At 40.9% G+C, this 144179-nt stretch overlaps 2 protein-coding genes across 11 annotated transcripts; both read right to left on the bottom strand.

The window, feature by feature from the left end:
* Positions 1-37480: 37480 nt before the first annotated feature.
* Positions 37481-51536, bottom strand: CFAP298 (cilia and flagella associated protein 298). 2 transcript variants are annotated; one of them, XM_063442811.1, is made up of 8 exons: positions 51415-51536; positions 45601-45741; positions 43800-43967; positions 42601-42668; positions 41646-41804; positions 41260-41391; positions 40348-40443; positions 37481-37707 (listed from the first exon to the last, which is right to left on the bottom strand). In XM_063442811.1, the coding sequence occupies exons 2-8, from the start codon at positions 45737-45739 to the stop codon at positions 37597-37599; spliced, it is 873 nt and encodes a 290-aa protein (XP_063298881.1). In that variant the 5' UTR covers positions 45740-45741; positions 51415-51536; the 3' UTR covers positions 37481-37596. The 2 variants fall into 2 exon arrangements, with proteins under 2 accessions (XP_063298881.1, XP_063298888.1); XM_063442818.1 differs by lacking the exon at positions 51415-51536 and adding an exon at positions 46231-46376.
* An 11005-nt stretch (positions 51537-62541) lies between these two features.
* SYNJ1 (synaptojanin 1) lies at positions 62542-141284 on the bottom strand. Of its 9 annotated transcripts, XM_063447813.1 has the most exons (32): positions 141215-141284; positions 138260-138404; positions 110078-110164; positions 107509-107773; positions 105852-106077; positions 103920-104003; positions 103152-103213; positions 101248-101344; positions 100777-100949; positions 98775-98856; positions 95986-96138; positions 94018-94183; positions 90065-90088; positions 89622-89813; positions 86210-86294; positions 85165-85305; positions 84762-84954; positions 84043-84201; positions 83630-83786; positions 83106-83223; positions 82790-83005; positions 82340-82418; positions 81558-81720; positions 79491-79706; positions 78194-78316; positions 77147-77185; positions 74566-74613; positions 71467-71531; positions 69507-69615; positions 68751-68977; positions 66056-66079; positions 63396-63478 (listed from the first exon to the last, which is right to left on the bottom strand). In XM_063447813.1, exons 2-31 carry the CDS (start codon positions 138381-138383, stop codon positions 66059-66061), a joined length of 3894 nt encoding a protein of 1297 aa, XP_063303883.1. In that variant the 5' UTR covers positions 138384-138404; positions 141215-141284; the 3' UTR covers positions 63396-63478; positions 66056-66058. The 9 variants fall into 9 exon arrangements, with proteins under 9 accessions (XP_063303822.1, XP_063303839.1, XP_063303830.1 ...); XM_063447752.1 differs by lacking the exon at positions 66056-66079 and having other exon boundaries at positions 62542-63478; XM_063447769.1 differs by lacking the exon at positions 66056-66079 and having other exon boundaries at positions 62542-63478; positions 94018-94174.
* Between the last annotated feature and the right edge of the window lie 2895 nt (positions 141285-144179).

Raw genomic sequence — 144179 nt, 5'->3', positions numbered from 1 at the left:
CCTAGCATCTTATCCACAACAAATAAGTTCTAATGCTTATAGCGTCTCTTTAATTTCCTTTCAACTAATTTTAATCACTTCATGCAACGTCTTCAGTCCCAGCTGTATGATTAGAACTGTGAGTCTTACTTTCTATTGCTTTAACAGGTTCTATACTCTAATAATATCTGTTATATTGCACGTATATATCTCTTTAATAAAATTGTTTTGTTGGCATTTTAAAAAGGTTTTGGCTTTGATCTCTTGGATATTTTATTATTTACATTTGTACTTTTTTAATAAAAAGAGAAGTTGTCGAAGAGATGGCAGACATCGCCTCTATACCTGTCAGAGCTATATTTTCTTTGCAGAGTGGCTAATTAACAAGCATTATGGGAAATATACTAGACAAACATGGACAGTGCCAAGTTTAGTCTTCACTGGTATAGAGGATTGCCATAAAATATAAATACAAAAGGAACTGTTTAAATTGAAATTAGATTATTGGGGTTTTTTTTTATTAAAAACACAAAAGGCCCAAATTTAATTATCGCTGGCTAACAATTAAAGGTGGTGACATGTCATGCCCACGCAAACCACTCTTCAAATGTTTTTTCTCATCATTGTCTTATTATTATTAATGTGGTTTACAGTACTGTCGGGACAGGATTTAAAGAACAAAACACCTACGGAATACAAATTGTTTACAGACTGTTTTTCTTTTATTTTTCCTACACTACAAACAATTAGCAGATGACATATGCAGAACATAATTGGTCTCCAGTCCTAAACTTGAAAAAAAAAAACAATGTTTAAATAATGTAAAAATAAACGTGTTTTGTTTCTGTTTTCTATTTGTTACCGTGTGTTGTCCAATTGTTTGCTAATTATTATTCTCATAAGAACAGGTTTAAACCCTGAATGCAAATGTACTTTTTTTTTTTTAAATCTATCTCTTTTATATTGTTTTCTTTGGGTTATATGTTTCATGGGGCTCACTATTTATAATTAGTCCATTTTGGTATACCCATGAGTAACCTTCACTTGGGAATTTAGCACTTTGTATTACTGCTGCAATATTTGTCATGCCACCTATGACTAAGTACATGTACTGTATCAAAATACATATACCAGGATTTCTTATATTTACTTATTCCCTATAGTTAACTGTTATATGTTAAATTAAATTAAATGGAGAAATCAACAATGCTGTCTTTACCTCTATCCTCCATCTTGGTTCCATGGCAGCCATTTTTAAAAACAATTTCTGTCATTAAACGCAGAGAGTCAATAGGCAACTTACAATGCATAAAGTGGCTGCTTTAGCACGCATAATTTATTGATTACATTTTATTAACTATCAAAACTAGTAATATCAAGCATAGACCATAAATTAATGATTTTGAATGTGATAGCATCCTTCAGTGAATTACAACTAGAATTGACATCTCTTGTGTAAAATCTATTTCTGTTTAATCATTGTTTGCTCAAATACATCAGATTGATATGTATCAGAGGCCCCAGAGACTCTCTAACTCTATTTCCTTGTCAACCCATTGACAGTCATGCCTTTTGACTACTTTTGTGGTGGAATCTCAGTAAAAATAAATTTACTAGGACAAGAGTGCCATGTGGCATATGTGTAAATGTTGGTGTATCAGTTACACATGGCTAAGATTCAATCAACACTGTATTGAGCAAATGCAGGAATGCAGAAACTGAAAACACTTCCCCTCCTCCATTGTTCTGGGTGAGCCATGTGGTCTAACAGGTGAGGGAAGTTAGGCTTTGTTCAGCTGATTGTGTAAAGAGTATATGGGGGTAGAGTTAACTATAGGAGGAGATATATGTCTATATCATGCATTTACACAGTCAGTTCTGGGCTCAGATCTTGTTGTATTTTGGTGACATAAGTCCCTCTGAGCCCCGGTCGGTGAATCGAATAAAGAATCTCTTCCTTCCTGAAGAAACCTGTGTCCATCTCTCTGTGCTTTGCTTCCGTCAGTTTCTCCGGTATCATTTGGTGCATTGGCCGGGAAGCTCATCGTTCAACGGTAGCTGAGAAGCAGAGGCGTGAGACGGTCTATCTTTGCCCACGTTCTCTACGGCTGCACCCCTGAACTTCTGCGTGGACCTCCCTTCGTCTCGGCGCCACTGGTCTTTTGTCCAGGAGATCATCGGCCTCTACGTAGTAAGTGCTGGGGTGTCCCCGTCGATGAGTGTGAACCCAGGTTCAGGAACGAGGAGGTAAGACGACTGCTGTTTTAGACGGCAGACCCACTAGGGGTATACCGATTGTGCGGTAGGCCCAAAAGGGGTTTAAATCTGTGTATGGAATCTGCCCCCTCTGTCGGAGGGAAGGAGCGAAGGCGCACCGCTCAATTGAACGCTCTTTAGTAAGACCGTTTGATTTGGTTAGTCAGGCGGGGTTCTGGTGTAAATAGCCCTAGCCGGACACCGGTGTCTTGTCTAGACTAGCGTTCTAGGGTGTATATTACGTTCGCTAGGTCGGAGGGACCGGGAGACTAAGCGGCGTCTGTGTAAATTCGGTTCGCTAGCTCTCAACCTATCTTGGCTAAGTGGGAAGGCGTGTAAATTTGGAACCCACTAGATTTTTGATAGTAATCGACTAAGAGGCGTCTGTGTAAATTCGGTCCTCTAGCTCGCTATATGTGGTGCTTGGGCAGTGTGGCTAACCAAAACGGATGTATATAGTTTTAGGTAGTCCATTCAAGGTACTGGCCAATAGTTTAGTTGGGATTGTAAATGTGTTAAAGATTGTTTAGTAAAGTGTATATCTTGTTAGATAGCGCGAGCTCAGCCGTCTAGCGAGAGTGTTAATAGTGTGTTGCTGTATCATAGTGCACGGTACCATAACCCTGTATATTTACTGACATTGTATATAAGTACTAATCATTGTCGTCTAATGCATGTTTAACACCATAACCACTAATAATTGTATTGTGACCTTAAATTGTGCTTTGACTTATGCTAACCGTACTGTAACCGCTGTTTGTAAAGACGATGTTACTGGGGTATGTTATAGACGGGTAATTCAGATATAGGGAATTATAGCGTCGGTGACTGTATAGTTTCGCCAAAGAGCACAGTATTAGTTACTTAGTGACTGGTGTAACAGCTGTGTGTGTACGGGAATTCCCTGTATGTTTTGTTGTATGAGTTTGACCTAGTAACTGTGCCACATGGTGCTGTTGCCAGGGAAACAAATGTGACTGTTGTAGGTGTGTTTGTTGTGTTTCTTTGAATTAGACGCTCCGTTGCCAAGTATGGCAGCGCCGATTTAAAGATTGTTGATCCCTTAGAATGTATGCTAAATAACTTTAAAAAGGGATATAATGTGTGTGATTTTGGGGACTACCTTATGTAGGAGAGAATGACCAGTTTTTGACTGTTAACACAGTTTGTGTTACTAGATGGTTATCAAAACTGGTCTGTCCATCCCCAATGGAATCTGACCCATCTGACTATCCCTCAACTAAATTCTTTAGCAAAAACTGGTGCAGCTGGTATGTCCCCCTGTGCTCTAATTGTCTCTGGCTCTCAGATGCCTGTCCCCTCCTATTTCTGTGCCTACCTACCCCCCCAACTGGTTCTTTGTATTCAGTTTTATTATTAGCAGTCAAAATTGTGAGGAGAATTCTTAATAACAGTAACTGAATCCACTGAAATCAGATAATTCTCAGCAATTACAAAACACCATAACCACTGAAAATACCATAACCACTGATAATACCATAACCACTGAAAATACCATAACCACTGATAATACCATAACCACTGAAAACACCATAACCACTGAAAACACCATAACCACTGAAAATACCATAACTACTGATAATACCATAACCACTGATAACACCATAACCACTGATAATACCATAACCACTGAAAACACCATAACTACTGATAATACCATAACCACTGATAATACCATAATCACTGAAAACACCATAACCACTGACATAACACTATAATTACTGAGCCTTGTGTGCCTTTAGTAACAGCAAATTAGTTTTGAAATACAACTGGATGAAATGGTCAATGGTATAGGACGCTGGAATACACTTTTACCATTTTTGGTTACTGGTCAGGCTCCTCCTAGCCCTGTCCGAAACATTTTGTTAACCAAGTTACTGACCAGTAAAATTAATTTATCCATTTCCACCTACCTCACCACTCCCCGACCGGAACCTATGACTAAACAACCCTATTTAAGTCCCACCCTAACCTGACAAATGACCGGTGCCCTCCAACTTTGACATTTACAAATGCCACTGCATCTTACCCCTGGTCCCCCACACATTGATATTAATGGTCAATTACAGTTGGCAGACCCTGTATTTGTTTATGTCCCGTTCACCATGACTGATATGTTTAATCGGAAGACCCATAATTCCTTTACGAAAGCAGACGAGTCACCTAGTGCTTTCTATGAGAGATTGCTGGAGTCATATAGATTATATACTCCTTTTAATCCAGAGGCCCCTGAGAACTCTCGAATGAACAACTCAGCATTTGTCAGCCAGACCCAAGGTGATATCAAAAGAAAATTGCTAAAGTTAAAGGGATTTGTAGGAATGTCCATATCACAGTTCAGGTGTATATGAACAGGGAGATTGAAACAAAGCAGGAGGAAGAACGTAAAATGAGGATGAAGGCAGATATGCTAGCTGTAGCTATCATAAGTGTAGAGAGACAGGGAAGGGAGGTGAATAGAGGAGTTGAGAATAGCCTGAGTAAGGGAGGAAGTAGGAATCACTGTGCGTATTGTAGAGAGGAAGGATATTGGAAAAGTGACTGCCCACAGAGGGAATATAAAGCAAGTTATAGATAAGACAAGAGAGAAGGTTACGAGATGGTTACAGAGGTGGCTATAGAGAAAGTCTTGGAGGGAATGACAGTAGTAACAGAGGAGGTGTTCAGGGAAGTAGATACTATTCCCCTACCCAGAGATTAAGGGATAGAGAAGATAGAGATTTTGTCGGTCTGGCTGACACTGTCATGGAAGACTATTGATACCGACTGGGCTCCATCCCCCTTTAGCCGAGTGCAGCCTATGGTCGATGTATCAATAGAGGGAAAGAGGAGCTCTTTCATGATTGACACTGGTGCTGAGTACTCTGTGGTAACTAACCTAGTTGCTCCTCCTTCAGGAAGACTATAATTATGATAGGAGCTACTGGGAAAAGCGCTGCTAGACCAATTCTCAGGAGTCATACTTGTATTCTAGGAGGCCATTTTGTTAAGCACCAGTTCCTATATATGCTGGAGTGTCCAGTTCAGCTTCTAGGACGAGATCTATTATCAAAGCTTCAAGCCCAGATAACTTTTAAACCCAACGGATCAACGTCTCTGAAGTTTAATAGATCACCAGGCATAATATCAGTATCGGTGCAAAGGGAAGAAGAATGGCACTTCTACTCTATAATAACAAATACAGACCCTAAGACTGATGAATCCTTATTTGACATTTCAAGAATATGGACAGAGAATAATCCTCCAGGACTTGCTCGCAATATTCCACCAATACATATTGAATTAAAGCTTGGAGCGTATCCTGTTAGCCTTAGTTAGTACCATATATTATAGAGGGCTAAGGAAAATATACAAACCTATGTGGATAAGTGTGTAAAGTATGACATCCTAAAATTCTGTACCTCCCCTTGGAACACTCCATTATTACCTGTTCAGAAGTCGGGATCAGATGAGTATCATCCTGTACAAGATCTAAACGCAGTTTATAATGCAGTAGTCAATATACACCCAGTGGTACCCATCCCCTATAATCTGCTTGCTTTAATACCAGGTGGGGCAACCTACTATACCTTCCTAGACCTCAAAGATGCTTTCTTTTGTTTCTGGGGTACTGCTGAAAAATTATGTATGGGCATTCACCTTCCATACTTGGTAACTTAACGGGGGATTTGAGTCAGTTGGGAGAAGGAATTACCCGGCAGCAGGTTGTAGAGTTGGGTAAAACTATGGAGGAGGTACAGAAATGGGTACAAGATAGATTACCTGTGAATATTTATCCACCTGTTCATTCTTACCATCCAGGGGATCAAGTGTGGATAAAAAAATGGAACACTGTTCCATTAGGTTCCAAGTGGAGAGGTCCCTATGTTGTTCTTTTATCTACCCCAACAGTTGTAAAGGTTGTAGAAGTGACTCCGTGGATTCATCACTCTAGGGTAAAAAAACCAGCGGCAGATTCCTGACAAGCTACCATAGATCCAGAGAATCCTTGCAAGATCCAGTTGAAGCGTGTGACCGAGTTGGATTAAAAGTGTTTTTTGCGAAGATAATATTGTTAAAAGGGAACATCAACAAAGATCTACAAGTGAGTGTTTTTGACGGCCATAATAAAGCCTGACCACTCACCCACGTATTATAGCCAGGGTGTCTCGAAGGGACCTCTGTGAAGAAGAGCAGAACTCCATTCCCTGCAGCCCTTACATCCTGGAAGCTGAGGTGCCATCGCACGGATGAAGACTGAGGATGAAGACGTCGAAAGAAGTGCTTTTGATAATGTATATTTTTGTGTCTTTTTATATTCAGGAAGGTAGAGGTACCGACACTCCTAGCTGTGAGGTATGCATTAAGACTACAAGAACAGGTAACCATATTTCCCAGACCCTAATTTGGCATTCACAATATGAATGTAACGGAGATGTATCAAGATGTAGATACTTAAATATAGAATATAGTGTGTGCCATTTAGGAGTAGGAGAACCTAAGTGCTTCAGTCCAGAGTATCAACCCCGTACAATTTGGTTGACTCTCAGGAATGGAGATCCTCAGGGGACCCTAATTAATAAGACGGTATTAGAATCCGTATATTCTTCAGGTGTTCTGCTATTTGATGCGTGTAAGGTGATATCAAGTGGTAGAAAGCCGTGGAATGTATGTGGGGATCTTAGATGGGAGAGAACGTATGGGTCTAACGATAAATATATTTGTCCCAGTAGTAAAAATAAATATGTGAGTCCTAGATGCCCAAATAGAGATTATAACTTTTGCCCATATTGGTCTTGTGTGGGGTGGGCAACTTGGGGACAGACAGCAGACAAGGATATGATTGTGACTAAGTTGTCTACCAATCCATACTGTAAGTCTATGGAATGCAATCCAATCCATATACTTATAAATAACCCCGACAAGTTCTTAGATAAATATGGTAATTTATTTGGGTTTCAAATATATGGGACGGGTTTAGATCCTGGGACAGTATTGTTTATAGGGATAGAGACTGATACGGTAACCTCCCAAACTCATCAAGTATATCGTTCCTTTTATGAAGAGATGAGCATAGATAATAAGATCCCCCATAACGCTAAAAACCTGTTCATAGATTTAGCCGAAAGTATTGCCGGTAGTCTTAATGTTACCAACTGCTATGTGTGTGGAGGTACTAACATGGGAGACCAATGGCCATGGGAAGCAAAGAAGGTAATGTATTCCGGTTCTGAGACAGTTGAACAGTTAATATCTTCTCAAGCCGATTATCAAATGAGTGTTAGAGGTAAATTTGAGTGGCGATTAAAGACCTCCATTATAGGTTATGTTTGCATAGCAAGAAAAGGAATAATGTTTAACACATCTGTAGGAGAACTAACTTGTCTAGGGCAAAAAGCTTATAGTGATAGTACAAAAGATACAACTTGGTGTTCGGCTTCAAATGTCTCAGAACCACCTAATCCGTTTGCAATTTATACCAATTTAAAGGATGTGTGGTTTGATTTATCCATCACATCTAACTGGAGAGCCCCAGCAAATTTGTACTGGATCTGTGGTAAGAAAGCCTATTCGGAGTTACCACAGGACTGGGAAGGGGCATGTGTGTTGGGTATGCTCAAACCATCCTTCTTCTTGTTGCCAATTGAAACAGGAGAGACCTTGGGAGTTAAAGTTTATGATGTGAATCATAAAAAGAAGCTAGCATCCTTGAATGTAGGTAGCTGGGAAGATAATGAGTGTCACTGGCTACCTTAGCACACTTCATTGCCAATAGGAGGGATGTAATATGTGAGGGAACTGGTTAACAGCCAAACTGTATGCCCATGAAGTGTTATTGTATTCTAATACAGGGATTCAAGCCTCATTCTACCATTAGACAATTATGGATTCCTCTGTAAAGCACATAGCCTTCTTACCAGGTAAACCAGTTGGGCTGTTGATAAAGTCCTCCATTCACTTCCAGTGCAAATAGAAGGAGGTGTATGTGGAAAGTTCAATCTCAGCAACTGTTGTCTGCACATAGATGATGAAGGGCAGGCAGTGGCTGATCTCACAAGCCACATGGCTAAACTGACGCATGTACCGACTTAAGCCTGGAACGGGTACAATTCTAGTAGTTGGTTTGGAAGTAGGTACGAACAGCTTGGAGGGATCAAGACATTGGTAGGAGGAGTCATGTTGATTATAGTGTGTCTCTTTCTACCATGTTTGGTTCCATTGGTAATTAGGTCCATACAGAGTGTCATAGAGAGCACGACAGAAAGGAAACCAGCTGCGCATGTAATGGCTGTTTGCAAGTATGAACCCTTAGCCCAGAGAGAATATATTCAGAATGAGGAGTGCTGAAGGAATTTGTAATGATGCTAAGATGCTTACGAGGTCTGTTCTGATTCATGGCAACCTGAGGTGTAAGCAAACTATGGTTAAGTGATGCATCTGGAATTGTGAAATATCAGAAGCATCAAAGGGGGGAATGTGGTGGAATCTCAGTAAAAATAAATTTACTAGGACAAGAGTGCCATGTGGCATATGTGTAAATGTTGGTGTATCAGTTACACATAGCTAAGATACAATCAACACTGTATTGAGCAAATGCAGGAATGCAGAAACTGAAAACACTTCCCCTCCTCCATTGTTCTGGGTGAGCCATGTGGTCTAACAGGTGAGGGAAGTTAGGCTTTGTTCAGCTGATTGTGTAAAGAGTATATGGGGGTAGAGTTAACTATAGGAGGAGCTATATGTCTATATCATGCATTTACACAGTCAGTTCTGGGCTCAGATCTTGTTGTATTTTGGTGACATAAGTCCCTCTGAGCCCCGGTCGGTGAATCGAATAAAGAATCTCTTCCTTCCTGAAGAAACCTGTGTCCATCTCTCTGTGCTTTGCTTCCGTCAGTTTCTCCGGTATCACTTTTACAGAACATGCTGGGATTACTTGAAGAGCAGACATATTTGGCCTTTTATTGGCGTGACAGTGCCTATTAAGGTTTAATTGTCAAAAAGTTCCCACCACAGAGATCGCATACATATATATATTTTTTTCTGAAATGGAAAATAGTTTTTTGGTTACTGCATAGCAAAATGTGATTATAATAGTCCATTATCCCAGGGCAATTTGTCTTTATGCTAAGTGCATCTTTAAGTAGCGGAACAAGATTTGTGAATCACGGCCCCCTGGCGTGATCGCAGCACCTGCCAAGTCTATCTGGGAACGGCATCTTTGAATGGTTGGAACAGAGTAAAGTGTGAGTGTGACAGAGAATAACTTACCGGCTCTGGGAAGTTTTACAATAAATAAAGGAAATGCACGTTCTCACTGAAATTACTTCATATCCGTGTTTTATTCTGTCAGTGCCAAGTGAGTGTTCTGCTGCTTAGATTTCTGGATCTCAATGGGTTGAACATAAATAAAAAACATTTTGAAAAAGGGATTTATGAGAACACTTATAATAGGAAACAACGGTTAGGTTTGCCCTTTAACTGTTTATACACATTTTAGTCCATTTTTACCATGTATCTAAGCCATTTGGGCATACAGGAGTGATACACCCATAAAGGCAGCCCTGTGCCAAAATGTCAGCAAGTACTCTTGGCACGAGAAGCTTGATAAGCCCAAACTTGTCGGCTTGTTTGGGCTCCGGCGAACAGGGGGTCTGCATCTGGATTACGCTTTTTCACTTAGTCACATGTAAATAAGCCAAAACTAGAATTTATCAAAACAATGAAATCTCAACACTCAACTCTTAGATCTCAGACTTATATGCTAGACATTTTTTTAATATGTATTTATATGTATCAGGTTTTTTTCCTAATATATCTATTTTACTATATTCACCCACTTTTCTTCATTAATTTGACAAGTATGTACCTCGTTGCCATATGCCATCTGTATATGTATAATTTCAAGGTCTCTAAGACAAGAATGAAGTGTTATATATATATATCTTGTTAGTTATTACACCACCACCACAACGCTGTACCCTGAGAACACTGATGGCTCTAACAAGAATGATTAATGTAATTTAATTTTCCACTTGTTTATACAATATTATGCAATCTGCATCTATCTTATACCCCCCCCCCCTCCCCCATATGGCCCTACATACTGATATAATATGATTTGGCCCTATATACGGATATAATATGATTTGGCCCTATATACAGATATAATAAAATGTGGCCCTATTTACGGATATTATAAAATGTGGCCCTATATGGATATAATATGATTTGGCCCTATATATGGATATAATATGATTTGGCCCTATATACGGATATAATAACATTTAGCCCTATATACAGATATAATAAAATGTGGCCCTATTTACCGATATTATAAAATGTGGCCCTATATGGATATAATATGATTTGGCCCTATATATGGATATAATATGATTTGGCCCTATATATGGATATAATATGATTTGGCCCTATATACGGATATAATAACATTTAGCCCTATATACAGATATAATAAAATGTGGCCCTATTTACGGATATTATAAAATGTGGCCCTATATATGGATATAATATGATTTGGCCCTATATATGGATATAATATGATTTGGCCCTATATATGGATATAATATGTTTTGGCTATGAATAATGATATTCTCTGATTTGGAAAGAGATGTTTGAGGTGAAGGTGTCTTTATACGATAGATATTTTAGTGTATAGCTCCACCCTTTTGAAACACTATATTAATTAAAGGAACGCTCCATTATATTTTTGAAAACATTAGTAGATTAACCTCCAATGAAAGCATGTGTGCATTATTTCTGCAAGTTTTCTTTGGGTTATATGAAAAATCAGCTTACAAAAGGTGTAGACCTGGCCAGTAGGTAAACTGGTGGTGCAGATGACACACTTATCTTTGCAGGAGGAACCTCCCTTTGCTCGTTTGACAACCATTTATTATACTATTCAGGTGACATATGCTTTGATATTGAACAAGAATGCTCACTTAATTACATGGCCCCAAGGGATAAGCTAGATACAGAGCAGAATAGATAGTTCATCAGCCCTTTGCTCCTTAGACCCGGTTTCTAAAAATTTGGCGCTAATGGCCCTCAATTCCTAGAATTCTTTGAATGCAATAGATGACCAGAAAACCACAGGGTATGAGAGTATGATGTGCCTGCTTTACTCTATGTTGTCCCTTTAATGCCATTGTCATACCCCTCCTCTAGTATAAAATGGTGTACGTTGAAATGTTCTTATAGAAGCAGCATGCTTGCACCACACCTACTGCTTGTGTTTTCAGTCATGTCTTTCAAACACTAGCACACGACTCTGCGTGGTACAACGTTTTTAAAACTGTAAAGGTACAGCTGATAGCTTTTGGCTCCGGTGTCAGACAAGTATTTTTAACAAAAGAGCTCAATGGATTTTCATAAAAGGACCTGATTTCAAATGGTTTTAGTGCATCTTTGTCCAGGACTGATAGAAGCAAAGATTATTTTAAATACTTGATTCTGGGGGGCCTTATAATTAAAATAGGGGGGGGGGGGAGGAATGCTTTAAACTCTGCAGGCCTAGGGTGTCCTTATGTCTTTTTTCTAGCCTTTTGATCACTAAAGACTTTCTTGCTCTGAACCAGATGCGTGGTGTTTCAGAAGGACACGCACTAAGATCCATACCCAGATTTCAGTATCACAAAACAATGCAAAGCTACACTTTTGTTTAACAACCCAAAACATGAGGGCACGGTTTGAATGCCGAGATGTATGGCATTCACAGTGTGGTCGCCCCATGAGGCAGTGATAAGAGGCCACTTCATTAAAGTGGCCTCTCAAAAAAACCTCAAGTCACATGAACTCCTAGAGTTTCCTGCAGCCCTGAGGAGCAAGAAACCAAGCATAAAACTGATCACAGTCCATGGGTCCTTACTCAGTTACAGGAAGTGCAAAGCTTGATAAAGGAGCTCCAGTTGGGTGAAGTAGTCAGACAGATGACATAGACAAAATGACTATACTATGAAAAAAGTAATAAAATGGACTCTATTTATCTAGAGGACTTACATCATGACCTTGAAACTCCCCAATATCGACAATTAAAATGTCAGACGGAGCAGTGATAAATTTGCCACAAAAGATCTTAAAGATGTTTACCGACTACTACTCCAAACTATATAACTACTACCTGAACGGGAGAGAGAACGACCTGGCTCATATGACGGACTTACAGTCCATATTTGAAACACTACATCTCCCTGCCCTCCCTTATGAAGCAAAAACTATGTTGAGATCTGACATTCAAATAGAGGAGATGCTGATGGCTATAGCCTCACTCAAAGGTGCAAAAGCCCCGTGTCCAGATGACTTTGGAGGAACCTACTGTAGTTGCACCCCCATCTCACAACCTTATTTAACAAAATCAGAGGAGGCCAACTAATTACGGCAGATACCACATAAGCTAATATCATACTAACACCTAAGGAAAGTAAGGACCCAACATCTGCCCTGACCAAGTCGGATTCATAAAAGGGCGACAACTCTTTGAAAACACCTGTAGGATGGCAGACTTGGTGTGGTGGGCAGCGCAAATGCCTTCTTTGGTCCTATCTTTGGATGCAGAGAAGTTGTTTAATGGGGTGCTATGGTCATACCCATTTGGCCTGTTGACCCATTGGGGTTTTCCCAAAGTTCATTAGGATCACTGGGGCCTCCCCAAGAGCCCAACTAACTGTCTGTGAAACTTGGCAAATCCATTTCACACTATTTAATGGGGACAGGCAGGGCTGCCCTCTCTCCACTCTACTGTTTGCGTTGTCACTTGAATGCCTCTTCCACTTAATAAGAAGTCACCGCGACATCAGAGGTGTCATGCCTTTCCACATGAGAGTCCAGGACATGGTGCAGCATAAATTAAATACAGGTTTAAAGTTCATTCCAGTGCCTTCCTGTATCTGGGGATCTAACTGCCTTCCTGTACCTGGGGAACCAACTGCCTTCCTGCATCTGGGAATCCAATGGCGGATCTGAGTAGCTTAACACCAACTAACTACAACACTTTGTTCCAAACTCTCAAGGCAGACCTAGGCAGATTGTACACCATGCTCATTTTATTATTGGGACAAGCACATACCATCAAATGAATGTTATGGCCCATTTGTCATACCTCTTTCAGGCCCTCCCAGTGCTCTAGAGGAGAAGTGATTTAACCGGTCTACAGACGGCAAAATATAGATTTATGTGGAGGGGCAGGTGGCAAACACCACAGGATAGCTAGACAAGTGATGTACCAACCTAGGGCAAGGGGATGACTGGGCCTCCCTCATGTACTATGTGGCAGTACAGATGGCGCAAATGGTCCTCTGGCACGCTGATCTGTTGAGTGCTGCTGGGTAGATCTGGAATATAGGTTGATGGGCTCTGACCTGCCCCTGTTCTACATTTGGCTTTAATGGAAGTTCAAAAATAAATAAAAGAGAATTATCTCACAGCTATGATACATGATACTATGCAAGCAATTAAGAAGGTGTGGACCCCTTGGGAGGAAATAGAGGGATAAGAAGAGAGCGAAATTGCAAAGAAGTGAGCACTGGTCTCATGGTGGAAACCTTACTTTCTTTTTTAGCTTCTTCTTTTGTTTTCTTCTTGTTTACTTACACATTTCAAAGTTCAAGCTTTTTTGCTACCAATGCAGAGAGCATCTATAGGGCATGGGACAACCTGACTTGCTGGGGGATCCCCACCCAAATTCTGCAGTTTTTCCTTGCCACATTGGCACTCACGAGAAGAGCCATGCAGAATTCAGACTCTGCATTAAAGAAGAATATACACTGGTATCAGTGCCATTGTGTATGTGAACCATTGGTACATTTATTTTAATGTTTATGTATACGCACTTTCAAAATATACACTATGCAGTGAAAGAGTTATTCTGTTTTATTGAAAAATGAATAAATTATGTATTGTCTGATATTGTTGTATATCTGCACGTACTTCTTGTTAAATAAAGAATAAAAGAAAAAGAAACAAAAAAAACAACCTGAAATACGATCATAGCGTGTATCATCATTTGGAGCCAGATGAAATAATAACTGCTGAGACAAAGGCATGTGTCACAGGTCTCGATTTTCGGTCCTGTCCCTAGTCAACTGATGTGCCACTTTTGGGGACACCAGGGAACTGTCCCCAAAAATCATAGCATGATCATAGCATGATTTTAGCATAGCATAGTGCTCCACGCAGTGTCTGCCTTCAGTCTGCATGATGGACAGGCTGACCTGCCATTAACTCGGGCTGACCCGCCACCTAGTTCCCTCTATTCCCTCTACTGTGGGCTTTTTTCACACTTTTTTTTTTACTGCCTTTTAATGTCTGTCCAACTCTGCAATTATCTCAGTTCTCTTTCCTCAGCCAGATTTTTTAACTCTAATAAAACATAAAAAAGAGAGAGCACTCACCGCATTTTAGGAGAGAGAACCAGTCCTAGAGCGGCAAATTCCACACAATTATATAAGGAAAAAAAGCATCTGTCTTTTATCCCAATTGTGCAGTTTTAGTAGAAACACACACCAACGTTTCAACCCTCACAGGGGCTTTCATCAGCGTTGTGACGGCTGGAACATTGCTGTGTGCTTCTACGAAAACTGCACAATTGGGATCATTTTTGAGTGCTAGATTCTATTCTTTCTCCTAGATTTTTTAACCGGCTATTTCTTCCCACCTCTATGAATCATTTCCCTTCACTCTCAATAGTCGTTTTTCCTCTTCTCTCTAGCCTAGTCTTTTTCCCACCCACCGGTTTCGTGTTATATTTTTCTTTCACCTAGTCCCTTTTCCCAGTTTCTCCCCCAACTATCCAGATCATCTTGTCTCTTCAATGTCTCCTTCCCCTTCGGTTTCAATAGGACTTTCTGTTGCCTCTTCCTCTGTGTTCTGCCTCTTTCCCCACATTTGCAGCTAATGTCCTTCTTGCGTAGGCTACATTTGACTGTAGCTTTCTCTTGCCTCCTACAGTTGGCTTCTGATATCACCATCTCCTCTGAAAGATTTTAATTTAACACTATGACGTTAATTCACTAAAGTGAGAATTCAAATAGAATTTTAAATTCAAGGTCAAAATAATAACCTGTGTCCGCAGTTTCCGTACTAGATTTGGAATTGGAATTCTGTAAGTATGAGTTATAATTTGTGGATATTTGGGGTAAATTCAGTCTGTGTCAAATTCAGATTAATTTGGAGTTTTTTTTTTTTTTTTTTACATTTTATTTGAGTTGCCATGATTTCAATACAAGAAACATAATATCTATCGGTGAGTTTTGTAAATTCTGCAGTTCGTGTTTTTACAAAATCTAAATTAAATTTCGTGTTTCTTCGTTATATTTCAAGCAGTATGCCTGGGGGGGAGGCTACTGTTTTTCTCTTAATAATTGCTTTCATCCTATCAGGGATTACTCATCCCTATAATCTTCAAACAACAGCAACAGAGTGTCTTGTGTATGCCTGTATTGTATTGTTGAGGTTTAATTTAAAAAAAAAAAAATGTAATCAAGTCTCTAGTTTATTCAAAACAAGATTAAATGACTTTCTTCATACAAAATAATTTGTAAACACTTTTTGCTATAGGCACATTATGCGATTTTTATTACTGCGGAATTCTGTTATATACTAAGACACAGTGCGATACGTTGGGGTAGAAAATGGGTACAGAATTCTTTAGTTCCGTAGAAGGATTCTTCCTCTTAAAGAAACATTTCAAGCACCAAAACCACTACAGGGCGTGGTACACCACCACAGCACACTCAAGTCCGTCAATGCAGCATTAAGGGCAATGTGACGGCAAACTGGCAACATATAGGGCAATATATTTACATTCTAAAAATATTGTTTTGTGGTTTTAACCTTTTCCTTGTCCATAAACATGATTCGGCAGAGATATTACTTTTTGTAGTTGAAAGTGAGAATTAAAAAGCATCTATGGGGGGGGGGGGGGGGGGCAGCCACCAAACGGATCAGACGCTTTTGGTCTGAGCTCCAGTGCCTAGACTAAACTTTCGGAGCCAACTCTGTACCACCAGCACCCACTAACCCACAAAGGTGCCCAAACTACCCACAAGCTACAGGCGAACACGAAGGTACCAGCATCGACCCAGCACGGTACCGGAGTAACCCGATCGAGGTTTAAGGCCTACCGGGCTTGAGCTGGGACGAGACGGCCGCTCTCCCAGGTCTCCGAACGGGGATTGGCTGCCCTCCCCCCCCCTGGACCGGTGGGGGTTATCCCGGTCCACATGGGCAAACCAAACAACACCAGCAAGAACATCGAGACTTAGAGATCAAAATGTCAGCCTCGCTAAAGCCAGAAACCATGGGCACATCCATGATATCACCTGCACTTGGGGAGCCGCTGCTAGCAGCGTTTGACCGCGTCTGTGACCTATTCTGGGCAAAACTAAGTGAAAAGAGACTTACCTCCACTCTTGACAAAGAAATCGCACCTTAGAGCCGTCCTGACGCTCGACCCCGAGACCCGATGCATCCCCCACGTGTCACTCGAGAGAAGCACCCCAGGACCCACTTTATAAAGCACTGCAGGCTCACTTCTTACCCCGCTTGCGGCCACAAGCCCATACTGCCCACCCACAAGAGCGGATCTCCCGACACCCTCAGACCAGACACGGGATCCCCGCCCAGCAAAAGGGACGCCGTTGGCGTCAGCAAAAATCAAGACAGGCTGCAAATGGGCCCTGTCCGGAGATGTGTCCCAGGACCATCAAGTGGATGAAGATGGGGAGAAGCCCCTCAGGGTGAATCAGGGGGGCTACCAGACTTGCCCATCTTTACACCTACCGCACTCTGGTCCCTCAGCAGACGGTACTTCGCTTCCTCAGAGGACTGCATCCTGCCAACTGTGGGCATAGGCTAAAAGGGACTTACTCACAGGGACTGTGTATGTATGTGTCAACTGTCTTCCAAATACCTACACAGTGTAGAGCTGTCCCACTCTTCTATCCCTTAATGGGAATATATGTTACCTAGAAATGTTTAGCCTGACATAACTGATCATTTAATTGTTATGTTAAGCGCCCGGCGAGTTTTAGCAGCTTACTCACTTGCATCACAGCTAGCCTGCAGTCTAATTTTGCCACACACACTCCACATAGCCTGCACAAAGCCAGTTAGACAAGCCAGAAGCTTTGCATGTTATTTTAAGATATAAAACTGTGTTTCAACTCACATATTCTCTAAGTGTGCGCAGCTATTGATCCTGTAGTCAAATGTCTATGCATGTTGCCCACCCATCTAAGCGTGAAACCTAAGCCTGAATCACTCACCCTTACTCTAACGCATGAGGTAACCTACTCACAGCTTCACTAGCTCTTGCCACTGCAAAATAATCACATGCCTAGAAAGTTAAGCGATATCACTCTATGTTATGTTACCAAATGCCTAAACAAAGTAAAGCTATCGTTATATATAAAAAATGTGCTTGTTCTACCTTATACCCCTATGTTCAACTGTTCGTATTGTGCTAGAGGACTGCCTTTGGGGTACCTCACAAGCAACTGTCATTTGCCTACGCTCTACAAAAATAAAGAATTAGAAAAAAAAAAAAAAAAGCATCTTTGCATTCTGATATAAAAAAATAAGTTTATATATGACTTTACAGTTCTGAACAAAAACGTTCTTTTTGTTTTGCAAATCGGTTGGTAGTGCATGGGTTAATGCCGGCCATTGGGGATGTACAATGTATAGCAGCAGTAGGATAATTAGCTACTACTTGGGATCATGGTCCCATAGCTGTCAGAGATATGTCAATCATTGAGTTACAAAAACGAACACATGTAAAGGAAGTTATTAACTAAACATTTTCCTTTCACTCAAAAAGGCTGTAGCTATGGCTATAATACGTTAATTATGAAATATGTAGGAGATTTACATTCCCCCTTTACTTCAAGCCAAAAAATAAAGAGAACATTTTCAAAACCAATGTAATGAAACTGTCAATTACCACACGAGCATGTCAAAATCAAGCACATGGAATGTCTACACAAGTCTAGTAGCGGAAGCATACAGACGTGGTTGAAAGTATTGTAACCTTGGCATTTTAATCAAATTCTGTAAGGAACACTAGCGTTAGGAACACAAACATGTATTGTTAATACTGTAGTTTTAATCTACCAAGTCAGGTCTAAGCCCCCAGCCTCCGCGCCTGTGAGAGTTTGAAAGGAGATATTTACCTACCTTTCAACCCTCATCGCCCCTGTCTCTGTCCTGTCGCTCCTTCTCCTTGGCTGAGAAAATCAAGATTGATCCTCTCATCCAATCCAATGTTTAGAGAACAGGGAAGCTTTGGAGGCTAGTTGTTCATGCGCTGCAAAATGCTGGGCTACGCCAATCAAGTGCTGCTTTATGAGCAGCATGTGATTGAGAACCGAGTTTGATTTGGTTCTCAATATAGAAGCTCCTTTAGTTGCTGTCTAGAATGTTTGACATTGCAGGGTTTAAACTATGTGACCACTGCCATGAAGTGGTTTTAGTAGTCCTTGAACTCTGACATGGGTTTGCCAAAATACATGTTGAGAAGCCACAGTCCTTTTGGGATAATGTCATTTAGTCAGACTAAACAAAAGTTGACCTTTTTGGTCCCAAATGACTACCTGCTCTTAGATTTTGCCTTTGTTTAGCTCTCTTCGGGAGACTCTTACAAATTACTTTCAGACAAATGATACGGGAGATCTTACCGATAACACATTGTGGTCCACCCAAAAATCAGGTATGAGAGGCAGCTCTATTCAACGTTCCTCTCACATAAAAAAAGAGCTCCCAAACCAAGATTTAGAACTGTTATAGCAGATTAACCCAAACCTCAGTAAGACATACAGTAGACCTGTCTCGAGATCTGGCTACAGAGCTGAGTATCTTACAAAAGCGAATTATAGCTATTAACGCTGAGAAAACAAATTATTATTTGCACAAATTGAAAGCCTCTTATTATCAAGCTTGTGGTAAAGGTGGTAAACTTTGAACTCAAAGGCTTAAAGCCCAACAAACACACACTTACCTAGCTTGCATAGAGGGTCACAATAGATCCAAATATATTGACCCACAAGAAAGCACTCAAGAATATTTTACTTTTTCAACTCAGGTGGACTTTAATTGGTGCTCGATGCAGAAAAAGTATTTGACTGCCTGGGCTGGTATTTGTGGAAGCAATACTCCACAAGTTTGGCTTTCTGAGAGATTTCATACAATCCAAATTAGCTTTATACACTACACCACAGGAACAAATTCTGCAGGGGGGGGGTTTATCCTAACATTTTCCTACAACTAACGGCACAATACATGGGTTCCCCTTGTCCTCCCTTTTATATATGCTTTCCTTGAAACCTCTGCTCCATTCTATCAGAATAAATTCTTATCTAAAGGGGATTAATATGGGTGTGAACATGGTTAAGATTAACGCATTTGCTGACAAATACTATTAACCCTCACAGAAACATTTCTATTGCTTCCATCCGTATTATCAGAAATAAAGGTGTATAGTTATATCTCATATTATCCCTTGAACAACACTAAGACTTAAGCAATGTGTATAGAAATCCCGAGACATACCCACAACCAACTTAATTCCAACTTTCATTTGAGTGGGGACGAAACAATCTCAAATAATTAGATCTCACGAGGTCTTACCAAGAACCCCTCTGAATTATTTCCTGCAAACTATATTAAAAATTGGAACACATGTCAGACTCCCTTGAAGTCCTGGTCCTCAATATTTGTATCCTGGTCGTATTGTACAGCTACTCTTAAGATGATAATTTTGTCTGCACTGCAGTATTTGTTTGCACACTCCTACTGCACCTGCCTGTTTCATATTTTAAAATGATAACTGTTGAGATGGTAGAATTGATTTGGGCTAACAAAACACAGAGGACATCCGTGAAACTCTTGTAGGCTCCAGTCACTCTGGGTGGGCTACAGGTTCCTGACCCCTTAAGTTACTACAATGTAACGATTTTAGCTTCTACCTTCCTGCATTGGAGCTGCCCAGAAACCCCCCAATGGGTTCACTAGTACCTAAGCACCCAGAACCACATACCATAGCCAGGGCCGGATTAAGAGCACTGTGGGCCTGGTGCTGACAATTATGATGGGCCTAATTACGAAATCTTATTGACCAAAAACACTAAAACAGTCATACCTCCCAAGCGTCATGTATCTGATGGAGATGGTGCTGGAGGGAAACTCCTAGGATGCAGCTATAAGAAAAGACATACTCTATGCTAATCTCTCTCTAACTTATGCTTTCATCTTTCAAATAAGATCCTATGGGGAAGTATTGTAATTTGCTCAGACCACAACTTCTGTTGATGTCAGCAGACAGTCAGTTCAGAGGCAGAGCCAGCAGCTGCAGACTTAAATACAAGTAATATTTTACTATATTTAGGGAGGCAAGAAGGGGCCAGGGTGGTGGTTTTAACATAATAGGGTCAGAAATACATGATTGTGTTCCTGACCCTATAGTGCTCCTTTAAGCAAGAGTATGTGAAGAGTAGTTAAGGTCGCCACCTTTCTTGGAAAAAAATACCAGCCTTAATCATTTGTATAATTAATTAGTTATGCGTGACATCACATGATGCAAATCACAAGGAGTGACATCAGAGAAAATTCTGTAAAATCACCAACAAACTACCCACAGTTTGATTCTGCTGTATAGATGGATTGCTCCCACTGTCTCCCTGTCTCCCAGTGTCTCAGTCTCGCAAGTCACCCAGTGTCTCAGTGTCCCTATGTATCACAGTGTCAGTGTCCCCATGTCGCCCAGTCCCCTAGTCTCCCAGTGTCTCAGTGTCCCCATTTCTCCCAGTGTCCTAATGTCTCAGTGTGTCCCCATGTCACTAGGATACTGGGAACACAGTGAGACATGGGGACACTGAGACATGGGGACACTGAGACATTTAGGGAAACTGGGAGAAATGGGGATACTGAGACACTAGGGACACAGACACTGGGAGACATGGGGACACTGAAACATTTTAGGACACTAAAACACTAGGGACACAGAGACATGGGAACACAGACACTGGGAGACTAGGGGACACTGGCTGGGAGACATACACTTGGGGACACTGGGAGACATGGGGACAGTTGTGGACATAGATATGGGGACACTGGGACATATGGGGACACTAGGCACACTGAGACACTAGGAACACAGACACTGGGAGGCATGGGGACACTGAAATATTTGGGGACACTAAGACACTAGGGACACAGAGACATGGGAACACAGACACTGGGAGACTAGGGAACAATGGGAGACTAGGAGACACTGGCTGGGAGACCAACACTTGGGGACACTGGGAGACATGGGGACACTGGGTCATATAGGGACACTGGGACACATGGGGACACTAGGCACACTGAGAGTCATGGAGCACAGACACTGGGAGACTTGGGGACACTAGGGACACTGGCTGGGGGACATGGGGACACTGAGAGACATGGGGACATAGTGTCTCTGTGTCCCAATGTCTCAGTGTCTCCCAATGTCCCTATGTCTCACAGCATCCCCATGTGTCCCAGTGTCTCCATGTGTCTCAGTGTCCCCATGTTTCCCAGTGTCCCCAAGTGTCTCAGTGTTCCCAGGTCTCCCAGTGTCTGTGTGCTCATGTGTCCTAGTGTCTCAGTGTCCCCTAGTGTCTGTGTCCCCATGTGTCCCCTAGTGTCTGTGTCCTCTAGTGTCTCAGTGTCCCCATATGTCCCCTAGTGTCTCAGTGTCCCCTAGTGTCTCAGTGTCCCCTAGTGTCTCAGTGTCCCCATGTTTTCCAGTGTCCCCAAGTGTCTGTGTTCCCAGGTCTCCCAGTGTCTGTGTCCCCATGTGTCCTAGTGGCTCAGTGTCCCCTAGTGTCTCAGTGTCCCCTAGTGTCTGTGTCCCCATGTGTCCCCTAGGGTCTGTGTCCCCTAGTGTCTCAGTGTCCCCATATGTCCCCTAGTGTCTCAATGTACCCTAGTGTTTCAGTGTCCCCATGTGTCCCCTAGTGTCTCAGTGTCCCCATGTGTCCCTACTGCCTTTCCCCCCTCTCTCACTTACCTGAGCTGTAGAGCTGCTGTCTGGACTCTGTGCTGTGTTGCTGCTCCCCCACGGATCAGTGAGTAGTAGAGAAAGGAAGGGATATGCTGTAACTTCCTATCCCTGCCTCTCTCCACACACAGTGACCCCTACTGGCTGGTGCTGGTATTGCAGAGTAATCTCCATCTATTCTGAGAAAAATACCTGCATTTGTATTGCCGGTATTACTGCAATACCGGCACGGCCAGGCAGCTTCAAATACCGGCTGTGCCAGTTAAATACCAGTCAGGTGGCAAACCTAAGAGTAGTGTGTAAAAAAAAAAAAAATTTTTTTTTTTTTAAATGGGCCTATTCCATGGGCCTGGGCCTGGAGCTGCAGCTCCATCAGCCCCTATGTTAATCCGGCCCTGACCATAGCTCACATCCTTTGGCTACCCACCAGTATCATGACTTCCTCCTCAGATTGAGCTACCTTTTGGAACATGGGATAATAAAGACCATTACTCTGTTCTACCGCAGATTTACCAAGAGCATTATCTTTAGCTGCACTCCCACATCAATCACCCACATTTAACCATAAACAATGGCACAATGGCACATGCAGGTTGCACACATTATGCTCAATGATAACCTTATACCATTCCAGCTGTTAAAGATACCTTTCCCGAGAGTTAATATTATTACTATCTTCAGCTTCAATCACTCATATCCCAGTTAAAAAGACAGGGTAAATTTGGAGGAACCCGGTTGCCCTTGTTAACATCATTTGAACGTATTGTCATGTTAATGGTTGTCTATCTAGTGCTAACCCAAACTCCATGTGCTACGAACTCCAATAAAACACCCTTTTCTAGTTTTCGCATTGCTCGAAGTTGGGATTTAGATTTAAATTGCACTTCTGCTTAATGGTCCCAAATATATTTGATTCAGAAGGGACTGCTTTGTTTATCTGCACATTTTGAACAGTAAAGGCAATTTTTTTTATAGCTAGTACATGGTGCCTAATAGACTTCATAAAATATTCCCAAATACTTCTGCAATGTGTTGGGGCTGTGGAGCAAGTGAGGGACCAATGTTCCATGTATGATGGCGTTATTCCAACATCCAACCATTTGGGGTGACTATTAGCAAACTAGCAAAGAATATCTCTGATGTTGACCCCCTTACCCCATTGAAATACCTATTTCTAGCTTTCCCCATTCAATACCCACAAGTAATTACAAAGTTATCCTAACAGCGCAATAGAAGATCCCCCTACCCACCACTCTTTCAGAGAGTATTAGACTCTCTGGACAATTCACATATTTATGAAACTTAATATACTTGAATATACTCGGCTAATTCAACCTACTCTCTAGTGTCTGCAAAAAAAAACTGCACTGTAAGCCTTACTTTCATACATACATCTCAAGAATCACCAAAGACAAACACTTTCATTTTAGGGGCATGGATGGAAGTAAGGTATTACACAGTGTATTGTGGGACATTTGAGATGACTTTATAAGTAAACGTAAATGTAAATGAGAATGTGATTTAGAACACGACTGAAATATGTTGTTTCTGCAAAGAGGTTGTTCATTAACCCCTTAAGGACACATGACGTGTGTGACATGTCATGATTCCCTTTTATTCCAGAAGTTTGGTCCTTAAGGGGTTAAAAGGGTTTTTTTATTAACCCCTTAAGGACACAATTCCAGAAATAAAAGCGAATCATGACGGAATATTTCCATCATGTGTCCTTAAGGGTTTAAAAGAGAATTGTTGGGGACCGACTTGGGAGTTTCAAATTTTTTCATTTGTAATTTTTTTTGTCAGTTGGGCTTTTTTGTCTTTAACATTGAAACTCCATGATCAACTGCAGAGATCCCCATTTTAGTGAATAACCAAGACTATTTTTTTTTCTAAACACATCGATTGTAGTTTAAAGACATTGCCACAAATTCTATTGCAAGGAAGCTCTTTTATTCACAATGCCAAATATGTGGCAGCCATTGAATAGAGTGAAACTAATATGGAAGAGAAAATGGAGTGATTCGGGTTCAAAATTGGGCCAGTCCCTCCCATTGAGGGAATTGTGTGAGATATGCTTATGGTCAAGTCAATGATTTCCAGATAAAAAGGGGGTTCAGCTTGCTGCTCCCTCGTAGACATGATATACTGGTAAACATTCTTTGTATAAAATGTAAAATCATGAGATTATAAACAGAAGAACAAAACCTACATCGACTCTTTTTAAATCTTTCTTTTTTTTAGCTCTACTTTTGTATAATGAAACCAGACCTCTGTTTTTGTTATTTCCTTCAACCAACGGTATATACATTTTCTTATGTGGGAACTGCAGGGTCTGCGAAGGTGGCAATTAGAACAAATTATATTCCTGCAAATTCTTTATTTGTCAGAGGGAAACAGAATTCATGGATCTCTTGAGCGTTTGAACTTACAGAACTCCACTTCACAAGCCGACCATGACTTGCGGGAGCAATGGAGAGTTTTCAAGTGGCCTCCTCTAGTCCTTCATCTCTTGAAGTTGATCATTGTAGCTCTCGATGTAGGGACTCAGCAGGCCTTTGTGTGTGAGAACAGCTTGCCTGCGTGTCAGAGCAGGTTGTGCTGTGTGAAATATTTAGATTATATTGTCAAAGAACTAAACTGCAACCAATTAATTAGCTCTGAATCACGTTACATGGTATAATTGTTCATTGACTGGACAGGATGATTAATGAATCCTAGCTTTTCAGAAAGAGACGCTTTCCCTCCCATGGGGGCAATCTATTTTTCTGCACCACTCCTGCGTATTCATTGGATGTACACATCGCTTTCACTCTCTATTTCTTCTCTATGGTGTGATCTTGGGAGGTGGACTTTGTAAAAAAGAAATAAAATTAAATAAAAAGAAATGCTAAAGTCTATAGTACAATTAGAAATAAAGATCAAATGCTTTTTAGATTACTAAACTACATTAAATTTTCTTTATATTTGTGGGTGTTTTTTAAGAACAGAAAACTTGTCCTGAAATAAATTTCTCACAAAAATAGGAGCCTAGGAGGGGATGTATTAACCAACCAAAGTAAGTGTGTGCAAATAAATATTGCAATGATGAGAGATCTATAGATTTTTTAAATTTGCGGTTCAGCTGTCAAAAATAAATAGATAGCACTAACGTTATCCATGGAGCTTTACAATACTTGGACAATATTAAATAAGTAAATAACAAAGTAGTTTTGTGGAAAAGAAACAAAATGTATGGAGGGTCGTTCGTGTTCGGTGTCAGGATCGGGACAGGGATCCAACACGCAGAGTACAAAGTGTAGTAGGTACGTATACCGGACCTTAGAATGGCCGGACTTAACGTAAGGAGTAAGTAGAGAATGGTCAGAGACAAGCCGAGGTCGAGGGAACGAGAAGGCAGGTAAGCGAGAGACAAGCCGGGTCAAGGATAACAGAGATAAGCAGAGTAATACAAACAAGCCGGGTCAGAACCAAAGAGACAATAGACATACAAGAGCACTGAGTGACTAGACTGGCTAGAACCACGACAGGGCAATGAGCAAATGCGGGAAGCTCTATTAAATACCCCGGTTCTAGGAGGTAATCACACCCCCGGCGAGTCCTGGTTCGTGTTCAGGGTTTGAGTGACAGGTCGAGCAGGCTTGGCGTCATGACGTTGGCTACTGAGGGTCACGTCATAAAAGGGCGTGGATCCCTCGCGGCCGGCGTGTAACCGACCGGAGGAACCGCGAGGAACGGAGGAAACAGCCCTTCTGAACGGGAAAACGTCTAAGTCTCTCCTCTTATCAGAGGTAGAGACTACAGGTGCCCTGACATTCGGAAACCTTTCTACCCTGGCCAGAATTAAGTTTTCTGCAATTTGAGCTACAGTAGATCTCCTGTGCGATCGGACCACACGGGCTAGCCTTCACTCACACGTGCATTAGTAACCACTGCAAATCAGGAACACCCCACAAGACTCGCAGTTTTGGAGATATTCTGACCCAGCCATCGAGCCACCACTATTTGGTCCTTGTTAAAGCCACTCAGATCTTTTCGCTTGCCCATTCTTCCTGCTTCCAACACATGAAATTCAAGAACTGATTGTTTACTTTCTGCCTGATATATCCCTCCCCTTGATAGGTGTTATTGTAACAATATAGAAACATAGAATGTGACGGCAGATAAGAACCATTCGGCCCATCTAGTCTGCCCAATTTTCTAAATACTTTCATTAGTCCCTGGCCTTATCTTATAGTTAGGATAGCCTTGTGCCTATCCCACGCATGCTTAAACTCCTTTACTGTGTTAACCTCTACCACTTCAGCTGGAAGGCTATTCCATGCATCCACTACCCTCTCAGTAAAGTAATACTTCCTGATATTATTTTTAAACCTTTGCCCCTCTAATTTAAGACTATGTCCTCTTGTTGTGGTAGTTTTTCATCTTTTAAATATAGTCTCCTCCTTTACCGTGTTGATTCCCTTTACATAATATAATCAATGTTATTCACCTGTCAGTGGTTTTAATGTTGTGGCTGATTAGTGTACTTATTGTCAGGGAATGAACCTTTCTTTCTCCAAAGTCATTAAACGCAGTTTTAATGCCCTTTATTGCACAGGGGGTGTATAATTACGAATGTCTTCTATCTTGCATTACTAATTACCTGCTAGTGTCTGCAGCAGCCTATTGAGTGTGATTGCAGTTTATTTAGATAGATAAGGATTAATAAAGGAAACACACAGTAAACTAAAACAGCAGTGTTTAGAGTAATCCTTGATGGCATGGTCCTTTAACCCCTTAAGGACCAAACTTATGGAATAAAAGGGAATCATAACATGTCACACATGTCATGTGTCCTTAAGGGGTTAAGACTGGTTCTAACGGTGGGAAATGGAGTTAAACCTCAAGACATATTCATGTTTCCTTTAACTGATAACTTAAGGGTGACTTTTCATCATACAGAATGAGCAATCTCATATTGGATTTTTGTAGGGTGCATAGGGCCATATTTATCAAGGAAATACAGGTCCTATTCTAGAGTAATTTGCTAAATAAAGAGAAATCACCAAAGAAACCAACAGAATGATTCATGTTTGGCACTTTGACCCGGAATATCATTTATTTTGCTTTGATAAAAAAGATGCTGTGTTAACTGAGCCATACATGTGTACTGTTAAAATAATTAGGTATTATTACAATTAATTATAATGATTTTTTTCAAAGGCTTGTTTATGCTTCACAAAGGATACAGGTCATTGACATTACCTTTACATGTTGGGTTATATACTTTTTTTTACCCATAAATTAGGAGCTATCCATTCTCAAAAGACAAATGTGATGCTGCCTTCAAATACCTGGGACTATAACCCTGAGCAAAATGATTCAACGCTGGATACAATCCAGAGGCATCAAACACTGTTGTTTATAATTGTAATAAAGAAGATCATTGAAGACTCATTACATCGATGGTTTGTTCAAAGCCAAAACCTCAAAACGCGTTTGCTTTAATATCATACTGCTGGGGAGCAGCCAAATGAATCTCAAAATAAAAAAAAGCTATATTTGAAAAAAAATACTATACGAGTGGAGTTCAATATAAGACTGCTGTTGAGTTATGGACTTTGAGCCCAACAGTCCAGGATCAATGATGGACACCTGTCTTTTATATCAATCATAGCACAATAAGGGGATAAAGGGGTGAGTAAGTCTTTCAGGAACCTCAATAGTTAATATATCCATTACCTACGCACACAGAGGTGGCTGTATTTGTGCAACATTTGTCTCATCAAGCCATTGGTGCAAACATAACTGTGCAAGAACCAACACTTCTTTACAGCTAGGTCCTTATAGACCTTATAGCTTCTTATAGACGGGCGTTAAGAAACCATGGCTTAGAGTCACCATACAGCAGTTGGCACGCAAATAAAGTGTGCAAAAAAAAAAACCCAGCAAGGTCAATCTGTAAATTAATTGAAAAAAGTCTGATAAAGCCAGCTCAAGGTCGGTGCTTAAAAGTGGTCCAAAGTCATACTATCCATATACTATACCAGGCATAGGCAACCTTCGGCACTCCAGATATTTTGTACTACACCTCCCATGATGCTTTGCCAGCATTATGGGTGTAAGAGCATTATGGGGGATGTAGTCCACAACATCTGGAGTGCCGAAGGTTGCCTATTCCTGTACTATACTATCGGTAACATAATGAACTATAAAAACATGTTAACTATAGATACATTAAAAAACACACATACAAATTGCAAAATACCACTGGTCAGAAATCTGATTGTTGATGGAAATACAGCATCCCAGGATAGCCATAGTACTAGCCATTCTATCACTGTTTGCCTTGAACAGAATCCATGGCTGCGTGCTCGGTTTATACGCCTATCTGCCAATGGCCGAAGCTGACACAGCAATGTTGCATACTATTGGCTATATAGTGGATTAACTTTTTAAAACACACATTTTGAGTAATATTGTTAAATTTCCGTCATTACAAACGCTAGTATTTAAAGGGACACTATGGTCACCAGATCAACTCCAGCTTACTATATTTGTTCTGGTGAGTAGAATCATTCACTTCAGGCATTTTGCTGTAAACACGGTCTTTTCAGAGAAAATGCAGTGTTTACATTACAGCCTAGGGATAATTCCACTCACTAGCCACTCCTCTGATGGCTACTAGAGGTGCTTCATGGGGCAGAGCTGCCTAGTGTGACTGCCATTCAGTGTCTCCATCCTCTTCACGGAGACCCTGAACTTTCCTCATATATATGCATTGATCCAATGCATCTCTATGAGGAGATGCTGATTGGCCAGGGCTGTGTTTGGCTTGTGCTATCTCTGCCGCGATCTGCCTCCATGACACTCTCAGCCAATCCTATGTGAAAGCATTGTGATTGGCTCAGATCACCACTTCTGATGATGTCAGCCAAGCAGGCAGATCAGGGGCAGAGCCAGGAGCAGCAGACTTGAATAAAGGTAAGATTTTTCTATATTTAGGGGGCAAGGGGGCCAAATGGTGTTTCTAACACTATAGGGTCAGGAATACATTTTTGTATATAGTGTTCTTTTAATTACCGGTAAAAGAACAAAGGGGCCATTCATCCTAATGGCAGGTCATTAGGTCATAATATTTAATATTCACCCCACAGCAACAGTTAATAAATTATACTCACCCTGGGTCATTTACCTAAAAATGCAATGGGTTTCACCAATGGAACATGGCACCATCTGTAACTCTGTTAATTAGTGCAGTCCTAATAGGGTGCTTCTGAAAATTTTCATTATTGTGGGTTGAGGCATAATTCATTTAGTTTTCTGTTTTGTTTGTTTGTTTTTCTTCACTAAACACAGAATTGTAAGTAAAATAAGCAAGCTGTGACTATATCTGGATTGGAGACATTTTCTATTGTTATAACTGTTGCTATTTGGTTTTCAACACACTACAGCTTGCTACTTAATGAAAAGAGATGAATAAAGACACAAAGTCAGAGCGAGTAATTAATTTATGAAATAGAAATCAGACTAACAATAAAGCATGTTTGATCCTTTGGGAATTATTTTCAACCTCAAAAAATAGTCTCCGCGTTTCATTGTCTTTAGATAATAGCACTATTGTATTTCTTCTGCCTACAGGAATTTCACAAGAGTTGATTTATACAAAACAAACGAGCTTTGCAAAGCAAAGTGTAAGATATAAGTGAGTCTGGCAAACAACCGGTTAATTTCCAACCACCCCTTGCAGACCCTGTGCTCTCTCTTATGTCATTTTTAAGTTTTGCTTCCTGGGTATAAAATTACAAACATCCTGTTTTCGCCTAAAGCAAGCTCTGGGCTCGGAACTCCTGATCGTTCGTTGGCAAAGTCTAGAAATAAATTCTCTCCGGATTATTAGAAGAGATAAATCCCACAGAATATCATCTACAACTGATTTCCAAGTTCATTCTTGAAACAGTGTCACACAAACCATGGGAAAAGCCAACACGCTGCTATTCAAGTCAGTCCTGAAAATTATTCAAGCTCAACAGCATTCGACGGGCCTTCACACCCTTTAGCTGCCAGAGAGTTGGTGATAACACCAATTTGAAACATTTTGGTGGCGTTAGTGAATGCAGAGTACAATATATTCTTATATGCGCACTTTCTTACTTAAAACTCCAGGCGGCATAAAAAATACATAAACTAAACTTAAAAGAAAAAAAGTTAACTGCTAGAAAACAAAACACCACAGGGCCAGTGGCCATCCAAGAAAAGGTTTGTTGTTGACAGAGGAAAATCAGATGACACTGTGAATGTGGTTAAATCTGAATTATTCAGATACAACAAAGGGAAGTGTGACTTTATAATAACAAGCCTGGTTCTAGCTAAGAAGGATTTGACTAACATCATTTTATTTCTATACTGTTACTAAATATCTGAAATTACAGAGGGGGTTATATTTTCCACAGGATCGGTTTTTAAAGGAACACTATAGTCACCTAAATTACTTTAGCTAAATAAAGCAGTTTTAGCGTATATAGATCATTCCCCTGTAATTTCACTGCTCAATTCACTGTCATTTAGGAGTTAAATCACTTTGTTTCTGTTTATGCAGCCCTAGCCACACCTCCCCTGGCTATTATTGACAGAGCCTGCATGAAAAAAAAAACTGGTTTCACTTTCAAACAGATGTAATTTACCTTAAATAATTGTATCTCAATCTCTAAATTGAACTTTAATCACATACAGGAGGCTCTTGCAGGGTCTAGCAAGCTATTAACATAGCAGCGGATAAGAAAATCTTTAATAAACAGAACTTGCAATTAAGAAAGCCTAAATAGGGCTCTCTTTACAGGAAGTGTTTATGGAAGGCTGTGCAAGTCACATGCAGGGAGGTGTGACTAGGGTTCATAAACAAAGGGATTTAACTCCTAAATGGCAGAGGATTAAGCAGTGAGGCTGCATGGACATGTGCTATACACCAAAACGGCTTCATTAAGCTTATGTTGTTCAGGTGACTATAGTGTCCCTTTAACTTGTTTGAGTATTCCTGAAAATCTAAGGCATTCCATTTACAGAACCCAGTATGGTAGATTGAATTCCAAGTGATTCCAAATCAAGAATCACCTGAAGAAGACAGGAACGTCAAAACGCGTTGTGCACCTTCATTGGTGGAATTGACACTGTGGCACTTTACTTACTTACAAGAACTTTTATTGAAATAAATTCTATTTTATCCTAATTGCTGGTAGATCTATTTTAATTATCTTGGAGAATTCATCTGCAGCAAGCTTCACTCCAGGAAACCTACATCACACCTATGTCGATATACTTGAGCCAGTTAACACAGGCTCAGGAAACCATGAGTGTGATACCATCTAGAGTGTTTTTAATTTGTATACTCATTTTGTGTACAAACTATATTGCCCTATTAATATTATATTTTTATAGCGCCAACAAATTCCGTAGCGCTCTACAATGGGTGGACTAACAAACATGTAATTGTAACCAGACAAGTTTGACGCACAGAAACAGACGGGTTGAGGGCCCTGCTCAATGAGCTTACCTGCTAGAGGGAGCGGGGTAAAGTGACACAAAAGGCAAGGGAAGTATTAGGGAAGTAGATTGGTAGAATAGTATTCAATGAAGACAGTGCAGGTTTTTTTTGGAGCCATTAACAGTTTAATTGAAATGCTTTTGTGAAAAAGTGAGATTTTAATGATTTTTTTGAAGGTGTGGAGACTGGGTGAACATCTGACGGAAAAGGGTAGGGAGTTCCAGAGGAACAGTGCAGCCCTAAAGATATCTTGGATATGAGCATCAGAGGTGGGAGTACGAACAGAGGATTGACACAGGTCTTCGGCAGAGCTTAGGGGCCTAGACAGGACATACTTGTGTATTAGGGAGAATAGATAGGTGGGAATAGCATTATGTAGAGATTTGAAAGCAAGAACCAGAATTTTATATTGAGCCCTATATCTTATGGGAAGCCAATGTAGTGACTGACAGAAGGGTGAGGCGTGGGAGGTGCGGGTGGACAGGAAGATGAGCCTCGCCGCTGCATTCATTATAGACTGCAATGGGGCAAGTTGGGGGCACGTAAGATCACTGAGAAGTGGATTGCAGTAGTCAAGGCGAGAGAGGACAGTGGCATGGAGCAGCACCTTAACCACATCTGGCATTAAGTAGGGGCGGAAGCGCGCAATGTTTTTGAGATGGCAGCGGCAGGATATGGCGATAGTCTGGACATGAGGGGTAAAGGAGAGATCAGAGTCAAAGAGAACACCAAGGCATCGAGCCTGCGTGGTGGAGCTGATGGTAGCAACATTAACGTGGAGGGAGACAGAAACGGGAGTACCAACACTTGAGGAAGGAAAGACCAGAAGTTCTGTTTTGGACAAGCTGAGGTTAAGCAAGTGGGCAGCCATCCAGTTAGAAATAGCAGAGAGGCAGTCAGAGACACTAGCCAAGAGGAGTGGGAGAGAGATCAGGGGAGGACCGATAGATTTGCGTGTCATCTACATAGAAGTGATATTGGAAGCCAAAGTAGCTGATGAGTTTACCAAGGGAGGCAGTAGAGATTGAGAACAGTAGGGGACCAAGGACTGAACCTTGGGGGACACCAACAGATAGAGGTTGTGAGGAAGAGCCAGAGAAAGAAATGCTAAAAGAGCACTGGGTGAGGTAGGAGGAGCACCAGGAGAGAGCAATATCTCGTAGACCCGACTTTATATGACCAGACGATCAACAGTATCAAAGACAGCGGAAAGGTCAAGGAGAATTAGGATAGAGTAGTGACCATGAGATTTTGCAGCAAGTAGATTGTTTAATACTTTGGTCAGTGCCATTTCCACAGAGTGCTGAGCGCGGAAACCAGACTTCTTTGCAGTCACATCTCAAGAGAATCCATATGGTACATATATTTTTATATATTTCATGTATCATGTTTCACTATTTATACAGTGTATGACACATTCACTGTTTATTTGTATAAAGTGCGTTGTTCACTTTTTTCTTGTGTAAGTTTCTAATCAAGACCGGTTTGGCAGCCTCTGCTAGGGAAATGTTACTACACTGGCCTCGGGAGAGTTGGAAATAATGAGTGACATCAGAGTTGGAAATAATGAGTGACACCCATCAATTTTAACCAAATATTATTTTAGAAACAGAAGGTGACAACACTAAAAAAAAAACAATCACACAATCAGTGGCCTACAAGTTTGAGAAATTTTGAGAAGGCCTGAAATGCGTCAGCTTGTTTCGCCATCTTGTGCTTCTCCCTGTTTTGCTGTGACACCCATACCACAGAATAAAATTATTTCAGCCATGACCCTGTTGAGGCTTACTTTGGTGATACGACTACAGATTTCTGGAGTACTTATTGTTCCATGTGAAAGCTATGCCATTATGGAGGCAAACAGTAAACGAAAATGGTTATCACGGTACAAGAGTTACATTTTCAGAAAATTATTCTAAACTCAGTAGCAAAGACTATTACTTGATAATCTAATTATTGTGAAATAAGGGGACACCTACTGGTTAAGTGGTAGGAGAGCAGGATTAAACGTCAGCAAAATTAGCTCCTTAGACATAAGTTAAAATCTCAATCTGCTCCTTGATTCTGGTGTCAAACATCCTACTCATTTAACAACAGGGCCACGCAGAGCAGTTAAATCAGCTGAACACACATTACATTGCACCAAAGTCCCGTCACCTTTATGGTAATTTTATAGTTAAATTTGAAATGCCACATTCTGGTTGGTAACGATCTCCTGTTTTGCGTGCTTACATTGAGAAGCAGACAGAGGTATATGAATTCTATTGGAACATAAAGCAAATAGAGGTGGGAATGTGCATGTATCCCTCATGGTCCTGTTTAAGATCATTACTTACTTTGCAAACTCCAATTTAATTATTTTCCACTGTTCCTGGGGTGGAGAGTGTCTGAATCTGTTGCTGGCAAAGCCACAAAGGGACATGGGTTTTCTCTCTGCTAGGGGAAAGACCACTAAAGTGTTCATTGCTAAATCAGTCTGCTAAAGGCAATATCTCTTTACCGCCTTGTAGCCCACCATAAACATCTGTTTTCTATGTTTTGATCCCCTCATGTTGTTACTAATCTCCATACCCCTGTAGATAGTCAATCACATTCATACTTTCGCTCCCCTGTTTCTGCAGTCCTTTGAAAAGCAAGCAAAACACACAATTTGAAGTGATTGCCAATTGTGACACAACAAGGGAAGACAATTCCTTGCTTACACCATAAAAGAAATCTGATTTCTCCTTGGAGCAACAAACTTTTTCAATGAACATTACATTGATATCCATAAATATTCTGTTTTTTTTTTTTAAAATACATCAATTCTAGACCTTCCATTCAGAGAATCAGACACAAAAGTTAAAATAAGTCCTCAGCCATCCTTCCAGTCAATCGGGTATTGTCTCCCCTCTAGTGTTGTTGTGATATTCCTTCTTTATGTTTTTTTGATGGGTTGCTGCTAGAATTAAATATTGCAAATCTCTCAGAAGAAAAAAAAAAAAAAACACCCAAGTTGGAATAGTTACAAATTGTAGAAACCCATGTTGGATGCTGCTCAAGTTTGGAAATAGAAAAGTCCAAGATATGGCGAGAAACCCATGTGGTGTGTGGCAGTATTCAGATCATTCTGCTTGACATATATTTGGTAGTGTGCTATACATCACTTTATACCACTGTGGAATATGTGCAAATGCATGCAACAAAGAGGGGTACAAAGTAGAGCTGATGTGCAAAGGATCATTTGGTGAAGTCATTTTTAGGTACAAATTGCCAAAATTAAAAACCACAGCTGGGGGGGCGGAGCCTGACACGGACCGGAGCGGCCGCACACTATCGGAGCTCCGGTGCAATCTACTGCAATCCGCAGAAACCGGGGAAAATCCACATCACCCTCAGCCACACAACAGAGCACTGACCTCTGAGTACCACACCGACCCGCCGATGCCGTTCCTTCTGACACCCGGCTCCAAAACTAAACGCCGAGGTGGCAAGGCCTGCAGGACGAGAGGGCAACCTCAGACCCTTTCGGGTACACACTGGCCCTGGACCGTCCCAGACTTTGAGGACTGGTACCCCGACACACTGAGCTCAGGTGAGATGGGTCGCAAGACGCAAAAAACGCCCCAAAACACCACAAAGCCACAGCGTGATATAGGCCAAATGCTACAGGCCTCAAACGCAGAGGAAGGGGACACACAAGACAACCCACACCCCAGTCCCCAGCACTCAACACCTACATGGACATCAGACGCTAGTGCACCGGCCTCCAAAGGTGACATACAGGCCATGTTGACAGGCCTTCAGCAGAATCTCAGACACATGTGGGAGGCAGATCTCGCAGTACTCAAATTGGATGTACACGCGGTGTCAACGCGCACACAGGCAATCGAAGTAGAGGTCCAGGGACTGAGGGAGAACTACCTAGCCCTAGGGGAGAAAGTGCGGCACTTACACACCTCACAATTGACAATGGCCAGGCAAGTTAATCTCCTGGATGACAGAGGGCGCCGCAAGAATATTAAAATTCGTGGGGTGACAGAATCTGTGCCCCTGGAAGAACTGCCGCACTTCGCTAGACGCCTGGCGGCCACACTTTTACCAGCCAAGCAGGCAAAAACGTTCCAATTTGACGGGATCTATAGGATAGCTAAGTCCCCACAAGCACCCACCTCAGCTCCTCGGGATGTAATACTAAGATGCCAATCAATGGCGGACAAATTGGGGCTAATGGCAGCGATACAAGGGCAGACCCCATTCGACTTCGAAACCTGCAAAATTTCCTTCTTCCAGGACTTGAGCAGAGCCACACTACAATGGCGCAAAAGCATGCACCCGATTACCAAGCAACTCCAAGCGGCGGGTATAGCCTATAGATGGGCGACCCCAGGAACTCTCTGGATCACCAAGGACGGCAAGCACTTCAAGGCCACCGAACCCACGGAGGGCCCAGCCTTGATGAATGCCCTGGGACTACCAACCACCGCAGCGAATATGGGGACACCAATAGACCTTCAGCCTGGGACACCCGAAGATGACATTACCGCGACTCCTAGAAGAGACAGGGGTGCCAAACCCAAGACCTGAGAGACATAACTAGACCGCGAGCCGAATAGGCTTCAGTTCGAACATTTTACTTCTCTTAAATGTTTTGTGTAGTTAACCCTGATCTTTAAATCATATATCGTTCTTTATTTTCATTTTCTCTCGTTCTCACGCTGTTGCAGTACGAATGAGGCTCACTGGAGCCCAACACCTTTGCTCCGACGACACCCCCCCCCCTCTCCCTGGGGTTATAGGGAACCGATAACAAGGGCGACATAACCACACGGACTGGCATCAGGCTCGTCAAATAGGTTGTTAATAGTAACCTGGAACCACACTGGTTCGACCTGATCCTGTCATACTGTAGCAACCTGGAACCACCTAGACACAAACTAAACTGATTTAGCGACTACACGCAGCCACCAATAGGAAAAAAAAAAAAAAGGGCTCCTTAAGACCCCCCCTTACATGCCATGCACACAGGTGCACCTAATCACCTTAGTCAGGTACGGACATGAGAGCGGACCCAGAACTAGAAGGGACACCCACAGAGGGACCCCACGACCAAGACCACCATGGTCTACTCCTAGACCTAAGCGCAGAAGGGCCTCATAATAAACCCACATCCTCGGGACGTAGGACAAGACGTTAGACATAGTACTCCGTCCTAGTCAATCCCACCCTCTCCCCGTAGCTCGCACCCCTAAAATACTAAAGGTGACACTAGCAAATAGGTACCCTTTACCATACCAACTATAAGACTTGTATTACTCATTATAACATTGAGACCAACTATAATTATAAAATGTTTGTGAAGCGAATCTAGTCATCCATGCACATGATATTTACTGTTTCGATACGTACAGGCTTTTGTGATCGTACGCTTATGTTTATCATTTTCACATTCCAAAAATAAAGATTTACAAAAAAAAAACAAAACACAGCTGACATGGAGATATTGTGGCCTGAAAGTTCAAATTCACTTTCAATTACCAACATTTTACACTTTACTAAATAACCTTCTTTAGCAAAGAGAAAAAAAAATCAGTAACTGATTAAATGAGAAATCTAAATAGTATTCTGGATTTTGTTTTGGCAACAGCAGGCGTATATAAAATAAAAATAAAATAAGAGAAAACAGTTCACGCTAAAATCAAACATAAGAAACTATATTGTTTTATTGCTACAGTGTGAGGAGTAGGATGATGAGAATACGATGCAAGACAGAATTAATAAATACGCCAAGAAGATGGATTTGATATGATGAATGGGTCAATTATTTTGGCCTCCACTTAATATTGTTTACACCCTGAAACTGCCTCTTTAAAGAATTATTGTCTGCCCAGTCAGAATTCAGGTAGGAGATGTCATCATCTTCTTCAAGTTTCTGTAAACAAAGAAATGCATTTTAAAATGGTACCAACAAACATGCAGAGTACAGTGCTAATCCAAGATATTCTGCAATATTTTAAATAGCAGAGTTGAATTCAATCTACACTACGAGTTCTCAACATCAGTGTTCTTAAACAGCCCAGAATTAAAATGAAGAACATGGTTAAACCCATGACTAACTGCTTGGATATGGCCAGTATGTGGTCGCCAAGGACTGGAGGAGAGAAATACTGACCTGGAGAGAACGAGGGACAAGTAAAAACATGAACAGCAATCAGCTATCCTGGATATCAAGGTGCTACACTGGACCATTAAATTAATAACAGCTGTCTTGGTAAGAAATGAGATCTGGAGCTACAGAAACATCTAATGTTCACCATGAAGCTAGTGATTTAGTTACACTTATTCAAGCATAGAGTTTAGGGAGTATAGAGATTTCCAAAACGCCCCAGCTAATAGCAATAGAGTAATGATTGTCCAGGCACTCAAATTCAATCCAGTGGGCAGATTTATTGGAGCAAAGTAGAAACAACGTGTCGGCCCACAACAGTGTCAGGATTACATATCGGGAGATACACTGTGCAGAACGTCCTGGTTCACCGATCAGGCCCCGCTTTTGCTTCTGATGTCACCCACACCTGTGTTAAAAAGAAGCTGCAGGTAATCTCAAGTGCTCAGTGCTCATATTACCAAGTGCCGTCTGAGCTCCCTGTGTACCGAACCTCTGAACCTACAAAACAGACATTGCTGAGCTCTTTACTCCCTGGACACGGAAGGGACTTTGACTACTCTCATCTCTTTACTCCAAAATGAGATTGCTGAACTATAGACTTCTCAAACACGGAAAGGACTCTCTCTAATCACCAACCTCTACAAACAACCTACGTTCTTCTGTTATACTGGGAATTGCTGTATTGTTCACGTCATTCAGTTTAACCCTTTAAGGACACATGACGTGTGACATGTCATGATTCCCTTTTATTCCAGAAGTTTGGTCCTTAAGGGGTTAATCCTCTCAAACAGAGAAACCAGTCAATACAAAAGTCAGTTCAATGTATTCCTGTATTTAAATTGCAACCTGACTATATCCTGCATATATACTTCTTGTTTATACTCTGCAAATAATTATATTGGACATTGTGTAAGTATTCAAATAAGGATCTGCATACTATAGATTGAACTGCTACTAAATGTTATTCTGTTATATCAAGACCTAAGCAATAAAACACTTACTTGAAATATTCTTAAATTGACAGAATTTCTTTTTTTCTAAATCTGCAATCGAGTTCCAACAAACTTTTATTCCTAGGTATTACAAACAGGGCCTTTGTCAAGTGCTCGACAAATGCCCTGTTTTGGGCCAAAACGTTGTTTCTACTTTGCTCCAATAAATCTGCCCACTGGATTGAACTTGAGTGCCTTGACCATCATTACTTTTTGCAAATCACATTGTGAGGATTGGCCAACTTTAGGCCCGGTTGCACCCTGGGATCCAGGAGAGTGCGGTATCCATATTGGTAATTATATTTACTGCTAATAGCAATAGACTATAAATGTAGCTCAGCAAATCAATATACATCTAAATTCGAGTTCTTCCCTGAACACACATCTGATCAGGGAATTATAAACTGAAGGACAAAACAGCTGAGCTTGAGAATCTTTCAATTTCCTATTTTGGTTTTAAATTTTAAACGCGTGAATTTCCAAGTTTTTCTGGTTTAGTGAGTAATAAAGTGGACATTCACTGAATGCAGGAAGCAAACTGAAAATGGTTTTAGCATTACTGAAGAAAGGTTAAATAAATAGAGTAAGTTTGTTAATTACACATATAGACAGCCAGTGGGTTCAATTAGACATAGAAATAGAAGTTTTAAAAAGTCAGTACAACAGAGGGATATTTAGGAGATGAGCAGATCATTTGTACAAAGGACAAGAAGAATTCTACTCCAGCTCCAATTTAGCAAGATCTTTTCAGATCTACTCCCAATTACTGCATGCATGTATTATTGGGGGTATGTCTACTAAACAGCATGTTTTCCCTTCATTTTTATTCTGTAATGTTCCTTTAACACCTTTCTCCATTTGTGTTCCCTCTAATCTTTCTCCTCCATTTAAAGTTTGTTGTGATTACATTTGCTACCCTACTCAATACGTTTAGCATTTGTTCTCCAGTTTATCTTTTAAACTTAAAAAGACCCTTTCATTATTAAAAATGTAAATGACAAAACTGACTTTCTAATAGTGATCCTAAAGGGGCACAAGTGTGAATTTCTCGTTTTTATTTGTTCACATTACAGATAAATCTGTGATAATATAAAATGATCAATAACCCCTTCCCTAACCACTAGTTATCAGATAACAGCCAGAGGAATATTACATAGCTCAATTATAGCTTCAGATAATTCTTCCCATGGCGTGAAACTGTCACAAATACATCCTTTACAAAGCAAAGCCATCGCCATCTTAGTACCTCATCAGGGACTAACTAGTCCAGGTAATTAGCTAAACCTTACGTCCCACTGATAATCACAGTTTACATCTTTGTAAGTAAATCTAACAAAAAGTTTTACTAGAGTTCTATAAAGTCCTCTATATTTCCCACTGTAAAATAGCACACCTACAAACGACATCTTACCTTTAATTCTTCTTGCCTTCTGTGGTAATACATCATCATATTCCTTTTTTCTTCGTCAGAAACAACTGGTTCACGTGCTGGTGCTCCGTGACCTCTCTTGTAGGGTTTTAAAAGAAAGAAGAAATAAAATGACATGTGCCATTTTCCAGTTATGGGGATTTAGAATATCAGCGTTTGCGATGTGTAGGTGTTTTTATTTGTAAGACAAGTAACGCATCTGACATGTAAAAACGACCAGTCAAACCTAAACATTACCTGGATTCAACCACATGAAAACTGGTTACTAGAAGAAGCATTGAACAGAAACACTACATAGCGGATAGCCTCTAATAATACTGCACAGAGGCCAAGTAAGCTTCTGTTCTACTTTCAAAGGGTTGTTCCAAGCAAGCACTAGTACTGCTGCTATACGTGGGGAAAAACACTGGTTATGGCTAGAGAAACCCTTCCTAGCCTGGTTCTCCACCTCCCTTTCTAAAGAAAAACAAAACAAATTGCTAAAATGGCCCTTCCATCAGCAAGCTTGCTGGCTTCAGACACCAGTTTTGGACAGATTTGATACTAGCCTTCTGTTCCGAGCTGGCTAAGGACGCTGTGGGAGAGCGGTTCTCTGTCTGTGCAGCGTTTCATAGTGAAACCAGAATTTCATCCTGGCTGTCATAGAGAATGTATTCCAATAAGGAGGAAGGCTATAAACGATCAATCTTAGTTTTGCTGTAGGTCTTATGTAAAGGGATGGAAAACCAATTTACCCCTAACAGTAAACTGAAACATGGTTTATTATAAGGGTTAACATTGATATCAACATGCCTTGTCTGCTAATGTTTTGGGTTGTGTTTTTACCAGTTAAAAAACAGGGGAAATTTCCAACTGTGCGCAATACGTTATTGGAATCATGGATTCAGAACTTACCTTCTGAATCTTAACAATAATTTTCGTTTTTTCATTTTTGCCCACAAAGTCTGAAAGCTTCTTATTTCTCTGCAGCTCTTTTCCAGCCCACCATAACTGAGCATCGGATTCCTCAATAACCAGCTGCCCAGCCTGGAATAGAAACCATGAATACTCTCACTGAGAATACAGGTCGATATACACAGAAGTATGCATAAACAACAAAATAATAATCAAATAAGGATAAAATGGAATACATTGCGTCCATGAAATGGTAACTTGTAAAAAAATTTAAAAAATTCAAATGCGGTACTTTGAATATTATACTGAATTCTGCCACTGGATCTATTCAGATCCAATATCAGCTTGGATCTTCAATATCATATGTCACAAAATGTATATATCACCTGAGTCCCAGAAAGATCTTCATTATTCTCAAACTCCATTCGAATAGGGTCATGTGGAGGCAATCCCATGGGATAAACAATCATTACAGCACCTCGGAGCTGGTCCAGAGCACCCTTTACCATCTCCATTGTCAAACACACATTGGCCTCAGCTTGTTTCTGTAGGAGGGTAAATAATACACACAGACTGTATATATGTGATATGACCAGGTAGGTGGTTATAGATGTACACAATGCTTAGTCTAAAGCTGAAACTGAAGGGATACATTGCCACTTAATGGTGTAATATGTCAATATTAGGAAAGCAGCAGGCTCAGCCATGTCAATAAGAGAGAAATGTTTGAACATCGAGTGATAAAATGCACTGCAGAGCCTGATCAGCAAAGCACCTTTGTAATTAGTAACATTTGAAGGAACAAAAGGTCTCCACACCAGCTTTGCCACATACATAGTATTTCTTTATTTCAGTGGCAAATCATTAGACTCCTTGAACACCCATCAACACCTACCTGTTTTAAGAATTTTGTAAAATATATAGCAGATATATTGATACCCTGGAATGTGTAGGTTTGTAAAGGCCAATCCCAGAAATACTATGATCAACGCAATATTGCAAGACCTCACTCTCAAGGAGAGGGTGTTCGTTGGCACCTGTTAAGAACTTGCAGGTTTGGTTAAGACTGAAGCCATTTTTTTATTTTGAAACATGAGTTTTTTTTTTATATAGTCAATTGATTAATTTTGGCACTTTTATAACTATGCATAGTTAGTAGCTAATGCTTCTCAAGGGATGTAAAATCATAAAGATATTCCATCTTATAACAATTTGTAGCAGGGAATCGCTTTGTCTCTTTATCTTTAATAATACAACAAAACATTAACTCATAATTACTAATGTTTTGCTATTGAAGCAAAAGATGTAAAGGTAAAATGTTAAACACACAGACAGTCATACCTTAGACACCATGGCTTTGGCTTCTTCTACAGTATTCTGTAACACCTTCTTCATGTTATCGTTTGGTGCTGGAAAAAAATATCCCATAAATACATTATTAGTGTCCTGTAGAATAGAACACAATGGTACTATGCAAAGAGGTAACAGCCAAAAGTATTTTTAAAAAGATATTTGGGTTATTAATACTGGTTATGATCTTCACTGTAGAACAGGGGTTCCCAATTAATTTTTCCAGTGGAACCCTTTGACATAGTGTATCCCCCAAATCCCCTCCCCCCCCCCCCCCCCAGATACACACACTGACTGTATTTGACACACAGATACATACGCACACTCAGTTGCACACAGTGACACACACACACACATCTTGATTTACAAATACACACACACACACACACAGATACACATAGTGACAGTGTCACACACTTGCACCCACAAATACACACACTGGCACATATCCACACTCAGATACACACACACACACAGTGACACACACACAAACCTTGACACACAGATACACACACACACATACACTCTCACTAACGAACACACATATACTCTTTGACAGACACACAAACACATACAAACTCCCTAACAGACACACATACAATTTATTATTTTTTTTACTCCACCCAGCCCCACTACCTTTGGGAGTGCTGGCATGGAGTATCTATGTCACTGGGGTCCAGTGAGGCTGCTGAGCAGGTGGCATGCGGTCTCTGGAGTCCAGTGGGGCTGCTGAGCGGCTGGCGTGCAAGCAAGCAGTGATCTCCCTGCTCAGCTCCCTTGCGTGCCTCTAAGTGATGCCGAAGTGACATCACTGCTGTGCAGGCGAGGGAGCCGAGCAGGAAGATCACTGCCCACTGCTCCCTCGCCGCCCGTGGCCATTTTGCTTTTAGAAATTTTGGCGGAACCCCATTTGTGTTCTCACGGAACCCCAGGGTTCCGCGGAACACCAATTGGGAAACGCTGCTCTAGAGTACTGATCACACAACAATCAGCTTGTCCAACTGTTGGGATCACCAATATCAGTATTATACGCACTCTTTATAGCAGGCACTGATCTATACTCAAATATTTGTTCTTCGGTAATTACATCATGAGAAGTTGAAAGAGTATGAATTGCAGAATTATTAACCAAAATGTTTTAATCTGATAAACACAATAACATGCAGCTCTAGAGCTGTCCTCAAAATTACCATGTCCATTTCGCCTTCCAATTTCATCCTTTTTGAAGACACTACCACCACTTGGTACACATTTCTCCTCCCACTCGTCTTTGAGTTTGAGCTCTGTTATCTGCTCGTCAGTGAGACCCTGCATGTTTGGGGGAATGATGATGCCATGCTCAGCCAGTTCTCCGATCTCTGCAAACAAGGAAGACAAATAACAAAAGGTGTGTCATTAAAACTCAGAATACTGCTTTTACTACTCTTATATACAAAGAGACCACACCAACAACAGTTTAAATATTATCACTTAAATATACAATTTAAAGTGTACCTATCATGACATAGTAACACATTGTTTGCATACTGTACTGGCCATATTGCTAGAAAATATATAAATACAATGCAGTTTATTTTAGGATTACAGCTCATTTCCCTTTGTTATCAGTTTATCAATTTATACATTGTAATATAGTGACTGTTATGGGAATTCATAATGCCAATGCACGTTGCTGAAGAATATATTAGATCTTTAGAATAACTAATAATGCCAAGCACACAGACACCACCCATTGCGGTATGCCAGGCAAGAGCGCACCAACATGGGAGTACAGAGACCTGGTATCAAACTTCAGGTAAAGAATATTTTCTCCGTTTTTACAAACGAATGCATGGATTACATTTTTAACTTATATAATGGGGGTTAGGTGAAAGGTCTGGCTTTAATACACATGTAGCATGTGTTGTAATTTCCTGTCACCATTCTCCTTGATGTACATAATAACCATAGTGATATAAACATCAGAAAAAAAATACCAAATTAAGTTACGGGGAAAAAAATTTTGTATCTTCTCTCAAAATATACCACAGGAAGATTTCATAGAAATGGTGCCACAAGTTAAAGAAAAAATCAAACCAAAAACATTCCACACACAATTCTGTGTTTTGTTGTGGTACGGACTTTGACACTATGGTCTATAAATTTTCACTGTAGAATTAAGGCTAGTGTTGGGATTTTGATTAGGGTACCGTTAAAAGGGTAAAGGTTTTTGATTACTGCGTTAAGGAGACGTAGAGTTAAATACATGTGCAAATCCCCTGGTCTGTATCATTATTGATGGTTGCAATTTTGCTTTAGTGTAGGGATTAGCAAAGTTTTGGTTGAAACAACTGAATTTGGACAACAGTACACCATTTGCTGCTTAGTGAGTAAACCTCATTTACTTTCTCTGCCTGCTAACCCATTATGTATGACATGGTAAAGCTGAGCTTACATTCAAGACAATGCCCTTTGATGACCTCAAACTCTAAGTTACTGAATAAATTAATTAATGGGACACTGTAGGCACTATAATCATTTCACCCCTTTGGTTATAGTGTCTGAATTCCTAGCACTTTCCTTCCATTCACTGTTAAAAAAAAAAAAATGTCAGCAGTTTAACATTAAATAAGGATCCCTTGCTTCCCCTAGCCCAGCCCCTACTGGAGGTATGACTAGGGCAGATATTACATACTGTTTTAGTCATACCAATTTATAACCGCAATGGGCATTATAATAAGATGAAAGCTGTCAGCTGATACACTCAGCCAATCACAGCTGCTCGAGCCAATATACCTCACTGGTTCAAGCAGCACAGATGGGATAAGCAGCTTAGGCCTCTGGTTTAGCATTAAAACATTGAAAAAGGTTTAACGCTTAATGGAAGGATAGCGCCAGGGGACATTATAACCACTTCAATGAGATGAAGCAGTTACAGTGCCTGCAGTGTCCTTCTAACGATTCAAGGACCACTGGAAGACCTGTAGAAGTGTTATTTCAGATATTACTTACCCAGGCATAGCCTATCAACTTTAAGTTGTCTATTGTAAATGGCAGACACTTGTTTGATCAGATCTTCCATTGGAATATCAACCGTCGTATCAAATAGGAACTGGCTTTCATCTCCCCGTTTGACGTGTAAACGAACCATTTCTGCAAAGGAGAAAATCCATATTTGAATAATACTATGTGTATTCACCTTTTTTGTCTCCTCTCACTGAGATTTAATAAGTAGTTTTTATTACATTCCTTAAAATGGACCTCTTACGATGGATTTGTGGATGAAGTCAGGTTTGCATTGTGTGATTTTCTTTATGTTTAAATGCCTGGGCAGCTCTTCCCAAGAGACTTAACTTAATTTCTCACTGTTTGTTGCCAGACATCCATTGAAATACAAAACAAACTTCCAAATTATAGTATTGGATTTACCTAGTAATGTGTGGACTAAATGAGATCTTACATGACAAGTTGTAGTGGCTTTGGTGCCAGGAGTGTTCTGTCACCCTCACATGCAAGTAGTCTCTTTCTCCATGGGGTCCACTAGGCAGCAGTCACTTTCTCTCCTCAACAAAACCCTCCCATGCAGACCCAGCTCATTGGCTATGAATGTCAGCTGACTGATCTAAGGAGCCATAAACTTACCTCAAAGCAGTAAACTCACTGAGGATGTGAATAGCATCTGGCTGACACAGGGTAGCTTGTCAAACTGTTTGATAACCACTACTGCACGCTGTACTAGTTATGGTGCTTGGAGTATTCCTTTATGTTTGCTTTCTGATTAGTGCTGCAGGATGGCAATACCCAGCATGCACTGCGTGTAGTCTAACCAGCCCCCTCCATGGCAATACCCAGCATGCACTGCGTGTAGTCTAACCAGCCCCCCTCCATGGCAATACCCAGCATGCACTGCGTGTAGTCTAACCAGCCCCCCTCCATGGCAATACCCAGCATGCACTGCGTGTAGTATAACCAGCCCCCTCCATGGCAATACCCAGCATGCACTGCGTGTAGTCTAAACAGCCCCCCCTCCATGGCAATACCCAGCATGCACTGCGTGTAGTCTAAACAGCCCCCCCTCCATGGCAATACCCAGCATGCACTGCGTGTAGTCTAACCAGCCCCCTCCATGGCAATACCCAACATGCACTGCATGTAGTCTAACCAGCCCCCCTCCATGGCAATACCCAGCATGCACTGCGTGTAGTCTAACCAGCCCCCCTCCATGGCAATACCCAGCATGCTATAAAAAAGATATAAAAAAGAAATGTACTGTATTTTATCCCAAAAGAACCAAAGAGCAATGCTAAACACCCAAAAGTGTACCTCACATACACCAAATATATAGTAACAAAGGAGAAAATCTGTACTACACCAACAAGTGACAGTACAGATTAAAGGACAGATTAATTTTAAAAGATAAAATAAAAACAGTGGATGATAGAATTTCTAATACTAAAGCAAGCAAATTTAGGAGAGATCAAATTGATTATAAAGAAGGAAAAATTAGAAATTGGTCCAAAAATAGGAGAGAAAAAGGAGAACAAAAGGTTTATGTACAAAAAACTGCTCCACAGTTAACCTCTGAACCCTATAAACATCAAAGTACAGATACTAAGGGGAATACCTTTAGAGAAGATAACAAAAATAGAAATAAACATAAAATGAGCAACTCAGATAAAAATTGTGAAGTTCATAGTCTTCCAAAAAACCTCTCCCCAGTTTTTTTAGACAAGGGGCAAAACCAAAAGAAAGAAAGCATTCTAAGTACAAAAAACAGATTCCAATTACTAAGCTCCCCAAAAAAGAAACGCCCTCATATGGAACTAGAGGATCTAGACGACTCACTTCTCTCAGTAACCATACACTCACCATAAATAAAAATCCATCGGGAATCTTTAACATATCAGGTGTAGATTTAACCACTCAGGAATTAACATTACTAGAAAAAGGTTTAAAATTCGCTCCGACTGCTGGGATAAAACCTTTTGACCTCTTTTTGGACAACCAAAAATTTCTAAAGAAGCTAACAATAAAACGTTTTTTTGAAAAACGTAATTTGACTAAAACAAATGAGACTTTTTCGCTTACACATATAGATACTATAGACATATCCGAACGTCCCTTAGAGGACTGTCCCAATGTTTTTTCATCCTTGAAAAGAAGGTCTAATTTCTATCCATCGCATGAGAAAGGAAAGTATTTGGAGGTATTTAATGATTTAGTCCAGAATGACCTTGATAAAATCCATTGGAAACATAGCGACTCTAAACACAATTTAACCAATAGAGAAAGACAGGCTCTCAATCAACTTAAAAAGAATCATAATTTAGTCATAAAAGAGGCCGATAAAGGGGGGGGGGGGCGGTCATTATGAGTAGAACATACTATATGCAGGAAGCCTACAGAATTCTAGAGGATGAATCCACCTACAAAAAACTTGTACAAAACCCCACCAAGTCCTTTTTGGAGGATCTTAGAGCTTTACTCCAAATAGGTCTAGACCAAGGGATCATTTCTTCCAAAGAATTTCAGTATATCTTTAATCCAACATGCAAAATAGCGATTTTTTATTTCCTTCCTAAGATCCACAAGTGTTTGACGACCCCTCCAGGTCGGCCAATCATTAGTGGGATCAATTCATTATCTTGCAACCTTTCCGAATATGTGGATTTTTTCCTTAAACCTTTTGTTTCTTTATGTCCTTCCTTTATAAAAGACACCACTCATATCCTTCAAACTTTACAATCTTTTACTTGGAAATCTTCCTATATACTAGCCACGGTGGATGTTACCTCCCTGTACTCCAATATCCCCCATATTAAGGGTTTGGAGGTTATCAGGGACGTTCTAATCCAACAACATACTTTAAGTTCAAAACAAGTTGATTTTTTGGTGTCTTGCATTCATTTTGTTTTAACCAAGAACTTTTTTTGGTTTGACTCGAATTTTTATTTGCAGCAGTGTGGCGTCGCCATGGGGACGAGGTTTGCCCCCAGTTTTGCGAACTTATATGTATCCCATTGGGAGGATTCATGCATCCAATTGGGACCACATCCGGGGGGTAGCCTCGTCCTATGGCGACGCTACATTGATGACGTACTCATTATCTGGGAAGGAGAGGAACAAGGCTTGAAGAATTTTATTGATACCATCAATTTAAATCAATACAACCTAAACTTTACTTTTAATATTAGTACTACCACCATAGATTTTTTGGACCTAACTCTATACATAGAAAATGAGATTCTCCATACTAAAACTTTCTTTAAGAAGACCGATTGTAATACCGCTATAAAAAAGACTAGTTTGCACCATCCAATATGGCTTAATAATGTCCCAAAGGGCCAAATAACTAGAATGAGGAGGAATTGTTCTAATGTGCAGATGTTCGAAGAACAATCAAAAATAATACAAAACAGATATGTCGAAAAAGGTTATAATGCAGATCAAATAGAAAAAGATATTATAAAAATAAAAAATAGAGAACGTGCAGAATTTTTAATGGATAAAGATAAAAATAAGAATAAAACCATAGGATGTAAAAATCAAATTATTGACGGCCATAGGGAGTTTGCCTTCATTACGAAGTATAGTTCTCAGGCTAAGAAAATAGAAAAAATCCTCAAAAGGCATTGGGCCATCTTGAAAAAAGATGACATCTTAGGAGATAAGATACCAGAAAAACCTGTAGTCATATACAGAAAAGCAGACAATTTAAAAAATAAATTAGCACCTAGTCTTTTACCAAATTTGTTAAAAAGTCCAAAATTGAATTTTCTCCAGTCACAAAAGACGCCAGGTTTCCATAAATGTGGGGCATGTTCCACATGCACCCACCAAAAAAGAAGGACCATATCCTTTACAGGATCTTACACTAACCAAACATATAACAAAGAAATTTGTACACTGCACATCCACATATGTAATTTATCTTTTACAATGTGGATGTGGTGCCCAGTATGTGGGTAGGACCATCAGAACTTTGCATACTCGCCTTCGAGAACACTTTAACAATATTAGGACACATAAGGTGGAGCATAGTGTCCCTAATCACTGCAACTCCTGTAGTATGTTTCAATGGTCGACGTTCGTCGCCATTGGAATAGATCAGGTCACAACAAATTGGAGAGGAGGAAGTAAAACTAATGACCTAGCTAAGAAAGAAGCTTTTTGGATCTACACTTTAAACACTTTAAATATGGGCCTCAATCAGGATATTGATTTAGGGGGGCTTTTGTAGTCTATATAATACAGTGATTCTTTTGAGACATTTTTAGTTTTTTAGGGTATATTGGTTTTATGCATCTAGTATGATTATTATTCTGTATTTTCTTTGTATTTTATTATGTCAGTTTTGGGTGTATTTGTGACACTTATATATTTGTATTTTTATTTATTATGTATGGTTTACCGATTGTTTTTTTCTTGTTCTTGTTTCTTATTTTTATTATTTTTATCCTTTTTGATTTTATTTATTTTTGTTCCCCCCTGTTTGTTGGGCTTGAGCCCATACAGTCTTTATATGTTCCATTAGTCTTCCGTGGTTCCGCCCTGGGCGCTCGTCTTTTCGTTGCAACCTTTTGGTTGCCGGAATTGCCGTGCGTTCCACGGTGGAACGCGGAAGCGTTTTCAGTCTTAAGTGATAGGACGGCAAGCGTTCCATAGTGGAACGCGGAAATAGCTCTTCCTTACACAGACGGCTGGAACACGTCATCACGTCCGGCCAATCAACAACCGGCACAAACGAAACCCGGAAGTATGTTCTCCGGTTCGCGGCAAAATGAAAGATCTTGGAGCCCTATATAAAGAAAGGACTATGTGAACGTTACTACATATCCCTGAAGAAGTCTAGAAGACGAAACGCGTTGGATACCAGCTAGAGACTTTTAATGTTTTTGGCTTTTCTTTTTATTGTTCATTTTACCACAGAGGGATTTCGTTTCTCCTGGGTACCACTTGTTTAGTGGAGACAAGCTGCTTTTACCTTTTATTGATGTAAGTGCATTTTGTACTAATAAATTCTCTTTTTACTACAATACTGCTCTATATATCTTTTTGCCTTTGAGGATTGGAGGTCTTTGCATATGCTGCTATACTACATCGCATACCCATCCTGAAGGAAACGCCGTTTTGAATATATACCCTTTGGAAGGGAGACAGGCGCTGATCTCCAGTATAATCTTGTAAGTTCTCTACCTCCGGGTCTGAACCACTCATTATTGTACATACTTCACCATTGTGGGATTTTTTTTATACATTCTAGATATCCTGGAAATTGTTGTGTTATTCTATACACAGGCAATACCCAGCGCATGCACTGCATGTAGTCTAACCAGCCCCCTCCATGGCAATACCCAGCATGCACTACGTGTAGTCTAACCAGCCCCCTCCATGGCAATACCCAGCATGCACTGCATGTAGTCTAACCAGCCCCCCTCCATGGCAATACCCAGCATGCACTGCGTCTAGTCTAACCAGACCCCCCTCCATGGCAATACCCAGCATGCACTGCGTGTAGCCTAGCCAGCCCCCCCTCCATGGCAATACCCAGCATGCGCTACGTGTAGTCTAACCAGCCCCCCCTCCATGGCAATAGCCAGCATGCACTGCGTGTAGTCTAACCAGCCCCCCCCCCCCTCCATGGCAATACCCAGCATGCACTGCGTGTAGTCTATGTCCAGCTCTGCATGCTCAGTCTGACCCTGGGAGGCAGGAGATCCTATATTATATTATATCAGAGCCCACACAGGTAATAATGCGGGATATGGTCACTAGCTGTCACTGTTATATGATATTAACTTATTATCAGCATCACAGCTCACTCACCTGATGACCTGGTAGCCTGCCTGTTGCACACACTGCACTTCCGGGGACTGGTTTCCAAGGAGACAGGAATCAACTTCCGCCTTAGAGCTTGCGAAGGAACCGCGAGCTGCCCGTCACTGCGCATGCGCGCACCCAGCAGCGACGCGAGCTGCCTTTCACAACGCATGCGCACACCCAGCCTAGCCACAAGTTACCGGTCACTGCGCATGCGCACCCCCCCAGGCTGGGCGCTCAGCTCTGGCGGCAGGTTTGGCGGTCAGTGTGAGCTATTTGATGGCCTGTGGTCAATGGAAAGCATGTGTACAAACTGTAACCCAGCAGTAACGGGGGAGGAGGGGGTTGACACCCTGCTGTAGATGGTCAGACACAGCCACAAAGTTGGCTGAGCATCATGGGAGCTGCAGTCCAAATGCCAGCCATGGTCTGTAGGTGTCCCAGGGGATTATTCACTAGGAGGGTTATTTACTAACGTGCGAGCTGTTGAGAAAGCTTGACGTGGGTTTCACATTTTATGTCCAAATAGCCGACTTCGAATTTTTCCTACATTTTGTCCTAAAATCTGAATTCCTGACACCCGAATTGTTGGCAAAGGCGTCCCATCACAGATCGTAAACTAAGTTTTAACGAAGTTACTGCGTTTAATACGACATTCCCTCATTAAAGCGGCTCTCTCACCTAATGGAATGTTTTCGTATTCTGCAGAGACTCCCCACGGTGACCTCGCTGCTTGGTTTGCTGCGGCGGGAGGGGTAGATATAGTTATCTGATGTCCTGCGCAGGTGCCGCCATCTTTCTTAAGATCCTGGTGCTTAATCTACCAGCAGCCCGTGAGCCTCTATAGATATAGTTACATAGGCTGAATAGAGACATGTGTCCATTAAGTTAAAGGACCACTATAGGCACCCAGACCACTTCAGCTTAATGAAGTGGTCTGGGTGCCAGGTCCAGCTAGGTTTAACCCTTTTTTCTGTAAACAGCAGTTTCAGAGAAACTGCTATGTTTACATATGGGTTCATCCAGCCTCTAGTGGCTGTCTCATTGACAGCCGCTAGAGGCGCTTCCGGGCCTCTCGCTTTCCTATGGACTGGCTGAATGCGCGTGCGGCTCATGCCGCGCATGCGCATTCAGCCAAGGAGGAGAGTTCCCTGCCCGGCGCTGGAGAAAGAGGTAAGTTTAACCCCTTCCACCCCCTAGAGCCCGGCGGGAGAGGGACCCTGAGGGTGGGGGCACCCTCAGGGCACCCTAGTGCCAGGAAAACGAGTGTTTTCCTGGCACTATAGTGGTCCTTTAAGCCTTCCTCACATATGGTTTTTTTTTTGCTGTTAATCCAAAAGATAGTTTGAAGCACTTCCAATTTCCTTCATGACCCCAGAATGACAGTCAGAAATTAGTCTTCCGGTCTAAACGCATGACCTTGTGGCCTATGCATAGCCCTGTTTATGAATAGATTTCCACACAATCGGCCCCAGATATATTTGTGTAATGTTATCATATTGTTTTTTCTAAACTAAAGAGGTTTAAATTTGTTAACCTTTCTTCATAGCTAAAATGTCCCATTCCTTTTATTAATTTTGTAGCCCACCTCTGCACTTTTTCTAGTGCGATAGTACTCTTCTTTAGAATAGGTGCCCAAAATTGAACAGCATATTTATCCTGAGAATTAATGCTCCTTTTTTTATACATGACAATACCTTACAGGCCACAGTGTTTTGCAATGACCAAGACAATGCCTTATTCCCCCATCTGTCACAAGTGAAGACTTGGGGAAATTACAAAACTTGTCAATCAGAGGAAAAAATACATAAGATGAAACTAGTTCCTATTTGCCTTATGTATTTAAGGAAAAGGATTGAAAAAGAAGGGGAGAACACATTAGGGGTGAGGAAGAGAAGAACGGATTGATGCAAGGTATGCTTAAAGGGACACTATAGTCACCTAAACAACTTTAGCTTAATGAAGCAGTTTTGGTGTATAGAACATGCCCCATGCAGCCTCACTGCTCAATCCTCTGCCATTTAGGAGTTAAATCCCTTTGTTTATGAACCCTAGTCACACCTCCCTGCATGTGACTTGCACAGCCTCCATAAACACTTCCTGTAAAGAGAGCCCTATTTAGGCTCTCTTTATTGCAAGTTCTGTTTAATAAGATTTTCTTATCCCCTGCTATGTTAATAGCTTGCTAGACCCTGCAAGAGCCTCCTGTATGTGATTAAAGTTCAATTTAGAGATTGAGATACAATTATTTAAGGTATATGACATCTGTTTGAAAGTGAAGCCATTTTTTTTTTTCATGCAGGCTCTGACAATCATAGCCAGGGGAGGTGTGGCTAGGGCTGCATAAACAGAAACAAAGGGATTTAACTCCTAAATGTCAGTGAATTGAGCAGTGAAATTGCAGGGGAATGATCTATACACTAAAACTGCTTTATTTAGCTAAAGTAATTTAGGTGACTATAGTGTTCCTTTAAGTTTATGTGGGCCGCAAAAAAAACCCTTAAATTTTCATTGAAATGTAGGTTTATTTGAAAAAGTACAGTATAAAAAAAACAAAAAAACAGCATCCCCCTCTACTAAATCCCAGTCCCCTCCTCTACTAAACCACAGCACCCCCCTCTACCACCCTGTGCCAAATATTTTAGCAGAGTATGCACCTGCAATGTGGGGAAAGCAGGTGACTACTCTGCTATAACACCAGCATGTACTCACGGCTCGCCGGGCCGCAAAGATGGTCCCTGTGGGCCGCATGTTGCCCACGAGTTTGACGTGCTTGGTTTAGAGTAACAGAGTTGCTTTTAAGGGTTACTACAAGTACCATGAGCACATCAGTGATTTGATGTGTTCCTGGTGCTTGGAGTCTTTATGTGCAGTGTTTCACTATAAGTGAGATTCCTGGTTTAGCTAATGTAAATTCTGTGCATATTGGACATCTGGCCACTACCATTAAATATTTATAAACCACTCGAGTTGAGACATTATTTGTAATATTTTCAATAACATGTCTTTTTGGATTAAAGAGTCACTCTAGACTCCTAAACAACTTTAGCTTGCTGAGAAGCTTTGTGTGTGAAGAGTGTGTTGTCCTTTTTTCACTTTGAAAAAAGAGCAGATTTCAATAGAAACTTTTCTGAATTAACCTGGTTACACCACTTGGCTTTCAAGCAGACAACAGCGAATGTTACTTCCTGGTTTTGTTAGCTCAATGCAGCTGACCTCAAGAGGCAGCAATCGGCCAGATCACCTGACTTACAAAGACTTCTCATTGAGCTGCATTGGTAAGTCTGTGATTGGACAGACAGAGAAAGTCTGGGCGGGGTTAGCAAGGGACAGCGTGCAAAGGCTGCAGACAATAGAACTGCAGGTTTTGCAGGCTAATTTCAGATATATCCCCATTGAAAAATACATATAATTAAATGAATGCAAGGTTTCATTTGGGGTATATGTACTAAACAGTGACTTATTTATTTTGTATTTGGGCAGTGGAGTCTCCCTTTAAATATTGCAAAGCGCAGGCTGACTTCACATATTTCACGTCTTTTGTTTATAGTTATGTACATTTTTTTTTTAACAATCGATTTGGTAGATTGTGTTACCTAAATTCCCTATCCAGAGAGATTTCCAATTTTTTATAGAAAATATAATAAAGCAAAAATAGTTTTTTTTTAAATGCGGTTCTTCGTGGCACTTGCAATATGTTTACACGGTAGGCTAAATTATGTGACCTCAGAGTAACATTTTGATACACAAAATTCAATTTTCTTCATATGTGCAACCCTTATGTATGGTGAAAACTCACTTGTATAGAGTATTATAGCATTGTAACGGTCTGCATTGTTAGATCTTGTGTGCTCTGTATGCAATCTAAACTTCAAATGTCCTGAAGTGACGCTAAGCCCTTTTAGTGCTTAGCTTTCCCTAATCACTGTTGCATTTGAGTATTCTAGTGTTTTTTTGCCCCACCCAGTCTCTAGTGCTGGTTTCATAAATCTATTTCTTTTTCTGCAATCATATTTGGTGTAGGATCATAGCGGTTAATTTCCTTTGCAAATAGACCTAGGTATGGTAAAGGGTATATATATATATATATATATATATATATATATATAAAAACTTTCTATTTTTTCCCTCCCCATAATGGTTGGGAATTTGTCTGATGACAAGTATTTTTTGTCCATTTGTCCCTCTGTTTATTTTAGATTTAATTATTATTATTTTTATTTTATTTTTTAAACATAGCTGCCTTATTCAGGAGACATTAGCCATTACACATAGTCAGTAATGCGTACAATAAACATTACAATATTTAGAAGAATAAGTAAAAATACACAGAGTCAAGAACCCTGGAACACACTTCTATTTATTTGAGCATCACACTACAGATCACAGTAAGTGTACAGCAGGATATTGTGCATTGATAAATACTTCTGCTCTGTTCTGTACACAGTCTCAAACACATACCACAGAAGCAACGGAAGGTTGACATGTTAAAGCGACTAGTCACATATATATACCACGGAATTTATATAAATGACTTATTTTTGCAGTAGTACTAAATATTCAGCAGTTATTGTTTTAGAAAGTTTATATAACTTGGATATTGGTGACAGAAGAATACAATTTTGCCAAAATAAAATATGAAGCAGGGATATGCTGGTTAAGTTCTCCAGTACTTCGTTAAAGCATTCTTGATTCTCTGGAACCATGGGCATCATGGGAACTGTAGTTTGCCAAACCAAGTTGCCTACCCTTGATGCATTGTAATTAATTTTACTTAAGGATCTGTAACAGATAGAATTCTAACTCAAAGTTGAGAGTCACTTCTGCTACACATTCCAGGGTGATAATGACATATAGGTCAAACAATATGGCATCTTAATAGTCAAGTTGAAGCAAAAAGCTTACTAGATAAGTACATCTCATTTGAATTGAAAAGAAACTGAAATAAATGACCCAAAGACAACACAATTCCATACGAATATAAGCAATATTCCTATTATAATAATCACTTCTCTATAAAATGTACAACAAAATAGAAGCGCAATATAAAATACACTACATCCCTTTACTTTTTCTTATTGAGGATACCACCATTAAATCTATAGAACCTTTAAAATACATTAAACACATATGTCATGCTATTTTTGTACCCAAAAGCAGCATCTTCAGATGCTAAGAGAACTTTCTCTACACTCTAAAAGGTTCTAAATGAACATCTGGATGTGGCTGGTCATTAGAATGTATGACACAGGTTCCCCAGGGGAGATGTACTAAGCTGTGATGTGTTGGAGAGGTTTATGGAGCCAGGTATTTACTGTACAAGAACTGTCAACTACAGACAAGGGAATTGCACATTTTAAGCCAAGAGGTCTTTGGACCTGATATTTTTACTTATAAGTTGCAAACCTCTTGCCTCTTTATGCATAACTCCCATAACAATGTCCCTCTCCGCAGGTAGATGGGATCCAAATATTGACCAACCTATAAAGCGCCATCATATTCCACAGCACTGAACTATGAAGTGCATTACTCACCTGTAATCCTTTACATACCACATGGGTAGAATGGACAGAACTCTCCTATTTAATGGCCGATATGTGATTATGCACTAACTCAACACACAAACTGTTAAAATATAAAGACCCAAGTCCACGTGAAATAAAAGTAGCAGCGTTATGTCGATGTTAATGTAATAATGCAGTCTACCTTCCTTAATACTTGTGTGCACAGGCAAAACAAAAAACAATAACACTGTTTGTGTTCTTTGCCACCAAGAGGTAAATGATTTGGAATATATCACACAGTTATACGTTAAATATAAGCATATCTCTCAACTGTCCTGGTTCCGGCTGGACCATCCTGAATTTGGGCTCCTATTCTGTTGTCCCACATCCAGGATCACCAGAGGAATGTTCCCTGCCAGCACAGTGCGGGCGCATAGATGTGCTTGCTCTGTACTGAGGGCGCTAGGCCCATGAAGAGAGTGCTTAGACTGGGTGTTCTTGAACGCAAGTCAGGGTGCCCACCCTCTTACCCGTTACTGGGCTGGACTGCCCATTTTGGTTGTTGCCAGAAATGCATGCCCACCCACTGTCCTGATTTCATACCTCCCAATGTTGCGAGGTATGCATATGTAAATTTGATTTGGAATTCTACGTTATCTACAATATGAAAATGTGGTAAAAATAAGTATACAGCAGATGTCTGAATATGCTCTCTGAACAGCATAACAGTTCGGCAACGTCCCTTTAACCCACATAACTTTTAAAATATTGACATCAAACGGTCAGACTCATGGATCAAGTAGCAAGTTCAATTCAAAGGCAACAGCACGGTCGGTCCTATGTGTGAGTAAGAACCAACAGGTCTTGCCTCATTTACTCAAGAATCTTTACTTTGCATTCAGCTGAACGTAAGCTATTTACTGAATTATATTTATTAAGGCAAAATTGGACATTTGTGGGTCAAGTGCTGTCATTAATCCTCATTGAAATCAATACATGACTAATATTAAATTCAGATTTATCGCTTTGCAAAGGGTTTCCCTGAATATGTTCATATGTAAAGTGCATTGCTAATGGGAAGTTCATTCAGAACATCCATGGCATTAAACTAAGCTTGGGAGGTGCCCGAGGGCAGCAGATACACCAGATCGGAGACATAAATCGTATATTGTGATACATAGAACCAACAGTTTAAATATATGTAAAAAATACAGAAAAATCTATAAAGAGTTATGTTGCCCACGTCAAATGCTTACTATGCAGACACTGTTGTGAGGGTGGAAAGGCATCAAAACCCGTCTCTCCCCGCATTTTAACTGTGCATTTCTGCCCTGGCTATATAGGCCAAAATAAAACAATGAATTGCACATGAGGTATACATTTCTTTTATGACAACTTCTACACAAACACAAAGACATCCCAAGGCAAAACGATACAAACAACACACTCCTCTCTCTTTGAGACCTTGAAGAAATATTAACCTAGCCCTCTAGGTGTACCTAGATTTTGCAATTCAGTTTTCAATTCACTACAATGTAGTAATCAGGGAATAAGCGTCACAAAATCTAATACAATTGTCCATCTTGGTTTAAAGGTCTATGTGCCTCTAAGGTGTTTCTGAACTTTTCCAACTTTGGGAGCTTGGTTACATGCTGTCCCCATTTTCCAGAGATACAATTGGATATACATTTTTCAATAGAGGTTAACCCCTTAAGGACACATGACATGTGTGACATGTCATGATTCCCTTTTATTCCAGAAGTTTGGTCCTTAAGGGGTTAAAGAGTAACGTTTCTGTCTTATAGTTTCCCCCTGATGAGCCCTAATCTGACTGGAGGAAGGAGTTGACAAAATGTCACCTCTGTGGTAGTCGTGCTACTGGAAATACAGCACCTGCACCAGATAGGATACAACAGACTGCACCGTGCAGTATGGAAATTCAAGTGGAAAAGGTGATACTACATTTACTAAAACATAGCAGCAAGAATGTGAATGGTCACCTGCAAATCACCAGGATGCCACTGCTTCATTACTGCCAAGTCTAGGAAGGTCAAATTCCAGTACAAAATAGTTTTTTATATATTGGCTAGAATAACACTTCAATAAAATGTTGCACTTTTAAAAGGAACACTTTAAGCACCAAAACTACTGCATGCCAGGAGTGCACTGGTGACCCCCATTGTAAACACTTGCTGCTTTAGAAATGGTTTGGCTGTTTATCTGGGGGTTGCCTCCACTACAGCCTCCTCTCTAGCCAGAGCCAAGTCTGGCGGTGCAAAGCTGAGCACACTTGCTCAGAGTGATTAGATGAAGCCATGCACTGCTGAGGAAAGCTTACACTCTTAAGCAGGAGCTTCCGGGCTCCCCTGGTGTTGCCTGGTAGACCACAGGTATTATCAGATGTTAAACTGTATAAACAGCAAAATCCTTCTCCTAATGTGGAATGGTGAAAGCTAACCTTGGAACAGCAGATCTTGTGGACTACATTTCCCAAGGTGATGCAGTACAGGAAATGCCTACCTTCCAGCAGTGTTAGGTACATAGAATCAGGAGAGAAGGGGCAAGGTGAGAGCGAGGGCATGCTAGTGACATTTATGTACGTTTAATAGCATGCACACACCAAGCTCTATAGGGACTTTTCTGTTTATTTGGCTAAACAGCCGGAGACGGAGGGATAGGCGCTCAATATTGTGACTGTTTTGCAGATTTTGAGATAGTTGGGTGGTATGGGAAATGTAGTTAATGAGCATTAGTAGTACCAGGGTCAATGCCCTAGACTGCATAGTAAAATTACACTATTTACCAAGCATGTTTCCACATCATGTAAATTGCATTGTGTTACATTCTAATGTGACTATTTTCTATAATTTATTTCCTGATAGACACTCTATTGTTGGGTTTTTCCTTTTCATAGAACAGCAAGTATGAAAAATAAAGAACATTTTCTGAACTTCTATGGATCATCTAACTTCATACACAACACTTCCCTATACAGAAAACTCACATTTATACATTACAATCTTAAAAAAATCCCACTCTACTCCTATAATTATTAAAGCAATAAATTAAATATAAAACTTACTTTAAATTCATGATATTTATTCCCATGCGAATGATCGTTAATAATGTACACTGCATAAATGATGGTTTTCATTCTGACAGTATGTAAATAACTGTACTGTGCATTCTACCGTTGACTGTCAGCTGTTTTGCACATTTCGTTATTCAGTGGACTGCCACTTTGCCAATGAAATGTCTAGGACTTTATTGCGTTATATCACCATCCTATTGATGCTTGGGCATCCCATACAGGATCAGCTGTTGGGAGATTTGGATTTTTAAGCCAGAAAGCATCCTGCAATGAACTGGTCCCACGTAAATTTAAGAAATATTCAGATTTTTACTATATCCTCCCTAGGCACTGCTGTAAGATTATCCAAAGGATGAAGATAGGCTTCAGGCAAAGTTAGGATAGGAATGGTAAAGGTCTCTACATTTAGACAGTTAGGATTATTAAATCATTATCTATACCACAACTGCTCAAAATCACAGATGCAAATTCACTATACTAGAAGGTGCCCCGATGAGAAACCGAAAGCTATTTAAATTTTTTTGGGCCGGGCAGCAGAAAACAAACAAACAAACAAAAAAAAAGACAGACTGTATGATATTCAGGGTTATGCACTAAAGGGAGAATTGCTTGCATTAAAATGGAAGGCCAAGAGAGTCAAACTGGAGGAATGGTTGACTTGGAGAATCTCAACAGTTCGGCTGTTTTGGACTTAAATTTGTGAATAACAATATATTGTGTGTGTTTGTGTAATTTATATATTTGTTCAGTCTTGTTGTTTGTTGTGGAGTTTTATTTTGGGGTAAATTCGCCATTATCAGTGGAAAAGAACACACTACTTCTTATGGTGACAGTTCTATCCAAAATAAACTGATCAGCCACAACTTTAAAAACACTGAAGTAACTTTGACACATACCACCTACTGAAAGTGTGTTGCAGACCACGTACACCCCTTCATGGCAATGCTGTTCCCTGATGGCAGTGGCATCTTTCCGCAGGATAATGCACCCTGCCACACTGCAAAAACTGGTTTAAGGAACATGATAATGAGTTAAAGGTGTTTCCCAGATCTCAATTTGATTGAGCATTTGTGGGATGTGCTGCAAAAACAAGTCCCACCTCACGACTTGCACGACTTAAAGGATCTGCTGTCAATGTCTTGGTGCCAGATACATCGTGACACGTTCAGAGGTCTTGTGGAGTCCATGCCTCGATGCATCAGAGCTGTTTTGCCAGCACAGGGGGGACCTACACATTATTAGACAGGTGGTTTTAATGTTAAGGCTGATGATCAGTGTTTGTGTGCTGTTAATCTAATGTGTGCTACATTCCCACGGGGATATCCTTACAATAGGAGAAAAATAATCAGATTACTGAAAGCCGTTTGGGACTTTCCTTAAGGTGCCAACATGTCATTTCTGGAAGTATTTTATTCACTCTCAGACAGCTGTAATTGATATGTTCAGAGTTGCCGAACAAATGTTTTCTATGAGAATAGAAGTTTAACTGGGAAAAAAAAAATCATCAGTGCATTATCAGTCCTACAGCATGAAAACAAGTGCTTAATTTTTAGGAACAATGTATAAACAATATTACAGAAGAGTGCCACTGTATAGATCACTTCATTAAGGGGCTAATCCAAGCACTATGACCACTTCTGTGATTTCGACTGGCCGCGGTGCTTAGGATCTGCATCTGAAAATGCACATTGCAGAGGGAGGTGTAACTCCACCTCCAGCAGCGGCATTAGCCAGCCAAGCTTGTCAATGTTACATTTGTGCATATTGGGCTTCTGTTGTCAGCACGCATAGCATATTGACAACAGATGACCAATGGCTGCACGATCCACCCTCTCTGTGCCATCCAAGTACCCCAAGGATGCCCATCCACCTGCAGTGAGGAGGAACGTCACGGTGGGAGGATCAGGCCTCAGGGAGAATCTGCCCTCACCGTGGGAAAGCAGGAATATTTGTGCTTGATAACTTTGTTTTCTAAATTAATCCATAAAAAAAAAAAAAAAAAAACAGTGTTTTGGTAGAGTAACCCTTTAAATAAATTTCTCATACATTATATAGCTATTTTTCACTTTGTTTCCCTCCTTGGTATCTAAGGGGCATTTAGAAACTCTGAAGTTTCTAAATATCCTAGTTAGGTGCGTTGGTCTTCGGTGAGTGCAGCCAATATATATTTGGATTTTAGTGGTTCTTAATGAATTACATAGTCTAAAATGTTTAGCTCCAAGTTTTCCCGTTGTCCAAATTAAACATTTCTGTTTAAATTACTGTATGATATGTGGATTACTGTTATATCCATCATAAGGTATAACCTTTTTGTTTGTTTGCAGAGTGCACAGTGTATCGCTTACCCAATGCCAATTAAAGCCTTAAAAATACTGAAACAAGTTCCTATTAACTCTTCTTCATAATAAGGATGGTTTTCTTTTAAATACATTTCAAAGAAAATAATTGAAAAAAAACATGTATATCCATTCATCATTTTTTTGAATGAAGTCAACGTACACATTTACTGCAAGCTCAATTAGACAGGAGATTCACACATTTGAAATGCAATACCCATCTACACAGACACAAATAGTACTTTGTGGATACATTCAGTAGTGGTTACAGCCAAGTTTTCACAAAGAAGTTATATATTTCACCATGGATTCAAGATTATTGCACAAAAACAGAAACTCAAAGGTCTACCACGTGGACATTACCGATCAGTATAATCTAGGGTGGACGAAGACTTGGTAGACAAGTTGGAGGAAGGGTTTCCAAACTTTGCCCGTGATGGTACAGGTGGTGGGGCAGGTGGTTTTCTGATTGGCAAGGTAAGAGAGTGGCCAGCTTGTACTGAATTCGAGTTGCTATCAAATTCCGAATTCTGGAAGTTGGTTGTTAAATTGCCATTGCCAAGGGCTACAGAGTCATACTTGTTGAGTTTATTAGCAAAGTGGTCTTCGTCAAATGTGACCCAACCTTTCATACTGGGATCTTGCATGGTGGAAAGTTTTATTGGTAGCGAGTGACTTTTTTCCACTGGGCCTAGAGTAAATTTCACTGTGTCTTGCTGCAGTTCTGGCTGACTGTGTGCATTAAACTGATCCAACATATTTGTCTGGAAAGATGATGGAGCAGTCACGGGTAATTCGGAGACCTTGAAAGGATTTCTTGCCTGTTCAGTGAATGGGTTGGGAGGGCAGGTATTTGACTTGTTGACGAACGGGTTAGGTGATATCCGCAAACTGTCTTGAGATCCACTACGGGCTGGGATAGGAGGTAACGGAGGAGCGAGAGTAATGCTGCTTAAGATGTTCACATTATTCTGTACTGTGGAAGGCAACGGAATTGACTCTTTTTGGCTTGATGTTGGACCTGGGATTACGTGAGCTGGTGCCCGGAGGTTTGAAATGGAAAGCTGATCAAATGAAAAGTCCACAATAGGAACATTGTCAAACTTGCTTTTAAAGCCACTAACTCCGTTTGAGGGATGCTGTAATAAAGAAGAAAAAAAAAAAGCAAAAAAAAAAAAAGCACATTATTAATATTAGATTGTTTCCCCTTAAATCATAAATGTCTTTCATCCATTTCCAAAACCAAAATGAACAAGGTAAATTTTCAGATGAAAAACAGAATGCTTTTTTTTTTGTCTAAGGTAAATGTTTACATGGATAACATGAAAAAACAAAACAAAACAAAAGATCTGTTAACAAAAAGATGATTTTTGCCTTGAGTTTTGTTCACCTCATGCACTATTCATGCAACAATTGCAGTCAAATTAGCCAGCGCCGTAACTTCTGACAATCCAGCTGCCAAAAGCCAAAAACATACTTCTACCATACGAAATGTCTGAGACTTTTACAGCTGCAGTTTAATACTTAAACACTTCACAGCTTACATTACAATAGAGTGAAAATGCAGTATGTAAAGTAGTCACACAGGGTATCTAGATTTGATTTATATAAATCTAACCGCTATACTTAGCAGGTTACATTGCAGTGAAGGGGATTTTTGATGAATTCTGAGAAATACCCTGTTTATTGAGTAACCCTGTTTGTAAATAGGGGTGATCAAGTCCATAAAAATGCACATTAGCAATCTTTCCTGCTACTAAAAAGCCGTTCTACACACTATATAAGTCTAGCATAGCCACCAAAAATTAACTACCGGTATATCCCACACTTCAACATTGCAGCTTCAGCAGTATCACACAATTTACTGCTTAGTATGTGCCGGAGAACACATTATTTGGGCCTTTAAACATTGAAAGGGCAAATTATAACTGAACAACCCATTTAAAGTTGTCAGAATGGTTTAACGGATCTCCAGTTAGGGAATATTTGATGCATTACAGTAGAATAAAATAAAAACGATAAAATCAATATTTCAATTCTAAGTCATAACAAAAAGTAGCAACCTGAATATAAAGAATCTAACATGGAGGAGTCCCAGATAAAGAGGCACTGCTGTGGTGTTTCTGTAGCTCCCAAAGTAACTTTGCCCACATTTATGGGGGGGCCCCATGTATCGCTAGGGGGTCTCATGGCCTGAAGATATATACTTTTGTGTAAGAATAGTGAGAATAGAAAATGGAGGTTTATTGGAGATTCTAAGAGACTGTAGGATCTTCCACAGATTCTCCCGCACATGCTCGATAATGTGTCATAGTCATCTAATATGTATCACAGGGCTTAAGACACACTGCATTACAAAAGTCATCTTTTTTTGTTAACAGAGGGGTGGGAATGCTTTGATGTTAGTCGTCTTAGAATAATTAATCATCGAGAGACTGCAGAATATTTATCTGATTAGGAGAATGAATGATGGAATGTGGTTTGCAGCCAATAAACTCTGCACAAAAGTCAAACTCATGGGAAAACAAAAATGCCAGGAGCAACCAGTAGCCCAAGAGCTGGATAGGTGACAACGGTGTCTGAATCCAAACCCAAATTTTAGGTTACAAGTTGGCCGCTTTTAAACTCAAACTATAAAATGAAGGTTCATTTTGACTACCATATTCAGTCTGCACAATGCTGAATACATCCAGATTAAAGCATGTGATGTCTTTTTACACACAGATCTACATCATTCTACATGTCTAAATGTGTACATCTATATTCTGCAGCAGTAAAAGTAATCAAAATGATGCAAGAATTAAGTCATGATAAAAATAGGTATTTTTTGAGGCATCCCCAGTACAGTGGATCTACCCTTCCAGTCATAATCTGGCAGGATTAGATAAAAAAATAAATAATGGAAAACATCCCACGGAGTGTAATACACTTGGCATAAAAAAAGGAAGGTCTTATTTTTGGGGTAACGCATTAAGATCCAATTGTTCCAGCTATGAATCTATCATACATACACATCTAGAATCTGGCATAGTTAGATCCTAATCATAGCACTCCTAATTTGTGTTCCATTAACATCTTAACACTTTCAATGTATGATTCAAATAAATTAGCCATTGGGTTCTCATTGTGTAGAGTCTGTAGACAATCAATACAATATTACACTCCTCTGCTTGGGGACAGAATTAAAATCCAAGAGCAATAATCTATTCATTGTACTGGATTGAGGTAAAGATCATATAGTTGCAGGAGAACACAGAAAAAAATATCGCCAAAGAAATGATAAAAGCATATATTCTATCACATGCACACTTTAAAAAATAAAAATTATTGTTATAAGCCGCTTCTAGCCATGATTTAGGCAAATGTGGCTCTCCCAGATTCAAAACTGGTAATAAGACCACAATTTCTTTACAGAGTATGCTATACATCAAGTCGTTCTCAGCTCGACACATCCACCTTATGGCAGCAAAGCATTCTAGCAAACTTTGTCCAGCAATAGGTGGAAGGCAACACTGAACACCAGAGGATACTATAACAGTCTATCCTCCTCTTTATCATGACAAAATAAGTGCATAGGAGATGAGGTTAACTGGTCAGCGTAACATATGAGGTAATTATCCATGACATGATAAACATACAAAGCTAAATGTAATGTTACACCAATAGGGTCATTTAAAAGGTGAATTACAGGAAATAACGTTAAATGCGTCTGGTACCTGTTACCCTGATGGTTGCTCCTGCTTGTGATAGAAAGACAGATATTAAAAGAAGATGATATTAGGAAAATACAGATATAAACCTTAATGTGATTTTGTGGTTGAAAACCATTTGAGGTGTGCAAAAAAAAAATATAGGTATATATATATATGAAACAGAGAGACATTGTTAAAGGGACTCTCCAGTGCCAGGAAAACAAATAGCACCCCCCCACCCCATGTTGCTGAAGGGATTAAAACCCCTTCAGTGACTTCCCTGAATCCAGAGCCAATATCCTGGGTCACGCTCCTCCCCCGCCAGCAGGGGAGACCTAATGTGCATGCGCGGCAATGGCTGCGCGCGCATTAGACCTCCCCATAGGAAAGTATTATTTAATGCTTTCCTATGGGGACTCCGGAGACGCTGGAGGTCCTCATGCATAGCGTGAGGACGTCCAGCGTCATTTACTTTTCGTGTTTTAAGAACCCAGAAGTCCCTCTAGAGGAGGACTTAACCCTGCAAGGTAATTATTGCAGTTTAGAAAAACTGCAATAATTACACTTGCTGGGTTAAGGATGATGGGAGTTGGCACCCAGACCACTTCAATGAGCTGAAGTAGTCTGGGTGCCTGGAGTGTCCCTTTAATTCCACAGTATTTATCATTAAAGCTGAAACATCTGTGTAAAAGGAATGAGTTACAATCCTACACTATATAAGCCCTTGGCTTGCACAGTTGTAATTTACAGTATGATTTATAAAAAGGTAAAAGATTGCTCAGCCCAGAACAATTCCTAAAGTAACAAATGTTGCTGCTGTGTGAAAGGTTCAAATAAAGCCCATTAACAAAAATCTTTGCATATACATGCCAGTTGACATTGAATGCTGCCTCACAGTTGATCAGGCTGTACAGCTTCTAATGTGACCCAGGAGGGCCATTATTGGACGTAGACGGCAAAAAGTGACAATATTACTGTTCACTAATTTAAATAAATTAGCCATTGGTTTCTTATCCCACAGACTATACAATATTACACTGCTTCTTTGGGACAAAATTGAGATCCAAGAAAAATAATCTATTCAATGCACTGGGTTGAGTTAAAGATCATTGAGTTGCAGGTGAACACAATAAAGTAGTTTTCTTTGTATATTTGGAGGGCTGACCAGTCTCCCTTGCACTCAAACATGCCCCATTAGAAATAGGATGGAATATATTTGAGGACAATCGATTGAAGCAGTATGTTTTACAGCTAGCAGTTTATAATTAGATTAGGACCCATCGATACTGGGATAATCTGATATTAAAGGACCACTATAGGCACCCAGACCACTTCAGCTCAAAGAAGTGGTCTGGGTGCAAGGTCCCCCTAGTTTTAACCCTGCAGCTGAAAACATCGTTTACATTAAGGGTTAAATCGCATTTAGGACACGCTGAGGTCCATAGGAAAGTGTTGAGTAATGGTTTTAACCCCTTCAGCCCAGTGGGAGGGGGGGGACCCAATAACCCTATAGTGCCAGGAAAATGAGTTTGTTTTCTGGCACTATAGTGCTACTTTAACCCCTTAAGGATGCATGCCATGTGTGACATGTCATGATTCTCTTTTATTCCAGAAGTTTGGTCCTTAAGGGGTTAAGTAGGCTTGTGACATTTTAAATTGTGTGGTTATTCTGTTTGTCCTCAGTTTGTATTTAGGGCTCATGTAGCTGCACTATTGAAATTTATGTTCCAGGCGTGCGCTTAAGTTCTCTTTTTTTTCCAACCTGTGTTAGTTTAAAGGGTCACTATAGTCACGATAACAACTACAACTTAATGTAGTTGTTCTGGTGAGTATAATAGTTCCCTTCAGGCTTTTTTCATGCAGAGAAAAGGCCGTTTTACATTGCCTCTAGGGACACCTCTGATTGGTGACTCCTTAGATGGCCACTGGAGGTTCGTCCTGGGTCAGTGCTGCCGAAAAAGCAGCCCTGACGTTCAGCGTCCCCACGCTCTGCATGGAGATGCTGACTTTTCCTCATAGAGATGCATTGAATTAAAAAGAGGAGTTCCTGATTGGCCAAAATGGCACCCGTGCCGATTTTGGCCAATCCAATGCTTTCCCTTTAACCTAAATGGTGGATTAAACACTATAGGGCCAGGAATACCTGTTTGTGTTCCTGACCCTGTAGTGTTCCTCTAAATAGGTCTAAATATCCAAGTGGTCAGGTTTTGACCTATGCCAATGAATACTCATTATGATCTTGTGAGAACCTGAAAGAAAAAAAAGAAAAAACAAAAAAAAAAAAACACCTCTACATGACTGATAGTTTAATGTAGTAATAAATGGAAAATATACATGTGGCGACATTTAAAATACTATCTGGTCTCGAAACAGCCTTTATTATGTTCAGACTACAGAATATACAAACATCACTTAGCATTTTCACTTCTATGACTGATGTTGCAGTAACATTGTCAGTAGACTACACTGTCTACTCTAAATTATGAAGATTAATCTGTTCCAGAAAATGTCTGCAGAAGAAAATGATATGATTATGAAAAGATAATATTAATGATTCTCAACGTCTTCCTAGGGCATTCATCATGTGCATTTGCCATTTTACAGCTTAATTAAATAAGGAAGCATCGTGTGGTCTTTCATCATTCTGCTTACAGTGTTCAGTGACCTGGCATTGCTAGGTTATTGTATGCAACGCCAACAAAGTGGAGGCAAAACCTACCGGCTGGGGGCCCACTTGCTCTGAAGGTAAGTTCTGAGCTGAGCGGCTGCGTGGTGGTGGCTGTGGAGGTTGGTCTAGGGTCTGCATCGACGGAGTTGAGGAAATGGGTTGCATTGCTGTAGGCAATAGAGGTTCTGGCAGCCTTTGGCAGGGGGGCTGGGTAGTTGGACTGGGTAGAAGTGGAACTGCAGGATGGGGTTTCAAAGGTTCGGGAAGAAAAGAAAGTCCTGGAAAGGTAGATCATAATGTAAGATTTAAACAAAGCAATGCAATCAAAAAAATAAATCACATGTCACCCTGCACTCTTAAAGGCATGAAGCAGATAAAGGTTAAAGGGACGTTCCATCCACATAGCAAAACTGCAGTAGTTAGTATTGCCTTCTTTAGATACATTTGCTTTTTGTATAGTCCGGGCTCTAGCACAGCTGCATCCATCCAGAGACACACAGAATATACAGACATATTCCTTACAGAAATCTGCAATATATTATCTCACTCAGTCTCTCACTGTCTCTAACACTACTATCCCTTCTTACCAGGAACAAAGTATAAAAATGTCTACCTATACAATTCACAGTTTATAGATGTAAATGTCCTCAAATTAAATCAGACAGTTTGCTCTTTATCCTTTGACTCTGTTCCAGCAAACTGAATTTGTAGTTAAACGAAACTTGTCCCTATTCAAGCACAGACTGTGCTGTGGACCATTATAATGGCATTGCATACCAGAAAGGCAGGAGACATTAAGCACTGTACCTTTGGCAGATTCTGCCGGTTTAACTGATGTTTCTGGGATCGGTCGGGCCGGTGTTGTACGATTATGGCTTTGTGGAACACTAATAACTCCAGCACGTGGAGGAATCGTCTAAACCAAACAAAAAAATACTGTCATTTAACATTACACAAAACCAGGAGCTATGTGTTCCCCTCTTGGCCAGGAACACAGACTGGAGATACTTTATTTCTGTAATTACAAGTTACAGTTCAATTTCATTAAGTTGTGCACTAGTTTTTTTAAATAAAATTTGAATATTTTCTTAAAATAAACACAAGAATCATTCTATTCATCACACAAGCTGAAATACAGATACACTATTTTAATATATTACAACAGAATACATACAATACAAACTTCAAACCAGATTTTGTTTTATTTTTGATCTGGTGATAATTATTACTTATCAAGACAAATGATAATCAGGTTTAAATGGGGCCAGTGTGGACAATCGAGCATCGTATTAAGGTGTACTTGGGTACACTCCTTGCACATGTCTGAGTATTCCAAATTATAACCATAGGGAGCCAACAGGATACGAGCCCTGTTCAGAAACCCCTCTCCTCCTGGGTGCATCAAGTTAGCCAATTTATAGTAATGGCAATTTGGCAATGTTAAATACGTGCAACATTCCAGCAATTAAGAGGTGTGAGCTTGACATAACAGGAGTATCAGCCATAGCAGCTGCTATAGAATGAAGACATGGCGTGGCAGAACTAATCGACCATACATGGACACGTTGTGAATAAGCCAAATCACTTTCTCTCTTGTAGTCTTTTAGACCTGCTTTTTTGTGGCAATATGGGACCATAAGTCTCCAATGAATACTGAGGGGTATGAAACGTAATACGTAGCATTCCCCATTTGTGAGATGCATAACAATGAGAAAACAGGTTACCCTTCATTTATTTTGCACTTAGTCACAATAACCATCTTATTCACAATAACCATACAGGGATGTCATTTCTAATTAGTGGGGTAATAGCTTCTTGATCCAAGGAGATCTCAGACTGCCATCTTGGAGTCAAGAAGGAATTTCTTCCTAGTTTGTTGCACAAGCGCTTCAGACTGGGTTGTCTTCTTTTGGATCAACAGCAAAGACATATGTGTGAGAGGCTGAACGTGAGACACATGTCTCTTTTCTGGTATGTAACGATGTAAATATGTAATCTTTAACATAGTTATCACCATATATTAAAAAGAAAAGCATCCCACGGGACATGTTCATTGTGTCAGAATTTACAGAATGACAAATAGAAGAAAGGCCCAGGCACGCCAAGGTACAAGCAAGGCAATTTTATTGAACCCACTCCATCACAACATTTCAACCTACACGGTCTTTGTCAAGCTTGACAAAGACCGTGTAGGTTGAAACGTTGTGATGGAGTGGGTTCAATAAAATTGCCTTGCTTGTACCTTGGAGTGCCTGGACCTTTCTTCTATTTGTTATTCAGCATTTGGTATCTGGTACTGAGACTGTCCGAGTTGCACCCAGCTACATACTGCTTAAAGGGATAGAGTGCAGTTCCACACCCTACCATAACTACTTCAGAATTTACAGAATGAACAAGTGTTTTATTTCCCTTACAAATACTGCACATGAGAACAATTATGCACATGTTAAAGGAGAACTAGTAGTGATACTACTCTGTATTCTTATATGCCTTTCCCCTTAGTTTCCATCCAATGATAAGAAAATAGCAAAGGTTGAACATGTTAACCTGGCTCCCTGTAGTGGCAATACTTGTGTTACTTACTCTGATGCCTTTCGTACACTCTATTGAAGCATACTCAGCTAGCTGACACAGGGACCCTGCAGACCTCTAGTTAGAAGCAGTAATATCCCAAATTAGGACAAACCCTGATTTTAGACACGTCTAGTAAATGTTTTATTTGATAAAAAAAAAAAAGAATGCTAGACTCTAGCTGTGAGGCACTGACCGGTCTAACCGAAGCTCCCAAGGCTGGGGCCGTTCCTTCCATCTGTGGGTGAAGCGATGCACGGGCTAAAATCAAAATGGAACAGATACAGGTAAAGTAAATGGTGCAAAATAGCAGGAATATTATAATGAATTCACTTTGTTTTTTAAATTTAAGAAATCAAAGCGGTTCACAAAATTAGCAGATATAAACAAAGAGCTATGATTTCGGTCTACAGCAATAGATTTAAATCATCATAGGATACAGTTTCTCAAGTCTCACCTAGCAGGGGTATAACTAATGGAACATCCCAAAATAAGGACCAAGTGTCCCTTATAAATGAGAAATTAGATTACTGCGACACCCTAAAGCAGTTTAACTTGCTGAAGAGCATTCTCTGTGAAGAGTGTGTCCTCGTTCATTACGCAAAACATGCAGATTTAATTAGAAATGGGCAGTTTTCTAAATTAAAACTGGTTACACCCCCATTGGCTTTCATCCAACCAGTTCTGTTACTTCCTGGTTGTTTAACTCAGTGAAGCTAAACTCAACAGGCAGCAATTGCCCAAAGCACCTGCCTTGCAAAGATTTCTCATTGAGCTGCATTAGGAAGTCTGTGATTGGACAGACACAAAAAGTCTGGGCGGAATAAGGAGGGGAAATTTGCAAAGACTTCAGAGAAGATATGGGCAGGTTTTGCAAGCTGTTTTTAGATATACCCCCAATAACAAAATATGCATAATTAAATGCATGCATGTTTTCATTTGGCATAGGTCTATTAAACAGTGCTTTATTTTGTATTTGGGCAGTGGAGTGCCCCTTTAAGCCCATACACACGTTACAATTAATACACAAGATCCTAAACTACTTTTGCAGTGGCTACACCTTATGGCGATCACATCCTTTCTCTACATTAAAAAGTTGTTGTCTTTTTCCCCACAACACAGTACTCCATGTAGTATTTTCAAATGACTTTTATAGAACTGTATAATGTATGCACCACTGCAGAATAGGTAATAGGTCGATGCTGTATAAATAACATGTCAAATATTTAGCCCGGAGCGCTGCTAATTCTCTATTTAGCCCGGAGCGCTGCTAATTCTCTATTTAGCCCGGAGCGCTGCTAATTCTCTATTTAGCCCGGAGCGCTGCTAATTCTCTATTTAGCCCGGAGCGTTGCTAATTCTCTATTTAGCCCGGAGCGTTGCTAATTCTCTATTTAGCCCGGAGCGCTGCTAATTCTCTATTTAGCCCGGAGCGTTGCTAATTCTCTATTTAGCCCGGAGCGCTGCTAATTCTCTATTTAGCCCGGAGCGCTGCTAATTCTCTATTTAGCCCGGAGCGCTGCTAATTCTCTATTTAGCCCGGAGCGCTGCTAATTCTCTATTTAGCCCGGAGCGCTGCTAATTCTCTATTTAGCCCGGAGCGCTGCTAATTCTCTATTTAGCCCGGAGCGTTGCTAATTCTCTATTTAGCCCGGAGCGCTGCTAATTCTCTATTTAGCCCGGAGCGTTGCTAATTCTCTATTTAGCCCGGAGCGCTGCTAATTCTCTATTTAGCCCGGAGCGCTGCTAATTCTCTATTTAGCCCGGAGCGCTGCTAATTCTCTATTTAGCCCGGAGCGCTGCTAATTCTCTATTTAGCCCGGAGCGCTGCTAATTCTCTATTTAGCCCGGAGCGCTGCTAATTCTCTATTTAGCCCGGAGCGCTGCTAATGCTCTATTTAGCCCGGAGCGCTGCTAATGCTCTATTTAGCCCGGAGCGCTGCTAATGCTCTATTTAGCCCGGAGCGCTGCTAATGCTCTATTTAGCCCGGAGCGCTGCTAATGCTCTATTTAGCCCGGAGCGCTGCTAATGCTCTATTTAGCCCGTAGCGCTGCTAATGCTCTATTTAGCCCGTAGCGCTGCTAATGCTCTATTTAGCCCGTAGCGCTGCTAATGCTCTATTTAGCCCGTAGCGCTGCTAATGCTCTATTTAGCCCGTAGCGCTGCTAATGCTCTATTTAGCCCGTAGCGCTGCTAATGCTCTATTTAGCCCGTAGCGCTGCTAATGCTCTATTTAGCCCGTAGCGCTGCTAATGCTCTATTTAGCCCGTAGCGCTGCTAATGCTCTATTTAGCCCGTAGCGCTGCTAATGCTCTATTTAGCCCGTAGCGCTGCTAATGCTCTATTTAGCCCGTAGCGCTGCTAATGCTCTATTTAGCCCGTAGCGCTGCTAATGCTCTATTTAGCCCGTAGCGCTGCTAATGCTCTATTTAGCCCGTAGCGCTGCTAATGCTCTATTTAGCTTGTAGCGCTGCTAATGCTCTATTTAGCCCGTAGCGCTGCTAATTCTCTATTTAGCTCGTAGCGCTGCTAATTCTCTATTTAACCCTTAGCACTGCTGATTCTCTATTTAGCCCTGCTTATAAACATGGGATACATAAACGCATGTTGAATCACATATACACCAGTTTTTGTATGAAATACGTTTAGCCTCCCAGGAGAGGTTATCATTTAAAACCACAAAAGAAATAGTAATAATTTAACAATTTGATTAGCAAACCTTGTACAAATAATGAAATGCATCCACAAGTTTTACCACTCATTAGGATGTTCCATCTTACTGTTAAAACCTGGAAGGAATAACGAATTCCATGTGATGGGGAATGATGTCATCAACCAGTCAATCAGACATCAAATAAAGCTGTATGAAGCATGTGATCGTTTGCAATACCTGGTTTTATTTACAAAGTCTGCAATAGTTATCCAGTAAGTCAGCTAAAGTTATTGCATTCTTAGGGATTATAGTTTCATATAGCAAATAGCAGATGCTAATGATTGTGATGGACACTAGATGGCACCAAACACAGCATTATTCGTTGTAGCATTATACACTAAAGTGAATTTCAAATTTAAAGCCAAAGTAGCCAAAATGCAAAAAACAAAAACAAAAAATATCAACTAGGCTTCCAGTTTGCTACTTTGGCCTAAAATTTCACTAACATTTTGGCCAAATAATTTCACGTTGAACTCACGTTTGCAAATAATCGTGTAAGATGAATGGCAACACAACAGGTCCAAACAAAACAAACACAAAAAAATCCCCAGACAATTTGTTTGGCATTGTAATCAGTTTACCTTCAACATCTCTCCGAGCTACCCCCGGGCTTGGAGGAGGCCCTGCACCTTATTCAAAGAAAGAAGAGACACTAGAGATTTCACAGACATTTACATATGGGAGAACAGAGACAGGCTGCATACGGCATTAATGCAAATTCACTGTGCCACGGGCCCATGCAAAACATGCAACATCACTGCGCTCAAATTCTGCATGCACCCTAACTCCCTGTCACACGGAACGCTTTCATAGAACGGGAAACTAGAAATAGGTTTTAACGGATCTTAAAGCATCAGAAAGTCACGGATCTCGCTACCATGTGGAAATACAATACACAGAAAATAAAAGGAATTAAAAGAAGGTAGTTGGGAGACAGGATATACTATCTATATCCGTGGCAGCTCAGAAGCGGACTTCATCAAATATCATTTTAAGAAATAGAAATGCTCCCGTTTGGCTTTCCTGGCCTAAAGTTTGAAATTTACTATGAATTTCCTCCATTTAACACTTGAACAAGCCAGGTTGTTTCCTTTTACAATACAACAGCATCTGTTCTCTGATTTTCCCCTTCCTACTTAGCTTTCATGTATCTGGTCCCCCAACCACGGGAGACACTTGTATCGCACAGCACTCCAGAAACATGAACTCATTGCAGCCCCCAGAAACGGACATTAGACCTACGTGTTGATGGCATTTGGCAATTAGCCAACATTGTAAAGTAAAAGTTATCTTAATTTAAAAAAAAAAAAAAATTAAATTAAGTTACCGTACCTAGTTTGTGGAATTTTAAATTCTTCTACCTAGTTTACATCTAGTGTAGGATTTATAAAGCTTCCCAGGAAGAAGGAGGTTAATACAAGGCGCGCCATACATGCCACAAGACACACCTTTCACAGCATGCAGGATAAATATGTATAGGGAATTATAGATCCCATAGCAATATTAAATAACATGCACAATGGATTGTGGATAAGGACTTTTTTTGGGGTCCGTTTTTCCTTATGCACCAATTCAGTTAACAGTGAATTAGATGTTTTTTTTTCCAAACAAATCAATCAATCTGGCAGAATTTGCAATAAAATACAATTCACTATTTAACATGCAATTCCTACTCATGTACATTTTACATTCAAATACCAACAAATAAAAGCATAAAGTAAACCAACATGAATGACATAACCATAGCTAAATTACAAGCTTCTCTTATATGAAAGGGCATTTTGTCATATGCCCAAATTATCTCAATAGATAAAGCACTAGTCTCGAGAGATTATGTAATGCCCTGTGTACTACAGACGCTTGAGGTAAGTGTATGCTGTACAAGACCCACTAGAAATGCCTTCAGGTTCTTTATACATATTCATAAGATGTGTATTTGATTAGCTTAAAGGACCACGATAGGCACCCTGACCACTTCAGCTCAATGAAGTGGTCTGGGTGCCAGGTCCATCTAGGGTTAACCCTGCCTGCTGTGGGAAACTGCTATGTTTACCTATGGGTTAATCCAGCCTCTAGTGGCTGTCTCACTGACAGCCGCTAGAGGCGCTTCCGAGCTTCTCACTGTGAAAATCACAGTGAGAAGACGCTGGACGTCCATAGGAAAGCATTGAGGAATGCTTTCCTATGGACGGTTTGAATGTGCGCGCGGCTCTTGCCGCATATGCGCATTCAGCGCTGACGTCGGCAAGAGCAGGAGAGTTCCCCAGCCCAGCGGGAGCCCGGCACTGGAGAAAGTTAAGTGTTTCAACCCCTTCAGCCCAGCGGGAGTGAAACACTGAGGGTGGGGAGGACCTAAAGACCATATAGTGCCAGGAAAACCAGTTTGTTTTCCTGGCACTATAGTGGTCCTTTAAGTTAACTATTTTTGTGTTGAGATTGGTATTTCTGCTTTTATGTGGGTATTTCACCCCTTGAACATAGCGCATATTATAGAATGTTTTTGTTTTTAGGCGAGGCACATGCAAAAAAACGCATACTCTCTGCTGGGCGTGTCGTAGGGTGGCACACTCTGGGAAGAGACTCGCAACTTAATATCTTTAATATTTCTCAGGCTTATCTGTTAATCCCTGGGTGTTTTAACTTACCAGATCCGTTTATAATTTTTCTTCCCATAAAAAGAAACTATTATGCAGGATTACACTACCAGCAGGAGCCATTGGCCAGCATTGGAATGGCATCACATAAGATATCTCCCAGGATGGAAATGGTGACACATAAGATAATAGATAATTATATTATGGGCAAACTCACAGCAGATTGATTTAGAGTGTATTTATTGGTGGAAAAAAAATGGCCAACCCATTATGTTTTAGTCAATCCTTCCGTATTCATGAACCCAAGTAGTGACGGACATATTTTTCTTGCTCTTTGCGATTTGAGTAGGAGGCTGCTGTAAGATTCTTTATCTGATATGTTATACAGCAACATGTTTAAGCTTGCCACGTCCAGTCAAATAATTTAAACATCCATGAGTTTTATAAAAATGTTTTTTCATAAAGACCAGCCTTGTACTTCAGCTATACGGTACGGTTTAACAAAGAGGACAATGCATGTTGGATTTATCATACAAACAAACTCTGAAATAAACAGGCAAAGATTTACCTCCAGCTTCTTTCCTAGCGGGCGCTGGACTCCTAGCCCCTTATAATGCACACAGTAAACAGGCAGCAAAAAGAGAGATACAGTAAAGAGTCAAAAGCAGAAGAGACAGATATACAGAATGGAACCCATCCCTACAATTAGAGAGACTAGCTAACACTATAACCACTGTGATGCCTCTTCAGTATGCGTACTTCGATTTTAATATCCATTTTTCTAACAGCTATAGAAGGATATACGGTGGTTCTAATTTTGAGGTTTTGTTTTATCAATGTTCACAAAACTCAACAAACAGTACATGTTACTCACAAACTAAGCAATGAAAACGTTTTGACACTCATGTATGCAAATACATATTCAAACATTGTGTTAAATTGACAATAAACCTAATACAAAAATAGAAGAGATTTTTTGCAGCATATAATTTTTTTGCAGCATATAATTCATACTTCACTGAAGAAATGTTAAAACGTGTCTGCATGTTTAGGACAAGTTACATAAAGTGCCCTTTGATTAAAAACCCTGTGTCAAAACGACCTCTCACTGATAGCTATGTCCTGACAAATCAGTTGTGTTGTACAGGTTTTAATGAGGATGGCAGATATTTTCATATATGGTGGAGGTGTGACTGATTTAAGGAACTATGTAAGACACCAAACATTGAATTCTATTATATATATTGCCCTGGACTGCCCTTTTGAACCATGATAACAGATTGCTTGAATCCCCCAAATACTAAAAAACGTTAAAAAGCTTATCTTTGCAAAAGTAAGGCTTATGGTATATAGTAAACCAATTAAAAGTACATGCAAGTTCAATATGGCTTTGGGGTATGGCATCATATATTGAAAATGACAAATGGGCTTGGTGCTTTTTCAATAGAATTCTAGGTCTACTCACTTGATAGGACATTCAATGGGAATTAATCACTCATTCAGTACTACATATATCTCAGGAGGTAGACGATTAGAGTGTTAGAAATGAGCCAGTCATAGAGCTTTAGGAATGCACAATGTACACTGCAGAGGTTCTGCATAAGCAGTGTATTACCTGATGGCGGGGGTGGGCGCTGAGGAGGCGCTGGACGTGCTGGTGGAACACCAGGTCGTGGAGGTGGTGGACGTTTTGGTTCGAGAGTCAAAGGTTCTTTCTGTTGAGTTATTGGCTGGAAATCTAGTAGAGAACATAAAGCTAATTATTAGAATGGAATTAAAATATGCAAGAGGACCATGTCATTTTAAGGAAACACCATGAAGAGATTTTAAGAATTCTTTCCCCTTCAGACATCAGACATCTAAAGCATGTTCTACGGTACACAAATTACCAAAGGAAGAAAAAAAAAAAAGATAAAGTTACTTTGGGAGAACATAATGTAAATGACTTAGAAACAAAACATAAGTTTAAAAGGGTAACTGGGCAATTTAAAATCAAAAGCAGTATAACAAAAAACCCAACACATTTACAAGATACTTTTGCAGCAATTCAGAAATGTGAATTACCCAAAAAACTGTAAGCAGAAGGGAGAAACGTCAACATGCAATTTAAATAAAATGTTTATTAATAAGTAAGAAAAGGTTTAGAACATCCATAATGTATGATACCCTACATGAAAATGCCTGCATTGAAATGGCAAAAAAAGAACCTCCTTAGTGGTGTTCATTTATAAAGGGACCTTTTAAGCACCAAAACCACTATATCTTACTCTAGTGATTTTGGAGTACAGAAACGGTCAGTGTGAAACACGGCCTCTTTTGAGAAAGAACGATGTTTTACATTGTCAGAAATGCCATTAATGCCAGCTTTTCCATAAGATCTTCCATTTTTGAAGGTATTTACTTTCACGGTCATCCTGCACAGCACATGTCCAATGACTGGCTTCTATATCGGAAAACATTGTATTGGCGGAGAAGGGGGATTGCCACACATGCTCCCTACATCCCCCAAACCTTTTTATAAGAAACATTGGACAGGAAAAAGTCATCAGGACTGATCTGCTTCAGAGAGGCTCTGGAAAATGGAGCTTTGTTTTATAATTGGGCAGAGGGTGGAACCAAAAAAAAAGAAATACATAAAAAAACAAACAAACAAAAAAAAAAAACACGAACATCAAAAGCAGTTGAAAAGTTAGTGTTTTTCTTCTTAAAATTCTCCATAATAGGACTATACATGTTGGAGTATGCAGGTTGGACAGACTTGATATACTAGTGTATATTGTTCAAACGCGTGAAAAGCAAACATAAACCAAAATATAATTTATTCTCCTATATCAAGATCCTGCTTGAATTAGACCTGTATGATAATGTTAAAACTTGTGTTAAGAACAGAAAAGGCTTAGCGGGTGAAATACCTTGACATGTAGCCACAGGTCCTGGTTGTTTTGAAGAAGGAGCGCGACTTGGGCGTACAGGAAGAGATGGGGGTGGTCCTTCCGGCATTGTGGGTGACGGGCAGGGGCTTGAGCGAGGGGACGAGCTGGGAGAAGATCCAAGTGTAGAGCTTGAAGAAGGTTGTAAATGTTGAGGCAGAATTTCCTCTACTTCAGCACAATAATCGTCAACATCTCCTGGAGCAAAGAAAGGTTCCAGACACGTGTTATGTTAATTTCAATATTATTATATCCCTAGAATATAAAATAGTGTCTCCTTTACGGTTCTTCAAATAGAGCTTGGTTATCCTTGTTTAAGAACCCCTAACTTAAGCTACATTTAAAAATTTAAAAAAAAAAATGCAAATATAACATCACCGAGTCGTAATTTCAATTTGTATGAGGTTTATCCGCAGTCAGCAAACATCTGTATAACTGTACTTATTATATATGCTGTATTCTTCTAATTCTGCTACTTTACCACCTCGTCACTTGGGTGCTATCCCCCACTCTGCCCTTCATATTGTGTTTTTATACCCCACTTCCTGTAGGCTGTAAGCTTGTTTGAGCAGGGTCTTCATCGACCCATTGTTCCTGGTACATTTTGTAATGGTCTCATTTATTGTTAGATTTCCCCCTCTTGTAATATTGTAAAGTGATGCAGAATTAGTTGGCGCTATATATATTCCACTAATAATAGTAACAATATAAAATGTCTAAATTCCATTTGACACAAAGCATTGAAGAGCACATTTTCATGCTTTGAGCAAGGTTTGATTACATTTCAAACTTGAAAAAAAGAATACAAATAATATTCTCAAATTTTACCACCATTTTAAAATGATAGAAGAAAAAACAAACAAGCAAAATAAATCTGATTCAGAATGAGAGTAAAATGGAGAGAACAGAGGAGGGAGAAATTCTGGGGGAAAAAATAGCATAAATACAAATTCCAACAGGAGCTTTTCTTTAAAAGACAGCTGCAACTTCAACACAATTATTATTATTATTATTATTATTTTTTAATATAACGATCATTTCATCAAGTTTTGAAAGGAAACAGATTCAGTGTTAAGTAAAGTATATGTTATTAAAAAAAAAAAGCCATAGACGTGCACCATGGGTCAATGTTTGAAAACCCTTTACATAGTCTGTGTTCTTCCCTGCACAGTGCAGTGACATCATCAGACGGAATATCACATTCAAACACCGTCTGACCCAAGGTGTATGTATATAGCTGTAGGTTCCGGTCATACACTAAAGTGGGGATGAGTTTCTCTCATTTTTTTTACATATACGTGATTTAAAAACAACAACCTATTTCCTTTCAATACTTGATGAACGCATTAATATATAAATAGTTTTGAGGTGACCGTTCTTCTATAGCTCTGAATTCTCTAGAACTCAGCACGGCAGCGATAATGTGGTTTAATCGTTTCCCACCTCTCCTACTTTTGATGTCTGTGGGTATTTGCAAGGCTATCTGTATCGATGGCCATAAAAACCTGTTTTAACAGTTTAGCTGCAGAAGGCATGCAACCAATATGTGGCGATCTGGCATGTTGAGGCAAGAAAGCAATTTGTCAACGTGTCAAAATTATACCTCTGCTTCCGGTGTGTCCATTGGGCATTTATAGTTCTATAGCAAACGCCCTGCATCAGAACTTATACCTATGTAATCTTATACTTTGAAAACCAGGTGAAAACATTACCAGCGTAGGACCTTTCACAAAACGTTATCCGCTAAGTTCACATCATAAAAGGGGAGATAATGACTAGAACTGATGCAGTGGTTATAAGGCTCTGTAGCTAGTTTGGCTTAAATTCCATTACAATTATTTATATAGCGCAACATATTCAATAGGTGACTAAAACTAAATTCTAAAAAAAACATTGTGTACTCCAAAACCTGCTGTCTAGTAAACATACTTTTTTTTACCAGAGAGATCTTAGCCAGCTCTTGGAGAAGCTCAAGCACTGGCATCTAATTTCTACCAGTGAATCACACCGTGCCATTTCATTTCCAAACAGATGCAGAGGATAGCTCACCTTCCATGTCAAAATCTCCCGAGATGTCTACGTCTTCGGCGAGCAGTGTGGAACTTGTGGAACACGGCATTGACAGGCTGATCTTTTCCAGTTTGATCTCTTCCTCTAAATGCAGGATCCAGTCTGGATTCTTTAACTGAATGCCGATCGGTCTTCCCAATACCTACAGGTTTATGAGGAGTTGGACATTAGAATTATAACGTAGACCAACTCTCAAACTGTCACGAATAATCAGAGTTAGTTTCATTATGATAGAGTATTTATAATTAATTTATTATTTGATGTGCTGACACTGGGAAAACATTCATTTTTATCATAAGTGTATTAGATACTTAGCTTTTTCTCCAAATGTGACTATTGGGGAGAGTGATATTGCATATATTGGACATATTTGTTATTGCATACAATGCTCACTCTTCTCTGAATCGAATAGAAATGGGTTAACTTCATTAGGTTGGTAAATAGTAAAGAGTAGGACCTGTCTAGAATATGTGTCTGTAAATAGTGGTAGGATTACACAATCTGTGATCACATACTCTAACTAAATCCCCATTTTTGTTTTAACCCAGGTCAGGTTTATTTATTTATTTTTAAAATTTTATGGGTTCTAAAGCTAGTTTGAATGTGAGGGCGCTCTATCGAGTTTGCGATATTTATTGGTTACAAAGGCACCCTTATGAAGGATTTATGTTTAGGAGAGTGCAGCCTTTCTATACTATACAAGCTACACCACTAGATCTCTAAAATAAATATATAACCATAAACAAACATGTTCACATTACCTCCGTGCCATTCAAGTCCAAAACAGATAAAGCAGAACTTCCTTCCAGAAATGTAACCCACATTTTGTCATCCACAAACCTGCAGAAAGAGGACTGTCTGTTAATACTTAACTGTGGTTCTTCGGTGTCCTAAACTAGGAAAATTCGGATTGTTTGAAAAAACAATCAATAACCTATTTCACGTGTCCCTTATTGCAGAATAAAACTGATGTAAAAGCCATGCAAGCCAAACCCAGAATTTGCACATTTTTTCCTTTGACCCTTTATGGGCCTGGGTCTCATTTTTACCAAGGGACGATGGCTTCTTTGGTTAGTAGATTACTCACCGTGTTATCTACATGAGTAACGTTAGCTGCCCTCGTGGCCTGGCTAGGATTATCCATTATTACACGAAAAGGCTAGCTTATAATATTTCTAAATAAAATGGAAATTTCCCAAGGCATCTCTTACCTGATAAGTATAACTTCTCCGTAGCCTGAAAACTGACTGAGCAGCTCATCAATTAAACTGTCATCAAAATAATTATCTTCTGGGGTGCTGCTCTGGAGGGAGACCATTATTGTGCCATCAGGGGGCCCCTGGGACGCAAACACCTCCTTATAGATCTTTTGCCTCTCGTCTGCTTCAGTTTCAAATATATCAATTTCGATGAGGGCAACAACAGGCCTGCAAGATGGGAAATTTTTTTAACTCTAAACATTTTTGTTTTCACATATTGATGAAGAAAAAAAAATACCAATCTCATGTCTAGGTCTAGGTCACTTACCGGTGATCTGAAGTTTTGAGCTCGGCTCTGCCATAGTGCAGCAATGTGCCTGGATTCCATGTGTATGGAACGTTATTCCCTTCTTGTAGGCTTGAATTCAGGAGATCTAAATCTTCAGCTACAAAACAAACGAGGCCTAGGCTGTAAAGCAGATTTCTGGCTATATGGACATATAATGCTTAAAGCAAATCACAGTACACGTGAATTCTACTCTAGGTCGGGACAGCAGTTTAGCTCACTTTTGAAAATTCCCCACGGCTTCCTGACCATGCCCCCCTTTTGAATTCATCCTTGGAGATACTTTAATTGTCAGTATGCTACAGACAGATAAGTGATGATTCAATGTTGCCAGGTATGGAACTCAGAAAATCCAAAAGGACATGTTTTTACCATGGCAGATAAAGTCAGTTGTAGTAAATCTAAACAAAGAAGTACATTGAAAAGTACATTTAACTATCCATATAGACTAGATAGCAATATGAAAGCAGTATGCAAAAAAGGGAATCCCAAAACCTTAAAATCACCTGACTTGTCAAACGGCCATTTTCTTCTCCTCCAGAGAACGCGATCTGTCCACGCTGGTGTACGACACTTCTCACTTGTGTCATAGTCATCTGAGAATAAGTCGTATTTATACGTTGGCGCAAAATTAACTTTTCCTTCTATAAACCCCCGAAAAACCTGCATTGAGAAGTCAAATAAATAAATTAAAAGTACATACAAACGTGGCCATCTTACCCCTTTACTTGCCCACTCCCCTCCCCCCCGATGGCAGGACATCTCCAACAGTGAAAACAACAAATGTCTCACAAGTAAATATGTTGAAAATCAGTTACACTTCTTTCAAGCAATATGTTCATTTGCAATCTAATCTGCAAGTAAATTACATTTTATTTTCAACTTTTAATAGAAAGTTTACAGTTATGTGTCTTAATACCTGTCCGTTGTTCTTCTGATTAATCAGCTGGTCTCCTAAATTCAGAGAATCCCAGTTCTGGCTCCGGATCAGTTCTTTAACTTCTTCATTTGGTAGATCAATGCGATAGTTAAAGTCTCCGCACCAAAACACGTAATCGTGAGAAAACAGCAGTCTTCCCTAACAAAACAAAAAAGGCTCCACTTTTAAAGATGAAAGATATGAAGATATGGAGGTATGGAAAAAATCAAGTTGGGGCAACAAAAAGAAAAAAAAAAAAAGTGTGGCAGTAAGCAGCAAACATGTTTTCATTAAAATACAGATTACACAGGAAAAGTTATTCGGGTGAGCTTAATGCACAGAACGTAGGAGGAACAGATTTCAAAGAGCATCTGCTGCCCTCATATTCTCTCCGAGACTAATTTGTGGTTTAAATATTCTGCTTCCCCTTGGGATACTTCCTTCCAGTATAGACACTTGTGACTTAATTGCATTACAGTTACCTGTCTATGGGGAGCACCAGTGTCTTCAATTTTCTTGAGGGGTTGGAGGGGACAGACAACCTGAGTCTTTTGCTATGATCCTACTATCTGATCTAGCTATATATCTCTATAGTTGAAATAACATTGTCATAAGGTAATATAGACTGTATTTTCACGTTGGGTCATCAATCTGTTTGAACTCCATAAACCATTATTCCAAAAAGGTTATATAATAATTTTAACTTGTTTTGTACTTACCATTGGAAAACTAAGTTTACGGGCTATTTCCATATAATCTTCATTTCTCTCTTTGACTTGAGACTGCCCTGCGGCAAAGTGACTGCAGACAAAGCACAGGCTGGTTGTGTGGAATAGCATGCGAATTGCTACGGCGCCTTTGTTTCCTGTAGCTCCTCCCATTCCAGTCTTCACCGTATCAACTGCAACATCCCTGTAACAAACAAGCACAAGAATGGGCGATAAGTGTGTAACAGTCAGGATATTCTACATCAAAAATACATCTGCGCTGTGGGTATTGAACTGCAAGACATCAGAAAAGTATGATCAGACGTCTTTCTCTGCGGTCAGCCTGTGCCAGATCTCACTGGCATTCAAGACATTCACTGCAATATAAAAACTCAAGCAAATAGTGCAAACCTACCTAACGAAAGGAGCATGCTGAGGTCTAATGAAGATGAATAGGCAGACACCAACAAGCTGTTCAGAGGCCAAAAGAACATACTTATTGTCCCTAGAAATAGTTTTTTGAAGTTCTACAGCCCAAAGCTTTTGATTGGTTGTGCTGGAAACAAAAAACAAAACAAAAAAAAAAAAGTTAATAGGTGCATTACAAACATTAAAATAAAAAAAAATAAAAGATTTTTGTTTGATACATTTCCAATCATCTAAGATAGAAAATAAGCCTCCTAATTTGTTATCTACCCCTGTTTCACTCACTGAGTCTTTCCTAGTCCATCAACAATAAACAATGGCAGACCTAGTGTATAAACAAACCATAGTAATATGGATCACAATGCCAAGCCTACAGACTCATCTTATCCATTTATAATCAAACAATCACCCCCCAGGCAAGCAATAGGATATGTATGCCAAGCATTGAGTCAATGCATCTCTATGAGGAAATGGCGATTACACCAGTGCACTGTCCACCTTTTTTTCTGTTTTATTTTTATTTTTGTACATGTCTAGTGTGTTCTCCCCTCCACTGAAAAGCTTGGTCACTGAATTTGGTGGCCTTCAAAATTTCTCAGCCACAAATCATAGAAGTGAATAAAACAATACTGAGAGAATAGCTAGGAAATTCGAGGAACAGGTCTCTAACAGCTGTCAGGCTGAATACATGCTAGACAGGAATATTGAGTTAAACAAGATGGGGTTTAACACAGCGGTAACAGTACGACAGCCTCCTCCAATACTAACATGATGCCTTAAGGCTTGGCAAAACATCTGCAAACTTAGTTCTACAACAGTAGTGAAGGGGTTCGAATCAACTACACCACCCTGGTCTAACACACACAAAAAAATAGATATTGTGTTTTATTCTTCAGCTACAGAGAAAACAGATCATATCTGCATTGTAAAATAAATCAAACAATTTGGTTTCTTGGAAATTACAATAATTTCTACCAGTAACAAAATATATATTAACTTATCTTTAACACCATCAATCTCCCTATTATACTTACCTAGCATTCACGATGTTTCCTGCATTTAACTCAACCATCTCTTCAAATCCTATAGCAAAGATATCAATTGGTTTGCTTCGTCTATCTAAAAAGTAAAAATAAATAAGTAAAATAAATAGAATAAATAAATAAATAAATGAAGAGGGTTTAATTAACACATCACAAATTGAGGGAAGGGAACATGGGAAAGTCTAGATATTTATAGTAAAGAAAAGCAAGAAAATAGTTTTGCTTTCCACTACCCAAAAGCACGTCATATGGGACATCACACAGGCAGTGATATTTAACATTTCCTAAAAATTCATACCAAACGAAACTCAAAAATGGATTGGATGGGCAATGCAGATACTTGATGCACTAAGCCGAATTTTAGAGGGCAACTTTCCTGAAAGTTTGAAAGTTCAAAAAGTGAAGCAATTACACCTGAACCTATTGAAATCTTGCCCAAGACTGCTACATGTTACCCAGCAATTCATGTTCTGCTGATCAGACATGAAGACCTGCTCTCTTATCAGCAAGTTACATAGAAGGAGCATGGTGGTTTTCTCCAAGGGTGGGAAATTTGTAGCAGTGAGATTCCATCAAATGCCATACACATTTCAGATGATCAAGGAAACACAATTTCACATGGCAACTGCGCACAATTAACTTGTTATAGGTGTGACAAGTTTTAGGAGGGGAAATAAGGGAACCTCTGTATTTAATCTTTCAAGATTCTTTTGTTTCAGGTATTTTACCGGAGGATAGGAGGAAGGCAGATGTCGTTCCTATATTTAAAAAGGGTTTAAAATCCTTGCCTGGAAATTATAGACCTGTGAGCTTAACTTCAGTGACTGCGAAAATATTTAAAGGGCTATTAAGGGATAATATTCAGGAACTTTGTTATAAGCAATAATCAGCATGGTTTTATGAAAAATAGGTCACGTCAAACTAACCTAATTGCATTCTACAAAGAAGTAAGTAGAAGTATAGATCAGGGTGTTGCAGTGGATGTGATCTACTTGGATTTTGACAAGGCATTTGGTACGGCTGCTCACAATAGGTTAGTCTTCAAACTAATAGAAATTGGTCTAGATGAATATTCTTGTTCTTTGGTAGAACACTGGCTTAAAGATAGAGTACGAGTTGTCATTAATGGTAAATGATGTCCCTCAGAGTTCAGTATTGGGACCGCTTCTATTTAACATATTTATAAATGATCTTGCCGATGACACAAAGCTTTGTAAAGTAAGAAAATGTGAGCAGGATATTGATTTGCTGAAGAGGGATTTAGATAGATTGGGGGACTGGGCACTAAAATGGCAGATGACATTTAATGTAGAGAAATGCAAAGTTATGCACTTCGGGGTCAAGAATGCACAAGCAACTTACACCCTAGATGGTAGTGGATTAGGGATATCAACATGGAACTAGAAAGAGTGCAGAGACGAGCTACAAAATTGATAAAAGGAATGCAGCATTTTAGTTACGAAGAAAGGTTATAAAATTTAAAACTCTTTCGTTTGGAAAAACAGCGCCTCAGAGGGGATTTGATAACATTATACAAATATATTCGGGGCCAGTACAAACCATTATCTGGAAATCTATTCATAAACAGGGCTATACATAGGACAGGAGGTCACGCATTTAGGTTGGAAGAAATGAGATTTCATCTAAGGCAAAGAAAAGTAGTTTTTTTTTTACAGTAAGAGCAATAAGGATATGGAACTCTGCCTGAAAAGGTAGTTTTATCAGAGTCCATACAGATGTTTAAACAGCAATTGGATAAATACTTCCAAAAACATAACATACAGAGATATAATTTTTAATTAGTGGGGTAATAAGCTGCTTGATCCAATGAGACATCTGACTGCTATTTTGGGGTCAAGAAGGAATTTTTTCCTAGTTTGTTGCAAAATTGGAAGCGCTTCAGACTAGGCTTTTTTTTGCCTTCTTTTGGATCAACCGCAAAAACATACGTGAGGAAGGCTAAACTTGATGGACGCAAGTCTCTTTTCAGCTATGTAACTATAGGCACTGTCACTGCTTCATCTCATTGAAGTGGTTATAGTTTTGTCAGTCCCCTGGTACTGTCCTTCCATTAAGAGTTAAACTGGGTTTTATGGTTTAATGCTAAGCAAGCATATGTCCCCTCTGTGCTGGAAGACGCATTTGCCTAAGCAGCAGTGAGCACCCGTGATTGGATGAGAGTGTCAGCTGACTGAATTCAGTCTAATACAGTGCCATTGCTGGTATGAACCAGTATGGCTAGAAGAAGTCTGTAATCTCTACCTTAGCCATACCTCCAGTTAAATCAGCTAGGTTAAGCCAGGGACCCTAATTCAGGGTTAAACTGTTCAAAACAGGCTTTTAACACTGAATGGAGGGTACATTGCCAGGGGACACTAGACATATAGCCATATAACCAATTCAATCAGATCACATGGTTATAGTGCCTACAGTGTCCCTTTAGTGAATGCAAGAGCCAAAGAAGACTTAAAGGGACACTCCAGGCACCCAGACCACTTCTGCTCATTGGAGTGGTCTGGGTGCCAACTCCCACTACACTTAACCCTGCAAGTGTAATTATTGCAGTTTTTCATAAACTGCAATAATTACATTGCAGGGTTAACTCCACCTCTAGTGGCTGTCTATTAGACAGCCACTAGAGGTCACTTCCTAGTTTCTAGCACAGGTTTACTGTGCTAGAGCGTCGCTCAAAACCCCATAGGAAAGCATTGAAATGATTTTTCAATGCTTTCCTAAGGGGAGACGTAATGCGCATGCGCGGCATTTCCGCGCATGCGCATTAGGTCTCCTCGGCCGGTGAGCGAGATTAGTCTCGCCCACCGGCCGACGTAATCACTAGGAGGAGCGTCGCGGAGGCGGAGACAGTGGCGAGGGACATCGCCGCTGTCCCAGGTAAGTGACTGAAGGGGTTTTCACCCCTTCAGTAACCGGGGATTGGGGGGTGGGAGGGAGAGGGACCCTCCAGTGCCAGAAAAACGGATCGTTTTTCTGGCACTGGAGTTTCCCTTTAACAGCATTAGTTTAGAATACATTTAAGCAGCTATATCACTATGGCCTGTGCAGTGTGGCCAATGAAATGCACAAGTGCTGGAATGAGCATGAGAATAATTTATAATTTAAAATGGATAGATTAGGGTGTAGGGTCTTCAACTGGCCATGAAGATAGACAACATCTTAGTAACAAAGTGACAAAATAAAAAAGGTTGAGTTATTAATGTAGTGGTGTCAAGTAAGGAGGCAACAGCAGTGATGGTTGGCTTTTTGCCATGCTAACTACAGTTATTGTCGACTACTTTTTCACATAATGTATCATGATAAAAAAAAAACAAAAAACTACAGGACAAAAAGGTAAGCAGTCAACGTCCGATAAGTTTAAGACAAAAAAAAGAAATATATCTTTTACCCTGAAACTCCGGAATCCCTGCAATCTTTGGAGCATCCAACAGCCAATCTGTTAGAGTTTGATTCTTGAACGCTATACTTCGGAACTGCTTCCCACCATTGACATTCCAGGTCCCAACACAGATTCGGATTTTTCTGGGTTTCGAATATCTGTAATAATTTTCACACATGCTCCGTAGGACTCTGGGAGAAGCTATAATCAAGAAAAATGTCTCAATGAATTAACTAATCTTTACAAACTCATTAGACGCACTGATGAAACTATAACAAGAGGGATACTTAAAAAATGTGAGGCAAAAAACACAAAAGACAAAAAGAAGACTTAACTGCTCGTTTTGTCAGTGGTTCATTGTGTGCTAGCAATAACAGGGTTACTAAGATATACAGAGATGAATGGCAAATGTAGAATGTTTATATCGCCATCAACAATTAAAGTTACTGTACCTGATTGTAACATGAGTTCAGAGACTGATGACGCAGCAGAGGAGAAAGGATAGATATTTGGTTAATAGAATATCATAAAATCCAGTGTCAGCCATACTTTTTAAGTATGCAATGGTGTAAAAGGAGCAAGCTAATAATTAGCCCTTATCATTTCCAGGGACAAGTGTGAAAAAATATGTGAGAGGTCCCAACCTGAATACTTTTTTTTTTTTTTTTTTTTTTTAATTCTTTATTTTTCTTAGTGCATAGAGTAACATGTTTGCTTGTGATGCCACGACAGCATGACAAACATATAGCAACATCACAGGTAAATACAGTGTCGTGACAAACGAAGATCTGCACATTTTTATGGTTTAAGAAAACAGGCTTAAACATGAGTTTGAGCTTAGGATCTGAGAGACTACAGGAGGAAACATAGACATATTAGCAGATGGTAAACAAGCTTGATGAATCGTGGAAGTTATGTTTTTAGTGCAGGCTAACTAACAGTCCAAGCTCAGCTCCTGAGTGGGTGCATATGTAAGAGAAAACGGTGCTAGCAATCAAGGGTATCAGCTATATGGTAGTTGGTTTTAAGACTATTAAGCATTGTAAAACATCTATGAATGAGTCCCAAAGGCTAGGTCTAGGCAAAGGTATACGAGGGTCACATAGGGAGACCTGTACATATCGGGAGTTCACCAGGGTAGACCAGGTCTGCAGAGCCGTCTGTGCCTGTGCCGGGAGACAGTCCGAGGCCTCTTGTCTGTTCATCCAATGCCCAGTCTGTTATGTGGTCGTTTGTCGCTCAGCCGAGGGCTTGTGTCCCGCTGGTATGTACCTTTTGCAAGGATGTGAGGTGGTATTGTGCCTTGGCGCCTCGTGGTGATCCTGAGCACAAGTTCGCCATCTTGTGAGGCTGCGTGTGTCAGAGTCCCGTTGGCTTTGTTCTTGCGTTTGTGGATGCGGGTGTGAGTATCTGGGTCGACGTGGTCGGTTTCCCGCCATCTCTTTTGTCGGATCTGAGGTGGCTGGACGGCCGCCCTGAGGGCCTGTAGTGGGGCTCCATAGTGGCGACGGCGGGTCACCGGGCGGATCCACAAGGCCACCACCCGAGCTGCTTTAGGGTAGGGCATTCCCCTGGTGTGTAGTAGTTTGCAGAAGGCCGAGTAGAGCCAGTCTAGGGCTGCCAAGGAGTTACGGCATCTTGGCTTCACCTCAGCCTTACTTTTCGGCCATGCGGCCATCTTAGACCCGGCTGACTTTCTCTCTGTCCGCGAGGTAGGTTGCCGCCCTTGCTTTCGGCCCTAGCCCACCTGTCTAGTGGGGACCGGGATGTCCCCCCCGGTCCAGAGGGGGGGGGGGGGTAGGAGGCCTTTAGTGCTTACCGGGGGCTTCGGTATCGAGGAGAGCGGCCGCCTCTCCCCGGCTTCAGATCCCGTAGGCCTCAGATTGCGTTGCGGTCTATGTGCCTGGGTTTGGTCAAAAAGGGTATCCCTCGACTCTCCGGTGCACCCCCGACATGGGTGTCGCACCTTGGAGGGGTTCTGGGCAATATAGCCGCTGATTTTGCCTCGTTTGTGTCTCGCCCGGTGGGAGCTCTGTCCCCATGCGTCCAGTCAGTTCGGCGGTCAGGCTCCGCCCCCCCAACCTGAATACTTCACACAAACACATACATAACTAGCCACAGACACATAATTAGCAAAGTTAGCATTTCATCTGACATAGAGAGAGTGTCCATTTACATGCGTGTAATTAGCCACATTCATAAATAACTATCCGCACACATACATAACTTGCCACATACGCCAACCTTATTAGCAATATGTTCATTCATGAACACACACACTTAAAAACAAGTTTACATTTGTACACAGACAAACACAAAAACACATACAGAGATATACACTGACACTTGTAAACTGACCCAAAAACTAACAGACAGACATCGATAGACACATGAGAACACTCACTTCCACAAACACACACAGACCTACACTAAACTACAATTTCACTAACAATTATAACAACACATACACTAACAAAAATACAGCAGCACACATACAATATTATCCCTACCACCCCTTAGATTTACCCAGCAGCTGAGAAGGGAGGGCTTTACATTTATTTTTTTTGTAGCAGGGAAACCCCATTTGAAAATAGCAGGGATCCATTGGCTTTATTTGGTATGGTTTAGTGAATACAGTAAGCCACAGAGAAATGTTAACAACCAAATGCAGGAGAATTGAGACAAATAAAAATCACCAAATTTGAAAAAGCCAATTCAGCAGTTGGTGAATATACCTTTAAAGGACCACTATAGGCACCCAAACCACTTAATGTCAATGTGATCTGGGGACAATGGCCCTTTAGTTTGAATCTGCAAAGTAAAGCATTGCCGTTTAAATGATACAGAAATGCTTACATTTCCTAACAGACACTAGCGGGGCTTCTACTGAGAAAAAAGGAGACAATCTGTTCTCAGAGCTAATTTCCATTTCACTGGAGGAGCGCAGTGCTGGACTTGCATGCACTTTGCATCCCCAATTCTCCCCTATGAGGACTATTGGATTGGACAAAAACAAAAAACTGCATGATGTCAAGGGACGCGGATCAAGCGCCTGAAGGAACTGGATCTCCACACTGGAAAAAAAATGGGAACAAAACCCATTTTCCCCATTTTTTATTTATATTGGGTGGGCTCTTAAACTAAAGGCAGAGAAGAACACTATAGCACTATAAATAAAATATAGAATTTCTTTGTGTTTTTATACCTTTCTTTAGCCTTTCATGCAAATGGTCCGAGCTGTGGCAACTGACATTTGATGTGGACAAGTGCAAAAAAGGGCAGAGTATAGAATATTTGATACAGCACTAACCTCAACATCTAAAGAAAGGGATTTATGGGTAATTATTTCAATTGATTAAAGGTAGGCAGACCGTGTAATAGAGCAGAATGCTTGGCTGTATAAGGAGAGGTATTAGCAGTAGAAAGAGGGAAGTGCTCATGCCATTGTACAGAACACTGGGGAGACCTTACTTGGAGTATTGTACGCAGTACTGGAGACCGTATCTCCAGAAGGATATTGATACCTTAGAGAGAGTTCAGAGAAGGGCTACTAAACTGGTTCATGGATTGCTGGATAAAACTTACCAGGAAAGGTTAAAGGATCTTAACATGTACAGCTTGGAGGAAAGACGAGACAGGGGGGATATGATAGAAACATTTAAATACATAAAGGGAATCAACACAGTAAAGGAGGAGATTATATTTAATATAAGGAAAACTACCACAACATATTAGGACATTAGGACATTGTCTTAAATTAGAGGGACAAAGGTTTAAAAATAATATCAGGAAGTATTACTTTACTGAGAGGGTAGTGGATGCATGAAAAAGTCTTCCAGCGAAGATAAGGCCAGGGACTAATGCAAGCATTAAGAAAATTGGGCAGACTAAATGGGCCAAATGGCTCTTATCCGTCTGCCGTCAAATTCTATGTAATTAAATGTGCTGGCCAATAATTGAAAAATAATCCTATTAAAGAGAGACCATCACTTTCCAGGATTTGTAATACTGTACTATGTTTACTTAATCCCTTTAAAAAAAGAAAAAAACAACATTTATATGTTTTTGTGAAGTGTGAAAATTAAAAATTACCAGAAGTCATCTGCAAGCTGTAGTTACATCTATTCAAGAAACAGTGCCTGTCATTTACGGTTATGAGCCGAGCACCCCCTCCCCCCCACGTTAAACCTGTCTGTCAACTTAGAGTGCACATAAAGAGAGTTAAAGAAAACAAAAAAAAATCTGTTTCTCCATTTCCAATACAACTCTTCAAAAATAGACCAGGAAGTCTGCTTTCAGTTCCAGACCCCAGGGGCCCCTGATCTATCCGGTGCATGGATCCACACTGTGAATGGAAGCACCAGGACACTTTAGACATGCTCTATGATAAATGAAACACACATACCATGTAAGCTTCCAGTGGTTAGCAAGGCCCTGGCTTTATCTGCTAAATCACTGTTCAGGGTATTCCCCAAAAGCAGAACATCTATTGCTTCTTGTTTGGAGCCATCAAAAAAGTTGCTCTGGATTGTTCTGGTTACTGACCTTGCACCATCCTTTAACTTTCCAGCCTGTGACAACACAAACACAAAATACCAAAGTAAACACACAAGAACATATCTCCACATCTATTTTCCCTATAGTCAATGAGCATATGCTTTTAATTCTACACATTCTCCTGTAGCACACAATGCAAGGATTGGCAGGATGTTGGGCATTACATTCTACTGAACCCTCTGAATGCCATATTTGTACCCAGGATGCATTGCACACATCGGACACTTAAAATGGTACTTTGATTACTTATACTACACTTCAGGTGATTAGGAAACTAGGAATTAAAAATAAGTAAATGGTTTAGCTTTTATCTCTTTGTTTCATCGCTTACCTGAGACCCACAACAATATGATAGTTTTCCTTTTTTTTTTACATTTATTGAGTTTGTTTATTTTAGAATAGATTATGCATAAGGGGGACACAGTTGGTTTATTTTTTACTTTAACATTCTATTATACACCAGTAAAACATGCACAGCTGACCACTGGCACCAGATACTGGACAATAAATACTCACCAGACACACATTAAATTTGAAGAGGCCCCAAGAGAAGGCAGGAGGAAAACAGTCAAGAGATAAGATGTTAGAAAATGTCATAATATCTCCATTGTATACAGAGGAAGAGAGAAAGGGAAGGTGATAAAGCAAGAAATGAAAAACGGAGGCAATGCAACGCTGTATGTATTCACACAGGAGAAATAATGAATTAAGCCATTCAATAAACAGAGCGACCAGTCACTTAAAACAAAACCTTCTGTTAATCACAGAGAAGGAATATTAAATCCTGGTCCTAAACGTGTAAGAGAACCAAAACTTCCATGAACCTTTTTCCAGTCATTATTAATTGATTGACATGTCAGAAGAGGAATTACGTGTTTTTTACGATTTGTTTAATTTAAGATATATACATTTGCTAGTAGTTCTACTAGCACAATACAAAGATGATCAATTAATCTATCAATGCTATTTTTTGTTTGTTTGTTTCCCCTCCCGCACACACATTATATAGTTGGCAATTTTAGTTATTAAAATGATGTAATAAAGGTTATCTGCATTAGAAAACACAAAAAAACACTTTTGCTGCATTTCTTGTGATGATATAAATTACACATAGAAGACAATCTCAACTTTGAAAACTATAGCCTGTATCTAAAATCAATTTAGGCCAGCCTGTTGTCCTGGTAGAAAGGGATGGTGTTGCTTTTTAGATCCGGTTGCTCGGCCCAAGGACAATAAAAGCATTCAATAGTCAGATTCAGATGGCTGGTCAGTAATTAGTTCCGGCAGTTAAAGAGATAAACGATTCTTGTAAAAAATTATAGATTTAGCTAGGAGTTCATAGCAGCACAGAGGTCTGGGAAAGAACAATCAGTTCTGATGTTTTAGATAAAATATTTCACTAGATTGAAGTACTGAGTATTATAGATGCAATTAATAAGCTAATGCACAGTATATCACAAAGACTGTCATCTGCCCATTAGATTATAACCAGCCAAGATAAATAACCAGGAGCATAAATGTCCTTGAGAGAGCTTCTCACAGTGAATCTGGGTTTTAGAACAAGATGACTAGGCATCATGGGAATTGTAGTTTACAAACATTTAAGGTTTCCTAGGAGGGTCACTCCTGTTTTAAGGCCTTAAAGAGTGTTTATCACCAATCCATACCTTGAACACCAATAAGGTCATGCATATCTCATAGCTAATACTTTGTATACTAGCCAGAATAAGTGAGAAGATCTTTCATTATACAATAATAATATAATAGACCCATTGGGAAACAGTCAGCTTTTCTGATAAAATTATCTGTTTCTCACCTTAGCCTTGCCTTCGAGAGCTCCGGTGCCAGCATAAATTTTACTTATGGAGTCGCCGTTTGTGGACCACATGGAGCGAAACACTTCCTGGAAGCGGGTCACAAGTTGTTGTTTTTCAGCCAAACCAAGATCTTCTAGCTGCTTTATTAACATCTAAACAAAACATCCAAAATTAGTAAACTATTTTATTAACAAATCTGAACACATCTCAACAGTCCAACTTTGGTGCTAAACAAGAGATATGAACAATGGCAGACTAAGTGTGCCTTGGGCATGTAAGCAATGAAACATGGTCATGAGTGGGCTTTCCAATACACATTGCTACATATTTTCTTTACATTTAAAGGGACCCTATATGCCGCATACCCACTACAACCTGGGGTGTCAACATTGTAAACATTGCCTTTTCACAGTTTTTATTGCTGCATAATAACTTTTTCCTATAGCAGTTGATTGACTTGAGATCATTAGTATTGGTGATCTCAGCCAGAGCAAGTTTGGTGGCCTTGGTGAGACTGGAGCAACAGACAATAAATGTAAATAAAACTATAATCTAAAACGTTAGTATAACAGTAGCAGTAGGAATACATGTTTGTACTCCCATAAAGAGAACTGCTTTAAGCACCATATAAAAAATCATAGAATTTCTTCAAAAAAGGTGAAATGGCCCTTAAAGGGACACTACAGTCACCAGAACAACTACAGCTTATTGTATTTGTTCTGGTGAGTAGAATCATTCCCTTCAGGCTTTTTGCAATAAACACTGTCTTCTCAGAGAAAATGCAGTGTTTACATTACAGCCTAGGGATTAATCCACTGGCCACCCCTCAGATGGTTATTAGAGGTGCTTCCTAGGGCTGTGCTGTACACTGTACTGCCATTCAGTATTGCCATTCAGTATCTCCACCCTGTGCTGGGTACATTGAACTTTCCTCACAGAGATGCATTGATTCAATGCCTCTCTATAAGGAGATGCTGATTGGCCAGGGCTGTGTTTGTCAAGGAGGCAGATCAGGGGCAGAGCCATCATATTTCAGTCACAGCCAATTCTACGGGAAAGGATTGCGATTGGCTTGGGATTCCCACTTTTGATTATGTCAGCCACGCAGGCAGATTAGGGGCAGAGGCAGCAGCGGCAGACTTGAATACAAGTAAGATTACTTTTTTCAAGGAGTCAAGGGGGGCTAGATGGTAGTTTTAACTCTAAAGGGTCAGTAATATATGTTTATGTTCCTGACCTTATAGTGTTTAAGAAAACTATCACATTTAATAAAATTGCATTTTGTGTACAGAGACATCACAGCTTGTTTATTATCGGTGTAATGTAGCGGTACACCAGTCAATTTAGAATGAGTTAATAACTAGTAATTTTACAGACTTGTTAACAGTCTGGCAGCTTCCAGAAATTATTTTATCTAAATGTCTTAATCCCTGAATTCAAAAGTAACAAAGAAGAGGCTAAGTATGCGTACAGCCTCAAATACTTTGTGGTAACATGCAACGGTTACAAAATATAACGTTCAAATATATTTTTTTTTTAAATATAATATAACCTATACAAAACAATGCACGAAAGCTTGAAAATGGATGCAAACACCATGCCTTCTGAATGAATGTTTGTAAAATCTAGGGGCCAGTAACGTCTATGTAGGAATAAACATTTTTCTGGAGCCTGTGATAAGAATAAGTTATTGACATATTATATACCGTATTATACACACACACACACACATTTTAGAAGCCACGGCTTTCTGGCAACTAGGACTTATTACTCGCTGAGATCTTAAATAATTTAAGTGAATGTGGATGATTCAATACAGTGAAAAAGGAAAATCATTAAATTTTGAGTGTGTAATCGAAGAATAACAGGTGCATTGCAGTATGAAGTGATACCTTACTCACAATACACATTAAAAGAAAGTTGGAGAATTCTCTCTCTCTTTTTTTAGAAGACATTCCATTATATCAAGATTGCTTGTGCCACGAAGACGAGATGTAACTCTGAAAAGCTGGTCTTTTAATATGTATTGTCCCTTCATTTAAGAAGGTATCACTTCATACTGTAATACGGTTATTCTAGCAACGGAATTACTGGACAAACATGGCAAGTGTAATATTGACATATTATATCTACTACTATGTGTTTTCTTAAGATAAAGGTTAAACTGCAAGAACAACTGTAGTACATATTGTAATTGTATTGGTGTGTTAATAAAAAACACTTCAAAGGCTACTAAACGTATACCAATTAGGCAGATATAGAATTCTAAATCACCTAATGGCTGTCCGTCCAGCAAATACTCGCTCTGTATCCTACTATTATGGATCACGCTAAGTGTAAGACTTACATAAACTCCCTTTTTGCAGGTTGCTGAATACTGCCCCACCAAATGCTGTTAGACAACCATTTACATAACTCTCCAACATCTGTAGGCTTGCAAAGCATTGTGGGAGATACAATCTGATGTCTGGGAGGCAGCAGTTTGGCATCCCTTCATTACAATATAATTAGAAGACTCAATTAGGATATGTTTTAAAAGGGTAATATGCTACCCAGTAAAGTGACAAACACCTTTGTAACTGGCTCAGGTTTTGCCAAATGAAAGAAGTAAAGAGACTTTACACAAAACCAAATTAGGGATAAATGGGTTCCAGAGAGGAATATTGGTTTCTTACAGTACAGGGTATTCAATCAATGGCCACATTCCCAAATAATAGGATCAGCGCAGGGTCAGGCAGTTATTTGGAGAATACAGAACAGTTAAAAGAAATAGGATTTCAAGCCTCACCTCTAGCCCAAGGAAAGCCTGAACACTGTTGGTTCTGTCCAGACAATCCAGGCAGTTGGTTCTGATGCTGCCACTTTGTGTTCTATGAAAGGGAATACGTAAAAAAAAAAAAAGTGAGTTCAAATCTAACACCATCTGGGTGTTACCTTCAACCAATCAAGTTTTATAAATAGGAGTAAAGCTGTATTTGAATGAGGGTGATAAAGAGATCCCCCAAGATGCATTTGACCTTTTACATGGAGATAATTAAAAAGCACAAATAAATACATAAAACAAAATCGAGAGATATGCTGAATTTATGATGTTTGCTATAAAATGGCAGTTTGCAGAATCTGGCTGAGATTTCAGATCAGCATTCAGGAGTAGCTTAATTCACGTAAAGATACAAATTGAACTTCTCTCAAGCTAATAACAGCAGCAAACATAACTTTTTTTACGAATGAAGAGACTTGTGCTCGTATCTGAACATGGCTGTTGTATATGTTTTCTCAGAGAACCCATAAGACCCCACAAGAGTTAGTCATGATGTTACACAGTAGGTAACAGAAGGGGTAGGCACGACGTGTACATAGTTTTGCCTCTCAGAGAGTCGCTTTATACGGATATCTTTGTAGAGCAGGGTAAGGCACAGGTCTTGTTTGAACAGTTACAGCATGTTTTGCCTGGTGACAAGTCTATGTGATTGCTCAAGTTCCTGTAATTAACAGGAAACATAATTCAGATCTGCCCATTTTAGGCTGACTTGGTGCCTTATTCAAGTACAAAATTTACATGGTGTGACACTGGAGAGAATTAAACTTTGCTTGCACATTACACAGAGCAAATTGCTAGCAAAACACATGGATTACATTTTAATCAGCAATAACATTTTTGGCCATACTGGCAAAAAAACACTACAAACATAACGATTCTTGCCTAATCCTGCAACATCTCAAAATTCCAAATGGTCAGCAGTCTGACCAACTGCAGTGACCATCTTGGAGGAGGAGAAGCAAGCTTCAGGTAAATATAAAGATTTGAATCTGTACATTTCATGTCATTTTTTTCACGTTTGATGCCAAACCCCCAACTCCCCCCCAATATGTTTGTGTATATGACATTTTATAAAGAGTCATTGTTGGAACACTCAATTCTTTACTTCATAATCCACCAATATGACTTTCCCGTCATGCCCTTTAAAAGTAGATTAAAACCGGTTTTATCATAGATTTCCAGGCCCCTCCTGACATCACTAGTTCAGTCTGTTAGGAGATCTAGCAGTGAGAATGTCAGTGTGAATAATCGCTGCCAATGCTTCACACCTGCTGAAGGGTGAGTTATAAGCTGTATCCAGTAATCACCCAATTCAAGCAAATGTTGCATGGCAAGCCTGGTGACCATATTAAAGGAAAGGATGCTGCCATACTGTAGAGAGGAAATCTGCCCATAACACCATTTAAAACATAGGTCGTGATGGAAGATGAATCAGGACGTTAAGGAGACAAACTAAAACACGGCACAAGAGAATGCTGAGCATTAACAATTCAGTTCTCAACATGGTTTTAACTCATCTTGTGCCATTACAGAGAGAAACTAAATAACTTAGATATCAGACTGATCCCACCAAAAATGCAGTCTAAATCCAAAATACAGGCAGGCTTCCTCAGCTTGAGACATACAGCAACCCCAGACGATCGTTTCAGCCTTGTTAGGCCTCGTCAGTGAGGTATAGTCAACATCCCTCTAGGCACTATGAGCAAGGGGTTTAAGTCTGGATTACCCTTATAAGTTGTGGAAAACAATCAGGCCCTTATTTTATAGTACCATTTAAAAATAAAAAATAAAAAAAAGAGCAAATAATCAAGGTAATCAAACTTAAGATACAATAACAGATATGTTGACAGTATACTTGATGACAAGCTTCCTGTATAATAGTCACTACTGAAAATATTGATTTTATTGCCATCTAAAAAATATGCATGAAAAAATGCAATTTACGAAAAACTAAAAATTCTTGACAAACCTGTGAACTCCATTCTTATCAAGATAAAAACATCCACAATCTTCCAAGAACACATTGAATTTAGGCTTAAGGACACTGTGGAGTTTTTCAGCTTTACCCCCTCGGACCATTTGATGATAGTCGAAATTTACCATCAGAATATCTGCAACATGCTCAGATGCTTTTAGGTGGCTCTGCAAAGGATAGAAAGCAAAATGACAGAACATTCACTTTACAGCAAAATGACAGAAGCTACATATGTGATCACACGTGCTTTTTATTTGCCAGTACGACAGGAGTTGATATATACTGATCATCACATTCAGCAGGAGACATTGATAACAGTCACATATATAAATTGATAGCAGCTGGTTTAACGGATTAGCAATTGATAGTTACTTTGGGGTCAATAAGGCTTTTTCAGGGGGGGGTTTAGACTTTTCTCAACCTTTTATTATAGTTATAATTATTCCTCCTTCTACTTGAGCTCACCTGAAACGCTCTGCTCAGCATGGCTTCTCCTTCCTTGGACCCCAATAAGTTCACTATTACTTGTCTCCCATACAGTCGTTTCAGGGTTTGGAAGTGCCTGTGAAGTTATAAAGAAGAAACTGGATTACTTAGCTTGTGTTAAAACACATCAGGACTGGACAAACTGCACTTTTCCAAATGACTGATATTCAAGTGAATATCCTCAGATAATGTTAAATCTGAGCAAAACTTCAGAAGATATTCGGTCTATACATGCCTTTAACAAAAAACCCACCACCACAAAATACACTATCACATGGCTCTACTGGTCAATGTAAAAAGAGCAATAGGGGGATAGGTCCACCTCTTGGGATACCCAAGACAAAACCTAGGCCAAGCTAGGTTTTTTTAAATTTATATTATTCTCTTGCATTCTTTCTTTTAATTCTTTATTTTTGCAGTGCAGATTCAAAGACATGTTGCCAATATGACATACAGCATAAAATAATGTAACAAGACATCGGTATGAGTGGTCATGAGGTGCTGCACTTTTTTTCTTTTTTTAAACAAGAAAACAATAATACGAGAGTTACAGGCTTAATACTAAACGGAGTAGGCATGTTGAAAACAATGTGTGAATACACAGGTTGTACATGTAGTAATCCGTAATACAGCTTGAACCTGTCTATTGAACGGCACACATTTTTGTTATCTAAACAGGCATAAATCAACATGAGAGGTATCAGAAAGATTTTCCCGGGAGGCCCCCAGCTAGTAGCATGTTAATGGGAATAGGCCAGAGCAATCAGCGGGTGAGAGAAAGAGGATGTTCACGTTAACTCTTTGGTAGGGCGGTAATATAAAGGGCCAAGAGCATTTCTCAGTGGACCCAGATTAACCTATGCCAACTAGGCGTATAACAGAGTCGCAACAACTTTAAGAGGGTTAGGCCTCGATGTATGCCACTGGGTAGCATCACATGCCGCCATTGGGTTTTCCCCCAGTACCTCTGCCTGTTTTAGAGTCCCAGCACTGAGCCACAGTTGCGTCCTCCTGTATGCCGCCCTGCGTTGAGGCGACGAGCGCTTCCTGCCCCGCTCCTCTTTGGGGCCCTGTGTGTTGTCGGAGCTGCGGACCTCTGCTGCAAAGCTGGAATCTGCTTATGCTGTGGGGATTCTGACTTCCTTGGGACAGGTTGTTGCATTCTGATTTCCAGTCTTCGACAGAATTTTTCGAAAACTTTGTCCACCTTGGACAATATGTCTTGCCTTTCCCCTGTGTCGTTGGGGGTTCGTGTGGCGTCCGCCATCTTAAGTGAGTTGTTGAGGTTTGCACCATGCCCTGTCGTTTCACCCTGTGTTCCCATTTGTTCAGGGCAGACTCCCAGGGAAGATCAGCCGCCTCTCCCACCCGGGGCTAGTTCAGCCACATGGTTCAAGTGGTGCCCGATGTGAGCTCTCGACCACAAGGATTCTCTGCTGGGTCAAAAGGAAGGTAAGTCACTGGGTGCTGTCTAGATCAAGCTTGTGGATGTAGAAAACGGCTTTTTTTGCCATAATGGTTGAGGAGCTCCTTCAATGCACGTCTCTCCTCCATGCCAGTCAGGCCTCGCCCCCTTGTATTATTATTTCTGGCAGGTTATGCTCTCCTTTATTTGACTGAACTGGATACACCGTGCTGATGGCCCCAAGGGTCATTCTGAAATACCCCTCTCACCTGTACCCCTTGACTTACCTCTTTCAACACTGTCAATTTATTGACCTTCTAAATCCACCAATTAATGGTTTGTGTGGTTTCTTTACACCATAATTATTTTTCCACTTTATACTCAAAATTGAATACAAATTATGTTTAATTAAAATGCAGAAGACAGCAGATATACGTCCAAACTTTATTTAAACAAACTAAACATTTATGTTTCATACCGATCAAAAGCAGGTGCGTTGGCCTCAAATCCACGGGACATTCTTACACGGTGAGATCCAACCTGTAGAGAGATGTTTAGAATGTACCATTGCCAAATTAAACACAGAAACTATACCAGTCACATATTATTACATTTCGAAAAACAAACCACGCCATCTTGTATCAGCATTACTGGCTACTACACACGCGATGTTATAAATGGTTACAGCTCAATCTAGGTTACTGGCTGCCATCACTATGTTCTATCAGTCTTACTTGCTATTATTCACTATGTTGTACCAGATGTCCCAACTGCTACCAATTATACAATTCTTTTTAGGCCTCAAAGTCTGGTACTTGCATTTGTAGGAGCCAGCAGCTCTTAAAAAACACTGCTTGGGTGCTACGAACTTTAGGAGAGAAACAAGAAAGTAAAAACGATGAGGAAAAAGTGCTCCAACATGCTGGGAGATCAATTTATTTTAAAATATTGATATTTAAATAAAGGGAAAATAAAATGGTTTCATTTCTCCCCTTCCTTGTATAAGTCTCTATGCTGATGTCAGATGCAAAAGTCAGCGCTTATAAATCACGTCTGACAGAGAGCCAAGATGGAGGCACCCAGTTGCAGGATAAAGAGTTGTTGATTTCAACATGGAATTTTATTTTTCACACTTCACAAATGTGTAATTATAAAATACAGGGGATAAGTAAACAAACTGAAAACTTCTGTAAAGTGGCAGTGCCCCTTTAAGAAACGTTTGGACAATGCACCATCTTCAACATACCTGTAATCCAGGTTGCTCCCAGAACAGAGGAACAGATCCTCGAATCTGTATAAAAGAAGACACGCAGTCGTCGAGGTAGATCACCTAATCGAAATAAGTAAAAAGATTGGTGGGGGAAAGAAATCATGAAAAAAAAAAATCTGCTTACCCTTATATTAGAATAAACATTTTTCATTACTAATGTTATTATGGGAAAATAATAAAATAGCAATAAAAGTGAGCGGAAGAATTCAATCCAATCTAAAACATACAGTGTTATCAGAAGTGTAAACCATACATTGAGCTCTGCCTGCTGTCTCGTTACACAGTTATTATGTAAATGTATTGAATAAGTTTACTGACAAGTCACTAGTAATATGAATTCCAGTTTCAATTTCACAGCAAGCTCGTACAGATTAGGGAACAATATTAATGTCATAGTTTTTCCTCCAGGATAATTGGCGGCTCAGGTTACATACATAAACCTAAAGCCAGAATTGCACTCTAAGAAAAATGTCCACAAATATAGTGATACATCTAGAAAACACATATATGGGATTTTATTGACTCGTAGTGTTATGCAAATAACACTACAAACAAAACAAAACAGATTTGCAGAGTTATATTTTCAGGAATACATACCCTAAAACTAGACAAATTAACAAATGATAAAATAAAAAACAGAATAATTAGCAAGCAATTAAACATTATAGTTAAAATAGTGGGTTCTAGTGACAGTGCATTTATGGATTCAGAAGACCCAATAGAAAAGCCAATTTTGTTAAACACAAATATCTGTTCACAGGGGGCAAGTGGAGCACTAAAAAATTAGAAAACCTTGAAAATATCCAGGAACTTAAACAAAGTGGGTATCTAAACAAAGTGGTTTTAATCATGTGTATTTAAACCCACTCGCACAACCTGCAAGGAGATATACAATTGCTTACTGTATAGACACAGACTTGTTTTAGCCAGTACAACTGGTACCAAACGTCTTGTGGTGTAATGCCTGATAAATGGTGCAGAGCACCATGGCTGGAGTGCAAGAGACTGACTGCAACACCAATGATGCTCAGCTGGACACTAAACCTGATGGGAGTCACAATGCACATTAGCGTATTGCCTCTCCAGTCCTACAAACTGTATATACCTCCAAACTTGGCCAGTATTTTGCCAGCAGGGTATGGTGGGAGTTCACTCTACTCTACAGCAACTGGATTAAACATGCAACTTGAAATACAGCTCCCATCATGTAAATCCAAAGAAAAAAAAAAACACAAAGGTGCCTTCACAGTTGGTATTATTAACCATTTCATGTTTTGTACTGGTTTTGGGAGTGGGGGTTGCCTGATACACACACTCACCAAAACAGTGAATGGACTTCCATCTAAATCAAGTAATGTTATAAGGTTGCGTTCTGCAGTTCCGCAAACCACCATATTCACAGCAACTGTAAGTACTGAAATGTGGTAAAGGTTGGAATGTAGGTTGCCAGCCAACCACCACTATCTGGTATAGTGCAAACACAAGGGCATAATCTCTTGCGGTTACCCACACAATAACATTCTGGGCAGAGGATAGTACAGTCTGATCTTCTCCTGGATTAGGTAGCATCTCTCATTCTTTGAATTCACATTCTGACACCACATCAGAAAACAATCTACACAAGAAAGGCTAAGAGGAGGTATTAAATAATTTATATCATTAAAACGCAGCAAGCTCATTACAGGCAGCTTACTTGCTGCAGTAATTAACGTTCACTCGCAGTACCCAGGAGTCACAAAAATCCCCAGATCATTAGTACAAATCGATTCTCCAGCAGCTGAATAGGAGCTGCATAAAAAAAAAATTCTTCCACCAATGTGAAAATGAAAGAAAATGACAGAACTATCTGGTAAAAACGGAAAACATAAAAAAATTAAAGTTATTACAACATTATAGAGCAGGTCTTACCTGTTCAGTTTCCACGAAATTGGCAACCTGGCCATTATCGTTAGTTCCGCGTACGTTGAACCTGGTCCCAGCTCTTTCACAGCTCAGACGGGAAATAATGCATGCTTTGGCCTGCTTGTGAGCTGCGTAAATAGTGCGAATCTCCACTCCACCACACATAAGGCGCAGTAGCCAGTCGTCACAGTTCACACCGTAATGCTTCAGGTGCAAATGCAGAGACTGATTCCTGTGTAAATTAGAAACTCTTAAACAAAAGGTTTGGTGCATAAAGAATTATTGAACTTATAAAGAATTATTTGAAACATCAATACTCCCTGGTATTACAAAAAAATATATAACCATAGTTTCATTCTGTGCATGCCTAAATGTGACACGAAGTACTAAATTAAACCTCAATATAGTGGTTTTGGTGCCTAGATGCTGTCCCTACAGTCTGACGTACTTAAGCATTATCCGTTTCAGAGAAATGGCAATCTTTACATTAGTTATTTAGAACGCCTATAGTGGCTGACAATCAGGGAGTCAGACGCCAGCAGAGGCAATTCTGACTTTGAACAATATGCTTTAGGCTTTTTTTTTTCTGTACCACAAGTTTAAGAATAGGCGACAAAGAGGATGTGACCCCTCTCTGTACAAAATGTAGTCTACCTGGGAGTACATGGTCTCTAACCATTGGAAGCACTTACCTCTCTCCACTGCTAACAATCACAATATTACGGATACCATAACCATGAGACTACAGGTGGGTTGGCAAATTTTGGCCTGGGGACAAGTACAAGTGGATTAGCTTTTTTTTTTGTATATAAGAGAAACAAAAATGTTCTTTAGGTTGACTGTCCTAACCAAGAAGAACATGAGATGTGTTTCACAGATGGAGGCTGCTGGAATTGCAAAGTGTGGCATCAAATTTCTCTGCCACGACCTGAATGGTGTAATGGAACCTGCACAGAGATCGGAGCATGGCTCACACTCACGAAGCAGACTTTGTTTCCTGCAACTTCATTGCCATCAATAATGTCAACAACATATTATGAATGTCATAATCACTGCCTCATCTCACCCTATGGACACTTGGAAACACTTAAATACTCAACATAGAATGACAGCCTAGTTGGCCTCAGATACTGCAGTCCCCATGAAACATGCCAGTGGGCCAATGCAAGGCAGGGGGACATCGAAACTGCAGATCATCAGCCCATGCACAACCCACACAGAGCTGAGCTAGCAAAGGTCTTGCACAATTCCTGTCTGCTGCCTTATTCTTACAGAAATTTGCAAACAGACACCCCAACAAATATCTTTCTAATTTAAGTTATACAGCTGCCCATAGGTTTGTGGGCAACTGTGTGACTTAAACTAGCAAGATATTTTGCTAATGGCATCCTTTCCAGGCCTCCCAGTTGTCTGATACAGTATAAATTACACTGGAAAGGATATAATGGAGAAGCTTATGCTGTCAGAGTGCCTGATCCAATCTAGTTTTGCCCTGGCTTTTACTACTATTTCTTTATTTGGCTTGATAATTCCCAACTTATTTTGCCTGTATTCCTTGGGGAAAGGTTGGGGGATGTACTATTACCAAAAGCAAATTCTTGCACCCAGATATTTAACAGTCCCGTTTATGTGCGGTAACAAAATAAAAAACACAATATCTTACCAAAAGAACCTGTTGTCGGTCCGTTGATCCTGAGTGCTGCGATGAGCGTTGAGGCTAAGATCTAAACTGACTCCAGTTGAAGACCAAGCAAAATAGAAACTGCCCGAGTTTAAAACCTTCCGCACTTCCGACATACGGTCCTCATCTGGGTCTGCTCTCAAGGAGATGAACTCTGTGGAGGTCACACGGAACACTTCCGATTCCTGAATCTTTCCAACTGACATGCACCCAGTTACTACTACTAGATAATGTGACATGGCCTCCCCTATAAAATAAAGGAAAAGAGCGATGACCAACATAATACAGAATAGTATACAGTGGAGGAATTCTAAAGGAACAGATTGAAGGGCCCATCAGCAGGCGGAAATAAACTTTATAGGATTAAAAACTGCCTATATTTTGTTTAAAAGGAGTGTTTAAGGTACCATATTTTACAGTATTTATTAACACGAATATAAATAGACAACCAATCTTACTAGAAGTATCATTTATGGTTATTCACACACTCTGGTTACGCACACTATTTATCAATATAATTATAAATTGCAGAGTATGTCAATATGGAAATTTAGTTCACAGAGAGGGGGTAAACAAGGTTTGCTATTGATCACTGCATTAGGTAATTAAGCAGCACCAGTGCGGTGTTGTGCCTAAACACAAATATATGTAGATGCATATTGTTTAACACACACACACAGTTAACAATCCAGCCATCTCTCACAACACAAGTAAAAAGCCAAACATACCAAAGTGCACACTGTCACACATTGTACTTCTTACTAGTAGCCACTGACTCTCTCACATGTTTCACAAGGTACATTCACACAAATATTCCCTATAACAGTGTCTCCCTTCTCCTTCAGCTGACATGCATCTACCAAATGAAGAGGGAGGAGAGGAGAAGGGGTCTTGACATTCTGTCCAAGGTACAATAGGGGAGATGTACGCCTTCCTACTTCTCCTGGTTAAACAAGGAGAATTGGCAGCCGAGGTGCTCCATACTGCCATCTGAAGGTCACAGGCAGCTGCTTTGCCTAGTCAAAAGATGCAAGAATACGTACACACAACCCCTCTCCCCACCCCCAAATACATATACTGGCAGAAAGACCCTGTAAAATGCTAGTAAGGATGCATAAAACAGAGTGAGAAAGGACGGACAGATAAATAGCCGAAAGAAAGCAAGTTGGAGACTAAAAACATGCGCAGCATGACAGACAGAAACATACTGAAAAGGAAAGGAGACTGAGAAAGGGAAAAAAAAAAAAAAGGAAAGGAGACTAAGAAAGAAAAAAAAGGAGACTGAGAAGGGAAAAAAAAGGAAAGGAGACTAAGAAAGAAAAAAAAAAGGAGACTGAGAAGGGGAAAAAAAAGGAAAGGAGACTAAGAAAGAAAAAAAAAGGAGACTGAGAAGGGGAAAAAAAAGGAAAGGAGACTAAGAAAGAAAAAAAAAGGAGACTGAGAAGGGGAAAAAAAAGGAAAGGAGACTGAGAAAGGAAAAAAAAAGGAGACTGAGAAAGGAAAAAAAAAGGAGACTGAGAAAGGAAAAAAAAAGGAAAGGAGACTGAGAAAGGAAAAAAAGGAAAGGAGACTAAGAAAGAAAAAAAAAGGAGACTGAGAAGGGGAAAAAAAAGGAAAGGAGACTAAGAAAGAAAAAAAAAAAGGAGACTGAGAAGGGGAAAAAAAGGAAAGGAGACTAAGAAAGAAAAAAATGGAGACTGAGAAGGGAAAAAAAGGAAAGGAGACTAAGAAAGAAAAAAAAAGGAGACTGAGAAAGAAAAAAAAAAGGAAAGGAGACTGAGAAAGAAAAAAAAAGGAGACTGAGAAGGGGAAAAAAAAGGAAAGGAGACTAAGAAAGAAAAAAAAAGGAGACTGAGAAGGGGAAAAAAAAGGAAAGGAGACTAAGAAAGAAAAAAATGGAGACTGAGAAAGAAAAAAAAAGGAAAGGAGACTGAGAAAGAAAAAAAAAGGAGACTGAGAAAGGAAAAAAAAAGGAGACTGAGAAAGGAAAAAAAAAAGAAAAGGAGACTGAGAAAGAAAAAAAAAGGAAAGGAGACTGTGAGGAGAAAAGAAAAAGAGAGCACGCGCGAAAGAGAGCGAGCGTGAAAGAAAGTGTGAAAGAAAGAAAGGTAAGTAGATGCAGTTACAAGAAGCCTACAGCATAATGAGTTCCTTGTCAGACAAGCTGCAGTAACTAAAAATAATGAAAACAGTCGAACAGTTTTCTCTAAACTTTAATAATCCCATTTGTACAGGCTCATATAGTAAAGTTCTTTTCTGGAATTACCATTTCAGTTCTCGAAATTACAGAGTTACAATCCATACTGCAAATTACCAGGGGGCAGAGAAACACCCAAACATTTTTCATGCTGATAAAGCATATCCTCCCAGCCAGCACATGTTCTCTGAACCTGCAGAGCCAACTAGAAAGGCCAAGAGGTGAAACAGAGAAAAGGATCTGTAATTATCCCCCATTAAATTCTAATTAGTAATAATGGATAAACAGTGCATTAAATAACCTTGTGACAGACAGAACACTGCAATAAAACATAGGTTGTATGAAGCAGGTTACCAAGATTAAGTCGAAGTACACCCAGAAGGCCGTATGCGTCCATAACTTTACTGTACATGCTCTTAATGGCTTCCTTTTCCGCAGAGGCTGTAAGAGAGACACCCAAAAATGTATTTGTTATTTTAACAAGATTTATGGCTGAAAACAGAAAGGTCTATGTGAAACAATAAAAATTCCATTCTTAGGGTAAGTATACAATTTATCAAATGTTTAGGCAACGTAATAAATGCAATGCTGAAAAGGAAATTAAACAGAATAATCAACTGTGAAGCAAGTAATATTCTGTAAATCCTGCCCTGCTGGACAATTAGATATTATTACACCCTGCTCCTACAGCACTATCAATGGGATATTATCATCGGTACATTATAGATACCATTAGAAATACAGAGGTTTATTCACTGAACAGTAAACGGAGTACACATGTGATAAACTCAATAATAAAATGATTTCCCGCATGAACTTTACTCTATACTGCTTAAAGAAGCTTGTATCCTTTCCTATGTTTCGATAATACCTTGTACCTAAAATACCCGATAAGCTAGTCTATTTTCATCTTATGTTCAAAAAATGTGCACAGGATTTTCCATACAATTTTTTTTAACGATATTCAACGGTTTCCTACAGCTATTGTGGCGTAGCAAGCCAGAATGTGATTTCTTGCACCAACAAAAATAAAGAATTATATTTAAAAAAAAAAATAATAATTATTTCCAACTCTTCGATTTCAGTCGAAATATTTTAAAGGACCACCTAGGACACCCAGACCAATTAGTCTCAATGAAGTTGTCTGGGTGCCGCAGTCCTTTCTAAACTTGCATTGTCAAATATTGCCGTTTAGTAGATACGGGTTTAACAAGCCTCTAGTGGCTTTCTTCCTAAAAACTACTAGTGGTGCTTCTGCTGTTAGAACACACGTCACCTCCTTTAATGCTAATCATAGAAAGTATTCGATTGGATGAGCGCGGCACTCACTGTGCATGCGCTGGTCATCTCCAGTGCTCTTCTACGAGAAGCATTGGGTAGGACAAGAAGATGGTGAGCCAAAACAAGCAGGAAGACGTCACAGAAGAAAGAGTGGGTGGCTGCGTAGAGCAGTCTGGCGCAGGAATAAAGGGAAGTTACAACTTACAGGTATGACCAAAGCAAATGCACCACTTTTGGTCAAAATTGCCATATTGGTTTGAAAGTTGCGATTCCTTGTCAATTCCGGTTTCAGTAATTAATTCTGGATTACAGTAAATGGTATGTATGCAGTTGTACGGCATTTGTGCTCTCTGATAGCAGTGATATAACAGAATAGCAGGGGAGACTGAAACACAGAAAACACTGGAACATAATTTAAGAGACATAGTCAATAGAATAAGACTTCTAATAAGTACAGGCCCAGGAAGATGGGTAGATATAAGATGGGGAAACAAAAAGAATGGTGGCAACAAGGCAGGCAGAAAATTGACAAGAGACAAGATGAAACAGATTTGGTGATTACATAACTTTTTTCCCCATGTTGGACTTGGCAATATTACACATTTACGTAAGATCCATTCTATTGTTATTAAATGAAACGGACAGCCCGGCTGCAGGGTTTTATAGCCATCTAAGCTAGACACAACACGAGTTTATACAATGGGGAAAAAGCACCATAAATACGTTTGGATCCCACAGGTATCCAGACAAAAAGACTTTACAAAATGTTATGGGGAGGGACAGATTAGCCATTAGATCCCAAAGATTAGATCCCAAGGGAACACACACAGGTGTTTATACACCGAATACTAAAAGTTTGTGAATTGAAAAACAAATATCAAAATCTCTCAAAATGTAATTTGAGCTATTTTTTATTCTCTATAGTTCACAGTTTGATGAAAGTCTTAGTACAGTGTTTCAATATCTTCATCCAACATTTCTTGCAAACAATATCTATGTTTATGACTGTTTTTATGAAATAATCGTCATTGCCTGGCTGAATGCGTATACATCATGCCTAATGAACACTTGTTAAGCTAAAATGATTTAACAGTGATTAATTAACATTAAAGCAGTTCTTGTCATGAGACGAGGGTGAATCACAGACAGACTGCTCCTGATTTTATAAGAGCAGCAGAGGTTGCATTTACAACGATAACATCGGTCTGTATACAGGGCCAGCGCTACCATTAGCAGAATGAGGCATTGGCCTTTAGATTGTAAGCTTGTTTGGGCAGGGCCTGCTTCCCCTACTGTGCCTATGCCATACAGGTTTTCTAACAGCTAAATGTTTGCCATGTTTACCTATTGTACAGGGCTGTGTATTATGTTGCCGCTACATGAATACTTATAATTGCCCTGACTGCTGACTCTGCATGGACAAGGGGGGACATCAAACGATATCCCTGACTGGAACTGTGTCCTCTCATTTTAGTGATGAAGCATGTGATTTGCATCCCCCAGTGGGTTTCTGCCTGCGTCCTTTCATGTTTGAAGCAGGTTCCCTCAGACATACACATGACACACAGCATCCACACCTACATACTGTATCACACACACACACACACACGCACACACACACACACACACACACACACACACACACACGCAGACTAACACACAGACTGTATCACACACACACGCAGACTGTAACACACACACACATGCAGATTGTAACACACAGACTGTATCACACACACACATGCAGACTGTAACACACAGACTGTATCACACACACATGCAGCCTGTAACACACAGACTGTATCTCACACACACACATGCAGACTGTAACACACAGACTGTATCACACACACACACACGCAGACTGTAACACACAGACTGTATCACACACACACACATGCAGACTGTAACACACAGACTGTATCACACACACGCAGACTAACACACAGACTGTATCACACACACACGCAGACTGTAACACACAGACTGTATCACACACACACACACGCAGACTGTAACACACAGACTGTATCACACACACACACGCAGACTGTAACACACAGACTGTATCACACACACGCAGACTGTAACACACAGACTGTATCACACACACGCAGACTGTAACACACAGACTGTATCACACACACACGCAGACTGTATTACACACACGCAGACTTCTTCACAACCTTCAACACAGTGCAGTGCAGGCACACAGTTAAATTGTAAAAATGACTAATGGATATATAGCAGAAAAGAGAAATTAAGTTAACAAGAACAAGAGCCGCAGAGAGGTAGACGTGCAATAAAGGGTGGAGGGACGTCAAACAGTTTTTTCCCCTCGGGTGGTATAAATCCTAGCACTGGTTCTGTTGGGCATGGAGGAATCTTAGGAATAAATATGCAGAAATTATTTTTCCATCCTCGTCTTCCTTTATATGACCTCATAAGTTGTGAAGTTTTCCACAGTATAAACACAGTGACTGCCCCTTACGCACTCTGAATGTGAGAGACTCAATTGTATTGGCCAAATGCAAAGTGGAAAAAAATCTAATGTGTCTGGTTTAGAAAGAAACTTCCTAGTCCTAAATATTTAAGGAGATAGTGTTTATACCTATATAAACACAGTGTCCGTGGCACCATCACATAGTTTGGTCTACTTTTCACCAATGATAAGATGAGAAACAAAATCTATCGTACAGAAGGTTCTTATCACATATTTCCTTCATGATTGTCTAGAGAACATTAGATTTAGGAGATCAGCGGCCTGGGTATTATAGGGTAATCTCTAAATACACATGTCCTGTAACAGATCGAGCACAAAAGGCCCCTGGACATTCGTGGGCAAAAGGGTTTAATTTCATTCCTGTTTACAACTTTTGATGGGAATTAGAAACAAAAAACATCAGCAAATATGGATTAATCGCGATACAATATTCCCTCAAATGTCCCATTGACAAATAGGATGTCCCTTTAAGAATTGCTTAGTGCAAATAACATATTAATCCAATATCCAGTTAAAGCTAGATCTACTAACATCTGATGATGTGGCCTCTCTGCAAGACTATATAACAGAATAAATCCTATTTCTAAGAGAGTAGCACACATTGTAAAATGGGAAAAAACAAATAAATGTCTTGAGAGGTAAGGTGGGTGTTGTTATGCTATCTTATTATAACGGACACTAATCATCAAAACCACTACATCATAATCTAGTGGTTTTGGTGCATTGATGAGATATCTTTTCTCTGGAAATGCAAAACAGTAATTTCTCACAATTACTACATACAGTACATACATAGTACATTAGAGAACATATTGATGGCAACTAGCCCACTGTAGTGTTTATGATGCCAGCAGTACTCTGGTCCTTTGCTTTGCAACAGTTTGCTCTCTTACCTAGTTCTATGCTGGGCTCCGAGGGTCCTCTATGACCAGTGATGACATCCTGCTTCTGCAGAAGCCGGAAGTTGATATCTTTGGCCATTAAAGTGGTCATGGTGCATGGAGTAACCCTTTAAGACCTTTGAAAACCAAAGCTTTTCATGTGCAGCAGTATCACTCACAACATGGTGACACCAAATGCATCCAGTGCTTGAAAATATTGTGTTCTTTTGCCAAGTTTGTATATGTATAGGTATCAAGCTAGGTTAGCCAAGAAAAACATAGCTACTAGTGAGGTCTAAGCCTACACTGAACAATTACCCAGCTAATAAACAAAACCCAGGTATATCCAAACGTGAAGGACATGAGGGCTAAGATAAGGAGCCAAACCCCAAAAGAGTTTACACAGCAGCCCCAAACCAAAGCTCAGATGAGTAGATCTGTCCCTATACTACCTCAGCACCGTGGACTGACCACTAGTGCCTACCTGAACCTCTCTCCCTTCCTGATCTTAAAAGAAAAAAGAAAGTAAATAAATTAGTGCATATTAGTGCTACCAAGTGGGCCATGCATGTACCTTTGACATAGGGGCACTATAGTATTAGTAATACGGATTTGTATTCCTAACACTGTAAGGCAGGGGTCCTCAAACTTTTTAAACATGGAGCCAGTTCACAGTCCCTCAGACACTGCTGGGGGCCGGACTATAATTTTACATTTTTCTTAAAACAAATTCCTATATATAGTGAAACAGACACATACAGATAGACAGACACATACTGACATACATACAGATACATACTGACATAAATACAGACATGTGTGTGTCATACATACAGACAGACACACACACTAAAATACATACCGACATACAGATAGACACATACTGACATACATAAACACAGACATACATACAAACACATGCAATACATACAGACACATACTGACCTACACACACTCATACACAGACACAGACAGATACATACTGACATACATACAAACACATACTGACAAAAACACATGCATACATACAGATAGACACATACTGACATACACACAGACATACAACACATACATACATTCTGACACACCTACATAGACACACTGACAAACATACACTCATACACACAGACAGATACATACTGACATACATACATACACACACATACTAAAATACATACATACATACACATACACACACAGTAATAAATACATACATACATGCGCGCACACACACACACACACACACACAGACAGACATACAGAGATACACACAGCTAAATTTTCTTACTTTTTTGGCAAGAGGGTGGCTGGGAGTCGGCGTGGCTCTTCCCTCCTTGCGGCCTGGCTTTCTTCCCTCCCGAGCAGAGGGAGCTGTGACGGCCTCTTCCTCCCAGCACTGCTTTGCGGCTGCATATTTTTAAAGGGGCCCGGTTGCGCTATTGCACGGCCCCAGCGCTGACCGGGCCCCTGAAGATACAGGGCCCACCGGGTGGCCCTGTGTGCTGGGGCTGGTTTCAGGACCCTGGCGGGCCGTACTTTGAGGACCCCTGCTGTAAGGTCTTTTAAACAGAAGGTTGGGCACTTGTAATCAAGTATTGCATGATGTTGCAAACTGAGATTTGTTTAACACCCATCCTAACATCTCCAAACAGGAATGCAGAATACAAATACAAAAAGATAAGTCCTGCGCTCACTCCCATCACTCCTGAGCGGCAGCAACGACCACAGTACACATCAGCAGCAATACATACAGTAAAAACAAAAGAAAAAGTTACCTGCGCTCTCTCCTTAATCCCTATGTATATTTAAACAAATATTACTCCAATGGCCATTAAGGGATTAAGGAGAGAGCGCAGGAATGCAGAATGAATAGGAGAAGTAGTTTAAACATACATTTTTTTCTTTTTCTTAAATGGTTTGATAAAATGCTGTTTATGGGTTTTTTTGCCAGCAAACAGACACAGACTCCCTTAAATACTGAACATTTGAGGAATTATTCAATGTTCAAATCCCCAAACAGGCACCGTGCTTATACATGTTCCTAAAGAAATGTGACTTTGGGCCAGACATAGTTGTAGCAATGAACATGCTTTCCTTGCGATTGAGGAATGTCGCCTAGCCATAGAGAATTACTTAAAAGGGTCAAAATGTGAGCACCCACAGTTACACCTCCCTGGCTATTGGAGGATGACTGAGGGGTATAATGATGTCTGCAAGGTGCAAAGTCATTCGGTCTTACTGATTGACACCTTTGTCACCTGTGTGTTTGGCAGATGAAGGCAGTGTATGCAATCTACATATGAATGTGGGGAAACATTCAATTATGTGATAATACACAAAAACATTAATTTCATTATTTAGATGCATTTACACAGAAAATGTCCATTATACGCATGGCAATTCATATGCCTCTGATTTGGGTCTGCACGCAGGAGACATCTGTTTAAATATATACCTAATCCTTTCACTGGGAATGTTTATTGGATCTCCTATCGAGAGATTACAGGGAAAAATTCCATAGACAGACAGTTGCCTTAGTAGCTTAGAATATATATCTAGACACTATGTAAACAAACATTTTACTCTACTGAGATTAATAAATGTCTGAATGTGCTCTTCATTTAACAGGAATAGCTGGAAGAAGGAATCTGCTGTCTGTTATAAAGGGATGCTTCAATATTATTCCTAGCTGGGAGATGAAATAACGCTGACTGGGGATTACATGCCAACGGTCAGCTAATGGTCACTTTGAGAATCTAAAACAAAAAGTAAAAATGTAAACTACGATGAAACACTACAGACAACACTGGCGTTGGGGCTGAAAGCTCCTATTTTTGTCTGTCTTCTGTAATTTACTTTAACCTAAATAAATCGAAAACAGTGGTACTTCTAGAATGAAGCGGCACTATAAGCAATATAGCAACCACTAGTCAGTGCCTTATTTATGTTGACATCCTGGGTGTCACCAACAGTTTCTTTGTCAAATTGTTCAAAAGTGGTTTGAAAAACAAAAAAAATTGAAAACCAAAAGCAACAAAAATAAACAATGCTCTCCTGGGCACTCAAAGATCCCCCGTTCTTGGCTGCAAGGACAATGTTGAATTTATACTTCTGCATAATGTTCATTTTGTCCAAACAGAGCACTGGCTTAACTGTCCCTATAGCTCTAAGCCTAAATTGCTGTGCAGGTGGGTAAAACTGACATAGATAATGCAGATGTGTTAATTCTACAAACTGCTTTGAAGTCAGTTATGGGACTTTGGACCATAAATCACACCCTGTAAGTAAAACTTTGTAAATTATAGTAGAAGGTTGCCTCTCTACTGAGCCATAAAAGCATGGTGTACCTTGCGGGCAGGGGCCTGACTATGTAGCCAGACAAGACGTGTTTGAGAAGAGTTCCTCACCAAATCTTGATTATCCGGATTATACTGTTATTAGCCCGAAGCTTGCATTCTAGCAACTACTTTCCTGATCTACTAAACAGAGGGGAACCCACGCTGCAAATCTGAGCTTTCACTCATTATTCCACAGAATGAGTTCTTGGCCTGTTCAGCTCACAGGGGCCTTGGTAAGGAACATGCGTCCCCATCTCCCAGCCTGCAGCTGTTAATGCCTCTGAGGCTTATGGTTGGTGCCTAGGAATTGCCTGCCCATGCTACTGGGCCCTAAGCAGTCTGAATGCTCTACTTACATCAAGCAACCTAAAATGGTTGCAGACTTGACTGTGACAGAGTCCTCAACAGAGGCGAAGTTTATCCCGGCACATCATCCGTATTCCCTGGGCTCTCTCTCTACAAAATAGAATGTCTTGGGGCAATCAGACGTTTAATGAATGTTTCTAAACAGGCCTGGGAGTGCGGATCTGGGGGGGGGGGGGGGTGTAGATTTGAGCCAAAACTCCCCCATACATCTTCTCCTGCCCAGGCATCAGTTGAACAACCACAACAATCTGAAAGACGCTTTGAGCTACACTAAAATGGTAGAATTCCATCTTCTATTGATTAATATTTTTGTTAGTCTTAAAAAAATTTTAACAAAAAATTTAAATACAAAAATCATCAACCAAATGCTAATATTTGTTGAAATAGAGAGACATACCATCCAGCCCCGATAATCCAACTGAAGAGTGAGAGTGAGCAAACTGATGGCAAAACCATATATGGTAGTGGTTGCTATAGCTGTGAATGGTTTAGAACAGTCAGATCAATATCTAGGCAATGGATAAAAGCAAAAGATATTTGCATTCTATTGAAAATAACTCTTTGGGAATTTGTGTATCTGTTTTACACCTGAGTGCAGCATAGTCTCAAACAACTCTAACCAGATCCATTCTTCCGTGCAGTGACATCATATCCTGGAACAATAGCCTCAGAGAAAAAACAAAGAATAAAAGAAAGTCTAGAGAGAGAGAGAGAGAGAGAGAGAGAGAGAGAGAGAGAGAGAGAGAGAGAGAAAGTAACAACTCAAAAGGAGCATAAAATGTAATGCATCTAGGCCAGGTAACTGCTACAATACATGCATCCTCGTCAGTGTAATGGAGACCAGATGGAGGGTACTCGGCACCACTATGCAGGCTACACAAAGTTGTTATGGTGTTTACAGTGCCCCTTTACAGCTAAAGCGGTATTTCAAGTATGAAAAAACCTATGCTTCTTGCACAAGCTGCCGTGCACAGTGTATATACAAAAATTACACCAGCTATATGGTAACTTACAGATGACGCAAGAAGAACTGTATGCGTCTCCTTCATCCTGTACCTGTACTCATAGCACACGCTGTCTAATGCCTCGTTTCCACTTAGCGGATCGGTTCGGTACGGTACGCTATTTTGAGTGTTTCCATTATAAAAGTGGCCCATACAACCGAACCAAACCGCACCATTCATGGTCCCCCTTCAGATGTAGGGCCATAGGAAATGGTACGGTTAGGGCGGAGCTACTGGCGTCACACAACACATTCCACTGATTGGCGGACAGAAAAACGTCAATGCTCACGTCAAAGGCAAGCGCGAAACAAACACCACGTCGCCGTTTAGTCCAGATAATAGGAGAAGGATGCCTGCAAACAACAGCAAGGTCTGGTCGGCTCAGGAACTATCCACTTTCCTAACTATAATTGGCGATAGCGGTATTCAGAGTGAACTTGATGGATCAGTGAGAAATGAAAAGGTGTATAAAGATATTTCTCAGCGGATGGCAGCTGAGGGATTTGAACGGACATCGGGTCAGTGTAGGGCAAAGCTTAAAAAGCTGAAAGGCCAATATATAAAAAATAAGGATGCCAACAGCCGTAGTGGAAACAGTCAAAGTACTTGGAAGTGGTACGACGCCATGGATGCCATTTACGTTCATAGGCCGGCAAACCAAGGCAGGGAGGGAGGTCTGGACTCTGCATCTGCACTTCTCGAATCCATGATAGAACCCGTTGGTAAGTTTTGTTTTTTTCTCCTACTTTGCATTGGCTTTCACTCTGCTAACCATTTATAAATTCACTGCACAAAACCATTAACTATTTGCACCAAAAAACACATTTTATTTGTGCAGTGGACTGAACTATTGATCTGTGCATTTTCAGATACAGTTGATGGACTCTCCAATGATACCTCAACCTTTTCTTATGTTTCTGACGATGGTCCATCAACGTCGTTCAGCAGCACCAGTATGATGACGTCAACACCGACCCAACCACAGAGTATGCCCAATGCACCCCGGCACACTGGTAAGACATGATGTTCAGAGTGAAAGTTGTAATTGTACATTTTCCGAACTTTTAATTCACAGCAAACTGCGAACTCACTCAAAATGCTTCTATATGTAGTTTGTTTGCATAATTGAATCCATAATCATAATTGTACATTGTCTGTATATACTGCTATTTAAATTCCATTGTATTTTGAGCTTATCTTAAGTATATTGTGTTTATTTTACTTTGTGCTTATACTGTTCTTATGTGTTACATCTTTTCCTTATTTACATTATGTTAAATAATGTATATCCACCAGTTTTTTGTACCAATTGCTCCAAAAAACACTATTATGGTCTTTTGTATATTCCAGGTGATAGGAGGCGGTTTCAGCTGGATTTGCGCACAGTCATGGAGGATATGCGGGCAGCAGAGGAAAGGCAGCAGGAAAGGATGGAGAACCTTTCTGAGCGGCGGTTTCAGGCACTGCGTCAGGATGCTCAGGAAGCGAGGCGCCAGGAGGCAGAAATCGCCCGGCAGCAGATGGAGCAGTTGGCTACCTTCAACCAGGCCTTCCTTGGTGTCCTTGGGCAGCTTGTTCAAGTGCTGGGAGGCAGTCGTGATCCCAGGTCACCGCCTAGGCAGTAGTGCCCTTCAGCTAGCACAGGACCTGTACACTTCTTTATTTTATTTTTTGATAAATATATTTATTTTTGGTTTTTGTAAAAAAAGGTTTATTTGTAAATATATTTTTTTACTCTGTACTTGTAAGTATATTTGGAAAGATCACTTTTTCAGTTGAATAAAAAACAGGAGAGACTTTTTGTGTGTCTGTTTAAATGTAAAACTTTCTTAAAACCGTAATAAAAGTTAATAAAACCAGGGTAAGAAATTAAATGTTGAGGTGCCGCATAAGAGCCTGACGTATTTCACTGCACTCTTCTTCGCTATCCTGTGTAATTACCCGTCCTGGCTCTTCTGCAGACGTATTCCAATCCTGGTGGAAGTCTTCTCCATGTCTTTCACAAAGATTGTAAAGAGCACAGCAAGTAAGCACCATGGATTTGACAAGTGCAATGTCACTGTCATTCCTCTTCATAAGACAACGCCACCTACCCTTAAGTCTTTTTCAACTACGACCCGTGCCCTGGATGTTTTCTTGTTGTAGGTTTGTTGTTCTGGTGTCAGGCAGCCATTGTCAGGAAATGGTTTCAGGAGCCAATTTTGTAAAGGGTAGGCAGAGTCCCCGAGCACATAATAGCCAACATTCACACCCCCCCCAATGTTCTTAGTGCAAACAGGATACAGGCCTCCCTGGCCAACCCAATCCGAAAATGTGGACAGTCGTAGAACCCGAGCATCATGCAAGCTCCCAGGCTTTCCTACATTCACACTCCAGAATAGTCCTTTTCCATCCACTACTCCTTGGAGGATGATGGAATGCCAGCCTTTTCTGTTGAAGTAGTCAGTGTGGTATTCTTGTGGTGCTATTATTGGTGTGTGTGACCCATCAATAGCACCAACACACTGTGGAAGGCCCCACCTGTTCTCAAAGTAGTCAGCCATGTCTTTAAGCTTTTGCCAGTCCGGAAAATGAATAATTTCAGGAGCTAGCAATGTGCATACAGCCTTACAGAAGTCCTGCACACACCGGCACACTGATGATTTACTGACACCAAAAAGATGACCTATACTTCTGTATTCACTGTTGGTAGCCAGCTTCCACAGTGCAATGGCAACTCTTTTCCTCACAGGCAAACAGGCTCTGAATTTAGTGGTTTGCTTCTCCATCGCTGGACGTAGTTTTGCACAAAAGGTATAAAAAAATTTCCTCCGACATTCTGAAATTGTGCACCCACTGTGTGTGTGTGAATACAGGGACGGTCACATCCCACCACTCATTGGCGCGGCGGAGAGCCCAAATGACTGGTCGGCAGCGCTGTTTTGACAAAAGGAGAAGCATCTAAAAAAAAAAAAAAAAAAGGACAGATGTTACCATATCACTAATAATACAACATAAAATACTTTACTCGGACAGATAGCATCATGTATAAAAGCGAGCAACATAAATAACATAAGGAGTATTTATGTATAAGGTGTAATTCTTGATTTTTACATATGTGTGCAACATGTATGTTGTTAAATACATAATGTATATCCTTCCCATCTTATATTCTATTTTTTACATATTCTGTATTATTTTTATAATACGTGTAGAACTACATGACAAATGGCATAAAGTTGCTTACCCTATAGCGCTGCCGTCTTTGTCTTTGCCGCACAAAGGTGTACTTCTCCTCCCGGCTCAAGACCCAAGCCATAAGTTTTCTTCTCTTTTCTGCCGTGTTTCTCTTCGCCGCTCGCAACCTTCTCTCATAAAGTGCGGCATTGTACTTTGATTTCAAAGAACCAAAAGCCAAATAGAGCAAAGACGAGCTGCTGGATGACTTCCATTATTGTTATTTGTAGCATCACGTATGTTGTCGCACTAGTGTGACGCCACACTAGGCATTTAGTGTAAACCACGCAAGCCTCCAGGCGTTCCAACTTGCAGTGGAAACGCTCGCCGGAATAGGCCGGACCATTCAAAACCTTCCAAACTGTACCGACCCGAACCGATCTGCTCAGTGGAAACGAGGCATAAGTCTTTCCCTCCTATAAATGTGACTTCCAGAATGAGAAAGTAGCTGACAGTTATCAGCAATTGCTTAGTTTGGGCAGAGCTCACTACAGGTAGCTGTAAACCCTGGGGGATTTTGCAATAAATGCTGAAACGTGAAATTATTTTTAATGGATACTTTTATTGCACTCAAATTAATGCATTAAAATGGGGATTAACGCTAAACTGTCGAGTCCCTTTAACCCCTTAAGGACACATGACATGTGTGACATGTCATGATTCCCTTTTATTCCAGAAGTTTGGTCCTTAAGGGGTTAAAAATCACACATCAATCAAATTTCGAAAAAAAAAAAATACATTGTTTTCAACATATTGCTACAAACAAACTATTTTAAAGATAATAGAAACCGTGACAAAACGTGTTACATTGAACAAGAATAGTAGCCACAGGGGAAAACAAATAAATAAAGCAAAATACGTTTCCTCCAGATTTAACAGATTATTGTATAAACAGCAATTATACAATTATCTTTTATTCATAATGCACTTACATATTCAACAGTATAAAGCTTTAGACACAGACATTTCAACAAGTAGAAACCGTATAAACAATACAACTCTGGGAGCGATTAAACAGCATCTATTAATACTACGGTGTGTTTATAATAAATAGCCAATGTATTCCACTTAAAGGGAGCTAGCACAAGAAATTAACTGCTCATATGTTGTATCAAATTTTAATACCATACTTTTAAGGTAGTAATTGGATAAAGCCATCTAGATTAAAATAAAGCTTTGGCATGGGTGTATTGCCCCCCTGCAGCCAGAGCTGCTGTGCTTCCTGAGAATTCTGTCTGACTGCATGGAACACTGGTGGCAGCCAGACATGCATTGTTTAGAGCAGGACACAGACCCTTGCTTAGTTTTGTTTAAACAGTAACGTTATGAAAAAAAAATATTTAAAGGGTGCATGTTGTGCCAAACAGCCTTTTCTCTTTTTAAAGAGCACTAATGTCTATACATTGAGTTAGCAGATTTGCAAACAAATGTATAGAATGGGAGACAAAAATTATTTAAAATAGGTCTCTCTCGCACCCCACCTGTCAGTCAATTCTTCTGCACAGACTTTATTTATGCCAAAGAACTGACTGAAGAGGGTGAGCAGAAAAGACCTTCAACAGGTGATCCTTCTGCTGTCCATACACAGCAACCACAGAGTATGCGCTGTGGTTGCTATAGCAACTCCCAAGCCAACGCTGCCAGCATGTTGGCGTTACGGTGGAGGTTTGTGCTGGGTGGAGAAGGGTCCAAGCAGAGCAAGCATCAGGCAGACCGGAAGTGGGTGTTATGATAAGAGTAACACCCATAATCTCAGTATATCTCAAAACCTTGCATTGAATCTCTGTGCCTCCTGACAATCAAACAGTGAAGGGAAGCAATATCGCAATGTTTGCATCTCCCCTCCTCATTTGCAATCTGTGCTGTGCTGGTGCCGAACTGTTTTGAGATGTTATCTGCAGCATTTTTAATACAATGTAAAACAAAGAAGGAGCATTGCGTGAAAGAAAATGAAAAAAAGTTATAGGTGATTTGCAAAGTTAAACCGAATGGTGTAATATTTAAGGTAACCGCTTTATGTTAACTCCTATCACTGCAGTAAACATATTGTCTGCAGAGGTAGTTCAATGGGCTTCAATGTCACTTAAGGAGACCTTGTTTATGGTGCAAAACATGACATAATTCAATATAGAAATGATTTATTAATATATAGTACTTTCAACTCCTTGATGGGCAGCAAGGGATTCAGGATAACCACACAAGAGCAAATGAAAAATGGAAGAGAATTATAATCCTATGTAATGCTTATAAAGAACCGGTTTACAACTTTTCAACAACATTGAAATTGTTATGGTGTCAGGAGCTCCCTGGTGCTGCCTTATCTCAAGGGATTAAACCATTCAACAGTTTAACCACAAAGAGTACCATCCAGCTGTTCCCAATAACAACCTGTGTCTCAGATCCATATAAAGGAAGCAGGGACTGCTGCCGGGCAGGAATGCCGCTCGGATTGCAATCCTCAAGGTTAAACTGTTCATGAACGGTTTAACCTTTCGATATAAGAAAGGGCCAGGGACCTCCTGACACCGCCACAACTTAATTTCTACGAAATTGTGATCGTGCTCAGTACAATAAAACACATTTATGTAAAGTGTATAGCAGAGCTCCAAAGCAAGAAAACTCACAGTGTTGAGTGTAATGGCCGAGTGTGGTTGTGTGTGGAGGCTGGCTACGCGTGATTGTGTTGGGGGTTGGCTAGGTGTGACTATATTTTGGGTTGGCTGAAAGTAACGGTGTGAGAATGTTAATAAAATGAAAAAATTATATATTATATATAATAGTGATATAAGGTAAAAATGGACGTCAGACACACATACAAAAAAAGTCATAGTGGCAGAGGGAGACATTTCTCAAAATGTTACTGACATTTTTAAGTCTAATTTTTAGCACAAATCTGTCAATTTTTCTTATCTGTTGCTACTACTGAAACCTGTGTGTCGTTTTTTTATGTAATAAAACACATTTAGCGATCTCTCGACCGCATTTTCCAACAGAAAAGTGGCCTGTTTCACTTCTCTTTTTTCTGCCATTCTAAATTTGGCAAACTTCCAAAATGGAAAGTTCAGCAGAAATTCTTATGAAGAAAATATTTATGTAAACAGATCAGCATCACTTTTACCGATTTGTAGGTGTGACGCCTCCCATGTGGGCTAGTGCCTTTATAATTTCTATTTTCAGCAAACGGAGGTAAAAGAAAAATATGGGGCAAAAATTATATTATATAGCTAACTCGTTAAATAGGGCAAAAAAAATATATAAACAAATATATAGATATCTTCAAAGTTACCTTTATTGCACTGTTTAGGGAGCTTGCCTGGCCAGCACAGGATTAACAGATGGGTCACCCAGCAAGGGCAGCTCTACTTATCACATTGGAGGAATTGACTGTAATTGGCTGGCAACCCGAACTATGTGCAGCTATGAGTAGAATCACTGTGCGCGCATGCGCCGTCATTGGCTCGACTCTCTCATAGGAGGAGAAAAGTGCAATCTAAGCTGTGAATGAGCTGGGCAAAAATGAGTCCAAATGAACAATTCTCTCTCCAGGCTGCCTGATTAACAAGTCTGATGTGCATGCTTACAGCCATAAATTATAATCCACTCTCAGAGCAGAGGGTAGGCTCAGATTGCAAAAAGGAAGGAACCCAAAAAACATATCCTTATTATTATCGATATGAGTCATATCCCTGCATGCAGTAGGAAGCCGTGCCTCTTCTTTTCTTAGTATTTCTATCTAAACAGAACATTTTGTGTTTGTGAACACGTTACTTTCTGTAGAATGGAAAAGCATGTTTAAACAAAGTCCCTTTCTGAACTATAATCCCCATGTTTCTCTGGCATCCATGAACAAAAAGCATAATGAACTATCAATATTTCTATTATTGACTTTGTACAGGAGTTTTAAAGTATATATATACATATATAAATAAAAATTATAATGATCTAGTGTTTTATATAGCGTTTTTACACTATTAGAAAATATGATCTACATTGGCCTTCCTCAATGTTATTTATATTTCCATAATGTATTTTAACTGGTGCAGAAAAAGGATAGAAGGTCTGGTGCAGGAAAGAAAGTATAGTGAGTGCATATATTATTATATATAAAAGAAATAAACAGCAGATTGCACAAGACCATGATTTCCTTTGACTATGCATTTTTGGAACATAGTAGAACCACAAGTGTTTAATCGTCAATTTTATTAAAGACACAGAGGCTCCTATTATGCATATCTCTTTCTTTATTACTCTCAGCAGCAAAGAAATAGAGATAGATAAATAACTGAAATGAACAAAAAAATACTGTGCTCAAGCAACCAATCACATAACACAGGAAGTGACTATAATATGCTTGAAGCACCCACAATTCTCCTCTTTCTTTGCTGCTCTCAGACCAGTTAAGTACACTTTTTCTGCTCTGTGCTAATATTGCAATGATTTATACAGAATTGTTATACTTTTGTCTGTTTTACTGCTCCTAATTTTATCCTTAGGGCTTATTAGGAGCCTGTGACTTTAACATATTTAGTTTCTACCGTGTTTCTGTGCTTTTTTGCTGTCTCCCCCTGTGGTGTGCTCTCCTGTGGGCTGTTTGCTGCCGCGTGCGGCAGTGCCGCCTCCCGCCCTCTTCCCTCCCTGCCGCTATCTGCGGCTGGCCGCGGGGTATCCCCTGTCCCCGTGTTTTCTCTCTATTACACGCCGGTGAGCCTCCGCTACGCTTGGCGGCGGCTCCCGGGCGTGTGAAGGTTGGGCCGCGCTGCTGCTGCTGCACGCGCGCCCTCCTCCCCCTGCTCTAGCCGGCTGCCTCACCTCTTCTCGTGCGGCGGCCATCTTTACTTCTCCCGAACTCGCTCCTCTGCCGTTCTGCTCCTGCGGACACACAGTACCGTTTCACCCTCTGCACACACGACTGTGGGGTAGGTTTTGTTTCTTTCTCATATGCTCATTTACTCTGTGTATATGTAATTTTCTTCTTGTCTGTTTTCCTTTTGGGTTAATAAACCCTGTGCTTTTTCTTTATGTACTTTCCATCCTGGATACTTATATATATATATATATATACACATTTTTCTTTGCTTTCAGATTGCCTGTCATTTTTTTGTCTACAACTGTTATATTTTTAGTCCTCACCTGCTGTCATGCAGGATAAGGGGGATGGGCCTGAGGGCCACACTGATGAATTCCATCAGGGAATTCCTGAGAATCAGGCCGTGTCTGAGGAGTTCCAAGCCTTGATGGACTCCACCATGGCGTCCTCTCTCCAGAGAGCGCTCGCCTGTCACGGTAATATACCCCAACACGCAGGAATAGTACAGATAGTCAGGAGACAAGAAACCAGGGGTCGTCTTACCGGACCTTAGAATGGCCGGACTTGACGAGAATAAGCAAGACAGAGTCTAGAACAAGCCGAGGTCAAGGGAACAGAGAGACAGCGTAACGTAGAACAAGCCGAGGACTGGTACACAGAGGACAAAACAGCGGATAAGCAAGCAAGGATAAAGAGAGAGCGGAGTCAGGAACAAAGCCAAGGTCAAGCACCAAAAAACCAACTGAACGATACAAGCACTAAAGGGAAACTGGACAGAAACCACGATAGGGCAAGGAGCAAGGGAAACAGGTGAGTATAAATACCCTAAGGTTCACTTGATTGGCCCCTGTCATATCCACGCCCCCAAAACGTGAGTGTATGGGGAATGTGGCCTGACAGGGGCCAATGGGAGACTGATTCTAATTTAGTCTCCCACTGTCCCTTTAAGAGCGCGCCCGAGACGCGCGGCGCGCTCTTAGTGTCGGGCGGGACACGTGACCGCTTCTCGCGGTCACTGCCCGCCTGACTGATCATATCGTTGGCTGAGCCGCGCGCGGCTCGTGCAGGAGCAGGACCGCGCGCGGCGAGAAGAGAGGACCCCGGCCGGCCCCTGGAGAGGGTAAGTACCGCTACAGTACCCCCCCCTGAAGACACGCCCACCGGGCGGGGAGGAGCAGGCCTGGCAGGAAAACGAGCGTGGAAAGAACGCACAAGGCGAGGAGCGTGAACAGCGTCAGCGGAAATCCAACTGCGTTCCTCAGACCCATAGCCCTTCCAATGTACCAGATATTGGAGGCGACCCCGAAGCAAACGAGAGTCAATTACAGCCGCCACTTCAAACTCCTCATGGCCCTCCACAGAAACCGGAGGAGGAGGAGGGACATGCCGAGTATAACGGTTGCACAGGAGGGGTTTTAACAAGGAGGTATGAAACACGTTAGGAATGCGTAAATTTTTTGGAAGATCCAATGCATACGAGACAGGATTAACCACATGCAAGATACGAAAAGGACCAATAAAACGAGGGGCCAACTTCATAGAAGGCACACGAAGACGAATATTGCGAGTAGAAAGCCAAACCCGGTCTCCCACAGCATAGGATGGAGCCGCCCTGCGATGCTTGTCTGCCTGAACCTTCTGGCGAGCAGCAGAGGCCACCAAAGAACACTGAACCTGCTCCCAAGTATTACGTAGACTAGCCAAATGTTCGTCCAGAGCTGGCATGCCCTGTAAGGAGAATGCAGCTGGAAGAACCACGGGATGCCGGCCATAAACAACGTAAAAAGGGCTGTTAGCGGAGGATTCATGAGCAGCATTATTACGAGCAAACTCAGCCCAAGGAAGAAGGTCAGCCCAATTGTTCTGATGGTGGGACACGAAACAACGAAGATACTGCTCTAGAGATTGGTTGGCACGTTCAGCAGCTCCATTAGACTGGGGGTGGTAGGCTGAGGAAAACGAGAGGGAGATACCCATCTCCGTACAAAACGTTCTCCAGAATCTGGAGATAAACTGGCTACCCCTATCGGACACGATCGAAGTGGGAATACCATGCAACCGAAACACCTCCCTGGCAAAGATAGAGGCAAGTTCCCTGGATGATGGCAATTTGACAAGAGACACAAAATGAGCCATCTTAGAAAAACGATCCACAATCATTAGGATGACAGTTTTACCATTAGAGGGAGGTAATTCAACAATGAAATCCATGGATATATTGGACCACGGTCTCTCGGGTATGGGCAACGGATGTAACAACCCACAAGGAACTCTGTGGGAGGACTTCATACTGGCACAAGTGCTACAGGCATTAACGTAATCGGTGACGTCCTTGCGCAAGGAAGCCCACCAGAAATATCTAGAAACTGCTGAAAATGTCTTAGAAATACCAGGGTGTCCAGCAGTTCTAGTGTCATGATATAATGACAAGATGTCTCGTCTCTCCGGTATATCAACGAATAGCTTATCAGCAGGCCTCTCCCCAGGAGCCAAGTACTGTTTAGCCTGAATAGCTTGTAAGAGAGAAGACGAAATGGAAAGAACAGTAGTCGCTATTATTCTGTCAGGCGGAATGACAGGGGTAACATCGACCTCGAGTTTGTCAGTAGTCACGAATTGTCTGGACAGAGCGTCAGCTTTAGTATTACGATCACCCGGTCTGTATGTGATTATGTAATTAAAACGAGACAAAAACAGAGACCACCTGGCCTGCCTAGAAGACAATCTTTTTGCTTCACTAAGGTAAGAGAGGTTTTTGTGATCCGTTAAAATGAGGATGGGATCCCTAGTACCCTCTAGCAGATGTCTCCATTCCTTGAGCGCCAAAATGATAGCAAGGAGTTCACGATTGCCTACATCATAATTCCTCTCTGCTTTGGACATCTGTCTGGAAAAGAAGCCACAAGGGTGTAACGGCTTTTCAGGTGAATCTCTTTGAGACAAGATAGCACCTACCCCTATCTCAGAAGCATCAACTTCAAGAATAAAGGGCAGTGAAGGGACAGGATGCTGTAAAACAGGAGCAGAGGCAAATGTAGCCTTCAAGAATTCAAAGGCCTCGAGTGCTTCTGGTTTCCAGACATGAGTATTGCCATCCTTCTTGGTCATTCTGGTTATAGGCGCAACAATGGCAGAAAACCCTTTAATAAAACGCCTATAATAATTAGAGAACCCCAGAAAACGCTGAATGGCTTTCAACCCCTGGGGTAGAGGCCATTCCATAATGGCAGACAGTTTCTTGGGATCCATACGAAAACCCTTGGCCGAGATTATATAACCCAAGAATTGGACTTCAGATTGATCAAATGAACATTTTTCGAGTTTGCAATAGAGACCGTTAACCAGAAGAGTTCTCAACACTAATTTAACATGCATGTGATGAGTCTGTAAATCAGTAGAATAAATCAATATGTCGTCCAAGTATACTATAACGAATGTATGTATAAATTGACGTAGGACATCATTAATAAATTCCTGAAAAACTGCTGGGGCGTTACAAAGACCAAAGGGCATCACAGTGTACTCGTAGTGGCCACTCCTGGTATTGAAAGCGGTCTTCCACTCGTGATCCTTTTTGATACGTATGAGATTGTAAGCACCCCTAAGGTCCAATTTAGTAAAAACTGTGGCCTGTTTAAGCCTATCAAATAGTCCTGTGATCAAAGGTATGGGGTACGCATTTTTGACGGTGATTTTATTTAGGCCCCTATAGTCAATACACGGCCTTAATTCGCCATCTTTCTTAGATACAAAGAAGAAACCCGCCCCTGCCGGGGAAGAGGATCTTCTTATAAATCCCTTCTCTAGAGATTCCTTAATATATTCCTCCATAACCAGATTCTCCTGAGGAGATAAAGGATATATTCTCCCTTTGGGAGGCATCGTACCAGGTAATAAATTAATTGCACAATCGTAAGGCCTGTGAGGTGGCAATCTTTCAGCCTCCCTTTTATCAAAAACAGATTTAAGAGACAGGTACTGAGAGGGTATGACCGTAGGTACGGGAGGAATATTAGTAGAATTCAAAGGGGTGACTTTAACAATACAAGACTCTTGGCAAGAATCACTCCAAGAAACTATTTGTCCTGACTCCCAATCAATGGTGGGATTATGAGTACGTAACCAAGGATACCCTAACACGAGGTGAGAGGAAGGAGAAGTAATGATCTGAAACCGAATGGTCTCAGAGTGTAACACCCCTGTAGACATATGTAGTGGAACAGTTTCATGTGTGATAACTGGAGAGCATAATGGTCTACCATCTATGGCCTCAACGGCCAAGGGTGTCTCCTTCTCTCTGGTGGGTATGTTATTCTCCTTGACAAAACTGGAATCAATAAAGTTTTCGGCCGCTCCGGAATCAACCAGGGCTAGTATATTCCCTGCTATGCGGTTACTATCAAGGTGCAGGGAAACAGGAAGAAGTAATTTATTAAGAGGCAAATGTGAGGACTGTGATGTCACACCCAAGGCCAGTCCTCTATACGGTCTTAGGTGCGATAGTTTCCCGGACGCACGGGACAGTCTTGTCTCATATGACCCCTCCTACCACAATAAAGACAAAGTCCCTCCTTTCTCCTATAAAGCTTTTCAGCGTCAGTAAGTTTAGCAACCCCTAACTGCATAGGTTCCTCCTCAGAACCCTTAGATCCCTCGGGAGTCTCAGCTCTAGGGGAGTTAAAGGGAACAAAATGTCTATTTCTGGACCTGGTATATAACCTGTCACGGATCCTGTTATCTATATCGATAAGATAGTCAATCAGGTCCTCCAGGGGTACAGGGAGGTCCTTAGCTGCTACCTCATCCAACATAGTTTCAGACAGACCTTCCATAAACGCGGTAGTAAGCCCATTATTAGTCCAATCTACCTGTGAGGCAAGGGTACGGAACTGAATAGCATAATCGGCTACAGATTTAGATCCTTGCTTTATTCTCATTAATGCCCTGGCGGCATTTTTTGACCTTTTAGTCGTGTCAAATGTTCTACGGAACGCTGTGAGGAAGCTATTGAAGTCGTGTACCATAGGCCCATTAGCCTCCCAAATAGGATTTGCCCATTCTAGTGCCTTATCCGTAAGCTGGTGCATAAGAAAACCCACCTTAGATCTATCAGTGGGAAATGAACGTGGGTACATTTCAAAGTGGAATTCCACTTGATTAAGGAATCCCCTACATGTCTTAGCGTCCCCTCCATACCTAGGTGGCGGGGTTAGATGTGCAGAAGCATTAGGCATATTAGCTGTGTCCGGTATAGGGTTTACAGGAGGTGTAGGTACAGGTACCGGAGCTGATCTGGATAACAGTGTCTGGATGGCTTGAGCCATTTGATCCATACGGTGATCCTGTTCTGCGAATCTAGCCTCATGAGTGGCCATCTGCTGACCTAAACCTGCGGGGTCCATGGCCCTATCGTAATGTCACGGTAATATACCCCAACACGCAGGAATAGTACAGATAGTCAGGAGACAAGAAACCAGGGGTCGTCTTACCAGACCTTAGAATGGCCGGACTTGACGAGAATAAGCAAGACAGAGTCTAGAACAAGCCGAGGTCAAGGGAACAGAGAGACAGCGTAACGTAGAACAAGCCGAGGACTGGTACACAGAGGACAAAACAGCGGATAAGCAAGCAAGGATAAAGAGAGAGCGGAGTCAGGAACAAAGCCAAGGTCAAGCACCAAAAAACCAACTGAACGATACAAGCACTAAAGGGAAACTGGACAGAAACCACGATAGGGCAAGGAGCAAGGGAAACAGGTGAGTATAAATACCCTAAGGTTCACTTGATTGGCCCCTGTCATATCCACGCCCCCAAAACGTGAGTGTATGGGGAATGTGGCCTGACAGGGGCCAATGGGAGACTGATTCTAATTTAGTCTCCCACTGTCCCTTTAAGAGCGCGCCCGAGACGCGCGGCGCGCTCTTAGTGTCGGGCGGGACACGTGACCGCTTCTCGCGGTCACTGCCCGCCTGACTGATCATATCGTTGGCTGAGCCGCGCGCGGCTCGTGCAGGAGCAGGACCGCGCGCGGCGAGAAGAGAGGACCCCGGCCGGCCCCTGGAGAGGGTAAGTACCCCTACATCGCCTCAGCTGTGGGGGCTATGTCCTCCTCCTTCTCCCAGACTCTAGCGCAGTCTCTTTTGCTACCCCAGGTAGCTAACCCTATCCTACTAGGGTACGGGGCCTGCCCCTGCCTCACCCGTTGCCCGTAAGGCCAAGGTGAAGGCCAAGCACCTCTCCTCCCACTCTATGACGCAGGTTTTACCTGCCCCGACAGACTCGCCTGAGGCAGTCACGGATGGCGCGCTTCCACCGCGCAAAAGAGCCCCTGGTCGGGCAAAAACGACCAGATCATGGAAACGGGCTAGATCCCGTGAGGAAAGGTCCGAGAGTGACCGGAGTGAAGAGGATGAATATGAGGAATTGGACTATGCTTCCTATGATGAAGCCGGCTCGGAGGAGGGAGCTCCCCCTGCCGTAGCACCCCGTCCTGGGGGCGCTTTCCCTGCTAAGGGTGTTACTGCCCAGGGGGCGAGCGGCGACGCGGGGATTCTGGATCCGCAGGGTAACCCCCTGTTTGATCCGGACGACTTGCGTCATCCTCGTTCCGCTGAGTGGGAACCCCCCGAGCATATCGCCCGCTATATCGCGCACGCCACTCTCTAAGGAGAGTCGCAGTAAATTACGGGCTGAATGCCCTAGGCCTTCGGTCCCAGGATCGGCGTGTAAGACGCCAGAGGTCGATCCTCAGATTGCCCAGTTCCTTAACAAAATCGGGCTGGAAACAAAACAAAGGCCTGGATTTTTCCCTGAGACACTGTCAGGATAAGATTTTGGACACCCTTGGTCCTCTGTCTAAAGCTTAGGAAGTATTGGAAGCCGCCAAAGCAGGTGAGGCGGAGATTGACATAGACGTGGCGATTAGCTGGGTGCAACGTGCCATTTGCCTGCTCGGCAATGCCAACATGGCCGTTTCCACTGAACGCAGGAAAGCAATCCTGCTTAAAAATCGACCCGAAGTTGGCTACCATGGCCATATCGGAACCTGGCCCCTCGGCTGAGGGGATGCTGTTTGTCGATAACTTCGTCAGAGACCTGGGGTCTTATGTAAAGACTTTCACAGCCATTGATAAGGCCCAGGCTAATATGAATAGGGTGATTTCCCATAGGGTTTTTGGAGGGGCCGGGCGCAACAGGAGCCGTCCACCCGGCCGTGGATTCCGGGGTTCATCTCGAGCCCAGAGAGGCTCCTTCTTCCCTACCAGGAATTTCCAAGAGCCAAGACAGGCTCCGTTCTTCCCCTCCAGAGGGAGACCCTGGAACTCCCGCTATCCGAGAGGTGCCTCGTCGGGCAGACGCCCTTATGGTGAGCACCCCTTTTTTCCCTCATACTCAAGAGCGGGTGGTGGGCAGATTGGCCCAGTTTTACGAGGCGTGGGCTGCCTTGACAACAGATGCTTGGGTTCTCCAAACAGTGCGGGGTTGCCACATAGATTTTGTATCCATGCCTGTCCAACTCTTTGTCCCCAGGGAACTATCACTCGCTCGAGATCAAGAAGAATTAATCTCCTCGGAGATCGTAGAACTTCGCTCCAAGGGTGCGATACAAGAGGTCCTGTCTGCTCAGCCTGGGTTTACGAGCAACCTATTTTTGGTCCCGAAGAAAGGAGGGGGTGTGCGTCCAGTCATAAACCTCTGCCCCCTTTCTCCAGTATCGTCATTTCCAGATGGAAGGCATCCATTGCCTTCGAGACCTCCTTCAAGAGTCCGACTGGTTGGCCAAACTGGACCTCAAGGACGCTTATTTTACAGTGCCTATAACCACGGCCCACAGAGATTTCCTCCAGTTCACCTGGAAAGGGGAGCGCTGGAAGTTTAGTTGTCTGCCATTCGGACTCTCCTCGGCCCCCTGGTGCTTCACCAAGGTCATGAAGCCAGTAGTGTCCTTCCTCCGGAGCCGTGGAGTGCGTCTGATCATTTATTTGGACGACATCTTGCTGATGGCCCAATCGAAAGAGCAACTACAGGTCCATGTCTCATGGACTACGTCCTTGCTCCAGAATCTAGGTTCTCTCATCAATTGGGAGAAATCGGTGCTGGATCCCACCCAATCGATAGAATTTCTGGGGTTTACGGTGGATTCCGTCCAACAGTTCCTATTCCTGCCGGAGTCCAAGATGAAGGCTAACAAAAAAGAGATCAGACGTACGTTACGTGCAGACGACCTCTCTATTCGACATCTGGCGAGAGTGATCGGCCTTTTGGCCGCCTCATTACAAGCAATATTCCCTGGCCCTATCCATTATCGGGCTCTTCAACGGTTAAAGGGCTCTCACCTGCGTGCAGGCCACTCTTACGAGACGAGAGTGAGGCTCGACGACGAATCCAGAGACGAACTGACCTGGTGGCTGGCCCACATGGATGCCTGGAACGAGAGAGCCATATTCGGTTCCGTCCCGGACATCGTGATAGAGTCCGATGCCAGCTTACACAGCTGGGGCGCACGTTGTGGTACCGCGTCTACCGGAGGCAGATGGTCAGATCAAAAACAAACGCTCCACATCAATTGCCTGGAACTATTGGTGGGAGCTTTCGCTATTCGCAGCCTTACACCGGAACGGGCGAATTGTTGCGTGATGCTCAGGATGGACAATGTGTCAGCGGTGCACTACATCAATCACCTGGGAGGCACGAAATCGTGCATGCTAGCTCTCATGGCAAAGGACTTCTGGCGGTTCTGCCTTCGCAACATTTCCGTGCAGGCGGAACATATTCCGGGGCTGGACAACTCAACGGCCGATTGGAACTCACGCTACTTGAGAGACTCTGGAGATTGGCACTTACACACTGCGGCCTTCCAGGGATTGGACCTAATTTGGGGCCCATTCGAAATGGACCTTTTCGCGTCCCGTCTCAACACACAAGTGTCCCAAGTTCTTCAGTTGGAGACCAGATCCGGCAGCAGTGGCAACGGATGCGTTCCTTCAGGATTGGCCGAATGCTCGGCTTTACGCCTTTCCCCCGTTCAATCTGATAGCTCGCACGCTGTCGAAGCTGACTCGACACAGCTGCTCGATGGTGCTGATCACACCACTGTGGCGGTCTCGACCTTGGTTCCCTCGGTTACTGGAATTGACTGCAGATTATCCACGTCTAATACCGACCTTCCCGAATCTCCTGAGGGATCCGGATGGCAACTCGCACAAGTTGGTGGACCGCGGCCTCCTGCATCTGATGGCATGGCCCCTTTCAGGGGACCCTGGACTATCGTGGGAGTTCCGCAATCGACGCTCGACCTCCTCGACAATGCATGGGCACCAGGTACTCAAGTGGCATACCGATCCGCCTGGCGAATCTGGTCTTGTTGGTGCGTGGAACGGTCAGTGGATCCCGTATCTGCCCCTTTACATATGATCATAGAATTCCTTACTGGAATGGTTGAATCTGGGAAAGCGTATCGCACCATTAATCTATGCCATTCCGCTATATCAGCTGGAAATCGAGGTTTGGATGGTTCGCCTGTGGGACGTCACCCCTTCGTATGCCGGCTGCTCAAAGGGATTCGTCTCACTAGACCACCCTGTGCGAGATTCACTGTTTTTTGGGACGTGGATGTGGTTCTCCGATTTTTGTCATCTTGGTACCCTAACCAGGATCTGACACTGAAACAGCTGTCGGCTAAGGTGGTCATGCTGTTGTGTCTAATTTCTTGTAAGAGGGTGTCGGATGTTCGAGCACTCGACTGGAATGCCATTGCATTTACCCCAGAAGGCATCTCCTTTAACATTTCCAGAAGGACGAAGTCAGCTTCGAAAGTGTTCGTTTATCCTAGATTCCAAGATAATCCTGCCCTCTGTCCGGTCGAATGCCTTCAGACCTATCTCGAGGTTACTCGACCGTTGCGATCCCCGGATTTATGCCCCTTGTTCATTTCGTTTAGAGCCCCACACCTTCCGGTGTCTACACCTACGTTGGCAAGATGGGTACGAGAGTTGTTGACTCTGGCCGGGATCGATACGTCCAGATTCACCCCTCATTCAGTCCGTGGAGCTATGGCCTCTAAGGCTTCGACTATGGGCTGCCGTTTGGAAGATATCCTGCGTGCAGCGGATTGGTCACGGGAATCGACCTTTCGTGACTTTTACTTCAGACCGATTGAACATTTTGCATCTCAAGTGGTTTCTAAGCTTTGAACTTGCATAATAGGAGCCTCCGTGTCTTTAATAAAATTCCCAGATTTTACTATTAACATGACGTAAAGTCATGATTTTATTAAAGACACGGAGGCGAGTATTATTCCCACCCACCCACCCGGATGGGGTTGGACATTGTCTGGTATGGTGGGTAGGTATGGCAAGTTCTCTATTTGAGGTTTTGATTTTATGTTTCAGTATTTGACGTCCTATGCATTGGGGAATGCGTTTATGCTACCACTTGATGTATTACCGTATTTGGGTGTGAAGTGTTGGGTTTGACTTAGTGATTTAATTGTTGTGATTGTGCACTTACAGTTGGAGCCCAGATATTACCTTCTTTTTTCTGTGTCTCCTTTTAGCCTGAATTGATCGTGATTTTCCATGTTGGAGATGCTGTTGGCTACGTTAGCTGAAGTTGGATGTTCTACATTTTGGTCTTCGTTATCCGCAAGAAAGAGGGGGATTGTGGGTGCTTCAAGCATATTATAGTCACTTCCTGTGTCATGTGATTGGTTGCTTGAGCACAGTATTTTTTTGTTCATTTCAGTTATTTATCTATCTCTATTTCTTTGCTGCTGAGAGTAATAAAGAAAGAGATATGCATAATACTTGCCTCCGTGTCTTTAATAAAATCATGACTTTACGTCATGTTAACAGTAAAATCTGGGAATTTTGTTGCATTCCCCTCATTCCAGGATACATTTTTATTACTTTGGTAAAAGAGGAACTATCATCAACTAAGTTAACAGTTCGTCTTGAGAAATATCTGAAAAATGCTTCAAATAAAGCTTAAGATTTTAGTTGAACTTTTAAAAAACTCTTACTATAGCACCCATTTTAATACTCCTTTGGCTAATGTAACATTACCTTGGGTAACAGGTTCACCTGAGTATGGCTGCCATTGGTAAATAAAAAAAGAAATATACATTATAAATGAGACTTACACAGAACAGCCACAGCACCGGACTCAAACATAAGACATTCCTCCTTGTTTCTTGCCTCCACAATTAAACTGAATGGAGGAGGATCCAGCTTGTGAAAGATCCGGTATCCTTTGCTGAAAGCCATGGTGTTCTAGTCAAGGGGGACCTGTAATGCAAAAATAATAATAAAATCATTTCTGGTAAGCAGACACAAGGAAAAAAAGCTGCACGGCTCTGTGAAAAGATTATACATTACAGGGAACTATAAATAAGAAAATCAAAGTGTTTTACCAGGAAAGAAGCAGAATAGATTTTAGCTCATGTTTCACGGATGCCCTGAGGTACTGTACTCATTTAGTCAACGCAGAAATATGAAAGGCTGAACCAACCCTGCCAGGAATGAAGCCTGCAACCATAAGGTTTGAACAGGTTCAGCGGTCGGTGCATGGAAATATAGAATCTGCTATTGCGTTTCACTCTCTGGGATATCAGAGATGCCAGATTTGTCTGCTAAATACAGCTGATACAACATACAGCTAAGTAGCTGGACTGAAGTATACATTTCATGTATTTTTATTTTCATTTTTTTTTAAATAAGTCTTTTCAGGACTGTAAGCAATCTGAAAAACTCAGTAGTTGTCTGCACAGCTTGCACTCTGATTCTATAGATCATTATTTTACTAATGATACGTACTGGTACTCAGTCACAGCATATAACTTACAATGTCCGTACAGCAGAGTAACACAAGCCTTTTTTTCCCCATAGTATTGTACCAGAGTTCAGGAATCAATAATCCCCCAAACAAAAAAACAGTTTAGTAAAAAAGGGATCTACAGCTATATTTTAAGAAGAACTTTTATGAAATGCTTGTTCATTATAGTCTTAGATTAGAGGGGCAAAGGTTTAATAATAACAATAATAATAATAATAATAATAATAATAATATCATCAGGAAGTATTACTTTACTGAGAGGGTAGTGGATGCATGGAATAGCCTTCCAGCTGAAGTGATAGAGGTTAACACAGTAAAGGAGTTTAAGCATGTGTGGGATATGCATAATATTAACTATAAGATAAGGCCAGGGACTAATGAAAGTATTTAGAAAATTAGGCCGAATGGTTCTGATCTACCGTCACACTCTGTTTCTATATTTCTATTATACAAGTTTTCAATTAACTCGTTTAAAGGACCACTATAGTGCCAGGAAAACACTCGTTTTCCTGGCACTATAGTGCCCTGAGGGTGCCCCCACCCTCAGGGTCCCCCTCCCGCCTGGCTCTGGAAAGGGGAAAAGGGGTAAAACTTACCTTTTTCCAGCGCTGGGCGGGGAGCTCTCTGCCTCCGTTTCTCCTCCGTTCCGCCCCGTCGGCTGAATGCGCACGCGCGGCAAGAGCTGCGCTCGCATTCAGCCGGTCGCATAGGAAAGCATTTACAATGCTTTCCTATGGACGCTTGCGTGCTCTCACTGTGATTTTCACAGCGAGAATCACGCAAGCGCCTCTAGCGGCTGTCAATGAGACAGCCACTAGAGGATTTGGGGGAAGGCTTAACCCATTTATAAACATAGCAGTTTCTCTGAAACTGCTATGTTAATTAAAAAAAAAAATGGGTTAACCCTAGCTGGACCTGGCACCCAGACCACTTCATTAAGCCTAGAGTGGTCCTTTAAACCTCAATAAAGTGGCATATTCTTATAAAAACCATACATCAAAAATGAATTGCTCCAATAACCTTGAATATATCAGACAAAACTATTTATTAATATCTGGCAAGAATAAAACAGGAATCCTTCTCAAATCAAACCAGAAACACTATTCTAGCCACATGAATTTTATCATTTATGTGCAGATGTGCGTGGAGACCATGCCACACTAAAGAAGACAGAAAATACAACATCATAATATATAAAATACCTCAGTTTTCTATCATACAGTACAGAATTAAACGGGTAATTTAGAAATGTAAAATATTTCATTGTAGAATACGCTGTAAGACTAAAACTATTCCTCACCTATAATGGTTTAAAAGAAGAGAACTAACACAAACATTATCACACAGTTTATGAACACAGACTGCCTCCAAATGAATTTAATACGCAATTGTCGTTATTTAGGAAATGCCAACACATTCCACAGCGCTGTACAAAATCACACGAGGAAGTAATTCAACATAATGTCCATTTTATCTTGTTTTTTTTTTTTAGTCAAATGACTATTCTTTAAACAGGAACTTGTGAACAATTTACAAAGGGACTGCAAGTTTTAGGCCTAAATAAATAAATAAATAAAAATGTCTAGCTATTTTAGCCATATTCAATCTCCCTAGTCCATCTCCACCAACTCCAGTGCAATCAATTCCCTTTACAGAACACCCTAAAGAGGCCACAGTATTACACATGCAAGATAAACCTTGGAATAATGTTGGTGCTTGCTTACAATAAAGGACAATAATGTGAGCATGACAACCATCTGCCAACCAATACCACCCCCATCTATGGCTACATGTATTCACCCATATTAAAAAAAATAATAATAAATTCCTTACAATTGGAAATGCCCTTAACCCCTTCAATGATCCCAGACATTGATCCCCTGAGATTGAATAATAAACCCAATATTAATTATTATTATTATTATTATATGTTCCTCCAGGCTGGAAAACAATAATGACAGCCCAGCATGGTGCTATCCACTGCCCAGGGTCCTGGAGCTGGCCAGAGCTCTGCCAAGCTAGTATGATGTGCCAGTGCAAGGCACCCTCTGGCACTCCAGATACTGAGGACTACATTTCCCATGATGCTCAGCAGAGCCCTGCCTGTCACACCCTTTAAATACCCCCCCTATAGGGCCTGGCAATGTGAAAGGGTTAAAGGCTCCCTGACAGCTCCCCCTCCCCGTCCCCCTCCCCCTCCCCCTCCCCCCGATATCCCAGGGCCAGGGCACGGCCAGCTACAGCCTGTCTGCAGGGAGAGCACCTACCGGGAAGATGAAGCTCCGGTGGCCGGTACCCGCTGACTGACGGTTCCTGGTCTCAGCGTGAACGCGCTCGCGGGTCTGCGCACGCAGGCTCCACCTGCCGACCCCGGGCCACGCCCCCCTTGGAGTAAGCCGTGTCCTGGACGCGATAGTGGGCGGGGCCGGGAGGGAGGGGGGGGAAGGAGACGCTGGGGCGTCAGGGCTGCTGTGGCGGCCATGTTTGAGACTGGCAAAGCAGGGTTTGTGCAGATGGAGGACCTATAATAGGATTAATATTGGGGTGCTCGCTGTGGCCTGGCCCATTTCAGATGGCAGAGGGTTTGCACTGGTTTAATGAAACAGAGAGGATACTATTTTATATAGCATTTATTATTCACTGGGATAATGTGAGGATCTGAGGAGGTGAACACAGGGACAATAATCCTATTTACTAAACTGGGAATTGTGGAGAACTGACCCTGGGATGAGCTATGGCAGGGATAAACCTCCATACTGAGGGCATTATAGCAAGGGATGGCCAGGATTAAACTCCTCACAAACAAAAAAAACAAAAAATATTTATTTTCAATGTAAATATTTTGGGTTATTCACCAAATGTATTGACAAGGTGCATGTGTTTCAATGTTGTGGCTGATCAGGGTACAGCTAAGAGAATAACTAGTATCTGTAATTGTCAGAAAGAAATGAAGATCCCATTGTACAGCGCTACGGTATCTGATGGCGCTGTATAAATAATAATAATGGGTAGATATCTCCTCACTTTCTCCTGCCAAGGTCCCACCAACCTGTTGCCTAAATGAGTTTTTTTAAAACAAATGGAGACACAGGTCAACTAAGTCCTTTTTAAATATCACAGGTAAGCGGTACTTGCTGCTAACCTACTGCAATCTTATTGCTTTCTGGTGGTAATATCATTAAAAAGTATTAATCACTGGCCATGTGTCTTTTAAAGGAAAAAAAATATCTACTTTAGGATAGAGTTTGCCAATGTCTTCATGAGGTGGGGCAGACATGATCATTCAGATTTTGAAGTTGACAGTCATTTATTCCTAAATAAATAATGCAAACTATTCCAATTTATAAATTAAGCCAAGCTCGAGGCCAAAACGTATGAAGACCACTCACCAGAAAGATGGCCTCTTCTAACCACCTAGGTTGGGTAGGCCAGTGAAGAAATGTCATGCTGGCTTTTATAGTGGAAACTCACTGGATATCGCACTCACAAAGTAACCCAGGTGCTCCGAAACCAGGGCTGGCCAAGCACCCCTTCCAGATATGTAGAGTAAATAATGGTTCACTCCAATATAACAGAAAATAGACGCTTTTTGGGGCAAAAACAATGCTTTGACCCTTCTGGGTCTTTATCAAAGTTTTTATGTTAAAGTCATGTTTGAGATAAGGGTATTTTTGAAACCAGCACATAAAAACTAGACATGTGCAATTCGTTTCGTTTAATGCTTCCGAATGATCGAAGTGCTGAATTTCGGAATGCGGAACCAAATTGCCAAATTACAAAAGTGCCGAAGTGCTTCGGATTTCTGAAAAGTGGCAAAACAGGAGAGGGTTGGGGTAGGGTTAGGGTAGGGTTAGTAGTTGTGGTAGAGGTAGGTTTAGCATTAGTGGTTGGAGTAGGGGTAGGGTAACCCTATTCCTAACCCTATGTAACAAGATTATACCCCAACACGCAGGATCCAGCTAAACAGAAGACAACACAGAGGGAAGATACATCTACCGGTCCTTAGAGTGGCCGGACTCGACGTATATAGGAGAAGTACAGAGTCAGGAACGATCCGAGGTCAAGGGCACAAAGAGACAGCGTAAACTAGGACTAGCCGGGGTCTGGTACACAGTAAACAGCAAGCCGGCAAACAGAACAGATAAGGATAAAGAGTAAACAAAGTCAGAATACAAAGCCAAGGTCAAAACGAAGAAACACAACTGAACACCACAAGCGCTAAAGGGAACTGTAGCAGAAACCACGATAGGGCAAGGAACAAAGGGAAAGAGGTAAGTATAAATAGCCAAACATCTTTTATGATTGGTCCCTGTCATATCCACACCCCCAAAAGGTAATTGTATGGGGAGTGTGGCATGACAGGGACCAATGGGAGACCTTTTCTAATTAGGCTCCCACTGTCACTTTAAGAGCGCGCCCGCGACTCGCGGCGCGCTCTTAGTGTCAGGCGGGACACGTGACCGCTTCTCGCGGTCATTGCCCGCCCTCCATTTCTAGCCGTCGGATGAGCCGCGCGCGGCTTGAATAGAGGACCCTGGCCGGCACCCGGAAGGGTAAGTACCGCTACACCCTAACTGTACTCCTATCCCTACTCTAACCCTAAACTTACCCCTAACCCTGCCATAACCCTACTCCTAAACTAACCCTACTCTAACCCTATTACTAAACCAACCCTAACCTTACCCCTAACCCTACCCTTACCCTTAACCCTACCCTAACCTTACACTTACCTGAAGTTCCAAAGTGCTGAATTTCAGAATGCCGAACAGAACCGAATATTTTTCCCATGCACATTCCTAATAAAAACTTACTCCATTACAAAGCAGCCACTACCTGAACTCCAACCGCTGTACTCTAGGAGCAGCCAAACACCAATCCTGCCACTTTACTGGCACAAGCTCAAAATTGTTTGTTTTAGGTTCTATGCCAATACGTCATATGCAATGTGTTCCCATGTTGCATTAGCTTTTTTTTTTTTTTAAAATGTGCAGAATGTGCTCCTTCTTAACTCTTGTTAGCCATGTAGGTCTCCTAGCATTAAGTTTATTTTATTTTATATATGGTGCTTGTAGCAACCCTTTAATAAAATAGACATCAGCCTTTTAAAAAAGCAAGTTCTCCATTTCCAGCTAGATTTTGTTAATAGCGTGCATGCAGAGTGCACACATGCAACTTGTACTCTCTACTTGGAAAACCAAGTGGCGGACCACACATGCAAGGTCGACAGC

The sequence above is a fragment of the Pelobates fuscus genome, chromosome 1, assembly GCF_036172605.1.
Source record: "Pelobates fuscus isolate aPelFus1 chromosome 1, aPelFus1.pri, whole genome shotgun sequence".
NCBI lineage: Eukaryota > Metazoa > Chordata > Amphibia > Anura > Pelobatidae > Pelobates > Pelobates fuscus.
Note: the sequence above shows the minus strand (reverse complement) of the source record. Positions and strands in the feature narration are given on the sequence as shown.

Coding starts and splice junctions, on each gene's coding strand:
- CFAP298 (XM_063442811.1), bottom strand. CDS start 45,739: ATGGTTCGTTTACACGTCAAACGGGGAGATGAAAGCCAGTTCCTATTT. Junction 42,669..43,799: donor TGGAAGGCGAAATGGACATG/GTAATTTTGAGG, acceptor ATTTTTTTCCAG/CACCAAACGATAACATGAAG. Junction 37,708..40,347: donor GAAGGCAAGAAGAATTAAAG/GTAAGATGTCGT, acceptor CTTTGTTTACAG/AAACTTGAAGAAGATGATGA.
- SYNJ1 (XM_063447752.1), bottom strand. CDS start 138,383: ATGGCTTTCAGCAAAGGATACCGGATCTTTCACAAGCTGGATCCTCCT. Junction 90,089..94,017: donor AACCACTGGAAGCTTACATG/GTATGTGTGTTT, acceptor CTGCGTCATCAG/TCTCTGAACTCATGTTACAA. Junction 83,787..84,042: donor ATCAGAAGAACAACGGACAG/GTATTAAGACAC, acceptor TTCTCAATGCAG/GTTTTTCGGGGGTTTATAGA.